General features: G+C 39.9%; 3 protein-coding genes and 2 long non-coding RNA genes across 8 annotated transcripts; 1 reads left to right on the top strand and 4 right to left on the bottom strand.

Annotated features, from left to right (window-relative positions):
• Nucleotides 1-22,743: 22,743 nt before the first annotated feature.
• On the top strand, nt 22,744-23,823 carry LOC137469911 (uncharacterized). Its single transcript, XR_010996782.1, has 2 exons — nt 22,744-23,182; nt 23,615-23,823. It is a non-coding gene; the product is annotated as an uncharacterized lncRNA (long non-coding RNA).
• Nucleotides 23,824-36,291: 12,468 nt separating this feature from the next.
• SMPDL3A (sphingomyelin phosphodiesterase acid like 3A) lies at nt 36,292-49,604 on the bottom strand. Its single transcript, XM_068184375.1, has 8 exons — nt 49,275-49,604; nt 47,602-47,815; nt 46,353-46,497; nt 42,669-42,765; nt 41,258-41,436; nt 39,946-40,126; nt 37,956-38,080; nt 36,292-36,796 (listed from the first exon to the last, which is right to left on the bottom strand). Exons 1-8 carry the CDS (start codon nt 49,363-49,365, stop codon nt 36,485-36,487), a joined length of 1,344 nt encoding a protein of 447 aa, XP_068040476.1. The 5' UTR covers nt 49,366-49,604; the 3' UTR covers nt 36,292-36,484.
• A 2,077-nt stretch (nt 49,605-51,681) lies between these two features.
• FABP7 (fatty acid binding protein 7) lies at nt 51,682-55,113 on the bottom strand. The gene is made up of 4 exons (XM_068184371.1): nt 54,956-55,113; nt 54,147-54,319; nt 53,426-53,527; nt 51,682-52,058 (listed from the first exon to the last, which is right to left on the bottom strand). Exons 1-4 carry the CDS (start codon nt 55,026-55,028, stop codon nt 52,008-52,010), a joined length of 399 nt encoding a protein of 132 aa, XP_068040472.1. The 5' UTR covers nt 55,029-55,113; the 3' UTR covers nt 51,682-52,007.
• Nucleotides 55,114-55,807: 694 nt separating this feature from the next.
• On the bottom strand, nt 55,808-61,797 carry LOC137470746 (uncharacterized). The gene is made up of 2 exons (XR_010997233.1): nt 59,697-61,797; nt 55,808-57,493 (listed from the first exon to the last, which is right to left on the bottom strand). It is a non-coding gene; the product is annotated as an uncharacterized lncRNA (long non-coding RNA).
• A 4,766-nt stretch (nt 61,798-66,563) lies between these two features.
• Nucleotides 66,564-119,749, bottom strand: PKIB (cAMP-dependent protein kinase inhibitor beta). 4 transcript variants are annotated; one of them, XM_068184368.1, is made up of 3 exons: nt 119,595-119,749; nt 71,141-71,315; nt 66,564-67,412 (listed from the first exon to the last, which is right to left on the bottom strand). In XM_068184368.1, the coding sequence occupies exons 2-3, from the start codon at nt 71,286-71,288 to the stop codon at nt 67,327-67,329; spliced, it is 234 nt and encodes a 77-aa protein (XP_068040469.1). In that variant the 5' UTR covers nt 71,289-71,315; nt 119,595-119,749; the 3' UTR covers nt 66,564-67,326. The 4 variants fall into 4 exon arrangements, with proteins under 4 accessions (XP_068040469.1, XP_068040468.1, XP_068040471.1 ...); XM_068184367.1 differs by lacking the exon at nt 119,595-119,749 and adding an exon at nt 119,168-119,315; XM_068184370.1 differs by lacking the exon at nt 119,595-119,749 and adding an exon at nt 87,819-87,962.
• Between the last annotated feature and the right edge of the window lie 11,006 nt (nt 119,750-130,755).

The following is a 130,755-nucleotide window of genomic DNA, read 5'->3' as shown; positions in this document are numbered from 1 at the left end:
TAATTTGATTACAGGAAAACAGAGATGAGGACAAAGCAGTTTGTCATAAATGGTGGTTGATACCCTGCAACTAAACGCTTGGTAGGTTGATTTTTTTTTTTTTAGGTTATGTCTCTTTTGCACTGGGCAGGTGGGGAACTTCATTAAAAAAGGATGCCAAGGATGCTTGGATACAGTCCATATTTTTAATATACTCCATGCATATGAAGGTTCAATTCTATTAGTTTTTACTAAATTACTGAGAGTTACTTGTCAGTGGTTTTGAAAATATTACACACAATGTCCACCTTAGTGCTATCAATGAAACTGCATTATTTTGACTGTGTGTTTAAATTCATGTCATGATTTTGTTGAAAATCATAATTTATAATTAAGATTTCACATAAAAAGTGCTTTTCATTAACAATTTCACATCTTCGTACACTAGGTAGTGTTTTGTTCTTACTTAGGGAAATATTGTTTTTGTTACAGCTTTCCAGCTCTCAATCATAACAATAGAAGATGCTATTTTATATATGTGAGGATCAAAATACAGATATTTGAGGGTTCTTTTGTGGAAAGCCTCTGAAGATTATAAAGAGAAATGAGTACCATGACATATTCAAGTTACATTCTCTTCTTTACATTTCCTAAAGAACAGTGAGTGCCTGACAATTTCTTATCTTTATTGAGTCTCAGCCATAAAGCTTCAGTTAAATTATAGTTTGAGATGTTAGCATTAATATGTAATTGCTTGAACATCACTTTTTGCATACAATATGACAGCTACTGAATAGCACAAACTACATATGTATACTAATGCACTTTTTCTCAGATTCCTGTGTTCTTCTAATCTTGTGAATATCTTTGAACAGAAACGGTTTCTTTTTGGTGAGAACATGTTCTTCTACAAGTCCTGCTTGATTAGGAAGGTATTGATGTAAATGCCACTTGGAGTCCTTTCAGTTTCAAAGATGTTTTATCAGAGAGATTTTAGAAGTCATGTATGCTACTCTGTAGGTTAAAGTTACATTCATTACAAAATAAAGGTTTGTGCACTGATTGACAAAGCTCCTTGCAAACTTTGGCAACTTGTACATGGGTTTAATTGAACTTTGCTTTTATATCTGTGCTGAATAGCTTCTAACCCTATCAATGTCCTGTGCATCCCACATGGTCCAAAATAACCTGTAGATATTTACAAAAAGCATTGCTGCAGTGGACTTGCCTTTTCTTGCCTTTTCTTGCCTTTTCTCTGTTGTCTTCCCCTCTGCAAATCTGTTCCTTCTCTCCCTCTTTTCCTCCCATACAAATCCTCCACTCTTCATCTTTCTCACACTAGAACTGTTCCTGAATGCAGCAAGCTGTTGCACACAGAGAAAGAGCATTGAAAATAAGAATTCTTGCCTGTCCAATAATGGCATGGCTCTGGCTCTTGAACCAAGGCAAGAATTTCCCTTTTAAAATCCACCATCTCCATGAAAGCTTAACTTTGTACAAGGAAAGAAAAATATTTTTTCTTACTTGGTGACAGAGAAGTAAAAGAGTTATCTCCCCCTGCTGCACATTTCCAAATTTTAGCCTGGGAGAGAAAATAACCCATTTTCAAATATTCAGTGCTTCAAGGTAAAACACCTGGGACAAAACAACCACACTGACACAAACACAATATGATTTATTACCACTATGTAGGAAAGAGATGCTGTGTCACAGTACAGCACTGTGAATGTCATCCCTGCTCAGCAGCAGTCAAAAAATCCACAAATAAGAGGATCACAGTTTATGACAGCTTCACATCTTGAACACTGGGTACACACCAGTATACAATATAATAAAAATACATAGTTGATATTTAAAAGGGGACAAGAAAAGGCAACAAACCACAAACACACAAGACCATGACCACACAGATTAGAAAAAAGGCAAGTGAAATAAACCCTTTATTTCTCTAAGTCTGAAAAAACAACCATTGAATCTTTCAACATAGCAGCCAAGAACACACAATCTACTGATTAGACAACAGCTGCATTCCATGCATAACTAAACTGGGGAAATCACTTTCAGTGTCAAAATTAATAATGGGCTTAAAAGTAGAGGAATAATGGAGGGCTGGGTTAATTTGTAGTTGCTAAATGTAATGGTCTTAATAAAACCTCAAGAAAAAACCCTATGCCACAAACAGCTGGGAACTGGGAGGAGACCAAGGGGAGGTACCCTGCACATTTGCTCAGGTCCATAGCATCAGATTCGTGGTATTGAAGGAGTCAGGATTTGAAGCTGGACAGAGCTTTGATCTAAAGGAGCAGGGTAAATATTGCACTCTTGTGATAACCCATAACTAAGTGCTTCTGCCGAGACTTGTTTAAATTCATAACAGTATGTAAAGCAGCCACCTGCTTCCCTTTTCACCATAATGGTTCTGGTGACAATTGGAAGACTCAAAATGAGCCAGATTATGTTTTATGCCTTCCCCCAGAGGCCCTTCCTTCTCAGTGCAATCGTACTCTGTAGCCTATTATGATGTTCCCATCTGTCTTAGTCATCGTGCAGCCAAGCTATTTGTATTTAGCTCCTCAACCTTCCCTCGTGAATCAATTTCTCTAACTCGGTAATCAACACTGTCTGACAGAGAATGAAAGTAAGTCTTGGATTTAGAAACAGGGCTTCAGACAGCAACTCCTTAATCAAGAGATGCAGAAATTCACTAGATCCTGTGTATTACCTTTGCTTGCATAAACTTGAATACTTACAGGAGGAAACAATGAAACAAAAAGGATTGACCATGTTTGGAAAAAAAAAAAAAAATTGGGCACTGGATAGGAAAAAGCACAGAAAAGTCTAATAGCAAAAACGGGATTAAGATGTGTTTTACGCGTTCCTGCTGTATTATGAAAAAGCATCCATCCATCCATCCATCCATCCATCCATCCATCCATCCAACCATCCTTCTGTTCTTTCTCCTAACATCCTGTTACTAACTTCGATTTTGACTTTGACCTAACCAAAAGTATAGTTGTAATATTCAATTAATGTTCATTCAGTGAACATGTACAGTCTAATCAGTTATAAGGGTTATCCTGTGCAGTCTCTTGTTCAGCACTGTGCTGCCAAAAACCATGAGTAGCAGCTTTCAAGAAAATTTTGGAATCAAGTTGAAAGACAAAGACATGCAAATGAACTAAAAAGTATCTGTCACTGCCCAGTAGCAAGGGCAGCCATTTTTGAAGCACTAATGAAGCTCAGTAGCTGCTACAGTTGCTTCTGACTTTCCCAAGCGTTACTTTTCCACATTCACATTCTTAGCAGTTCTATGTTGAGGACTGCTTTCAAAAACACAAGTGAAAAACTTCACCCTGTTCAGTTCCAGAATAAAATAAAGAAATGGCATAAAATTGCTCTGAAGCAATTCCTTGTGTTTGGAGCAAGACCTCCTCACATTTGCCTTGCCATGGACTGTTTGTCTAGGTTATGCTCATGGTTGTTTCAGCAGTTAATGTAACAAGACTCAGGGTGAGACCTTATGGCAGGAGAAGTGATATCTGTCACAGGTGGCACTTGCTCATCTTCTCAAGCCGAAACACCCACAAGAATCAAGAGGAATGTGTTAAGAGGAAGGTGTATGTTCAGGATTTCTTGTGTGCAGCCCAGGGGGAAAGGAACAACAGCTACTGTGGGTCCTCACTGTGTTCTTTGGCTTCCTCTTGAGAAGAAATGACACGGTGGTGTTTGTCCACACCTTTCAAGGCTCCCTTTAGGAGCCAAGCAATTATTACTGTGGGATCATTCATCTCATAGCATTACTGTCCTCATCCTCCACAAATCTTAGACAAGGTTGCCAGGCTCTGTCTTTGGTTGCTTCTTCTGGGTATCTTTTTGGCTACCATCTGCCTTTTGGTTTAGAAGGGGCTCACAAGCAATGTGAGCCTGCGTGCAAAATTAGTTCTCTGAACAGGTTCAGCCAAAAATCATTACACAAACATCTTGGCAGAATGAGGACTAAACAGCACAAGCCCATGCAAGGGGTCTTCTCTGCTTCTATAAATTGATCATCACATTACTGGGACTCAGATACTCTACAGAAAATTTTGCAAGGTGTCATTCTATGTTCATCACTTCCAAAAGGAACAGGAATGTAAGAGACTTCATGCTGTGTTTTTCTGTCTCTCAGGCTCCCTCACTCAGAAACGGATGATATTAAAGATAGATATCTAGATATCTAGATCTATATCTATAAAAAGTAAAAGAGGTTTCGTCCAAGAGGAATTCATCCTTATTTATGGACTCTTTCACTCAGAACAGAAATAAGGATTTGATCCCACCTCACATAGATGTCCCATCCTTTTGGAACAGGCAAAAGTTCTTGCATTCTGAAGTGAAAGAATCTTTTATTCTTAAACTTCTCACTCTCCAAGGAAATCAAAAGGGTGTCTTGAATGACCAAGACATAAAATCCATTTCAGTGATAGAATTGACTGAGTTTGGGGATGTGAAAACTGGCTTTACTTCACAACATACTATGCTGAAAAGAAAGTTGGTATCTGCACATAAATCAATGCTGCTACTGCTGCTGGCCTGTACTGCTTTCCTCTCTTATAATCACTGCCATAATCTTGGCAACTTTACCTGGATATTACTGGCATAATTAGTTCTTTTTTAATGCACAGAATGAATTTGGAAATTAATATCTATTACTAGGAAGCATCAGTGGACAGGGGTAATTCAGCTTAATGCAGCCTTCCTGAACGGTATTTTCTGTCACATTTCATGTGACATAAACTGCTCAATAGATCCATTATTCAAATTATTTCGATATTAGCAAAATTTTCCATTAATAATGTTAAGTCTGATAAAAAGAAAATATTATTACATGAAGACAAAAAGGGAAATAAAGCAATAATTTCTTCATGATAAAACCAAAATTTAGATAATAATAAACTTTGATTTTGTGCATACCAAAGAAGGAGAAAAATGTGTATTGTAGCCCAACACACAAGGGGAGGGGGAATTTTAATAAATAGAGATTTATAAAATAACAGTTTAGTAATTCAATTTGTGAAAAATTGCATCTTTTAAAATTTCTTAATATTCTGCATCACTTGCATTATTTGAACTTTCATTTGCCACTGAACAAACAATAATGTATTAACGGACACATAAATATTTTTTCAGAATTATTTTAAGACACAAGGATAAGAAAAATCATTAAGTATTTGATGACAGTTGCAATATCTGCCAGATTCAGAAGCAGATCTATTCCCAGGAAAATACAGAGGGGTTGGTAAAATGATCAATAAAACTCTGCTTATAAGTTTCATATGAAACTTATAATAAAATGAAGGTAACCAGATTCAATGGATTCATAAATTAAACTGCAGGAGGAATATAATTTATTTAATTCTCTTTAATTTTTGTTCCACTGAAAGAACAAAACCAAAACCAAATTAATTAAAAACATTTTAAAATAAAAATGTCACCCAGTAAATTTCCAAAGGCATTTTATCACTGTCTTCAGCTGGGATAGATTATAATTTATTCTCAGCTCTTGCTACAACTGGATCTTTATCTTTGTGGATGTAAAAAAAAACGTTGACATGATACAATTCAATGGCAGATCTCTCAACAAGTTTTCAGTCATTTAGCCCATGTTCAGAATAGAAAGGACTGTAGAACACTTCACCTGCTTTGCAGTGGCAGAGCAGCAGACAATGAAAATGGCACTACGGGTGGGATGAAGACATCTGTTGTTGTTTCATGTCATTCTGCCCATGTGGCTAGGTTAGATTAATATTATTTTAGTCAGGGATGCATGTGCTTCAAATCTATTAACCTTGGGCCTTACACTATATTTATTCCAGTTGTACTGATAGTAAAACCTGAGGTAGGAAAGTGGTGTGACACAGAGAAAATTAGAGCTGGGAAGGAATCAGAAGTTGGTTTCCTCATCTATGGTAAACCCAAGCTGCACACCTGTTTCATACATCCAGGCCCCAAGACACCATTTTCTGGGCACTGCTGATTTGTTGCTTGGGCTTTTTATTTGCCTAAGGAAACATACTTGTAGTGCATGGCCTGAAATGTTACACAATAATTGGCCTACGAATTTTTTTGGTTGCACATTTTCTTCCTCTCTGCTTCTATTTCTCTTTATTTAACTGACTCTTCTTCAACAGAAAATCTGAGCACCTTCTTACAAACAATCTGAGCCACAAAATAAATTTGTTTCCTACCTCTTAAAAATAGCAAGATTCACTTATTTCTGGAGCGTACAAGAAATTTAATTTCTTTTTTAAGTTCAGGACAATTTCATTTGGCTGCTTTGGCTCTCAGATAATTCATAATTGACTTGGAAAAAAGTCAGATTCAGCTTGGATCTAATCCATATCACAAGAAGCAAAATCACAGCTGACACTCTTGTTAGCATAGTCAGCAGAGAAACCCAGAGCCTGCTTCTATAAACATTACTCAAGCAGAACTTCTATTCTTAGTAATTTATTGTTATGAATTTTGCTAGCATGAGGACACTCATGGAATTGAAACATTGCTCCCTTGAATGAGACCCTATCTGTTCCCAGTGTTACACCAGCTTAACAAAAAATTAAAAAAAAAATTTTAAGCAATTTTTGTTCATTGCTTATGTAGGAGTTGAGAGTTTTTTTGGTTGAAGTAGGATTTCTTCTACTTAGAAATAAACATAAATTAAATGTTTGAAATAATCTGCTTTCCACCTGAGTAAAAATGTTCACAGTGGTTCTTGTATTGACTTTAGTTGTAAATAAAAGCAACCCACTTAGGTAAGCTAAGGCAGAACCACTTCTTCACCAGAAAGGTTAATTGTGCCAGGGAAAGGGTAATGCTTGGCCTTATGTCTAATCAAGGCACCGATAAGCTCTCATTACTCTTACTTAACCTGCAGGAGAAACTGAAAAGCCAGAGTTTGTGGTGTGCCCAGCTGATAAAGGAGTTGCTTTCCTTTCCCTGTCTGGTGCCTGGGTCTGCTGTGCAGTTACACAAACTCAGCCCCATCAGATGCCATAGGAGTGTATGTGCAGCACCAGTTGGTGCAGATGCAGCAGACTTAAGCTCCTTACCTCCCTTCAATCCATGCTGCATATTTTATCATTCACGTTTACTCCTTTTGAAATGTAGAATAAAAAGCCCTTTTTTTCAGTAATATTTCTTCTTTCCTTCCTTCTGCCAGTTTTATTGCTGTGTCCCTTAACTGCTGTCTTTCACCAAAGGTTTCCAGGTTTCATCATGCCAGTAAATAAATCATTTCCATTTATAACTCCAAATAGTCTGTTCATAGCTGTCAATGGCTAATAGTTTCATTCATATCCTGAAAGGGCCCCACATCAAAACCTAATTAACATTTACTGAGCAGAAGAAAATTGTATGGAGGAAGCAGTTCTCTCTAGCCTGTGTATTACATACTCGCTTATTTTCCCTTTCCTGGATTTGTGTCCTTTACCCATATTCAAATGGATTTGCTGTAACTGCCTTGGCTTGAGGCATGGCACATACAAACCCCTGTTCCCCCACAGAAGCCTGTGAAAGGCATTCTCCTGAGAGCAGTGAGCATCCTAGTGGCATGGGAAGGCTTCCCACAGGCCTGAAAGTTCATTGTGAACAGGCATGCAGAGCCATGGCCAAAGCTCATTCCTGTCTGCTCCCAAGCTGTATTCCTGCACTGCTCCTCCTGCTCTCACAGTCATATATTTGAGGGGAAAATTTAGCAGACCAAATTTAGTAGTTTAAAATTAAGATCTCATTTAATAGAAGAGGGACCCCTTTTCTGGTGATTCTGACCAATTGAAGCTGTCTTAATTCCATCCTGGACGGCATCCCTCTCTCTCTACTGCAACAGGAATTCTTTGTCTCCCCTGGCAGTGGACTGTAACAATGTAATATCATATTCTAAACATCCCAGAGATACAGGGATGCATCCCACAGTGTAAATTCATCAGCAATCAGCATGCATACTACCATTCAGCTGAGACCTTCCCCACCTGCACAGGTTTTCTGCTTGGGCCATGGCAGCTGGAAACTCAACCTGTCCCCACTCCCACCCCTCCCTAAATCTAACCCTGTAGGACAAATTCTTTCAGCATTCAACAGGGGAACAATGCAGCTGAGTCTTCAATAATTTGGCACTAATCTGATGCTAACTCTCTTTGTTGGAGGGGTCTGGACTTTCTGTTGTGAGAAAAGCTTTCCCAGACTGAACTTTGTTCTCCTGGCAGATTTTTTGTTTGTATTTCATTTTTGAGAGTGGCTTACCCAGAAGAATTGATATGTACACACACCCACTCTGCTCTTTCACATTCAGAATTTGTCCACATGAGTGTGAGAAAACTCAGAAATCTCTATTCAGTTTCCAGCACCAGAACCACTTTGGCTGAACATTGTGGAGAGAGAGCCTACAGAGAACTTACTCACTGTCCAGGGAGCCCTTAGAGCAGCCTTCCAGTACTTAAGTGGTCTGCAGGAGAGGTGGAGAGGGACTTTTCCCAAGGACAGGCAGTGATGGGACAAGGGGAATTGCCTCAGACTGAAAGTGATTATATTTAGATTAGGTTCTAGAAAGAAATTATTCACTGTGAGGGTGATGAGGCACTGGAACAGGTTGCCAGAGAAGTTGTGGATGACCCATCCCTGGGAATGTCTAGAGTCAGGTTGAACAGGGCTCTGAGCAATCTGGTCTAGGAGGTGTCCCTGCCCATGGCAGTGGGGGTTAGAACCAGATGACCTCCAATGTCCATTCCAAGCCAAACAACTCTATGATTCTATGAAATTAAGCCCTTTCTGTGAGTTTCAAAGCTGAAACTGGTATGCACAAGAGAGACTAAACATTTTTACTGAAGCAAGTTAATGCCCTTTGGAATAAGATAATTACTATATATATTTTAATTCTAGTCAAAGAAGCTATATTAACAAAAGAATTTCTGTATTATTTTGTCATTTAAAGATATCATCTTGTCTTGCTTCAGATTGGAGGGCACAACCCATATAACTGCAAACAACAAATGAAAAGTTCATTCTTGCTTCACACTGATCATTGAGTTGTCATAAATCTGTGAACTGTAGCTCTACTTTCTTTATGAACCTTGACCCTACAGTTTCTGTGGCACAATTATTTAGTTATTAATTTACATAGAAAAAAGAAAAAAAAATTAATAAAAGTGCTTGCAACTGAATTTTGTCAAAGGTCTAATCCAATAGTAATTCTCTTTGTAATTGTTTAGAAATTAACTATTTGGCTTTTTTTTAAGAAGCAAAAGTAAAGAATTTTTTAACTTAAAATATTTTGTCAGATTGTTTTTTTCTAAAATAATATTAAACCAAATGTTGTAGGCAGTTTTTTTTAAATTATTTATTTTACTACTGTAATGTAGTGAAAGGATTCTGTTTAAACAGATACTTATACCAAAAAGAAAATTTCCCATGCTGTATTTATATAACTCGGGCCAGAATCATCAGTCTGCATGTGACGGTGCTGGCCATCAATGTACCCCATCTCTGGGGAACTGTTGTAACAGGTGCTACTCAGGCTTCTGTTGCAAATTGCTGGTTTAATTTGTAAGCTTGAACACCCTTCTGCTAATAAAACCTTTGTACAACAAGAGCAGAAAGGCACTTTCTCAGAGAAACATGGCAATACCTCAATGGCCCACAAACAAAATTTCAGTATGATGCATTGCAGAGTCAACAAAAATTATTTTAAAATTATACTTTTTTTTTCTTTTCCTAAGTGGATGTTTACAATAGTGGTTACATATTTCCTTGAAGGCTTAAATTTTAATGGCACATTTAGTTCAAGAAAATGGTATCAAATGGATTCCAAGGAGGGGGTTAAGGTACTGAGGTAGAAGGGAATAAGGCACTTGGGAAAACTCTGGGCAAACTGATTGAAGCAGGGATTCATTTTTACTACTTCCTAAGGTAGGAACCAAACTGGATGTCTAGATTTCCTGTGTATGGAAAGAATACCCAGAAGACATTTCATCACAATCAGCTTAGGTGTTTATCTTAGACTGAGACAAAATAAATGTGCTCTGAAGGTATCCTTTCTCTCCACTAACTATAGGGGAACTGAAAGATGTGGTTTAAATTAAACCTATAGCAAAGTGAGGTGATATATGGCATGCAAAGTGAGGTGATATATGGCATGCAAAGTAAAAATGGGAGCAACATCAGCAGCTGAGGAATAAAAGGAAAGTGCAAAGGGCCTTTGGGCTGATAGGAAAAATGTGGAAGATAGAAAATAACATAATTAGGTAATCAAGTGGGGTCACACAAAAAGATTTGAAGAGCAAGACAAAATGGTTTCACAGCAACCAGGTGAATTTGATGGGGCTGTCATACAGTATAAAAGAAAATACAAAAAGTGATTAGCGAAAAGGTTTGCAATAATCCCCGCAAAAGTTGCTTTGCTCAACTCATGGATACAAGAGTCTCCTGTATGGATGCATAAGAATTGCCAATCTTTGGGATATTGTAAAAACACAAAGGGTATTCAACTGCAGTGTCTTCAAAAGATGAGGAAGGCACTGAAGGTGAAAATGGGTTGCACTTTTACTGTAGCGGAGATAAAAAATATGATATGCCAAATTGAGTGAGAAAAGATATTTTTTGTCTTTGAACCAGATCTAAACCTCACAAAGAGAAAAAGTCTGTTGCATGTTAATAGGGATTTTTTCTGGTCACCTATTGGGGCAGAATTGCTGGCTGAGATACTAGAGATAAAAGAAACATTTACATGGAAAATCTTCAATCATAGACTACAAAAGGGAATTTATTCCATTGAAAAAATAAATAAAATTTACATGATTAAATAAAGAAATCTGTTTCTTGGTTATGCATTATACCACCTAATCTTAACAGTCTGACTATACATTTAATGGTCTCAGTCTGTAATACAGCAATAAATATTACATAATCCAGACAAAGAAAGAGCAGATTATTTGATTCAACCAAATCAGAATAATGAATTGATAAATAGCAAGTGACTGCAAAATGGCTTCCAAGGCTGGCTCATTTGGACATTTTGAGAAATTGTACTATAAAAGCCTGTGGTGATCATCAATAACCTGTGTTATCTGAAATCAATCACAGGGTAACTGAAGGCACTTTTAGAGCAAATCACTGTTTTGTGACTCATATTTAACTAAATTTTTTTTATATTTTCCTTGCCTATCTTCCCTGCTCAAAATCTGAGCTGTACTTCTTTCTGTTTTTCTAGGAATTCATAGAGAACTCCTATTTCTCTCTGTGATGTTTTGACTGCATTTTAAGCATAAATATTATTAATCCTTCCCTGTCAACTTTTGATTTACCAAACATTTGGCCAAGTCAATGAACACATTAAGCTCACTACATAATACCAGATGGCTTTATGGGCTTGTGTCCTCTCCTGGGCAAATCCTGCTGTCATTTCTGAGCATCTGCACAGAGCCACAAGGGATGTGTGCACTTTTCATTCATTCAGCTGGGTCACTCATCATTAATATTCAGAGGAGGAAAGGAGGTGTCAGACAAGAGAATTGGTTCTGGCTTCTGTTAGCACATTGACATGTCAATCATCCACCCTAGAGGCTGCCAGACCCAATTTAGAACAAAAGTAACTGCTGGGCTGAGCACAACACAAAAGGAGACGAGATTTCTTTGTGTTAACCAGTCCCCACACAGCGTGGAAACGCAATTAGAGTCTTCCTCACAACCAATAACACATGAAACCCAGTCACTAGCGGGACATACTTTGAGATAAAATCTCTGACCCCAATCACGTTATGAACGATTCTGCTGTAATCATGGTGTTCTCAAACTGAAATTGTATTTAAAGTGCCTCTCTCAGGAAAGTGGTCCAGCCCAGCATGGCAATAACTAGAATATGTTAAATTCCCTGCAATTTCTTACATGACAGCTTTGATCACTCATAAAAGGTACTGTTGTTTTCTAGATTAATACAGTCACCTTTAAAAGACAAAACAGCAGAAACAAATTAATCCTCAAGCTGTTTGATCTCAGTGCAAATCCCCAGCAGCTGCATGTGCAATAGCCTCCTAGTGCTCCCTACTGGAGTCCTTCCAGAATGCCTCCTTCTTCCACAGGCAGCTTTCAGGGAAAAAGATGGGTATGATAGCAAAATCCACATGGGCTGAGCTGCTTGGACTAGGAAACAGGAATTCCTGCTCCATGAACCCTTCAGCCTTGTCTTCCAAAACTTTGATCTTTTATTTTTGGAACCTTCAGATAGTCAAAACAAATGTAAGCATCAGCAATGAGAGCATTTGCTTTCACAGTACATACCTGTGTACCATCAAGGGGCAAAAGTTTCATTTTGCTCTGGTAGGTGGCTTCTCTCTCAGTAGATGGGCTAACATAGGATAGCTTTCAAGTTACTGCCTTTATAACAGCAGTTTCAAACCCCTCAGACACTGGGATCTGAATGTCAAAGTTAGCTTCTTCTCTGGCCCCAGTTGAACCAACATCTAGGCTGGAAATATTCTGTGGAAGGTTAAATATTTATTGTATTGATCAGCTCTCTGTCTGTAAAATCTCCTATCACCCATTGATATTCAGATAAATATTTTTTCAGGACAAGCCACATGTACACCAGTAAATCTCTGTCAGAATCAATAGACAGACACCTTTCTATGCCAGGTGAAGAATTGGTTTATTTAGTTTTAATGTAAGGTTGTCAAATACATGTTCTTTTCCCTTATGCTTGCAGCCATCTGCTGTTTACTACATGTGACATAAGCAATCCACCCTGAACTTCTGCCTTGGTCCAAATGTGGGAAATCTTTCACCTCCAGCATTTCTCATAACAGATAGCCATTGTTTCATATACTGAATTTATTTCCTCAGGAAAAGAAATGGGAAAAAAAGAAGTATTTCAGTGTCTTTAATTCTCTTATCTCCTTCAGCCCCACTGACTGTATCTGCATCATGAAAGATGCATTATAACTATGGCCAGCTACATTTAACCCAAAGTATGAACCCCACGCTTCTATTTCAGATCCTTTAAAACAAACACAGAACATCAGCAGCCAAAGGTTGTAGCTAAACTGCAGGAGTAGCAAACAGTGACAGCAGGAAACAATAAAGCACTTCTCTTTTAGCTCTCATAGCTATATATTACTAAAGCTGTCCAGTGATAATAAATGTGTTTGCACGGCTGCAACTCACAAGCAGGTGAAAAGGAAGCCTGACCTCCCCACTTATGTAACCACCCTGGGTACAAGCAATGAAATATAACAAAATATTTGTCTTTGGCTCTTACTTAGATTGGTACTTTATCTGTAAACATATTTTGATATTCAAGTACCTACAGACATTGTTGCATGACTGACTACACAAACTATTCTACATCTCAATAATATGGTGCCATGCCCTCAGAAAAGAAAAGTAAAAAGACAGTGATTTGATGAACTTTTAGGAGTGCATTTTGATCATCAGCATAGGACCATTTCCCTTTTATAGTCTAAGAGACTAAATAGGCAGCACAGTGGCATTTTTACATGCCTTAATAAACGCTACTATTATGTAAACTATATTATTCCTACCATTTATATCACCTTCAAATAACATATTCTTGCCTATTTCATGTACTGTTGTAATATACTGAAAGAATATGGCACACAAACTCCGGCCAAAATATCAACATCAGTGAAGTATATATCATGGCTAAAGAAAGAGATGCAGAGCAGCTTTTGTGCTCTCTCACAAAAGGCCAAGTCACTGCATGTGAGTCCAGCATCCCTTCTGAAGCTGTCTCCTCTAAATGATGTAAGGGACCAAGGAACTAATGTTCACACCTTTTTTCTTAAAGGTGTATCTTCAGCAAAACGCTGATCCTTCAATACTTCAGACAAAAATATTGTGCAGAGGAAATATGTATATCTTAGGTCAACCTTAAGCCAGATTTCCCCACAACATGAAGAAATGAGGCTAATTCAGCTCTGAATAAGTGCCATCACTGATGATGTAAACATTTGTATGGCAAGTAATTCAGGGTGCAGTTATGTTGTTATACATGTCAAAACTATGTTACAAATACACACGTTTAGACAGCACACCAGAGAGGAAGAGCACATCGGTGCTAACCTGTCAGAAAAGACAGGAGCTCTTCTTGCTCAGCAGAGGTTTGCTGTGATCATTTGTCCTTTTCTGTTCCTCATCTCTAAAACTGAGGTGAATGCATTTTTTTCCACATTAAGGAGATGCAGAGGTCCTTAGGAACAATATGAATAGCATTGGTATAAGTATCTTCTTTTCACTGAAATTGTATTTCCACAAGGAATGTTGCTGTTTCAGGATAAAGATGGTCCAATTTTCAACACACTGACAGCATTTGGATTAGTAACACTGTATTTTCTTCCCTTTGTTCCCATCAACATGATTTTTACATAAGACACAACTGGTCCCTCTGTAATTCATCTCCATACATAGCATTTCCACACACAACTTTATGAATTCAGAGATAAATAGTTTGAGAAGGCCGTCTGCTTTCATTTGCATCATTCCCTGCATGCTCTCTGATCTGAGTTTAAGTTTAGCAGCTGCCTAATACTCAGTCCCAAGACTGAATTATCTCTGTTACTTGTGAGGACAAGATTTCTTCTCATTATGAAACATTCTATCTGTTGCAGGACAGGGGAAAATATACACAAAATGGAGGGATGAGCCACCATTATTGTTCACTCACAGTTTTAGGGAGTTTTTTGACATTTAAAAAAAAACTGCGTGTGAAAAGAAACTGTACCAGAGTACTGAAATAGTCAAGATTTCTGAGTTGAATTTTAAACAATGGAGTATTACATAAGAAAACTCACACCAAAGCATCCAAGAGAGTATGCAGTATTTATTTAACTTGAAGACAAGTTTAAGAATATGTCCCACGGAGACACCTCAACCACCAAACAAAGCTTATGTTGAGAAAGCAAGGAAATAAAGTTAATAAATTTAAGAAAATTTATACAATAAATTTTGATTTTCAGATAATAAAAATGGGCCTTTGATTTTCAGAGATTAAAAACTGGCTAAAATCCCTATATTACAATAATATTGAAAATATTTTAATGTTCCTTGTTAAAATCAGCTAAAAGTCTATATAGGACTAACAAAAGCACATCTTCTATAAGTGGGGGTTTAAGAGAAAACTGTCTCTGAGAGGACTATGGCTCTTGATTTTTGATTAAAGACCTAGTCACAGCAACCTACATCTTCACAACTTCCAGGGTGGATCAATACTCCTCATTACACTGCTCAATCCACATGCTGAGATTAAAAAGTGCCTCTGCTGGTGTAAATCCCAGCAATCTCTTGTAATAGTACCAGCCTTGAAGAACATGATTCCCCAGCACTTTGCTCCCTAGCACGAATCCAAGGCAAAGAAGCCAATCAGCCTTCTGTGGTACAGCGCTGAGCTCCATGGTGAGCTTTCTCAGCAGATGTCCAAGAGCTCCTTGTTGGAAGAGCTGTTACCACAATTAGAGGCTATACTCACAAAGGGATTTAAGGTTGAAAATTCCTCTTCAGGTCCTTAAATTGTTGGAGTTAAGCTGCAGCAGCACTCACAGCTGTGGTTACCACTAGGTCTGAGCCCACAAAACCCTACAGATGATGCGAATCATCCCTTACAGGAACGGAGGAAGGGAGGGAGCGAGGGAGCTGCTGGGCAAAACCCAGGGGAGTGGCAACAGTCTGAACAGGGAGTGACTTTCTGGAGGCCAGGCTGAAAGAAAGACCAGGCCTTAAGAGAGATAAGATGACAAAGACTGGCACAGGAGAAAGGAAAGGGAAAGGGAAAGGGAAAGGGAAAGGGAAAGGGAAAGGGAAAGGGAAAGGGAAAGGGAAAGGGAAAGGGAAAGGGAAAGGAAAGGGGAAAGGGAAGGGAAAGGGAAAGGAAAGGAAAAGGGAAAGGAAAGGGAAAGGAAAGAAGGAAGAAAGAAAGAAAGAAAGAAAGAACAAGGCAAAGCTTAAAAGACCAAAGTTCTAAGATGAGTACAGAAAATGTTTTCATGAAAAACATCTGAGAAAGAAGTAGATCATGGAGATCATACTACAGACCTGAACCATAATCTGCTCAGATGCAAGGCTTCATGGGCTTTTAAGAAAAAGTCTTTGAAAGAAACTGAAGAGAAGAAGAAGAGACAGGAGTTGACCCAGCACAAAGAGACAAGACACAGGCACCAGAAGTGAGTTAATCACCAGGTCAAAGATTATGAGCTTCAGCAAAAGACTTGCTACAGAACAAAAGCTTCAAAGATCTCAAGAAATCCTGGATCAGCTGATGGAGGAATGGATTAGGGAATCAAAATGAAAAAGCTTTAAAGGAAGAAGAATGATATTCTATGGCCAAATTTAAAGCAAAAGAGAATGAGGATAAGACATATAAGTGTGCTGCTGAATATAGCTGAGAGGAAAATTCAGCAAGCCCCAGAAATTCTGGCCAAAACTACCCAACAGAAAGTAAAATACATCAAGGAAATTGTTTGGAGGAAAGAAACCACTGCCCTCAAAGACAGAACTTGGTGGTGAAAAATGTCATCAACAGGAAACAGAAGAAAAAATCAGAATAAGAGCTCACAGAAGTGATTTGTTTTTAAGAGTTTTGAAATCTGTAGGAGAAAAAGTTAGAAAAAGTACCCAAAGCACTGTATGGCCTGAGTCAAAAGGAGAAAAAAAAAATAGTGACTATTTAAGCAAACAACTAGATGTCTTCAAATGCCTCTTATAGTGCAGATAATCTTAAAGAAAGATTACAGCTAATTTTGTGTCCAAAAGATAGCTTGCAATTTGTTCTTTTCAAGATTTGGCAAGAACTCTGGATTGTATTGAACTAAAATGGTTTCGTTTTAACCTTGCTGCATCCAATGAATATGCCAATCACCATCTCTCCTGGCAGCCTGGCCTACTCCCCTGCTGCTCCGATGTCCTTTGGTGGCACAACACTTGAAACACATGGTAAATATTCCTAATTAATATAAATTTCAAATATATTTAATCAAATTTTACTAGATAACCTGATTTTTGCAGGTAAAAAATAGAACTCTCTTCACAAGATATGGTTACCCTTCATTAACTTTTGCAGCTTTGAGGAGGAAGAATTGCTTATATCTGTTGTGCAGGTTGTTTTACCTCAGGAATGCAACATAAAATACGGAAATTTTTCAGAGTTAGAGTTATTAGTCCTAAAACAAGAATACAGTTATATTTAATCTAACATGTAACTAGCCCAGTTTGCATTTCTGTTGTTGAATAAACCATTACTCATTAACAGGACAAGGAACAGTCTCATCTGAAAAAGTGAAGAGCTTTCTTTCCTAGAAAATGAAGGCTGAAACAAAGTTCATGGCATTCAGTTCTACACCTTTGTGAAGAGCAGCAGAGCATTCCAAAGACCTGGCAGTTTCAGCTGATGACAACTACAGAAATGGTGAATGATGAATGGGAAATAGACTGCATTTGAGAGCAAGCCTTGGTCTGGATGTTATCAAAGACCTTTAGGGGCTTCTGCCTTGTGAAACTAATTTGGGGTTTTCCCAAGCATGTGGTTCAAAAATAATGTCTCTCTTCTAGAAGAGCAAAATTCTGAGCAAAGCAGAAAAATCTAGCAACTGGGAAAGCCTAACCCTTTCACAACCACTGCTGAACATCAGTATATTCGTTTTGTACAAGCTCCTGTGTGAAATTTCCTAGCTTCAGGCTGCAGCCCAGCAAGTCAAAAGCACTTCTTGACAGAAAAGAACGTAAAGCTGCATTTTGCCAATATAAATCAACTACAATTTGAAAACTTTTTCCTGCTAAAAATTCAAAGAGATTGTAGAAGCAGGATAGCCTGTCTAAGAACCCTACAGCTGGAAATACAGATTCCCAGTAGAATTGAGGAATCTAATTTGTAAATCGTTACAGAAAGATATTTGCGTACTTAGAAATCTACAATATTTTCTACACTGCCTTCCATCATAGTCATCTGCTGAGAGATTCTGGTTAATCTTTCCTGCTTTTCAGATGGAGTTAGAAATTGTAATGTCTGTGATTCTGATTTCTGTGTGCTGAGACTCTGGTGAGGCACATGCAATGTACTGGTTTGCTGCTTGCCATGGACTTATCCAGCAGTATAGAAACTTACTTCAGCTTGGTAAGGCATGCTAATACTGCACAATTTATATTATTTCTGGATAAACATAGAACTGTAAACAATTTTTCTTTCAAAGAAAACATGTTGTTACCTCTTTCTGGCCTGAGCAGAGACCCAGGAGTCTGGGGTCTTGTGAGTTCTTCCAAATGCAGGAGAAACTCCCAGAGGCCAGCATATCTTGGATATAAATTAGCTTATTACAAAAGATATTCAAAGCAACCTTTTCTCAGTGCAAGAGAAAATAAACAACAAGAGCAGGTTTCTCAGCAAGCAGGTAAATGTTATCCCTTTTGAACAACACTTAAAATTCTCTCTCTGTTTTCTCCCATGCATATTTATAATTTTCTTCTGTAGACTTTTCTCCTGGTTATTTCCGTAATTCTGCATCCCACAAATTTGAACATCATCATATTACGAAACCCATTTGTTCAGTGATTTTTTTCAATAGAAATTGGTTTTGATCCAGTTTTCTGAATACCTACAGAAGCACAATCTTTTCTTATCTTTATCCCTCACAAAAACCTTTTGTTAAACCTATAAGCATTTAATGACATCCAGCCAACTATAACAACATCCTGGTTTTGAACACTTAGCACAGCTACAGAATTTCTCATTGGAGTGAATAGCAGCCATATCCAGCCCTGTGCCCCAACATCTATTTCAGCAAAAGGCAGACAAAGATAAATTATCCTGGTGTTTGGAGATAAAGAAACAGCAGCATAATAGTTCTCATATGTTTTAGTGCTTCAGCTTCAGAGGTGACAGAAAAGGAATTGACTCAGGAGTCACTACGGACACACAGCACAACAGGATAAGCTGGGCGCAGGAGGAGAAGAGATCACAGTGGTGCTGCCTTTGGAAATCCTGTTAGTAGGTGAACGCTGTGAAATATACAACATCCACACAATAATATGGATTCATGCTTAGCAAGACCTTGAAACATGGTCTTACTTGTCTTTCATGCTGCATTTCTGGAATACTGTTTTTGTTGTGTAATAACAACCCCTCCCCGCCCCAGCCCTTTTCCTAATTAGCCATATCTGAGAAGAGAATCCACTCTTATTTTCAGTTTTGTAACAATTATGGGCAGACACCTATCTAGATGTCCGTGAGTATGTCTGCAGTGCGTGTGAAGGTCTTGAAGCCTTAATCCTAAAGTGAACCCTCTACAGCAAACAAACAAGCTTTTTGTTGGATTTCAACTGAGACACAATATTTACAAAAAAATATTTACAAAACTATTTTGAAATTTAAAATAAAACCCATGAGGGACTTCAAAGCAATGTTTATAACTGATTTGGATAAGCTCAGCTTTTAGGATTACTTCCTCCTACTTTTTAAAATAACTGGATTATCTGAAGGATGAAGAAATCTTTGACCTAGATATTCTAGTTACTGTCTCTTCTATTTACTTGGTTTTAAAGCATATTAAGACAAGCTAACCCATATAAGTGTCTTGGTGGACATTAGATCCAATTTTAGTCATGCAAAAGTACCTGTGTACCACAGGATGACAGATGGACAGACTCTTATTTTAGCACATATTGCATGGCAGAAGGAAACCGGTGGAAAGCAGGACTTGAGTTTCTCTCTAGATGAGAAAATTAAAATCACAGAATAAATGCATAAAATTATAATGAAATAAGATAAAATAAAACAAACAGAAACAACAAAACACCCACCAACCAAACAAATAAACCAACCCCCACAAAATCCACAAAACCACCTTCATGCTGCTTGTATTGATACTTCTCATATCAGTGTTGGTTACATGTTCATCAAAGGTACAAAAGCTACATATTATCAAGGAGAAAGGACAGACAATGTGGCAACTTAATTTATCAATGAATTCCCATTCCTGCAGGGAGGATGTGACTGGCACACAAGAGAGTAACATTAGGGAAAATTGTTCTTTACCAGGAAGGAAATGATATATATATCATGTAAGGAAATACAATAGAAGCACTGGTCCAAGGGTGTGAAGCAATAATCCTTTTCCAAGCAAGGACCACAGCTACTTCAGATAACATTTCCCAAAAGTCCAAGGAAATCTGAGTCTCTTGACTGTGCATCAAACCTTCTTGCCCTTCCATGGGACTGGCATAGAGTAGCACACAGTGAGGCTGCAGGGATGTGGTCCCAGGGCAAAGAGGCTGTGGAGATGCTGTCCGGGCTCTCCACAGGGCCAGTTAAGCCATCTAAAATTATGGATGAGGTGAGTCTCCTGCATCTGCACACACAGTAGATACTTGACTTCATTCTCCTGTACACTGGCTCCACCACCTTTACATCCATTCTTTCTTAAAGCAATGTGTTGATTTATATAGCACACGTGTCCTCCCTTTCATCCAGTAGAAATTCACACAATGTTCAATGCTAAATTACTCACATGGAAAAATATCTGACTGACCTAGAGAGTGGTAAGTTTTACTGTTAACTTATTTTTTTTTCACTTGCCTCTCTGACATACTTCACTGAGAAGTCAATATCATTATGACCTCTGGAAAACAATACATGAAACAAAAATGTGGCACACACACAGTCCTTTGGTGCTTTTGATTTCTTGTTCTCTGAATAAATGAAATGCCCCCTTCCCCACTTTTAAGACAAACAGGTTGATTTGAGAGACAAAACAGACAACAGTATCATTTCAATTTAGTAATAAAGTCACAAAATTATTTTCTTAACTATATCTAAGCAGTTTCCTTATCAAACATAGGCATTTCCACACTGGGACAGGGGAGGGCACTAAAGAGTTATACATAGATCTGAAAGCTGAAGCAATGCTTTGTTCAACATGTAAATTGGCTCGACAATGATCCTGAGATTAACATATACACTTCTTGTGTATGTTAAAAAAAGCTTTGATACAGCCTATTTTTCTAAGAATGTGTTGGACTCCGAGAGAAGTAGATGTGGTTTGAACAAGACTAGTGTGTTTAGGCATTAGTTTTATTTGTCTCTAGTCAATCAAATTAAGTTTTAGGATAAAAAAATCAGTTATAAGATCCTTGTTCTATCTGGGCTAATACCACTACGGAAGAGAGACAGGTCTTGGATAGTGTCAGTTTGGACAATCGACTACAATCATTACTGTACTGTCAAGAAATCTCCTGCAAGACTATTTGCAAACTTATTGCACCTGTTAGCTCCTTATGGGAAGCAATGATTCATCTTCATGTGCATGTGTGTTTTGTCGACAGAAATGAACAACACGCAACTATTTACATAATTAATTACCCTCAAGCTCTGAGTAGCATATGAAGCTGAGATAATTCCTCCAATTTTCTGCCTGTCAGAGTCCACTATCACAGCTCAGAACATGAACTGAGGTCTTTCTTTGTACAAGCATGTCTGAATGAAGACTCTTTTAATTATAGCAACTTCTTTTTAATTAGTGGATAATTCTGTAACCAGTGGTAACGTTTGTCATGGTACAAGGCATCAGATCTCATGCACTGGTGGATGAGTTTATCACTGCAGAGATCAGGAAGGCTTTATGAACAGCATTCAATAGTTCAACAAAGTACAAATTCTATATTTTTCTAGAGACCTTTTATTTCTATTTTTCATACTATGCAACATGTAATAAAGCAGGAGTGTGGAGAGTCACAGGAGAGTTAGGAGGCAACATTGTGCAGTGCACACAAGGAAAAGAAATGCTAACAAGAGATGCAGAGGCATGAATGCCACTTCATAGGTCACTGATACAGTTCTGGCCCACTGTTCTGGTCAACCCTGATGAAAAATACAAAAATGGAGCAGAGATATCAGAGGAAGACTGTTAAGCAGCCCTGAAGCTTTTGAGCTGACGGATGTCCTGTATGCAATGAACACATATGTAACACATCCTGTGGCTTGATTTTGAAATACATCCAGCTCTGCATCACACTTTTCATTTAGCAACTCCAACAGATGCTTTGGGGTAAAAAGGGTTCCTCTAGCCTTCTGGATGACATCCTCCTTATTGACGTTTTAGAAGGAGTATCACATGCAGCAGAAACAGAACTAGGGAACAAAGAGAAGTGTGGAGGAGAATGCCTGCTTGGAGAGTCCTATAAGACAGCCCATGCAGAGGTGTGGTGGAAGAGTCCAACAGCAGAAGTCCTCCAAGAGTTCACCACCCCATGGCCAAGCTCTGCTCTGGTTTCCAGAGAAGGACAAACGTGCTGCCTCATGGTACAGAGAGATAAGTCCCCTAACGGATCACAAAACTTGTTTTTCTCTCCATGATCACAGTCTCCCATGACAACAGTGTTTTTTCTCCATAGGGATACTATGCCTGGCTGCCAAGAGATGGATTTTTGTGAGAAACAGAATTTTCACAGAAGCTGGACCTGTCCCCAACAGATGGAAATGGTTCAGGTGCTTATGGTGTCCAAAGTATATATAATGTGAACCCATATTTCCACCTTTGAAAGAAGCAACAATGGAAACCACATTGCAAACAGAAAAAAATAGCTTATTTTGAATTTCAAAACAAAGCAAAGAAGGAATCACTTTATCTTAAGAAAATACCAGGAGCTTGCAAAAACAAGGACGAGCTGTGCAAATGTACCCATCTTGACTTTGTGGGTGTAATAGAAAACAGGAATCATAAATGCATACCATGTGTTACAATATTTTTTTTTGAAAGAGATCTGGCTGCTGTGCTACCGTACTGACACAGACTCTCCAAATCAATTGTGAGGACATTGCCATGAAAAACAGGATAGAGGGAAGTGCTTGGTCTTCCCAGGAGCCGCAGCGGGCTCTGCGCTGGGGGTTACTGGAGGTTATTTCCTCCGCACACTGCGCTGCCTTCGCCCCGTCCTTCCGATTACACACCCCGCTTTTGTGCGTCCCGGCTTGCCGGGGGAGAGAGCTCCGCGCGTTTGCGGTTTTGTTCCCTTCATTACCATGCAGACAATATTCGGCTGTTCTCAAGAAAGGTCTGGGATCCCTGCTCTTTTCCCAGGCTTTCTTCTTGTCCATGAAAAGAGGAAAAACAACGAGGAGCCTGTTAGGCTCCGTCTCGCCAAGCCATGGGCTGATGGTGATGTAACGAGGAGCCGGGCGGTGAGTGGCTGCAGCCAGACTGGTCATGCCCTGTCCCGGCATGGCGCGGCCATCGCCCGGCAGCCGCCTCACACCTCGACCCCGCCGCCGCACAAAGGCTCCGAGTGGAGAACGTTCGGCGGCGAACAAAGCGCCAGCCAAGCATGAAGTGGAAGGGGATCAGCCCCTCGGCACAGGGACGGCTCCCAGCTCTCGCCCGGACGGCTGCCCGGAGCTCTCACGCTTCCTGGCTCACGCTGGGGAGCCTGCCTGGGGCTGCGGATATGATGATGATGATGATGATGATGATGATGATGATGATGATGATGATGATGATGATGATGATGGTGGCGGCGATCATTATTAGCTGGTGGAACGGGATTTTGTGGAATTGGGGCTGGCTGGGGGAGTAGGCGCAGAAGGAAGAAAACCAAATCTGTTTTCGTTTCCCAGACCTCAAGCGATGTAAATCAGCATAGCCTCATTGCCTCCAGCGGCAGATACATTCACATACAGATCAGCACAAAAGCGGGTCCATGATGTCAGATAACCGAAGGCAGTTTATCTCTACAACTGTTGCACAGCTCCTTGTCGGGCAATTAGTAAGCTAGATGTCTACTAGCACACATTTAAACAGAAACATTAAGGCAATAGTTTTAAAACCAGTCTGCTTTTTTTTTTCTTTTTTTTTTTTTTTTTTGGTCATTTTTGAAAATTAATTTTGCCTAAAAATTATTTATTGTTCTCAATGAGGAAAAAAATCCTTAGGCAATCCTTTGCTGATTTCTTGCCAATTTTCCCGTTTTAATTTTGAAAATGAGTTATATTATTACAACTACAGATAGGTTGCCACGGAAAGACAATGAATAATTCTCAGGCTTGTTGTGTGATCTTGCCAGACACCCAACACAGAATGCAAACTCCCAAATATTTGGGGTTTCTTCACAGTAGAAAGTAGTAAATACAGGATTTATCCTTGCTAACCAACTTGTTAACTAGCTCTAGTTTTTCAGTCTTAATTATGCCTTCACTCTCCCTACTAAAGACTGACTCCTGGAGTGACACATTCAAAAACTTTGTGTCTCACAATACTTACAGCCTCTTGACAGATCCATGGGGATTGAAAAGCAATGAAAGTTTGAAGCTTGTTTTCAAGAGGGGCAGGACACTGAAAGCACATAGCCAAGTTTTTCTGAGAAAATATTAGATCTAAGTGAAAGAAGATGAGGACAAGTGGGAGGAATTAAGTATTCCATGTTATCTGAAACATCTCTCTCCTTAAAATTGAAACAACTTCCAATTCCAGTCAATGTACTTTTCAGATGCAACTTCCCAAGACATTGTGGTATCATTTAAACTTGCATAAGGGGTGTCAGACAGCATGCATGTTTTACATGCCTTCCAGAGCCTTGAATTTGAAACGTGCTGTATTTAAATTCAGCCAAATTATAGGTTGTAAATGAATTAATTGTTAATTGTAATGAAAATAAGTACCCAGGTAACTAACCTGCATGCCTTTATACTCATCAAAACACAAAGAAAAATAAACAGTAAAGCCCTGATTATCACTCAGCAACACAAATATTCATCAGTAAAAGCCCTCCTCTTAAGTTTGTATCAGAATTTTTAAGTGCTTCACAATACATTTGCAATTTTCTATCTGCCACATCAATTCTCAAGAGTATGCAGGTGCTGCCTGTTTCTGCAGCTGAATGACATATAGTGCATGAACAAAAAGTGTAATGAACATTTTCATTGGGGAGAACAGAAGTTGTCTTGTGGGTAGCTCAGTCTCTCATTGGCATTTGGAGACTGACACATAAAAATCATGGTGCCAAAACCGAGATTTACAGCAAAGCCATGCACCCACCAGGACATTGAGGTTCTCTATCTCTTTACCTTGCTGTATCTCATACATGCACATATGCAGATGTTTATGACAGCAGGAAATGTATGCAGTAGAGGGGCTACAATTGCACTAGTAAAATCAGAAATTAGAAGTGCTTGGAAATTGGAAAGGATTTCTGTATGAAAAAGTAAAATTAACAGTTTGAATAGCTGCTGAATTCCCTGAGCCTGCCACAGTATGTTCTTAACAGAAAACAGAGCTGGGGAGAGGAGTGTTTGAGGTTGATTTGTTATTGAAGGAAAAAAAAGAAACTAAACAAGTCACAACCCAGACAATTTCAGTCTTCGCCCAAGCAGTTTTCTTTGCTAATTAAGCTGTCCTCATCATTAGACATTTTTCTTTTCCTATAATAACAAGCTATGTTGTATGATCTCACCCTTTTTCTTCATGGTACTTTTCATGTCAGTGCTCTACTCTCCAGCAAAAACTACAATTTGCACAAGGTGTTGCAGTCCTGTGCTGTTAGGATTTTCGTTATGACTTGGCAATTCACTGTTCAACCTGATTTTACCTCACTGCCAGTAATTCCTTCCCAAAGCCACCTTTCAAACATGAAATCTGAAAAAAAAAAAAAAAAAAAACAAAAAAAAAAACTAACAACAGTGATTTCTTAAAGGTTAGTCCTGTTCTGGGTGTTATCCAAAGCAATGGTTTTTGGATGTGGATGCCTCATCCCTGTCGGTGTTCAAGGCCAGGTTGGATGGGGCTTTGAGCAACCTGATCTAGTGGAAGGTGTCCCTGCCCACTATAGAGAGGTGGAACTAATGATCTTCAAGGTTTCTTCCAAGACAAACCATTCAGTGATTCCATGATCTCTTGCATTTCTCCAACCACTTCCTGTTCTTCACTGGGTCCTCTAAGCAAAGTCAAGAATTGCTTGAGCTATAATTTTTAGCATCTAAATTTTTCAAATGATATACAGAAAATGTGTCTAGAAAGAGGAAGGTGAGGGCTGTGAACAAAGCACGTTGCTTTGGTTTTATCTACTTTGTTATCATGCTTATATTTGTACTGCAACCGGTTTTCCTAGGAAAAAACTACTCAGTGTTGATACTCATAGTGACTGAAAAGCAGCAGAACAAACAGAAGGTAGTGAAAATATTCAAACAAACCACAAAAGATAACTAGGGCACTATGCCACTTGAGAATCCAAAGAATGGATTGCTTTGGTAAAATTTATAAATTATGTTATAAAAAAAAAAAAAAAAAAAAATCAGTAAAACCTACATAGGCCTCCAGAGGAAAAAAAAGAAGCCATCTATCTGTACTTATATAAATATGTGTTTGGTTAGTTTTGACAACAGTGAGCTCCATTGTAGGGAATAAACATTTCCAGTTCCAGAGGGGAAACCTTCACACTTCAGAAAGGCAGAAAGCAGAAGAGGCTTTTCATTCTGCTGTGAGACACTGGGTTTTGTACTTGTTATATGTATGGGGACCCAAGCTTTTATATTCATGGGGAAGTAAAATAGTTCTTTATGGAGTATCTTATAAAGGACTATCAATCATTCCAGTATGAGTCTGAAGCAGAGGGGAAGCACAAGAGAGGTCACGCACAAAAATGGTTGTGTTTCAAGCCATGCAATGAAAGATTTGACTGTGGGAAAGCAGATTCACATTCATGCAGACCCTGAACTTGGCCTTGCAGAGCGGATAAGTGCTGCTTGTGCCTGCAGTATCCTCTCGCTGAGGTCTACCACCTATAAAATAAATCCTGTAATGAAAGCAGATCACCTCATAATGCAGTCCTGGAAGGGGCTGATTCATCCAATATCTCTTGCTTACAGGGTTACCATAGTTCAGGCAGCCTCATTAAAAGCAGTGCAAAACACGCCGAGCCTGAATGGAGATGAAATAAAAGCCCTATAGATGGTTGTTACACATAATCCATTTGTTACCATGCTTTGGGCAAACAAAGGAGCACATTGTTTATAGAGCTGCTTTCTGCCAGCAGCAGAACAAATTCTTATATGATTCTAGTGGATATTTTACAACATTCCACAAAATGAAGAGTGTGCCTCCCCCATAATGCTAGTAATTCATAACTGGGAGAGAGATGACGGCAGAATAGAAAGTGTGAGAGTAAAATAGTGAGATCAGGTAATTTGTAACAGCTGTACAAGGAAACCAAAACTATTACTGATTCTGAGCACCTGAAGACCTGCTCTGGAAAAGAGATGGAATTTTTCATTCTTTTATATGCATTGCATATAGTATGTATAAAGTCTAGACTCTATTCCCTAACCACTAAATTCAATGGTTTATCATTTTGCATATCAATGGGTGAAAATGTCTAAGTTCAGACAGGCAAAAATAAAAGGATATTCTTGAAATAAAAGTTGGCCAGACACTAAAAACCACAATTGAAAGCATTGAATGAAGCAACAAATTTAACATGTATAGGACCTGTCTAGTTACACAGCAAGAAAGTTTAAAACATAATTGCTATTTATAGTTGTATATTTGGCATGTATGTTGAAGGTTTTTTTCCTCCTGACAAATTATTGAAAAACATAGTTTGCAGTCTATGTATTATTTGCTTTCTCATATCCTGGGTTTAATTATGTAGATGATATAGATGCAGATTTCATCCTGACTTCACTGGAGTTGCACCAGAGTTTAAACATGTCAACCAATGTCAGCCTAACCAATTAGCACTGGTTAATTCACATTTTTCACCACTCCTTACTTTGTTTGTCAAGCTGTGTCTTCAGGAGTACATTGTCTTTTCTTATAAATGTGAACAAACAAAATTTCCCAAAGCTGGATTTCTAAAAGGAGGCTAAACACTCCTTAAGCTGGCATAAGGTGAGAGGTGGGCCTTATACCTAAACAAAGAAATTGTGTGATTATTCTTCAAGCTGAACATGCAATACACTACATAGATCTAACCTTTCACAATTTAAGCAAGGACACTGGTCTGTCACCACACCTACAAACAAAGCGTTAAGAAAAAATTATCACCTGAAAAAAAAAAAAAAAACTAAGAAAAGGGGTATCAGAGACAAAGCCCAAAACCTCCCAAACTTGTTGTGACGTTTTATTTAGCAGCAGCATGATAACAGTTGTGCAACCACAGCTGAAGGAAGAGATTTTCACCTCCCCATGTCATCATATGACTTACCCTGGCTTAGAGGAGAAAGGGCAGGTCTCTCTCAAATGGCCTTAGCTCTCCTTCAGGAGGGAAAGCAAAGCAAAGAGACCCTGAATGCAGTTAGGGGCCTCAAAAAGGGAATATGTTTCTGCAAGGAAATGGCACACCATGAGGCCCTGGCTGTTAATACTATCTTTGTCCCAAGAAGAGAAGTGGTGGCAAAACACAGCCTGGTGAAAAGACGTGAAGACAGCACTGGGGCTGATATGCAAATTTCTGTGGGAAAACATCCCCTTGGAGGCATTGAGAAGCACTGACATGTTTTCACATAAATCATTAGGCAAGACAGGATCCTATTTTCCATTCAAAAGGCACTCCAGAAGCTGAGGGCCACCCCTCTTCCATGCACAAACAACCACTCGCCTCTATCCAGCTGCCCACACAGTAATTGCTTTTCTGCATAACTGTATGAAAGTAGCAAAAATGATAAGGGTTGTAAGGAGTTTATTGTTTGTGTATGCATGGTAAATACTGATAATTGGGATATAGGAAGAGCCACATTCAGATTTCCCAATTGCTGATTTTCTGGATTCTAAGTTTCCAAAGTCATGCAAGACACTATGACACTGTTTGTGTCAGTGCAGCTAATATATTCAATACAAACTCCCGTGAGATCGATTTCTGCTGCAGCTGAAAGGTCTTACAGACTAAGTAAGCAAGTAAGTGCAGTGAGTGAGTGGTAATTTTTTGACTGTTTCAATGGATCAAACCTTAATTGTAGGCATATTCTGAGTGCTGGACTCCCCTGAAAACTTGAACTGATACTATGCAAAAAAACATAACAATAGCTGACATTTAGCAATTAAATAAAAGAGGAAATATGACTGGGTGACAGAGAAGATTGCTGAGAGAAGCTGTGGATACCCCAGCCCTGGAAGTGTTCAAGACCAGGTTGGATGGGGTTTTGACCACTTGGTCTAGTAGAAGGTGTCCCTGACCATGGCAGGGGGATTGGAACTATATGATCTTTAAGCTTCCAGCTAATCCATTCCATGATTCTATGACAGGGAAAAAACTAGGGCCTTAGAGAAGTGACTTGAAAATCCTGGGTAGAGGGATGGACTTAGTAGAGGGGTGGAGGCTGCCCAGGGAGCTGCCGAGGGCAGGGAGCTCATGTGTACTGCCATGAGCAGCGGCACCTACTGAGCAGCACTCCCAGCACCTACATCCGATGGAGAACCACTGAATAAATGCCCTGATGAGCCCACTGAGAGGGTTCTGCTCTGCCCTGCTGCCCCACCAGCCTGCCTCTGACACACTCCCCTAGCAAACTCCCTGCTCCTAATCCTCCTTCCCCTGACCAGACTAAAGGGAAAACCCCAATTTCTTGCTGATGGGAACCCCTCCGTCCATCTGTAGAGTCTCACACAACTACAAGTAACACCCTCTACTTCCTCCCGTGAGTCACTTTGTGGGGAGCTTTTCACCACTTATACAAATATTTAGCAACTGTTTTCAGCAGAAAATTCCCAGCATCACATTGGATGAGACTGTGGGCTTGGGGCAGTGTAGTGATTAATGAGTCCTCTGCAGAACAAAACCTCCTCAGCTCTGTCACAAGATAGTTGCTATGGTTTTTTGACATTGCTTAGCAGAAATTTGCTTTGGCCATGGGATTGGAGGAGGGGAAATATAAAAAAAAAAAAAATACTATAGAAAAGCCCTCCATTGTACACTGGCAATTATTCTGAGCAAATCCTGTGCCTGTCTAGAATTTCAAGCTCTGTATAAATACTTTCAATTAGATTTAGAAAAACAAAACCAGAAACAACAAAAGAGGAGACTTTGTTAAGAACAAACAGCTTGAAACATGTCTTGTTAGCTATCAACAAAGTTATTAGAAATGCTGGAAGGGTTCTGCTAGGTTGATGTAAAAACAACATCAAATATCCTGTGAGAGACAAAGTTAAATGTTCTTTGCAGTGACTCAGTCAAGGATAGGTAAGAAGGCACACTTCATTGCAATCAACTCCAACAACCCCAGAATCTTTTAGCATGATATTTTACCAAGGTCTCAAATTTCAGCTAGCTCTGTGGCAGATGGCAGCTTTCATAGATGTTCTAATATATCAGACAAGTTCTGCCTAAAATATTCAACAAAATAGAAATGAGACATTGGCCAGGGAATGTTTTTGAATATGCTTAAAAATGGATACTTCCCATTTTATACAGCATAAAATGGCCAGAGAAGCATGCAAAAGTTTTAAGGCACTCTATCCATCTGGAAGAGGAGTTTTTCTGCGTATATTTTGAGTGACACAATGACAGGATTGTATCACCACCCCCACTTGAAGGAAAATCCTGCTAGACTGAATACCGGAGATTTGGGTTTCAAAGCTTATTTAAGATCATAGAGAAACTGCTATACTTTAGCAGCCTTAGGCATGCCTAAATTGTCTTGTAAACTCCAATCCACAAGATGCAGAGTGCTCTATCTCCTTAGAAACACTGTATTAGGATGTTCCATCTATAGTCAACAAACATCAAACCAGAACATCTGGGAGCACAATTCATTTGGGTTTGTACACTAAAGTCTGTTGTTACGTATCTGCATGTCATAAATGAACATTATACAGGCAAACATCCAGGGTAACTTGGAAGGGAAAGCAGGACAGCTGTGTTATCTTGTTACTCTGGGCTACAAGGGAAATTATTCCAGGAAAAGCAGTATACTGATACAGATACTCTGCTACTGTTACCTGAGTCTGTTTATTCAGTTCCAGGAAGGACTGCATTATATCACACAGAAATACTTGTTGCATTGCTCTGGGGAATGGTTCCCCCCCCCAACCCCCGTAGCTGTAACCATATAAGTTTAACCCTTCCTTCCTTTCTGGACCCAGTTGGCTGGGAGCCAATTGTCCCTTCCTGAACAGGATGGTAGATAATGCCCTGCTCCTCCATTGTTCGCTCTCTTGTCCACTCTTTCCTCTCTTGCCCGCTCTCTTTCCCTCTTTCCCGCTTCCTCCTATGGAATAAACGTCTTGGACAATATCAGGGGTAAGAGCCGCTTTTGGAATCTTTTGCCTTAATCTTGTAATATTTTCCCCCAAAGCTCTCTCAGATGTGGGCTAGCCTTGTAACTCCAGAGGGCTGCGGGGAAATGTATTAACAAATACTTTTTAGTTCTATTTGAAAACCCATTCCTGAATCTCAAGTAGAATTATTAATTTCTCTATTAATTCACCACTTTACTAATTTCAGTGCTCATAAGTCAGTATTTACCAGCTCATTATCTGATATGCACAAAATATCAAACATCTTAGACTATTCAGGATTAATAAACTGCTGCAGCTTTATTGGTATCCATTGGCATGTACTCTGTTGGACAGGCAAGGTGTCAAACATTATAGCATGTGGGAGAAGTTTTGAGAAGTGCTTTACAGTTTCAGTGGAAAATGATGCATCACTATCAGAATTTTATATATAAACATAACAGTCCCAATGAAAATTTTAATTTAGAAAGTAGTTTAGTTTCAGGGTAGGAGGAGAAAGCATAGTCAACACCATGACGATGCACACCAAATACTTGAGGGGGAAGGTGACAGGCTCAGGTGCAAATCCCCACTTTGCACTTCTCCTGCCTAAAATCTTGACACAGTCTTGGTTTTATTCCAGTGGGGAATACTGAAATATTGGGATGCTTTTCAGGATGGGAGAAACTTTTTCCGCCCAGGTCCACATTTGCAACTTCTCCAGCTGAGTTATTCCTGATGTCTGAGTGGTTGCTTTCAAATCCACCAAAGAGTTTATAGGGTATGAGAACAGTGTCCAGTTTTCTTACCCAGTGCAAACTAGAAGGCATGATGGGGGAATATTTCAGTAATTAGATGTAACATATTTGGCAGGTAGATCCAGATTAAATTTGATATAAATGCAGATAATGGAAGCAATTTTCTAAATGTTCTATAAAGACAGCTCTATCACTGAAGGCACCATAAGTCGAATTTGAACAGCTGCAGTTTGGCCATATCTGTAAGCACGTCTTTGCTCCTTACACTGCTTCACTAAGTCTTTGAGGCTGAGGTTGCCACATTTCCAGTAGTTTTCCTTTCAGCATTTTTTCAAGTGATTCCCTAGTTGTATTTTCAGTAATCTACCAATTTACTGCATGTTCCATCCTACATGTGGCCACTCTCCTGATACTTGCTTTGGCAGGAATTCATATATGGTGATCAGTAGGACAATAGCAGCGTTTAGTACGAGGTCTTCACTATTCCCACAACCACCAGAAACTAACTAAGCACACATAGTGTACTTTAAATTTTTGGTTATTTTTTTCTCTACACGTTTTGGTTTTGTGGTTTGTTTTTTTTTTTTTTGAGTTCCTATAGTTGTGATATTTCACACACAGTACAAAAACAACATTCACCTTATACTAGGGTTCTTTGTAGATCAGGAAATAACTAAACTAGTGGAGTTCATGGGTAGGATGTTCCTCCAGCAGAAGAAACCTAGGGTTGGTAGATGACAAATGAATTACCTAAAGCAGTATTTTCTTGTTGAAAGCTCTAGTGGTAAGTGTATAGAACCTAGTCTTCAGCTTTTAGAAAATAAGGAAGAAAAGCAATCTTGAAAGTTCCTTTCTTCATTGACATTGGCATAGTTCCTCTGGACTGAGAATGAGAGGGACTCCCACGACTTTTATTTTATTCTCAGACCAATGTAACAACTCACCTTCTTGAGATTGCTTTTCCATGGAGGGAACTTAGATACAGCATTAAACTAGATACCTATCCTTGGAAATGCTGTGTGCTCATCATTTGTCCATTTCACCACAAAAGAACACAAGTACCTCCTTCTGGTTTTAGACTCATCAATTTTACTAATAATACATCACTCACATATTCTCCAGTCCCATCTCCTTCAGTCATTTCATTTCTTCAGGCTGAGGAGTGAAAACAATAGAATTGATGAGATCACATCTAGACACTAATGAGTGCACTCTAAAGCAATTAACATGGCGTCTGGATGCACCTTCACTTCGGTTTGGATCAGAAACACAGTTTACTGATCCTCCTCACTTACTGTGCCTTTATTCATGTTGCCCAGTCCTCTTGGAGAGTGTTCTTTCAGATGCAACTGCGGGTGGCAGCTCATTTCAAGAGTACATCTAACATCCTTCAACTGCTACTGAAATGTGCAACAGTCAGATGAGCTCCTCAGCACCAACCCTCCTGTTAAAGAAGGCACTCCTACTAGGCTGCTGTTCCTGTTAATGTAGACATAAGCTTCCACAGGATTCCCTGTGGAATTTCACTCAGTTCTTCCCTGGATGGGGGCTGAGACCTGTACCTACCGCAGGGTTCAGGATCCATCAAGTGACATGGCCTCTTAGAAGCCAGCAACATTTAATACCGAGAAGTGCAACATGGCAGTACTGCTACAAAGAAGTAGCAGTACTTTCTTCAAAAACTAGTTACCCTCAAAAGCTAGGAGTTAAATCCTAGAATATTTGAGAAATCCTTGTTTATACGCCTGTAGCTCAACTGCAGATAAATTAAAATCTTTTTACTCCACTAGGTGGTGTAATTTGTCTTTCTGTCAAATGTAACTTTACAAATATTCCCCTAATTCTTCATTTCAAGATGAGGCCATAAAAATATCATCTGAAAAGTGAAGTGGTAATCTGGTCTATAAGGGCCAGCTACTTTATCAGATCATGCTTCTTTGACGTTTTCCATGATTCCTTAGAAAAGCTTCTGTCAGCACAGGATATCTTTCTTGTAGAACATTGCTAGATCCATGAAGGAATAAAGTAGGAACCCAAAACAAGAACATCACGATCTCCCTCTTTTCCCCCTTATACCCAGGCATATTGCCCAGGTGTCTAAGCTATTAATGTAATTTATGTTATGTATTTTCAACTACAACATCTCTGGAAGATCTCTCCTTGGTCTACCTCCAAGTTACAAGATGATGCAGTCAAACATATAGCTGGATCTTTCTTGTCAAGTTATGCTTGCACTTCCATGGCTATAGTTACATACAGAAAAAGCAGAGAATGCCAGCCTGCATAACAGGATGTATCTTAGGGGATATACCCTGGCTAAATGTAACCCTGGTAGCTACAACCCTCTGTCTGAAACAAAAAAGACCATGGCTGGTGCCATTCGACTCTTGGCTTCAATTGGAGTCCACATAAAAAAAAAAAAAAAGGTATGCCTGGATCATAGCTTGTTGTTTAGACATTTGGAGGCATTCATTTTTTCATGTTCATTGAACAACATCTACTGACACACAAACACAAAAAAAAACCCATAAACAACTAATCTAGTAAGCAGGATGTCCAACATCCCACAAGCAGCATACCCCTCTTCCTAGAATTCTGTGGCAGCTAAATCACCACATGGTCCAGCTCTCCCTAAAGTTTAGCAATAAAAAAGCCTGTAATGGAAGAATTTTTACAGTGTTTCCAGGATGTCTTGTAGGTATTAAGCTTAAATAGAAGCCACAGAACTCACAGAAACAAACCAGCATGGTTTAATGCTCAAGACTGAACTGAACAAAATCCATCTGGCAAACTGGAGGAAGCTGAGCTATCCTACCATCTCCAATCGCCCTTAAGCTATCCACCCACAACTCTGCTTGCTTCCCTTGGAAAATGGGTACTGGTAACAGGCATTTTTAATAAACACACCCATGAGAATCACAACCAAGGGGCATGTACAACACAAAGGGAATCATGAGCTTTCAGAACAGAAACTTTATGGCACTTCCTCACAGTCTGTACACTCACAGTCTGTACAGTGCCTACATTAATTTAGGTTATTTATATATCCAGATCAATTTGAGGCCAGGCAGAGTAAATAGCTCTTAAAAGTTATGCTCACCATATCTTCTCCAAGCACTGAATTTAAAATACATGACTGCCTGCTGTGCACTGGAGGATTTGTTTTTGAATGAAAATTTAACAAACCAACCATCTCCTCTGAGGATGATTGATGCATGAGAAATCTGAGATACCTGCATCTACAGTTGTGCATGCTACAGACTCCAAAATTTTATCTGAAAATTTTCTGCCGTCTATTTCAAGCTTGAGTAGAAACAAATCCAGGAAGTTCCTCAACAGCTGCAGTAAAGGCTTTAATCTCATTATAAAAAACCCATCAATTGGATTTGTTTCATAGCCACTTCTACAGCTCCCCTTACTCAGGGATAATATATAGCAGGGTCTGTGTTGTATTTTATTGACCAAAGTTTCCAAAAGTATAGCTCTTTGTGTGGCAGAAAAATGGTTAAAATATTTTTTGGTTATGCACAAACCAAATAAAGGGCCATCTTAATAGCATCATCTTGTGCACATATTTAGCGGTAAGAAGAGGAAGAAGCAATTTCTGCAATTGTAAATTTGAACGTGTGATAATCTTCACATTAAGTACGAGACTGCTATTTGAAAAAAAAGAAACCTAAGAAAAAGCACAAGTAAATGTTTACCTGTGCCACACAGAGAATGTATATGCTGAGCTGATACTATGAATGTATATGCTGAATGCATATGAGAATGTATATGCTGAGTTGAATGTATATACTGATGTTGATCAGTTTAAACCTGGTATATGGTGTGCTGCAAAATCTCATACCAGAACAGTCCTTGACAACTGTATCAATGTACATAGTTCTACTGTAAGAAAAAAGCACTCTGTGCTGGGCAAACATATTCTGAAAAATTAAATTAAGCATTTACAGGATTGAGGTTTGTATTCCATTAAGTCACTTTTATGCCATCATTAGAAAATGCCCCTAAGAAATGGGTTTGAGGGATTAACAAGGAAAACTTGGCACAGAGAGATAATACTGGCATTGCATCAACAACATAACTGCACTCAAGTCTCAGCAAATGCAGGTTTTGCTGACTTCCGTTTGCAAATTTTGACAGTCGATGGTTGAAACCTGCCCCCATAAAAATCCCATGCCTGGAATGGCATTGCCTATGTTTACACACCCTGAGAAATAAGACTTGGATTTACAAAGACTGGAGTGAGTAACTTCTATTCCTGCACACTGGGATGCTTGTTAGAAAGGATACAGGACACTTGAGACAACAGCAAAGTATCTGGCCACTACTACAAAGCAAATAAACTTTTATTTAGATGAAAACATATTTGCAAGAAGAAACATCTAGGGAGTTTACTGCTCTCCTGAAATGTAGAGAAGTCCCACGGGCTCCCTGTCAGCATGTCAGTGCTTGAGCGAAAGAAAAAGCAGGTTCTTTAAATCACAGGCTAAAGTCACTATCTGCATTAACTGCACAGAGATTTCATCTCCACACTGTCTCCTGATTGATGCAATCTGTGTATGAGGAGTAATCTAAATATTGGATTGCGCATATTTGGCAGGTCTTGCACCCCTCTTCACAGCGAATAGTTTTGTCGTAACTCACAATATAGTTACTGTAATACTGCTCAAACAGTGTGCTCTGTGGCATAGACAACTGCTTGGCCATTTCATATAGGCTTTCTGGCTTCAAGTCTTCAATGCCATAAGTTTTAGTCAGGATGTATTCTAATTTCCAGTTTGATTCATTTTTCTTGTTGGCATCCCTGAGGTCCAAGTAAAACTGCCACAGATCCTACAGTTAGAAAAAAAAATTAAAGACAGAAAGAAAACATAGGCACTGCTGTATTGCTTTCTTCCCTGCTTCATTAAGTCTCTGGAGTGATATATTGATTAGGAAGCTGTCACTCCTTATTATTCACATGTGAATAGAAGGTCACGTCCCACCCCAAGAGCTGGGCTTACACCCAAAGCCGGTACTTGCAGAGCGGTAATGGTGGGGGGATGGGGAGGAGAAGAAAAAGGAGCCACAAAGGCAGCAGTGGCAGTGTTAGAGTTCTTTCCTGTCCAAACTCCACAACGCTCGTGTCTGCCTTAGGACTGGAGCAGAAGGGTGAGAAGCAGAAGTTTCCTTTCTGTGGACACTATTTGAGGGGCAGAATGCACAGAAAAAGAACGGCCTAGGGAGAAGTTAAGAAAAAGGAGGGATGCTGATGCAGGAGTGAAGTCTGCACAACAAAGGAGCAGCCTGAATTAGCATACGTCTCCAGAGAGAAACCCGAGTCCCAATCAAGCTGCAGGGTGCATTGTCACTGAACTCGGCAGGGTCAAGATTTTATCCTGAATTACAGAAAGTCTAAACCACTCACAGCCAAAATAATTACACAGAATTCACTTTATCTCCAAAAATCACATGAATCTACAAAGTAGAAGTCTTCTACTTTTTATTTTCCTTCTACATTTATCTAACATTTCCTGTAAAAACTCTTTATAGGAAGTTTTGTGATTACAAAAGACATCATATGGTTAAAAGTGCTTTCTTCATCAGCTCTTTTACACCCTTTAGAAACATTTATTGGGCTGCATCCCAAAACTCAGGCTATCATCAACAAACAACATTGGAATGTAAGGATGCCCAAGATTTAGGTGAACCTCTTTCAGTCTTGCAGAGCTCCCTGCAGATGGTTTTAAGATTTTGCCCAGAAAAATTCTGTCTTTGATCCTACATCATAAGATTATTCGATACAGAGCAGAGAGTACTGGGTAGTTCTGCAGGCACAGAAAGGCCATCCAAGTTATCTTTCAGATTTCCTTTCCTTTGCCCAGGAAGAAAAACTAAGAGTAGGCACCAAAATTCCATCTCCAGCAGCCATTATACTACAAAGGCTGATATCTTGCTGTAATTTTTACTAACACTATAATGTCTTAAACAATGTTTTAAAATCTTTACTTACCAGCAAGCTATAGTCAAAAAGATCGTATTGATACAATCTGACACCAGGGTTATTGGACTCTGTTTGCAATACACTCTTCACTGGAGTTACAGCGGGTGCCACAAACAAGGAATTGACTGGCTTTTCTGCAGAAAAAGGGAAGTTGAGGAGACAGTTTCCTTTCAATCATTTCCTTCTCAAACAAATGTTTTTGTAGAGTACCAACACAGCAAAAACAAGACTGACAGGCTTAAAGACATTGGAAAATTTTTCACCTGATTTAGCTGTATTATTGTGAACTGCCATACTTCCAATGGATAGACCAAACCCTCTGTGGGATACCACAGTACCCACTCCAGTGTGTACCACTGTCTATACTAGAGGCTTCCCAACCAATTCAACCGCCTGTGCAAAATGGTCTTGCCTATATGTAAAGTCTCTGTATTTTGTATATTTCTACTAAAGAAATATTAAAAAACTTTAGTTGCTCTTTCCATGCTGTATTTTACATGTTGTTTTATTATTTATGATGCTATTAGAAACACCAGGGTCTGTTTCATCACCTGCCCCAGAGTAGCCCAGCACCTACTGTGTGAACACCAACCTTTACAGCAACTGAAACATGAGGATATATGTGAGTTTTATTGAGACAGAATGTGCAGGTAAGTGCATTGAGAAGTTCACTGTGGAACAAAAAGGAAGCCCTAACTATTGCCATCCCTGACACTGTCACAGCAGTGCAATCACAAGGTCAGCCTCCACACATAGGCAGAAGTTTTGAAAGTTTGGAAATCAGTAGATTTTTCTGGAGAAAAATAGAGCTGAGATCTATTTCAGTACACTGGTATTGGCTGCAATATAGCATTTATCTTGAATTCTCTGGAATTTTGTCAAGAGGAAAATGTCCTGAATAGAAGACAGTCTAAAACTGTACAGACAAACACAATGTGTATTTGATTACAATTTAAATTTTGTCAAGAGATGCAAAATTACTAAAATAATTGGGAAATGGTTACTTGCACATGTAAACTTTAATGACAAACACCAAGATCAGTCTGTTCCCAGTGAAATTTGCACTAGAGATGATGATTTCATGAACAAATTGGACAGTGAAAAAAAATAAAGTTATAAGACTACATTAAGCATCATTTAAAAGAAAAAATAAAGAAGTCAGTTCTTTCACTGGGCTGAATTCTTTTTTTCTAGAGATTAACATCATGTAAAAAGGTAAACATTTGGAATAGTATTACCTACTCAGCATTTTGGACTTTGTTATATGAGTTCATATAAATCACAGACAAAGAGCCACTTAACATTTGGGTATTTTACATAAGTCAAAGCAATGAACCTCTTACTGTTCTACGGTTAAGACAAAACTTGTTAGAATTCTTCTGTTAGAGATGCTAAGAGTGCTCCATATGGCCATGCCCATGCTTAGAACTAAGGGATTTCAAACGTGGGTGATTTTCTTGAAGGGAAATTAGCTGATCTAAGAGATGCAACAGGCAGAGACTTTCTTTCCCCTACCTCCTGCTTACCCTTATCTTAATTAACTTTGAAGCAGCAGGGAACTCAGCAGAGAGGCACAGTAATGATGCAGGAAATACAAGAACATAGAGCATGTCTAGCTGGCCTGAGAACATTCCCTTTGACACATTACACAATAGCAACTGGCTGGTATAATTTGCCCATGTCACTGTGAGAGCAGAGAGGAAAGACTAGAAATTCTTGTCTAGGCATAAGCATTAATTAAAAAAATAGGAAGCTTGGGGAGTCTCTGCTGACATCAATAAAAAAAAAAGATAGTCACCCTAGCAAGGTTCTCTTTGAAAATAAAATTGGAGTGTGGAAATAAAAAGGAGACTTGAACTCCTGCAGATAAATAACAGTATTTTCCAATTTTCTTTTTTCAATTATTTATAACACAGGCTGACTAAAAAGAGCATGCAAGAAAGTATTAATTTGCTTTTAATCAGGAAGAAAAATATCTAAAGTCATCAAGCATCATTACCTTCTTCATCCAGGAGGACCATGATACTATCTCTATGGGTATGTCCAAAAAACTGGCCCACAATAACACTACTGTATTTGCGAAAAATCTTTACCAGTCTCTCATTGTAATACTCCCTGATAGCTGTAGTATTCCTTGCATATGGCAAGTATCCTACTGGGACATGACCTATGACATACACCTAAGGAGTTAAATACAGAAAGCACAATTAGCACCTTCATTTGAAACTTATAATCCTAGCTGTATCCTAGAATTGGTTACCACAGTTTCATAATAATGCTGCATTTAAAAATGGCATTCTAAAAGCTGTAAACCAGTTTTTTTTAATATAAAATCCCAACAGTAAAATTGATTCAGTTCATAATACCAATTTAGTAACTTACTGGGGTGAAAAAATGTTCCACTAAATCTATACATGATTTTAGGCCTAAGGAAAATGTTATCAATTATTTCAAATGACAAAAAATAAGTTACTAGGGCAAAGGTAATAATTTGGTATCTCAAGGAGACACAAGAAAAAAATTAAGTTTGAGTATTACAGAGTCTGCACCAGAAAGACAGAGTCACCAGACATATGGATAACTGGTTAAACCCCTCTGTCTGAGGTAGAGACTTAGTGCCAACTGCACACACCCACTAATATGCTGCAGTTTCCTGAGGAAAGGAAATCTCTCCTTTCTCCTGACTGTAATACAATACTCTAAAATTGCAACACTGTACCAAAATGTAAATATGTTTCAAATTAAACACCGTTGCTCAGATGATTATCCAATCCCCACACCAATAAATCAATCAATCAATCATGAGCCAACAATTTAAACCTTCACTTCAAAGCCTGTGTATTAAAAGTTATTATAACACTCAAATCATAGCAATTACTGCAGCCTGGCTAAGTTTTGTGGCTGATAAACTCTTTTCTAATTTCTGTTTTTGAAACCTTAAATTACATTACAATGCAAATAAAATATGCTAGCTTTTGTCTTAGGCCAAAAGCATATGTTTTAAAATTAAAGGCTACATGTAAAAAAGGTCAGAAACTGACTTCTGCAGTATTTTACATGGTAGGAAAGAAAAGGTATTTTACTATATAATTTGAGAAACTTCATTCAACTAGTTTATTAATTGTTGCAGTAAAACGGGCATATTAAAGGAGTAATGATTAAAAAATAAAATTTTGATTTTATAGTATCTTTGGCAGCATTATTATTCTTCTAGAAGCAGGTTTATACTCTCATTATCTCTACTTCTTTCTTCCTTGTTTTTTTTTTCAAAATTGAAATAAATAATGATATCTTCTGTTCCTGATCCCTACCTTTTCCTTCTTTTGTGAAGAGGTTTCAAGTATTTCCTCCAGCCAGGCAAACTGGTTGGCTGGGTCAGTGATATTCACAGTTACCTTGTTGGGGCTGTAATATAAATTTGTGTTCAGACTGATTATCCTGAGTGGTTGATCGCTATTACTGGATTCAAACAGCTGTGTGTAAAAGCCACCTGTGAAAATAAGACCAACATCATATGACAAATTAAAGGCTTCAAAGCACAACTTTACAATCAAAGTACACCACTGACAAAATAACCAACCTTCCTCTTTCTAATAGAATATAATGTGTATTCAAGCCACAGTAACCTTATCACAACAGAACATTTTAACAATGTTTTCAGCCACATTTTACTAGAAGTTGACACTGAATTATTTATGAATTATTGACTGTATTATCTTTGTGTTTATTTGACAGTATTTAGATGCAATTATTCAACTGACATGGAAAAAGTGCCCTGTAGTATTTCTTCCACTTTGACAGATACAGTAGCTGTTAAAGGTCCATACTTCTTGAAATACTGCAAACATACAGGCTCCTTCAGGAAGAACTGTTTGAGTTTAGTAGCCTTGTACTTTGAAAGCCATTTAACTTCAGACTGATGATATGATAAAAAGTAAAGATCACATTTTTCAGTCCTTCAATCCTCCATGGCATGCTGAGATTCAATAGTGTAACTTCATAGTTCATGGGACTTCAATGGAGCCATGGCAACAGAAGCATAACAATATAATTTAACTACCTCTTTGAGTTTTATTATCCTTATCCAAGTTTCTACTTCCTCTCTTATCCAGAGTTTGCTCTTGTTCAGGACACAAAAACACAAATTAAACTTTCAAATCCCTAATGTTAGAGTGGATTGAAAATTGGGCTGAACTTTTCAGTCCTTTGCTAAAAGGAAAAATTCTAATTAGGATATAATTATTCTGCCAGTTTAGTAAGTTGCATACAAATATTAATAGCATAATCACCACAGCTATGTGCCATCATAACCTGAATAAAAATGCACCTATTCAGTGTGGTCTGAAATACATGTACCATTAAAACAGAAACAATATTTTAGCAGTTTTTCCCATCAAAGTAAAGTTTTTGTGTGCATTAAATGCCCTCATCTAAAAAGCGTTATGAGAGCTCAAAGTCAGAAAGGTATTTCGCATTGGTACTAAATCAGTAACACTAAACGTGTTACAAGAAGTGATAAATATTGCATCAGAAAGTAATAAATGTATTCTGAATATAGGCATTACCATTCAAAAAGATAAGTAACTTCTTCCAGGAGAAGCATTACAGATAATCTATTGTTCTGACTCATCCTATGAGACTTTGCTAAACAAACAGCACAAATCCACAGAAACATTAATTCTCTAAGCCCTAGCTTCACAATGTATTACTGCCATACTTTACCTTTTCTGAAGGTATTGATTGCTTCATCACTTAGCCAAGGTTTCCAGAAATCTGCTACAGCATTGTAAACTTCACTGGTAGTTACAGGAAGCTGGTCCTGTGAGAGAGGAGGACTTGCCTAAGTCTTAGTATCCAGACACACAGAAAAAAAACACTAAATTATCCTGCCCGACTTCTCACATAACAAGTAAGTGTATCCAGTCATCACCAGGAGAAATTCAAGAAAGAAAAAAACCAATTTCTGAATATCTAGTATTGCTGATTGGGAACAAACGCCTAAACTTAGAACTGACTGCATGGCCTTATTAATGCATTATTAAACTAATGCCAGAAATATGTCAAACCTTAAGAATACAGTAGAATGGAAAACCATACATTCTGCAAAATTAATAATTAAGTCTAAAATAGTAATAATTAATAAAGTCTAAAAATAAAGTCTTTTGGATGAATATAGATTTCTTTTTCAAATAACTTGGGTTTCATAGCAGCTCCCCAAAACTCCACTTCCGCCCTCAGAAACATTCTGGTGAAATTCACAAATGTTTTCACGATGTCTTTTTTTTCTCATACGAAAGTATTTAATAATGCACAAGAGGGAGTTTTTTCAATGTTTTCTCCCACTGGCTCTAATTAAGACTGTAGCAGTCTTCAGTCTGAGCCACAGGCTGATGAGACCCATGCTCTGATCTAACCCTGACAGGAAGATACCAGTCTGTCCTTGCCTTTCCTAAAATATCTGGAGTCTTGGTGCTAGAAGGAAAAAAACAGGGGTTGAAAAAAATTGCAGTGCATGTTTTCTTAAACATAAAATTTGACCTAAGATCTTTGAAACTAAACCTATGTTATTAGATGTTTAGGCAGTAAGGCTCTGTCTAGGAGCAGAGCAATCAGACTTTGAAACTAAACCTATGTTATTAGATGTTTAGGCAGTAAGGCTCTGACTAGGAGCAGAGCAATCAGACCTCTGCTGAGACATTTGCTGACTGCAGCGCCCAGACATGAGCTGTTAGGACAGCTTTGAGCCAGAACTAACAGTCACTAACAGATGCAGTAAAAACCTGATTCCAGATAAGAGGCCATGTAATGGAAGGTGTTTTGGGCCCTGAGCTGCTAGAAGCAGTGTGGGGATTTGTTTTAAGCAGGAGCAAGAGTGTGAAATAAGTAAGACTATGCAGAAAGACCGAGGTCACAGTATATGATCTGAAAGGTATCCCAATGCTTGATCAACTTGAGCACTATTTTTAACATGTTTTGCAAGAAAAATCACCCAGGACTGTTCAGTTGTTAAGACAGACAGGTCAGAACACAAGAGAGCAATAAAATTCTTTGTTTCATGGTAAGTGCACAGATTTTACACTTGCTTTGAAATAGCCTACAGTGTGTGGCTTGCTCCATATCTCTTCCAGTCTACAGGACAGTTGCCAAGCATTTCCATATGAAAGAAAGACATGTCATAAAGCGCAAAAAACAACCATTAAAAAATTGAACAAGTTGAAATGACCTCATATTGAGGATTGTCTGATCCCATGACTTTTTCAAATAACTGAAAAACATGCCAGTTCTGCACAGTTATTCCAATCACCAGCTTGTTTCAATTTTCTGTTTGTTGCCCATCTGCCCCTCCTGAGCATCTTTTCTTCCTGTCTTTAGATTTAATTTCACAAACAAAATTCATACTTGTTGAAAAAGTCCCTACATTCTTTGTTTACAAGGCTTTTGTACGTTTTTTTCCCCTCTATCAAAGAAGATTGCTGAATAACAACAATTCTCTGCGAAGACATTTTTCAAAATGAAACAAAGTGAACATAAAACACTTTGTGACAGTTCAGTTCAGGTGTTATTTATCGAAATACTTTCCCAGTCGTTTCTAGTGAATCAACCTGTCCCCATGTCAGTGCATATGAAAAGCCAAAGCTTTACCACCACACTAAGAGCACAAAGGACTGAAGTCACAGTTTGGTTTGTGCACTCACACTTCCAATATATATCTAGCTGTTATTTTGTCTCTTACGTTTCCTTTGCTCTGTCTCTCAGCACCTCTGCTACGCCCCTATTTGGAAACCACTAACTCCAGCAATGACACAGGCTATCACACAATCACCTGCTGCACCAACCTACACCCTGACAGGCCTAATAAATACCACAGAAAGCTGGAATATAAGCCTTGAGGGTGTGAAGGGGTGTCACTGAATTCCCATGAGGAATTTCAAACAAAATACTTCAGCTGACTCGCTTCACATCCCTTCCGATCCCCTCACATCCAATGACAGCATTTGCTTCTCATACAGTTTGCTGCTGCCAGATCGACCCACAACACACTTTAAAGGACAAATTAAGCAACTGTTTGCTTTGCAGTATGCCAAGAACAATATTCAGCACAGTCAAAGTGAAAAAGCACCATCCTCAGCTGCACATAACTAGTGAATCATCAATGTGATTATTTCTAAATGTCCAATGAAAAAAGAAAAGTAGACATTTTTAATAGCAGTGGCAAAACTATGGGAACTTTACAAAAATTCTGCCATTACTTTAGCTAAAAAACAACAAAAAAATCTAGTGATTCCAGCTGACAGATTTCCAATAGGCCTTTGAGTAGGCTTTGAAACTTACCACAGGCTCATAGGTCCGTAAATGATGTCACTTCTGACAGATTAAGTTACTGTATATGTATGCATGACATACACAGTAAGGAAAAGTATGTGTGTATTAACTACACTGACACATGGTAGTTCTAAGCCATGAGGAATGATTAGTGATAAATTTGTGTGATTTCAGGCCATGTACAGATTCTACCTGGCATCAATGTTTCCTTAGGTAAGAGCACAGAGAAAGTGATATAGTTTCTGTTCTAGAGTGGAACTATTTATAATATTAAATGCTAACTGAAGAGGTGTCTGGGCTCACTCCCTGATTTGGGTGACCCGAAAAGTGGAAAAGTCTCTCCTCCAACCCGTGCCTCCAAAGAAAGACTCAGTAGTCTTCAGTCGTCCGGTCTCAAGGTATTTTATTGTGTGTTATCTAAAAGATTTTCTTCCTGAACTGCTGCAGTGCGTTCAGCAGTCAGGCAAAGGGACATTCTCACTCCCAGGGGACTGGTGCCTTCTTTTATATCATACATTACATGTCAAATGTTTATGGTTTTTCCCCAATGCCCATCACCTATATTGAACAGTGACTTTCTACTCTAAACCAATCTGTGAGTGCCAACATCACCAAGAACATGGAGGTCAGGAAGAAGAAAGAAAGAGGACAGGGCACACCCAAATCCCTCCATCTTAGAACTTCTGACCCCCATGTACAAAACTGAGACCCCTCTGTACAAGGCCTAAAACCCCCCTGTACAGCACTCAAAAATTCTTCCTTTCACTTTGTGACTACTTCTCCTATAATATCTAAACTTTTGTGATTTCTTGTTCTTCCTGCAAGGTTGGTAAATTGTTCCATGGATCAGGTTCAAAGCCACAGGGGTCTGTGGCTGCATTCCAGGGTCTCAAATGCTTCTGACCTGGGCCTGGAACATCCAAGAGTGTCCAAGGGACATTCTGGGTTCCGACAAAGAGGTGTAGAATTGTTTTTTCCAGAATAACAGTTACACATAATTAACTCTTATTTTTCAGATGTGCTTTCCCAGGAGTTAGGAACACACTTAATATGATGTATGAACAAATTTATAATTTGTTTTACCTGTGGCCAGTAGTCATGATTGCCTAAAGCTGGGAAAACCTGAAGATCTGGAAAGAAATTACGAATTGTAGAACTCAGATTACCAATGATGCTAATGACCAACTTCGTGGAGAGCTCTTTTACATGAACATGAGGAGGGCTGTCTCTGAAAAAGGGAAAGGCTTGATTAACATAGGTTTGTTAGCAACACAATGAAGGCAAAAATGTCTGCAAACACATCTACATTCTAGCATGTAACATTTTGATACACTTTAATTAAAATCACAGAATCAAAAGCTCTCTGCAAAGCCTTTTGTTTAAAAAAACACAAACAAGTAGACTTGTTTTGACAATGGCTATCCTATGATTCATATTTATCATAATGAAGATTTCTTAGAAATTAAAGTCATAATTTTGAGCTACTCTGCATTATAGTTTGCATTATATATCTTTCATCACCTGCACATCATTGCTAGCTCCTTTTTTCCCTTTTAATCATATCCTGTTGAAAATTAAGTACAATAAAGTAAGTGAAATAATTAATCACTTGCCTTCATATATTTCTTAACACTCTTTCTCAGCAAAAATAAGCGATATAACATAAACAAACTAGTTCTCACACTCAAAAATACTAATCTCCTTGATAAATTATCCATTGATGTATGCCTTAAAAATTTGTGTGATGGTAGAATTGAGAGTTCTGCTATGTCAGAAGGGTAAGTCAATTTGATCTTTTATGAATACCCAGAAAATAACAAGACACAGTACTATGCCTTGATGGCATAGTACTATGAAGCTACTCCCTTTCACACTTCTTTCTCTGGTCCCACTACTATGGCACACAAAGCATCACAGGTAACATCCCCGTGAGACAGTACTATTAAGCCCACTTTATGATACTGAAGACTGGAACAGGAAAGGTAAATGTTCTTACTCAACAGAGGCGTGCAATGAGTCAGTTACTGCCATGACCTTTCCTTTTGCTTTTTCTACTTCCCACCCTCCCTGCACCATTTCTGTGAACTCACACTAATATAGCTGTATGCTAAATATCACAATGAACAGTCCAGCAGTTACTACAAAGTCTGTTCCTGAGGCCTTACATTCTCACTCAATCTTGCACTTAGTAGCTATTTGGTCAACTAAAGGACAAATGGCTACTAAGACAGAATTAGTGAGGTACTGAACTCAAAACTGTTGGTGCAAATACAAACTTGTGAGTTGCCACACTATCTGGCTATCCAGCTTTAACTGCAGAGTGAACACTTACCCTGTCCAAATCATGAATGAAACCTGCTCTTTTGAATCGTTCATGAATTCAAATGCTGACAAAATAAGTTGATAAGGAGAATCACACAAAAAGTCTCCAAAAGGGCCTGGGTTGGAGGCATTTACTCCTTTGGAAGAAGAACAAACTTTGGTGCGATCAGGGGTAATGTGGTAAGTCGGATCTAAATGTAGGTCAGATACATGCCAGAATTGCCCTGTTTTCAGAAAACAAAGATTACAGGAAATGCATTATTTGCCTTTGAACTGGATATACGAGGTAATCCAAGTTTACTCTGGTTTATCTACTACTACTCCTATTCAAAGTTAACAAATTGTTGATTAGCCTGTCTGATAAGTGAGGGCAAGTTCTTTCTGAGGAGTCCTTCATGTAGACTGCTTAGAAAAACCGAAAACAGAAGCAGAAGTATGGATTTATACTATTCACCAAAACTGAAATGGAGATTGGAAGGAACTGAAAAATCAGTTCCTTTTCATTAATAGCAATCTGGAAACTGGATAGTAGAGGAGGCAATTAGGACTTCTCTACTCCACTTGAAAAGAAAGGAAGCTGCTTTCAAATTATTTTTCCAGACCTTCCCTGGCTGGAAGCTACTGTAAAAGATTACAAGAAAGATGTCTCGAAAGAAAGGCAAGAAGCAGCACGTGTGCAGAGACAGCCCTTCTCACCATAAAGCAGTGTGTCAGCCTTACCTACTCACTACTTTCCAGACTGACATGCTCTCAGCCACTGTTACATAGCACTGCATGGATAAAGGAGCTGAGAAGTATACGAATATGCTGAATAAGATGAACAAAATCTGTGTTAAGACCATCAGCCTTCAAGTTTCATGTAAAATAAGATTAATTTATTTCTGTCAGTTTCAAAGCACTTGGTAAAGGCACACATGTATGTAGGGCAGTGGTTGTGAAATAGGGACAGATATAAATTGATTTTTCCCAAGGTCACATGCTAACTCTATGGCTGAGCAGGCACCACACGACTGTACCCCATGGAGTTTTATTTCAGGAATCAAAGACCAGAGGTGATCTTCAAAATCTGTAAAACTGTGACGCCTACCAACAGGAGACAAGACAAACGCCGGGACACTGCTGCATGCTTGTTCCGAGGAAAGTGTGAGTAACATGGAATGAGCATTCTGTGGGAAACCATTTCGGAGCACTCACCTGCACGCACGCCCCGGGCGGGGATCAGACCAGGCAGAGCGTGTGTGTTTGCTCACAGCACAGCACAGCACAGCACAGCACAGCCCCCAAACGCGGAGTGTGCAATGCGTGCCTCAGGACAACGCGCCAGAGGCAGGGCAGGGCTCACCTCACCTCACCCGCCGGCCTGCCCGGGCACCTAAATATAAACCCCGTGTAACGCCCCGTACCTCAAAAGAGCCCTGTTGACTGATTTAGCAGTCACGTGTGGCCGAAGTCAGTTGGGATAGGGAATGCTACGGCAGCAGGTTATGTACGGCAGCAGTGCCAGGGGGAGGGAAAAGAGCCGCAAGCGGGAACAGCGCAGCCCGCCCCCCGCTCCCTCCGCCGCCGGGCTAGCAGCGGCCCTCGGCCGGGCCTCCCTCGCAGGGCCGCCCCTCACCCGCCTCCCCCGTCCTCCACGGGCGGCCCTGGCCGGGCCCCTCAGCCGCTGAGCCCCGGCCGACTCACCCACGGCGGAGCGGGGCCGCTGCGGGCCGGCCGGCGCCGCCTCCAGCGCGGAGCAGAGCAGCGCCAGCCCGAGCGCCAGCCGCAGCTCCATGTCGCCCGGCCCGCCGACGGCTCCAGTCGTGTGACCGCCCCGGCGGCCGGGAAAGAGGCGAGCCCCAGACGGCTTGTGCAAGCCTCGGCCCTCGGCGGGGCCGCCGGAAACCACCGCGCCCCGCCCGCACCTCTCGGGGCCAGAAGCTGCCCCAGGCCGCCACCCCGCAGTCGGACGGCGGCTGGGGCTGTCCCCTTGAGCTGGCCGTGCCCAGGGTGACCCTCAGGAGGTGCCACCTCCGGGTCAGCGCCAAGGAGCTCGCAGGAGCCAAGCCTGGCCGCGGGCAGGGCTGAAGTCGGGGCACCGGTCGGCCTGAAGGAAGGCTGTGCTTGACACCCCACACCAGTCTCAAGCTGGAATCTCAACCTGGAAGGAAGGCTTCTCATGGCATACATGTAAAAATGGATCCCGATTACTTATAAGGCTTTAAAACACAAAACAAAGCAACAGCTCAAAAACACCCAACTTGATAAAAATACTGTCAAGTACACCTTTAATACAGCTTAAGGGGAGTGATGAGGTATATTGTAAACACAAGTCTCCACTGCCAAGGCTTTTGGAACTGCTGTTTATTGAAGACATAGTTCCATATAGAGGAAGAGTACTTGGTGCCAGTTCCAGGAGATCACAATAATGATGTCATGGATCCTATGGCTACGTCCCATTGCTCACTGTGCTGTTCCTGTCAGGGCTCTGCAAAGCTGTGTCAGTAGCAGATGGAAGTCTAATTTATCAGTATATTCCTCTCTTTTCTGCTCTCAGCAATGTCACTTACTTCACAGGCACCACTTCTCCACTTTTCTCTCCCTTGCTTAATTTGACACTAATATTGTTTATATTTAGAATAGGGAAAAGTAGCTTTTGTTTAAAGGACTACTTTTCTTTGTTTTAAAGTGACTGTAATGCAAAATATTTACCATTCAAGATTAATTTGTAAACCAAGTCTTAAAAATTTGCCTCTGCATTCCTTTCCTAGTATTTAAGAAAAAAAAACATAGTTTTTTAAAAATTCATGACCCCACAAATCATTTGTTGCGCAGATAAATGGCATTATTGGGAAATCAAGTCAGTTTACTCTAGTGAAGAGGGAAAAGCAGCTGCTCCAGCCTTTCTGAGAAAGGTGACTAGTAAGGACAGTCATGTGGCAAATGCACCCACAGGCAAGCAGGCAGCAGCAGAGGGGAGGCAGATGAAAGCTGTATTAGGATTAAATAGATTGATAAAACCAAAGGGCAGAAGATGCTGCTTAAAAATAACTTGCACTACCCCAGTGAAACAGCCCAAAGCATAAAGAGAGGAGCTCCCCATACCACCTGATCATAGTCTACTTTTCATTTCTCTGATTAAGAAAAGATAGCTCTTAGATTTTAAAAACTATCAATGTTCACCAAATAAAACATATTTATAAAGGTTTAGAATCTGCCTTCCAGATATACAGTGTTCCCCACAAGAGAAGACAGACTTGAATATTCATTCCAAACTCATTTTTCTGAAAAAATAAAGCTAACAACATTAAATTTTATATTTGTGTGGGGTGGGTGCCAGTTATATGTGAACTTTCATCAGATGAGTTACCCATTTTATCCTATCTATCCAGGGAAGCAAGAAGCCTCTTCCCATATCACATGGCAGATCTGAAGGATAATGCCCCTCCTGCACCTCTGGCTGCAGCCATACACACCACTCACAGAGCAATCACCAGCTAAATCCACAGTTCAGCTTTGCATTTGTTTACAAGGCTGTAGGTAGCTACACATCTATGTGGTTCTCTGAAGCAGTGGGTAGAAAACATGGACCCTCCAAACAATCTCCTCCATGGTGCCAAAAATCTGTTTCAGTTTCCCTAAGCATAAGGCAGTTTTTCCCACTCTGGCCTTTTAGGGATATATTGTTCAGGCATAAGGTTTTAATTTCTCAATTTAGAAGCATTTGATTTGAAATTGCTGACAGTGCAAATCGTTGTCGCTTGTACATATTAGCTATGAAACAACAGCTCTAAGAGGGAAGTGCAGACTGATGTAAGGGAGTTGACCCTTTCCTCCCACCCTGTGAAAGACTTCCATATTTGCATATTAGCAGAAAAAAAAAGCCAGACTTATCAAAACAAATTAAATTTTTAACTATTAAGATCAAAACTCTACAAACTCTCCAGCAAAAAGCTACCAAAGTAAATTTTTTATTTCCTCAAGTGCTCTACACTGCATAGAAAGGCTGTTGCATCATTGTGTACCCCATGCTTTTCTAGCCTTCAGCTCAGAAACTTTGAACACCTCCCTTCAGGACACCAGAATATTAGCTGATTAAATACAAAAGGAGCACAGGTTTAAAAAATGTTTTCATTTGCTTTATCTGCATTCCAAAACAACTCAAATATTTTCCATTTACTGTTAAAAAAAAAAAAAAGAGGCAAGTGTTTCAGAAATTTAATGCCAAGTTTAACCTGTTTCACTATACAGCACAAGCATGCCAGTTTGCTGGCATGACATTTTTTAATAAAAAAACCACCCCCCTCCCCCCCCCCCCCCGCAAAAAAAAAGTCTTTATTAATCTTTCATGCCAGAAATGTGCATTTTAGCTACAATCATAGACAGGACATTTATCATTCCACCTGAAGTAACATCTGGACAGAAGTCAGGTATACTCTACGCTTTCTCATAGTGGCGAACAGCAACCACATCACCAAAGGTGAGAGTCTGCAAGTCCAAGGAAAAGACAGACATGTTAGAAGCTGAAGCATTTTCTGTAACGGTTTAACACATTATGAAATCCATGCTAGATTCACGGTTGGTTTACATTATGTAATTTATAGAAAAACAAATCTAGATTGACACTTTAAACAAACAAGAATTCAAGCCTTAGCTATGATTTCCATAAGAAATTATACTTCCTCCTTGCTGCTTTCACACCCAAGAAACACATAATGCACATTTACGAGGCAGCTGTTAAAATTTGATTTAACTTACTGTTTATTTTTTAAATATAGCATTGTTTTAATACAGACCTAACACTTATTTTCCCAAAGCTTATCCCACTAAGATGTGCAATCTAAAATTCCAAGGCTGCTATACTCCTATGCATAAGTACAAACTCTAGGAGAACATTGTCTTAAAACAACGCATTCTGTACCCTGTGTAGCTAGGACTACCAAATACTCTAAGTCACTGCAGCTGTGCACCTCATTTTATCAGATTCCAAAGGACAACATTTTCTGTATTTGTGCGATTTCTGCATAGCTGCTTCAAAAATAAAAGCATGTGTTTTCCCTTGAAACACTTGCCACGCTGTGTTTCAGGATGCTTTAAAGTTTGTATTATTTGCAAGTCTTCATCCACACAGATAGTCTCTGAATTAATTAGGAAACAATATAATGGGTCTTCTCCAACAACCAAGGCTGATAGATTAATATAGCTGAAGACATCTCTATGCCATGAAAAGTGCTATCCCAGACATTAGCTATAGTAACTTACAATATTTATTCACCCTAGAGTCTTGTTTCTAAGAAGTCGGGAAAAGCAAGTGAATTGAAACTCAGACTTTTCTCCACACAACTGCAGTTTATCATAGTTCTTAACAAGCTAGGAGGAATAAACCCTTTATTATCAAATATGAAAATGCTATTAGCTCTTGCAATATGGTAATTTTATTTTCCCAGGAAACTACTTGTTCTATGAAAGTAAATACTATTTATGTGTGGATACATAAAACAAGTTTTTAAAGAAGTCTAAATTGCCACTGGCAACAGATAATTTCCTATATAATCAAGAATTTTGTATCATTACAAGCTCACCAGGACTTTTCTCTTGGGTTTTTTACAAAGTCTAGAAAGAACATACTCTGGAAATCCACAGGCTGGCCTGCCTAAAGTCACTAGCAATCTTTAATTGTTTGTAAAACAAAACACAAACCAAACCAAAATAAATATTTTAAAAATCCCTGCTAGTTTTCCCCACCAGCTAGTTTAAGGATTTATATCTATGCCACGGTGTTCACAAAGCTTGAGATAAGGGTGAATTGGGAGTGTTTGAGGTGCATGCAAATGCTCAGTGTGCTCTATACTTACCATTACCATTTTGCCATCCTTTATTTCTCTCACAAAATTTGTCTCTTTGCCATCCCATTTCTGTACGTGCACTAGCTTCTCTCCATCCAGGGTCACAACTGACTGCAGGATACCCAGAAACACAAAGACATGCCTTTATTTAAGGTACTTGGGATTCTGCTCACACATTCAGCATGCACTGTTCTATTGAATTCTCTTCAATAGATGGATGTGAATCTAGAATGATAAAGAGTCCTAGCCAGTTTAAAGCCAAGGCTATGAATCATCCTTGTTTTAAGCATGAAATCCACACAATTCCTGTTTGTGTCAAAGGATGAAAAGGTTGTTTCCTTTGAGTACCAGTCTCACAAGAACCTGCTTCAGATATGCCTTGGAATAATATTTGATGTTAAGTCCCCCAAAGTGCAGGAAAAGAGGCATCTGACTATTTTGACTGGGAAAAGTTATGCCAATGATGTTTGGCTTGTGAGAAAAGTGGGCAACTAACACAATTGACACTGGAAGACAGGGAGCTGGAAACGTGATACATTCAGAAAAGGCATGGTGTAAGCAAGCAGGGCAAACAAGACTTAATGTTGCCTTTTTTCCTGTCCTTTGCTGTGCTGTAACTAGTAGCAGCAGAAGTTACATTTTTTTTTCTTTTGACCCTACCAATGGCAGAGCCTGAGGGACGGGGGAGGCAAGAAAGAGAGAGGCGACTGCAGCCCCAGAGTTCACTTACTTTGCAGTTTCTGTCATCGGGGGTAGTTTCATCAAATTCCTCTCCAAGTTTAAAGCTGATTTCTGTGTTTTTGAAAGTGCTTTGAGTTCTGATCACTACTTTGTCCCCCTCGCTGCTGATAATCACAGTGGGTTTAGTCACATTCCCCACCTGCCGTGTTGCAAACCCCACTCCTAGACCATTCAAGGGAAAAGAGAAACACATAAAACTTCGGAATTTATTTTTTTTTTTTTTCCATATCGAAGTACATATCTTTCACCCCGCTCTACAGCTGTAAGCTATCCCTGTGAAACGCTGCTTTCTGTTTCTCTGGTGCCCTTGTACCGGGAGTATCCACCGCTATTGTCCGCCCAGCTGTAGCTCCGCGCCCTCCCTCGCCGCCGAGCACGGCAGCACCGCACTCCGTCCGCGGTCACACGCACGGCCGCGATCGCTTCCGCTACTCAGAGTTTCAATTCCTTATCACTCCAGCATAATGATTTCCTTTTTGCTTGGTTGTTTCAAAGTTATCCGCAGGCAGCACGTGCTCGTCTTTCACACGCTTCCCTTAGCCCGGCGGCATTTCCCGGAGCCTCTCCCACACAAACATACACCCACCCCCCCACCCCCCCCCAGGTGAATAACTCTCATCTAAGTAGCTCTATGGATAGAAGCACAGCCGCCAAAATCACCCCCTCCATCACCATCACTGCTGCCAATGTCTCATCTACACCTCTGGCAATGGCGGGGAGCCTTTCCAAATTTTTTTTTTTTCCACATGGTGAAAAATTCCAAGGCTTTCTAAGGTGCCGCCGCCCGGCCGTACCTACCGAGTGCCTTCATATACTCGTCGAAGTTGTGGCTGTCTACCAACTTCCAGGTGGCGCAGAAAGCCTCGACCATGGCGGCCGGCTGCGTGTTCCAAGCGCGGTGCCGGGGATAGCAGGAGCGCCAATACCGCCGCGCCGCCAAGCATTTAAAGCCGGCGCCCGGCGGGGGGCCGGAGGCGGGGAGCGGCCGCGGTCCGCCCCCGACGGCCGCCGCGGAGACGCCCGCACCGGTGGGGGAGGGCGCTCCCGCCGCCGGGGAGGGGGCGCGGGGTGCCCGGTCGGACACTCGGCAGGACGTAGAAGGGGCAAGGAGAGGGGCTGCCTCTGCCTGGCGCACCACTCCTCGCCTGAGCCGCCCCGGGGACACCCCCGTCCGCCCGCCCGCCTCCCTGTTACAGGAACGCGTGGGCCAAACGACAAGCGGGGCACCCAGCATGAAAGGCTACTGAGTGAAAACACAGGATCATAACGCTACTGCAGAATACCAACTCCAAAAGTTTTCCCATGAGTATTTTCAAGGCCGTTTTGGTGCTGGCCTTTACCCACCAGGGCATCTGTATAGATGCTGTCAGAACTTGGTATTTGCTGTTCCTGGCTCGAAACAGCATCTTGATTCCACAACTGTCATAATCTGGAGATTAAGAATGAAGAAAAAGGAAAAGAGCTTAAAACTCTTTTTTTTTTTTTTTTTTTTTTTTTTTTTTTTTTTTTTTTTTTACTTTCTGCAAGAGAGGGAATGTCTTCCTTCTAGCTGTTCTTTGAAATTTGTTGAAGGCATTAGGTGGTCATCTTGTCTTGAGTGCTTTTCAGAAAGAAGCAGCTTGTCTCTGTGAGACATCCCACGGTGTCAGCTTTTCCTGACCTATGGCTTGGATGGATTCCAGAATAGCGAATAGAGTACTTCAGCTCTTGCAACAAAACTCAGGGACTGAGAATTTACGTGATTTAGGAACAAAAGCTCAACAATTTTCCACCTTGTTCAGCCATACAAAATAGAAATAACTAGGAATACTTTTCTAATATTTTTTAACCATCACTTGCATTTCTTTCAGGCTCTTGTAGTATGGCATATTCTTTGGGTGTAGGGCAAATTATATTTCTGGTGGGATTTTAATTTAAGCATGCCAGGTTGGATGGGGCATTGAGCAGCCTGGACGAGTGGAATGGTCCCTGACCATGGCAGGGGGCTTGGAACTGGATGATCCCTTCCAACCCAAATCATTCTATGACTCTGTGATATTAAATTCTAAATTATTTTAGCAATATCCTCATGCACTGGCAGTGTCTCCTCTCCCAGTACTGACAAGAAAAAGTTATCTGCTCATACAGATTTTGATGCAGTAGTCCTGGAGCCCCTGTTTATTATTCTGGTGCAAATGTGTGCCCAGAGCCTGGAAGAGCTTGTGCTATCTTTGCTTACTAGGGCTTGTATACAACCAGCCTCATGAACTTTGTGATATAAAACTCCTAAAAATTATTCAGTACCACCCCTGGTAGCTAGACTCCTCAAGGACACCTCTGCCTTGCACCTTCTCCCAGACAGTGCTGCAACCTGGCCCTTGGGAGGCAGCCTCTTCAGGATCCTTCATCATTTAAGCAGTCATACCTACACTGATGGGACAGCTCTGTTCTGTTAGGATTTCTCAATGTATTTAAATAAGACAAGTACTTAGTGTGATGACCTGCCCTTAAGGGGAAGGAAGCACATAAAAATTTCATAAGCAAAATACATTCTTTAACACTTTGCACCATGCTTCAAACATACAACAGGGTCTGTTAAAATGTTCACATTCCTTCTTAAGTGGATAGGTTGCCAAAGTCCTCACATGTGTTTTATGATGGTGAGATCCCACTTGTCTCTGTTAGTGATGATTTGGGACCAGTGTAAATCAACAGTAGGAAATGTTACGTTATTGACTCCTTTGTGGTGTGACAAGCCACAGTTCAAAATGTTTTCCATAGCATCTTATGCCCTGTGTTTGATTGTGGAGCCTAATGCAAGAGTTATGCTAAAATCAAAAACTAGAACAAGTCATCTTGAGCGACAGAAATGCTTTGCTATGGCTGAAACAGAGATCATGGTATGAAATACACTGACCTGGTGTTTCAGGTTGTGTATTTTAGGTTGCTGCACAAGATACAAGCTTGGAATTTCTTTTGTGCTGTCAGCACTTGGATGGTTTTAGCAGACTGTGTACTCCTGTCACAAATAGCATCTCTGGAGATTCTGAACAGCCAGAGACTCATTCTCCTTTGCACTAAACCCTTTACACCACCTGAGCAGTGTAAATAGGCACATTTGCATTCCCTGTACAAGGTCTGCTTAAAAGATGAAAATTCTGCAGCAAGATACCCTGTGTAATGAGTAATCCTTACTTCCAAAGGCCATCTGGTGAGACTGCTCTAACCTTCAGCCTTCAAATACAGGACAGACAACCTGCTTTTGGCTACTTTTCTCCCCGTTATATCCCTGCTTCACATGCTCTCAGACATTCAGAGAATGAGGCTGTCATCCTCATTTAGCCTTCATTCTGTACTCTAAAGAAAAAAAGTTACTTCTTCTGGGAAAAAAAAAAAAAAAGGGGGTGTGAGGGGTATGGGGAGGAAGGGAGCACCACAGGATGGTCACCAGGCTGCTGTAGTAGAAAAGTCTGACCATGAGGTTCTGCCATGTGTGGATTCCTCATAATCTATGTCAGGAACTGCTAAGCATCTAACCACAACAGCCAGTCACTAAAGGCTTAGTGTCTAGGGAAATTGGTGCAGCTAATATTTGAAGCCAGGTTTATCTCTCCTTGTTCTCTGTCCCTCTCTGGATATAACGCAGGCAGGGCTCTCTTGCAACACAAGTTCAGTTAATCTCTGTCTTTTCACCATCTTTGTAGTACAATGGCCAGGAATACTATGTTAAGGGGATACTATGTTATAAGACCTTCAGATAGTGCAGTGATGATTTGCATTATTCAAACATTTCTGGCAATGAAGGTCCAAGAACTGAAGAACATCTTGTACCCATATGTGCAACAAAGGGCAGCAGTGATACCAGTGCCTAAGTACCCTGGTACAAAAGCAGATGTAGGTATTCAGAAGCCTTTTAGGAATTGAATTCCATTGAAAGTCAACAGGATTCAGGATCCTAGCTCACTTAGGCATTTCTTTAAACTCTTAGTATTATGAAACATATAGGGAGCTACTTTTGAATTAAGGAAACAAAAAATAATGTGCAGCTAAAAAAAGTTTTCTCTATTTATGGACAGCATGCTAGGGTATTCCCAGCAAATTTTAAGCTTGTTTGAAATCCTGCTGTGAATCTCTGTGCAGCTTTGATCTCCGTGTAATAAAGGAATGAACAAAGTTTAGTAGCTATTGTGTCAGACAGGATGATACTTCAGGGCTGAGTGTGATTTTGGTTTTGGTGCGGCAGAAAAACCTAATGTCAAACAGGGCAGTAGAATGCTCTTAACTAAAATTATCATATATGTCCTCTAGCTGTCTGAGAGATTTGCTGATCCCCCTAATAAAAAGGAACCATCTCAGTGCTGTTGGTGAGTCACAGAAAATACCTAGGTTTATTTCCTCTATCAACGGACCACTCATTAGAAATCCCAGGTTCAAAAAGAGATAAATGCCTCATGGAGAAGACACCCAATTACGCAGCTGCACAAGCAAGTGGTCACAGAATGGCCCCAGGTACAAATGTATGAATCCAGTTTTGTGCTGTATAAATGCCATGGGAAGGGCTTTGCTGGAGTATTGGACCAGATGATAGGCAAGGTGCAAGGTAATGCAGGCAGGAGCAGGAAAGACATACTTATACCATATCCTTTCTAAAAGCATTACATATCTTGAGCAAAACTTAGGAACATGTTCAGCAGGTTTCCTGCCACTGTAAAGCTCAAGCAAAATAATGCCAGGACAGGCTAACATTAGACACAAGTCATGTTAAGGTCTAATTCTGATGTTGGTTGCTAATTGATGAAAACAAAGTGGTCTGTGATCACGCATTTCATTCTTGTAGACTCTCTCTCCTGTTACAAATTGGTGGGATATGAGTTTAGGAGAGTCCTGGAAAGTAAATACCCACTAATAGCTCATTATGAACTATTAGACATATATTTGGATTGGTTTAAGCTAGGAGGACAGCTGGTTGACAATGATTTAAAGTAAGCACATGCTATGAAATATCTCCAGGGTGTTCTCTGTTTCTGAAAGGCATTTGGGAGGTGGTTATCTCTTATCTAAATGTCACTTACATTTAGATGACTCAAGTCAGACATTCTTCTCAAAGAATTAGCCTACATTAAAGCTAGCCACCCTTCTGGCTCCCAGTTCAATTTATTGAAGATGAAGTTACTTTAATTTTGTGCCACTAGGCCGTTGTTATTTTAATATTTATATTTGCTTTCTTTTACATTTAAGAATAGAAAAACTATTTAAAAACCTTTAAACTATAACAGAAACACCTGATACTGTGTGCCACTTACAATAGCTGTCTAGTTACTGTAAAAAATCAATACAAGAAATCAGCTTTCCAGACTTACAATTTCAGCATGGCTATATGTAAGGAAGCAAAAACAAAGTTGTATAAATAAGCAACCTGACTATTTCAGGGGTAATAATAACTCAGAGAAATTTAGAAGGCATGTGAATACTATGAACATACTAAATTAAAATAATTTTTATTAGAAGAAATGGAAAAATAGCACATGGGTTTAAGGACAGTAGATGACTTGCATTTGACCTGTTGCAGCTGATTCTGAGAGACGTTTAAACTTGGTGTTCAGGGCAGACTAGTGAGAATATTAGTGGAGCAGAAAGACCCTCTGTATTAAGGTCCAAGGACTCTGTATTATAGCAAAGGAGGGAATGATTTTTATCATCATCAACATGAATTTTACAGTGTTAAATGTACAAGTTTAAGTTGTCATACATCATAAATATCACGTTCTCCTTCTGTAGTCTTAGAATACGTAATGGAGGCTGTCAAATACATAAATAAGCATGACTATTTGGAGTTCAGTATAACAAATCTCAAGCTAAATCAGGCTAATCCCAAGGTAAATCCTTTCAGCAAAACAAGAAATTTCTGCAATCTGCAGGGCTGAATTTAAGAAATTTTTGAAACGGCTTAATGTACCTTTTCAGTTTGTCCATCCGAAGCATTCAATTTTCTACAATATACTGAAATCACGCTCAGTACCAGCTGAGATTTAGGCAAGATGTAAAATCATGTTTATTTGACTGAGTTTCAAGAATTCATGAATTTAAGAAAACAACTATTGAATTTGTAAAACAGATGCGAAGTTAAAACTCAGCTCATTAATTACCTGAATTTGGATATTCCTAAAATCCTCCTCTGTTCCACTGAGCTAGGGACTGACAAAACACAGGCACAGCCTTTTAGAGCCAGATATGATCTCCCAGATGCAGCTGGAGCCACACTCCTCTGTGTTTGTGTCCTCTAAATCGAAATCTCTCACTCAGCAAGCTGTTTCCTGAGAAGGTCTAAAGAGCAGTGTTAGTGCATCCGGAGAAATATATCAATTCCACAGTCTTGATAAATAATTTAATTAGGTTATCAATTTATGGGTCTGTCATGGATGAACAAATGCCTGACACAGATCAGGCATTTGAAATGAAACCTCATGCTGGGTTACCTAGCTGGAATTACATACCTAACTTGATTCATTCAAGAGTGCAACCATATCCCTGCTTTACATATTGGTTTGTGACCAAGCACTGACTCATTTCTGAGTTTTCATGAGTCTAAATACATAAACTTCCTGAAGCACAAAATTTTAGAGCAACTTGAAGCCTTGCAGGGTTAAGATAGCTCATAACTAGTTTTAAATAAGTACCAAGACAAGCTTGGGGAAAATTTTGGTCATAGTGGATGTTTGGAGACAATTACGGAGAAACAGTGATCTCTTCAGTCTGGTATACAAAACTCCAGTCACTGAAAGTTAAACCTACAGAAGTTTGTATTAAAAATGAAATACATATTAGCTGTGAGGAGACTTAAGCCTTTGGCCAGCTTTCAAACTACCTTACAAGACTTTTCAACTCTGTAAATTGTAAACTATGCTAACAACCACAGCTATTGGACATGATGCAGGAAGTAATTCAGAGAAGTTCTATATCCTGGATTATGCAAGAAATCACATGAGTTGGTCACAATAGACAAGTCTATACCAGGAAACTTAAAAACACATCCCACTTACTAAGTGTGGGTTTGTACTTTGCCAAATTCAGAGTCTATTATGGGAAAAAGTACAGATATACACAGAAATGAGAGCAGGCATGTAGTCCCTGCCTGGATAATCATGGGACTCACTTTGTGGACTGTACTGCACTAAGTGCCTGTGAGGAGGTATAGATACTGCCACTATTCCTTTAATTTCCTAGATTTATGTGTACAGGTTATGAAAGGTTTCTCCCTCAGTGTGGCAACAGTAAACATAAACCAGACCCTCTATGGTCAAAATTATTAACTAATCTTGTAATATTTAAACAAGGTCTCTAATAGCATCTTCCTCCAGACCTTTGAAACTTTCTTGAGTGACTGATCAGCCTTGCACCCAGAGCTCAAAACATCCAGAGTCCAGAGCCAGTGGAGGGTGCAGGACTCAGCTGACTTCCTCCCACTATGACTGGCTCAGATGTTCTGATAAAAGAGGGGCTATAGAGAAGAAACATGGTGCAACTGTCATGTCTTTAAATCCACCTCATTGCCCTTTGTCTTCCCTCCCTTAAATATACTCCTTCTTACATTCCAGCATTTAATTTCATCCTTTATAAATCTACCTAGAAGTTTTGAGTAACAACAGCCAATGTTAAAAAAAGAAAAATGATGCAAAGATCAAAGGTTGTCTGAAAGAAGATGCCCAGAAGAAACTTATTTCAGCACTTTTTTAGATTGCCACAGCACCTCTACTTGCATAATGACATGTTATTTGTTTTCCACAGAAGCTTTCCCTGTCTCCGTGTTAGAGACAAGGGCTGTTCTGGGACTGGCCCAAGGGTCTCTCATGAGGCTGTCTGAAAAAGTAAAATTTATCCAGTACTTGATGAGAGGAACAACGAGTTGTCTTTCTACCATCTTATTTTAGCAAATATGGAGGTAATTAAAGAGATTTGTTTCTTGTATTGAGTGTTGAAAGCATTAACAGTGGATGTTGGGCTTGAGGTGTGAGTGAAGCAAGGACTGAGCACTGAAGACAGGAAAGGAGTAGATGGATGTAAATGGATGTAAGCTTTCAACGGAGTAAGACGACAAATGAAGAGGGAAGGAAGGGGAGGATTGGATTGTTGAGACCCCTTCCTCCTGCTTGGGAAGACGCGGGAGTTGCGGCGCCCAGGGCCCGTGTGGGAACGAGCAGCCGCTGGAGCGAGCACCGCGCCAGGGCAAGGGCGCCCTCTGCCGCCAGCGCCCGGCGCCTGTGGGGAGCCATGTCCTCCGTCCCGCGGCGCTGCCACAGCCGCCGCTCTTCCTCACGGCAGCGATCAGGAGAATCAGGTGCTGAAGGAGACCCGAACTGCGCCGCGCCCGGGGAGCCGGGGTACGGACAGGGCCGAGGCTGTGAGGAAGGCGAGGGCCCAGCTGTGTGGCTGGCGCGGGCTCGGGCGCCATCTTGTGCCCGTCGGGCGGGAGGTGCCGCCTGACGGCTGCAGAGCCCATTGCTCGGGAGCGCCTCTGCACCCTTAGGAAACTGGGTGCGTTACTGGAAAACTGGCTTTGGAATACTGCTGGGTATTAGCAGCAGTTCACATGCTCCTTTTTATAGTTACACTGCTGATGTATCATTGACAAACACGCCCGAGGAGTCTGGAAATAAAAGCACAGAAAGCCCTACACCGTAGGGTCAAGCCAGTCTCTCACAGATTGATTAGTTTTTCCATACATTGTATGATAAGCAATTGACTAACAGCACCAATCCTTGCACAGCAGAGCCCCAGGAATAAAGAACTGGTCGGGATTGTCCAAATCCTCACATCAGGGCCCTTACATTGCAGCAATTGTTATAAATATGTTTAACACAGAAAAGCGCACAGCACACAGGCAACCCCTGCCCCTCCAGCAAACAAACAAACAAACAAACAAACACCACACAAACAACAACCAAAAAAACCCACAACACTATTCATCAAATGTAAGTCTTGCACTAAAATCCAGAGATCTGGCATCGGGGTGTGGCACATGCCAAGATGAAGTGGTGGCCTTCAGGCTTCCTCTTGCTTACATCCATTGGGATGGTCCCCACTGGACTGAAGAGGGAAATAAACCAAGACAGTAAAGGAAGAGCTCTCAGTAATCATTGCTAATTACTAGTGAAAGTTAAGAAGATGAAACACAATTATCCCTAAAAATGGTCAAACCAGTCATCTGTGGGGGGATTTGCACCCAAGCCCAAATCGCAGAGTGGGCACCTAAAGCAAGGTAGGCTGCAAGCCAGACTTGGACACCTATTTTAGAGTAAGTTTATGGGTTGAAACACAAGATTCCTCCTGCTTGCAATCACACGGATTTCTGTATACAGAGGCACCAAGGTTCTGGGCCCCTAGCAAAACTCCTGAAGTAATGTGTTGGATGAGCTACAGACATTCTGCCTCTCACCAGCCCAGTTTACAGCCGGGTTTGAGGTCTCTTAAACTTGTCTCTTCCCACTGCCTTGCACAGCTACCTGGCAGGCTTAGGATCCCACTAGATGGCAGGACAATTTAAGCTATTTCTACTTCAGAGCAAGTGCCCTGGGACCCCGGTGGGCTCAGCCCCACTGGTCTGTGCTGTCTGGACCTGGGGGAACCCACACTCATCACCAGCTGGGGCTTATGCTCACTGAACACACATGGAGAAATTCGTGGAGAAGTCGTTGTTCAATTCTGTTTCATGGACTTTATCACATACAGAGCACTAGCAGACAGCAAAGAGGAATATGAACTCATATTAATTTGCTAAATCTTGAGGTATTCCTCTTTATGTGCATGATACATAAAGGATATTTAGCCTACTAATGGTGGCAAGTAAAATGGTAGTAGTGGTAAAGTGCAGTTCAAGCCTCTTATAGCCATTGCTCTCTTGTAATTTTTAAGTAAACAAGTGCAGTTATAATTTCTTAATGGCATCTGGAAAAAACATCAAGGCAATTTTTCTATATATTCAAAATACCTAAATTGCTTTTTATATGCACAATGAAATTACAAGGGTACTTCCTGCTTTTTTTTTTTTTTTTTTTAGCATGCTGAATGGATAAGAATAGATAATTGCTTCATTATGTTCTAAAATATGGAGACAACAAAGTTACCTTTTTTGCTTGCTACTAAAATGAAATTCTTTGCTTTATGAAAGCGTAGGATAGTGCTGTAAGATGATGAAAAAGATGCTATTACCTGTACCAAACTTGCTGGAATGGAAATTTGGATTAATGCATTTTAATACCAGATTAGCCTTAATAGAAGTTTGCTGCTGTCATTTATCAAGGTAATAAATTATGTACCTAATTTTAGGCACCTAAGTAGTTCTATTGACTGCTGTGAAAACTGTCTGCATTTAAAGTTAAGCATGTTTTAAAATACCCAGTTGATTCAGGGCCATAACGTTGTGGCCATGTGAACCAAAAGAATGTGCTGTTCTCAATTACCCATTAGTTGAACTAAGGGAGGGTGATACAGCCCGCATGATGGTTGAAACTGGATAAACTGGCTCAGTGACATTCAGAAGGACTTCATTTGCTCTTTACAGACAAGCCAAAGTTTGTAGGACTATTATCTGTCTTCAGCACACCAACAAGAAAATGAACTAAAGCTTCCCCAACTTCAGCTGTGCTTAAGACAGAAACTCTGCCGAAGCCCCAGAGTACAAGACAGCATGACACAAAGCCCTCCAGACAGCCTAAAGGGGTGAGTTCCCTTCTACATGAGTCAAGAATCATGCACAACTAATAAACTCTGCTCCAAAGACCAAAGATGTGGGTACAATGTCGCCCACATCAGTCAGTTTGTGAATCCGTTTATACTGGTCAGAAACATGCATTTGGCTCATAACTGGAGAAATTTGGTAAAATCCAGGCATAACTTAATAGTCTTACTGCTACAACTAACTAGAAAAGAGATCTGTCATGCAATCTAGATTAATATTTATTTAGACACAAACCATACATGCACATGGCAAAGAAGCATTTCTGTGTTTGTAACTTGATTAATCTGCAGTTAAATAATACAAATATAACATATTACAGATATTTTAAAAATGTTCATCCTGCTTTTAATTAAATTGCATTTTAAATTTTAGTTTTTACTACTGCATTTTTTCAAACTTGCTGTAAAAATTCTTCTTTATACACAACGTATTTTCAATGACAGGTTCATATAGCTGAAGTACAAAGTAAACACCTGAGTGCTTACAATAAATTCCCCAGGGTGTTGAGCATTCTTGACTAGTTGTAAACTATACATTTATGAGCAGTTAATGCCTTTTATGTATATAGTTATAGATTGGGGGTTTTTTACATAGAATTTAGAACATGAATAATTTGCTAAATTCAGCTGGTTTGTAATTGGTGTTTTAATAGGAAAAAATTCAAACTAGCTTAGACTAACAAAGTACCTAAAGTATCTATTCTTGTAACCCAAATTTCAGTGTCTGCATTGTATCAGAGAAGAAATGAAACATATCCAGTGCTGCAACTGTGAAAGAAGTGCAGAATTTGATATAGGCCATGACCCAGAAGAGCAAAGCATATAAGGACTTATGTTTCAGTAATACTCATATACTTGATTTTGATGGGATCACCAAAGCTTCTTCTAATTTACCATTTTTGGTAATGTGATGCTATAAGGGAGGCTAGTATAGGAGAATGGGACTACAACCCAGAACAAGAGTGTGTAACACAAATTCAGTTATCTCCTAGTCCCTCTCCACTGTGGTTTTCAGCTCTGGTCCTCTAGTGTCAGCTAGTTCACTCTCTCAGACTTAAGCCACCTCTTTTGATTCAGTGGAGTAGGTTATTTTACCTTTCCAAATCTGAAAAAAAAAAAAAATTGAGATGTTGCAGTTGTTAAATGAAAACAGATTTAAGAGGAGGGAACTAATTGTCAGTTCAGTTGAATTAAACTGGATCCTTTATTGAATGGTCCCCAAAAGCCAGGGTATGAGTAAATGCATAGTAGGAATGAAAGTTGTGCCTTACAAGCTCTCTTGAGCTCTTACAAGCTCTCTGCCAGGTTTAGATTCCACTAATATTTCACAGATGGAATACCAGTCACATGTGGGATGTACCCATCAGAGATGCTTCCGCCATTTTCATGATGTACATAAGTGGCTGCGTCTCAAGGAATTGTGAAGGTTCAGGTCTGTACCTGAATCTTAAGTCTCCTACAACAATGGAGTGAATGCCAAGTATTTTCAGGAGCATGATCTCCAAAATAAAACAAGTCCTTTCAGTAGAGAAACAACTTTGCCTAAAATCTTTGCAAAAATCACAGTGATTGAAACATCTTCACTGTCAGCAAACAACAAAGCAAAACCCAGATGAAATAAAAGAAATATGTATTACTGGGCTTTAAATTTTGTCCAACAGGAGAAACATTAAGAAATCAACCAAACACAGAAAAGATTATAGATATTTAATTTCCACAGTGAGATTAAATAATTTTCATCATATACAAACATACCTACTTTACTTTAGATACACATGAATAGCTACAATATTCAGCTTGAAAATGAATGGCTGAAGTGGAGAGACTGCTAAGAGTGGGAGAACTGAGATGATCTGCCATAATCAAATAGAGGTAAGGAGAGTCTGAGTATAAACACTGATGTTTAAGTAGTTTATAAAACCTTCTGGCGACAGGAATAGGAGAAAATTTTATTTTATGTATTTTTTTTTCTCACACCCATCTACATATGTCTAATGAGAACAAAAATCTCAGGAGATAAATTACAGATAATGTCTGTAATCTAATATATACTTAATACCACATTGCGGGGAGTGAACACATCTCTGTGTCAGAGAGAAACAAGCTGGTTTGGGAAATCAAGAAACGGGATTTTTATTTTGAAACAATGATTAGTTCCGGGTAGGTATATTAATTGGAACTGCCAAAGATTAGTTAGGATGAATATTATAACCAAGAGAGAAAACTGAAAACAAGAGATACATTCTTTAGTTCTCTTCCTGTTTGGATATGTAGAACATTGCTTTTGAAGGATGACAGTGGAAAGAACTGTATGCCATCCACATAATCATCTAGTTACAACAGTGTTGCAAAGTCATGTCTGTGATGCTGAAGTTGCTACCACACTTCAGAAGGGGTGACACAGGGAAACTGGGAAGTCTGTTGATGGGATTCATTAACCCAGAAGTCCTTAGGTGTTAGGAATCATTGCGTTTTTCTTCCGCCTCTTGACTTTCCAGCAAGGCTTTGGATGATGACACTTCTTCACCCTCTGCTCCTGCATCTAAACAGAGACAGAATTAAGCATTTATACCACACACATTCTTGCAGCTTTTTTAATGCAAACAAGTATTTGGGTTCACTGATCATCTCTGTTTGGACTGGTTCTTTACTACCACAGTCATGGGTGCTTTAGAAAGAGAGATTAACTCAAGAGATAAAGAACTTTGAGAAGCATCTTCTAAAAGCTGCTGCCTGTTGGTGTTGATTTGCCCACTTCTTGCACAGGCTGATCAACGTGCATTTGGCTGTAAAAAGTAGATTGGAAATAACTTTGTATTACTGTTAGTATTTTTTTCAAGTTATAACATTGCATTCCTTTGAGCATGGTTTATGGACATGCCAGTGTTCCGTGTGACCTTCTTTGACTAGAAATGCCTATGTGAATTTACCCTGTCTTCACAAGATGGGGGATTTTTTGTTACTCTGAGTTGGAAGTTCACTTTTCCACAGATTAGAGTAGAATGCTTACATGACTGGTATAAATAAAAGTTTCCCAGTGTCTCTTTGTCATATATATGTACTGTCATTATACGTACTGTTCCATGCTATTTCTTTTGATCAAGTTTACTCACTGAAAAGCAGAAACTCCTCTTGCCTTGATTTCCTTGCAAACCATAATAATAATTTTCACATTGCCTTCAAGCCCCACGTGGTAGCACCAGTGGTAATAGCATACCCAAACCTATGGCAGTCCATAGCTTATGGGGACAAGCTAAATGTGTGCCTGCTCAGCACATCTGGCTGTACAGTCCTCCACTTCATACTCCATTTCCTCCACAGTCATAATCTAAGGGGTACATTTTCTGACTTCCTATAAAATATCAAAAACACCCAAAAGAATTATATATCTTGATTGCTACATATCACAGCAAATATATAATGCTGTACACAATTCATCAGCTAGAGCCCTTGGCAGAAACTGCTTGATGTTTTAAGTCTGCTCAGAGATTCAGAGGCTTTGGACTTCTATAGTTCTTTCTATAAAGAACCGAGTTACTTGACTCCCTCCAGCCTTATGTAGCACACCACTGTTGTGGAAAGGGAGACAGAGCAATCTCCTCTATTGGCTGTTTCTTTGCAGGCTGGACATCTAATATCAGTGGAGTCAGACAGTAAAGGAAAACAGTTTGTTAGAGGAAATCTAATCTCATACTCTGTGGCACTTAGGTGTGCAACAGATGCTAGATAAACTGCTGAGTGTTATCAGCAGAATGGTGCCCTAACACAGGTTACCAAATGTGGAAGACCAGTATAGCTTCTTGCTCTCAAACTTCTTGCAGCCTCCTCTTCAACCTTTGGATCATCAGTGACACCAATCAACTATTCAATGTGGTTCCAGACCACCTGTGGAAAGTCTCAGCACTCCAAAACTTGCACACCACCAGAGGAGGATCAGATACGATATAGATAGTCTGCATTTCAGAGTTAGGCTCCAAGATGAATAGCTGGTGTCAGAATATCTCCTGTTCATCTCACAAGAACATCAACTTCGTGTGGCTTGCAGATTACATGGACATTTTTATCATACAGGTACGTCCTTGTGTCTTCATAAAAAAATAGAGCAAAGTCTCTTTTCTCTTCTAAACCAGCAAGTATTAGCACATCCTGTTCCTGACTTTTCACTATAACAGTAGCTGACAGCATTTTAGAAAGAGGAAATGTATGATCCAATGAGCATTAGCTAAATTTGAAACAAGATGGAGAGAGACCTCACCATTTCCCATAATCTTCACTGAATCTGAATTTGAGAGTAGCAACAAAATAGGGCATACTTTATATAGCTACATGTTCAATCTTGTCCACTTCTCTCATTTATCTAATTTCTTTGTTCTGAGCTGCAAATGACTTTCCTTTTTTAACGACTTATTGTTAAAGTCAGAAATAGGCAAATGAGATGCCTGTTAGAGCCCCTAATGTTTCAGTTTCCCTGTCACAGCATTTGAACTTCAAAACTGTCTCTCCATTTTGATGAATCCTCCTTTGTTTGCTTGCTGTTTCATGAAAACTTTAACTTACCACACAATGAAGCTGAAATTCCCACCTGATACTTGTGGAATTCCCATCCCCAGAAAGCACCCAAGCTGTCAGAGTGGACCTAACTGCATCCTGTACTTACTTCTTATTATCACTACTGCAAACTGCTGATAACAGAATGTGCTGCCTTCCAACATGCTCTGGCACAGCTATATGTCAATGACAAAACCCAAGGACAATTCCATGTTCTTAACTGTTCTTCAAATCCTGGCAATGCTGGTCCTGTATGTCTAAGAAATCATCAGTACATTTTGCTAAAACTAACATAGCATGGTGTTTCATTTCTTCTTCTTAATGAATATGATGGAGACCAGGAGAGGAGGACTATTGTGTCATCTGTAGGGCTAGATATTTACCTTATGACATAATATAAGTTTTCTTATAAAAAGATTTGCACTCTTTCCTCTTTGTTTTGTAGGGACATAATTTTCACATTCATAGGGAAAAATGTCTCCTGAAGACAAAATAATACTTTCTTCCAGAATCCATTCTGGATTCTTATTTTATTTTCTTATTTTCCTCGCTTCTCCTGGTTCAGGTCAGGATATGGTCATTCCATCCTTCTCAGTCCTCCAGTAAATGCTCTTTCTACATGCTCAGCTGTCCTTTGATAGGCCTGTGTGGGGTTTACATTACAGAACCCCAAACACATGATTATAAATTAAATCACCAAAATAATAACAATTTGAGATCAAATAAATCCTTCCCCCTGGCCTTTACGGTGCTTTATGAGGCTGTACACCTAGCATCCTGTAATTTCTCTGGGCAATGTAAAAGAAGAATATGCAACCCTGGAGACTAGGAATCCCTTTAATGATCTACTTCAGTTCAGATTCATGGACCGTTCACACCTCAGCACAGGCTTGCCTTCTTCCTCTTTGCTGCACTCACACCATCACTGCTCCAGAATGTGGGACCATCTGTTGTGGTGGCACCACAACAGCAACAGTGATGGGCATGAGAAAAAAAAGCTTTCTGAAAAGAATTCTGATTCAGATTTTAAAAAGTAGGGACAGACCATGCTCAGGGCCAGTCTATATTTTTTGTTTCTTAAACATTAGAAGTCAGATTTTTCTGAATCTGAAAATTCCCCTGAAGTCACTCTGAAAGTAAAAACAACTCACAAAACTGGTGTTGATTAAAGCTGTGCTTGATCAACAGAGCATCTTATCAAATTAAAGGACATGGCAAAATAGGGCACTGGTCTCAGATAGCAAAGTTGAAAGCCTACTAAGCAGGCGTAAAATACTATGAACACTACTCTTAATGTATATGCCTGTATATTCTGAGAGCTGTCATTTTACTAAGAACACAGCTCTGCTGTCTTATGCAAAGTTATCTCAGTGCAGTAGTACACTGGAATTTATAGCTGGAGTGATGTGTTTTCCAAGTTGCCCGGACATACAACTGCGTTTTTTCGCCCTTAAGGTAACTAGATTTCATTTCCCAGCACTGAGTTGTTTCCCTAAGCTGCTAACACCGGATCTGTGGATGGATATGGGTTAATATTAACTTGTCTTATCAGGAGGCACAAGTGATAACTGCTTTGGAAGGTTGAATTTAATTCTAAATGATAAAAGGAATATTAGTATTGATATCAAAACTGCACGGTGGTGGAAGTCTTAAAAAAAAAAAAAAAAAAAAAGCAAATGACTACTGCATATAAATGTCCTTTTCTGAATGCCCAGCCATTACCTTCTGAAACAGAGAGCTCAGCCAGTTTGTGTGGCAGGTCTGAAGTCCCAGCACCAGCAGGAGAGCCCAGGATATCTGGTAAGGCGTTTCGGCGGCCTGACCGTCCTGATGAGGCAAAATCTGTGACCACAGGCTCCACATCAGTCATTGCTGACTCTTTTCCTCATAGCAACATCTGTATGTGGAACAAACAGAAGAAGAAAACAGCTGTAGCCTGATGGATGCTAATCACCTGCTCAATAGTACAATAGCCAGAGGCCTTGCCCAATGGTTCTTTTGTTATTAGAAACCATACATTTCAATACTTAGTGTTTAAGCTTCATTTCTGCCCCTGAAGAAGATAGAAGACTGTCTCTGCATGTCCTTACCGTGCCATTTGCACATCAGACTAGCACAATGATCAACTCTGCACCAACAAGAAACCTGTGAATAGGGTCAGCAACAGCATTTTCTGTCAGCCATCTGTATGTCCTTTTTTGACCTATTCCCTCTTTTTAAGCGGTTTTGCCATACAATCATTTGGAAGAGAACTTAAGCTCTGTTGTCATACAGTCTTTGTGAAATAAAACATGTTTTTCTTATTATGAATCTTGTTCAAATCCTTATTTAGAATCATGTTAGAACAAATCTTACACAAACATTACACAAAGGAGCAAACTATATAAAATGACCTCTCAAAATACAAACTGAAACCCTTTGTAGAAATTCTTTATCCTTCACATATCAAATCACTTGTTTTCCCCTACTGCTTGTTAGTCTGGTTTAACCTTCACTTGAGCATGTGACTTTTATCTAATAAATAACTGAATCCTGGAAATAATGGAACCAACCATATTCTGCTTCTGTGATCCCTGTCTCAAAGCCCATTGAACTGAATGGGAAAACTTCGGACTACAATGGGCTTTCGATCAGGCACAGAGATGTTTGCATGGTCACAATCAACAGATGAAGTGTAAACACCTAGAGCAGAAGGATACTTGGCTGCAAGTGGCACACAGAGACAGCGTGAAAACTGCCCTTAGCAGTCACAAAAGGCTATAATACAATAATTTACACATTCATGTGATAATTAACAGAGCAATTTATAATAACTAGGTATCCATTACTCAATTAAAAACAATAGTTACTTGCTCTATATTAATGAAGTTCTGTTTGCAATGTGGGAGCAGGAATGTTGTCTCTGTAAATCTGGTCAGTGCTTTGTGTGGGAAGGGATACAGATGGTACTGGAGACCAATCTGACTGAAGGCTGTCAGTTTTTGGTTGACAACTGGCTGTATTTAGACTAAGAACTACATATGGCAAGTGTCAATCATGTTAGCATTGTTCATATAAGAAGCAGAGAATCACAGTCCTCCTTTAAAAATTCTGCTAAGCTTGGAAAGTATTACTGCTTTCATTTAATGGATAGAAAAAATATACAAATAGATACCGAACCTGACTTGCTCTGATGTGCAGGAAGGAAGAGGCAGAATTTGATTACTGATGCTGACCTGCCATTTCTACCACACACATTTTCTTTTCTCCATCAAAGTGCCTTTCAGCTGTGTCAATCCAAAACCAAGAAGAACTATTCTTAATCTTCTTTGTATCTCTAAGTACCTTGTAATAGAAGAAATTAATCCTTCTTGGCAAGAAAGAAAGAAAGGCAGAAGTAGGACCGCTAAGCTGAAAGGTGACCTAAAGATGCAAATAAATTGCTTGCTTTAACCAAGGGCAGTAAGTGAAAGGTCTCACCTGGAAATTTAGAAGAAGGTTCCTGTACTGCAGGAAAACAGGTCAAATCCAAATGAAATTTTTCCATCAGTGGCAAAAAGTTGAAACTATACATGGGCATTCAAGAATGACATTTTCCAGAAAACACATACAAATCATGGAGTCAAGGATGGAAGAAACCTTTAGGATGATCCAGTCCAATGGTCAAACATGCCTCGCCATTCTCAGTTGGATTTAGCATTGTACTATCAGAAGGTGAGATCAGCACTTGGCACAAAATATGGAAAGAAGGAGAATGAATCCATGTTTATATACACAGCCTCATGGCTTTTTGAGGGTGTTCATATTTATTAAACTCTAGGTGTCCTAAATGCTTTTCCTCATATGCTCACCACAGCAAGTAAGGAGACTGTAAATTACACTTCAGAACAGAAAATGTTTGGGGTCTTCTTTTGCTTAGTAAAATTGTTAAAATTACTCTCAATGCCAAAATACCAGTATGCTTGCATTTCCTGCCCATTTCATTTCAGCTATTAATATGGTGGAGCCAAAAGTACTGTTGTGAGTAGAATGCTGTTCGTGTAAGATCTACAGAATGACATTAACATCAAAACACACTTTCTCAAGCTTGCCTTGAGACTTTTCCCCTCCCTCCTTTTCTCTCTTGCATGGATGTTGTGGCCCCTAAATGGTTACTTTTTAAATGGAGAAAACCTTGTCTACAACTCATGCCATATGAAGCTATTCTCTTCTGCAGTACAGTTTGCAGAACAGTTTGCACTTCTGCACTTGTTTCAAAGCCCTCCCTTTCCTCTCCAGCACATCTCTTTCTCCTCTCATGTAATCTCCCTTCACTGCATAATACTAGACAACCCAGAAAGATGATGAAGGACACAGTCTGATGTGCCTCCATGTAAGTGAATTTTGATTTATGCACTTGATTAAAAAAGTATGCAAATCTAGACAAATCTAGAACATCTGTTAGACAGAAAATCAGCTGATCATTATCCATCTGTTTGGTGGCCATAATTCAAATTTAGCTATCTGAAAAGAGATCCTTTATATACATAACATTTACCATTAAGGGTTTTTACCTTTCTTTTTTCTATCTACACTGCACTAGTGCAGCATGTTCTCTAAGTACATTTGAAAGATGAGGGACTACCCCAAAAGGCTTAGAATTGACATTACAAAATATAAGTCCATTTACAGGTCCATATAACCCAAAACTTAAGCTCAATTCCCAACATATGACAGACATTATTCAAAGTAGCTTGCAGCTGTACTTGAGAGAAATGCCATTTTGTTCATTAATGTTCTATGGGATTTCTTCAATTTTATTCTAAGGCTCTCTTTTATCAGTATTTTCTAAGGCCTGTCGTCACAGGCCCCCAGCCGGGTAATAATTAGCATTGACTCCATGATTGCAGAAGGCTGATAAATTGCTTTATTATACTATCTATACTCATCTTATACTATATTATACTATACTTATTAAGAAACTAAGTAACTCTTACAGCCAGTCCGATACAGCTTTGACCTAATTGGTCAATCCATTCAAACACCATCCAGTGTCCAATTAAGAAATCACCCTTTGGTAAACAAATCTCCATGACACATTCCACATGTGCACAACAGCAAGTGCAACAGCAAGTGGAGATAAGAATTGTTTCTCATTCTTTTCTCTGATCTTCTCACAGCCTTCCCTGGGAACATGCCTGGGAAAGTCTGTGCCTGCTCTCTTTGGCCAGAGAGCTACTGCCACAAAGGCCTACATCCAAGTAAGGATACAGAGTTTCTCTACTCTTCATCTGTTTCTACTTTTACATTTTTTAACACATTCATTGGAAAATATCTACCTTTCTGGCATCTCCTTGCATCTGTTAAGCTTAGTATTATTCATGCCTCTTCACAGAGTAAACAATAATTACAATGTGCACAGCATCTATTTTTCTCAAATCCACTCCTCCTCCTCCTGCTGCCAACATCTTCTTCCACTTCACTGAACACATTTTTCTCTAGCCTTATCCAAGATAAAGATACTCACATGTTGCCAATGCCTGTTTGCAGTTGCTTCTGAGTTTCCAAATTACTGCTGTCATTTCTCTCCTGTGTGACTGCTCAGCAGACTAATGGAGCACAGTTCCAAAAGTACAGTGCCACATTGCCAAATCACAAAGCTCTGTACTACCCCAGTTCCCTTTTTGCCACAGCAAAAGCCCAGTCCACCCAAAAGTATAAGGCGATTGGGTGGAGAAGAAGAGTTGGGCAGGGATGGAGGCTTTCTGCAGAGGGTCAATAGTGCATGTCCCAGAAGGCAGGTGCATGTCCCAGAAGGCAGGTGCATGTGCCAGAAGGGCTCACCTACCAGCTAAGAGACTGAAGGCTATGGCTAGCAGCCCATCTAGCACTCCATCACCAGGACTAACTTTGCAGCTCAGTACTGGGCCAAGACAGTGTTAAGTAGGTTTTGGTAGTATTAGATTAATCCTCTCATATATGCCTCTGACATGCCTGCAGGATCACCCAGAGTGCACAACAGACAACTCAGGTGTGCATGGGGGAAGGAAACGTTCTGCTTGTGAAAACTGACTACAGTCAAAAGCAAAACTCATTTAATGATCTATCAGATATTCAGGTAAGTGTCCCCAGACAAAACAATGGCAAGTAAACTACCAATGGCATTTTCTGTAAAAGACAGCTAGTTTGTTAATCTTTGAGTCTTCTTTTGCTGACAGCATAGCCATCCCTTTGGGGGAAAATGAGTCACAGAGTCTGGTGAGAATATCTTTAAATAAATGACAGGAAAAGAACAAATAATTCTTCTGAAACAATTTGTGTTGAGAATCAAGGGAAATAATGCTTCAAGGTGCTCAGTTGTAGCAGGTGCCACAGTCCACATTTAATGTCAGTGTTGTCACTTCTTCACTCTTATCTGTTAGAAAATAGATAAATCACCACCTTAACTATTTGTGAAACCTAATTTTGCTTCTGATCTTTCTATTGTCTAACACAGACAAAACACCAGATTTGTTCTGCTTGGAAGGACAAACTATTCCTCAATAAATATCAAAAGGTTCCCAACATTGGCAACTCCACTCCATGCAGAAGCCTGAAAGACCAAACACATCGCTCCTTGCTATTCAGGCACTTTTGTCAAAAACGTATGAATAGTCTCTGCCTGTGCTGTCAGAGAAAGCTACATTTCCCAAACACTGTTTGTTCTGAATGCCCTTTAGCAGAAACAAACTGGAAAGCATGAAATCCTCTCACAAAACAGATGAAAAATTCAATAGCTGAGTAGTACTTTCAGAACCAGACTGACTGATTCTGTGTCTTGCAGGTCTATTATTGTAATATGCATTTCAGCATCTTAATATATTCAGAAAAAAACTTTAGTTCTTCAAGTGGTGTTTAGTTTGTCTTTATTTACTTTTAATGAGTGTTCTCCATGTACCTCTACCACAGAAGCCTGTAGATTCAAAACTTTCTAAGTAAGGAGAACAGAAAACATATTGAAGTGCTTCTTACTGTGCAACTGAGATGAAAACCATGTCCTCTTGCTATGCAGTTGCCACGCTTTCACATCCACTTCTGCTGCAGCTGCATCCTCATGTCTTTGTCTCCTCTTACCAAAGGTCTCAAAATAGGAACATTCTCATTATACATGCTCACGCAATCACTATGCTTTATCCTGAGGCATTTCTGGACCACAGAAAAGAAAAACCTAGGAACATCCATGCTTTTAAGGAAGACAGCCTAGAGATTATGATGATGACTAACAGTAACCTGGGCACTTGCATAAATTTTGTGAGAAAAATTTCTCTTACACATTTTTTTTTACATCAGAAGCATTTGTTACACTCTGGCAATCCTACTGCTGGGAAGCACACAGAAAGATAAGCAAGTGTTCTTCACCAATACACCGTTTTGTATTTGTATCTCCAAACACAGGGGTCTTGATTTTGTTTAGGGGTTAGGACAAGAAATCACACGTTTCTGAGTATGCAGAAGCAATATAGCTAGCTATATGAATGTTAGAAGTGATCCACTAATGAAAAAGAATTAAATTTCTTACTTTCCAGGTTTTTTAATGTATCACTAAACTAGAAAAAAAGAGTACTTTTTATTATATCACATTAGAAAGATGATTTGGGTTTCCTGTACCAACAGTGTTGCCTTTTCTAAAAAAAAGTTTTCAGAAAAAATTTTTGTTTTCCTATGCAGGGAAACTACTTATATCCCATCTCAGTAAATCTACAGTGAAGAAGCATGTCCTTCTACATCTGTTTCAGTCTATCTGTTACAGCCCATATAACACGTGAAATTTTTGGGATGATATTTGAAAGTTTGGTATATTGTATAACAGGTTTTCCCTTTTGGATCTTTGCAGTGTACACAGCTGTACAGATATTTTACACAAAGGTTGTAGATGTCGGCAAATCCAATGGGAAGAATGATGATGTCTGACTTATTTCAGAAGGCTGAATGATTTCTTTATTATAATTATGCTATGATACATTAATATACTATATAAAAGAGGATACTAAAAACTACATGCTACTTTCTCTAACTATCATATCTCACTAACTCACAACTCGTGACCCTGTTCTCGAGAGTCCAGACACAGGTGGATCTCATTGGCCACCAGGCCCAAACAATCCACCGTGATCCAACCAGGCATTCGCTCTAGGTAAACAATTCTCCAAACACATTCCACAAGAGAAAAACAAGGAGCAGAAATAGAAATTGTTTTCTCTTTCACTTCTCTCTGTGCACCTTTATAAAAATCCTGAGAGAGAGAGAAATGTGCTTGCCACAGAAGGTCTTGTATGTTACTTCTGCTCTGGGTACATGACCTCCTCTACACTCTTGCACAAGAAGCAACATCCTTATCAAGAGTAAAAACGGCTTCCATACATAATCTTCTTAATACCAAAATGGTCAGACTGGGACCATTCCTCCAATTCCTGCTCTCAGAAGCACTGAATGAATGCCCAAGATCTTGATCCTTTTGTTCAGAAGTCTATCATTTTAGGACACAGAATCTGAGAAACTTAAGTCAAAGCTGTAGGACTGTTTTTTCCTCAGAATAGAACTTAGAAACTTTCAGTTAAATTTTCTGATCACTTCCATAAAGCCAGTATTATACTAATGGGAAAGACAAGTGGGGAAAAAAAGCAACATAAGATTGATCCTGCTGCCTTTAAGCTTCCGGAGAATGTGCAGATACCAATGGTACAGTTCAACCATACAGAGGAGAAAGCTTGACTGTGAGCGGTGTCTGACCCCGGAGTATGCAGAGTGCTCTGTTGCACAGGAGAACATATTACAGAATGAATAGCAGTTCTAAATAATGGCACAATTTTCTCTTTGTGAAAGAAAATAAGGGAGACAGGAGAAGGGGTCATGATACTGACAACTGAATCAGAAGTTACCTGCAGTGATTAATAAATGAAGTGACATTAGCTGAAGGCAGTCAATACCAGGCAACCAAGCATGTCACTTTCCTAATGGCTGTGAGTGACCAAGAGCAATGAGAAATAAATGTTAGTCAACTTAATGGGAAACACAGTTCAATTCTAACTCATCAGCCATGCTGGAAAGAAATCAAACACATCCCCTACTATGGAATGAGAAATTAAGCTCAGTAGTAACAAATCAACTGACCAACCTAATTCTTCGTCTTATATTTTGTCCATTCATCCCCACTGAGGTTTCATTTCCTGTTGCAAATGCACATATCACTTTCTGAGTTCAGCCACACAGTTCCAACCTGCTAAATCCTGTCTTAGAATCTGCATCTGGCCTGAAATTCAAGATAATTTTGCTCACTTTCAGGAATATGTATGAGAAATAATTTTGGAATTAGAAATAATTTTTACAGCTAATCTTGCTTTGCTGAGTCCCTGCAACTACAACATTGCAGCTCAATTTTATTTATGATCATTTCCACTGTCAAAGGCACACAAGGAAATGAGTATCCCCCAACCTCTTCAATCTCCTTTCTCCTCAGCCATTCAACTGGGAATTCCTCAGGGAAACATCAAGTAAGTTTTCCCCTCTGCCTTGATATCTGCTACCCCCACATCCCACAAACACTTCTGTAACACAACAAGTCTTCTACATGAACCAGCATATGTACATCAATCTGTATTCTTCATTAGAAGCAGCGAGGGATTTGGCTCTTTACTTGCCAGCTCTGTGGAAGAAAACTATTCTGACAAAACCACTGGGAAAACTGAGGCAAGCAAAGAACTTGAGGCATACTGGAGTCCACTTACATAATGCACTTCAGTAAAGGAATCAGCCCAGTGAAATGTAAAATGCTTTTGTAAGAAGAAGAATTTATAATTTAGCAGATATATGAGAATGGAACAATCCCATGCACGTAACCAACATGACCATGTGCCCAAAGTCTCTCGCTGGGGAAGGCCCAAATCTCCTTGAGATCTTATTGACATGAATGACGGATGTTTCCATCAGGCTCAGTGAATCCGAGTGTATCTGTACATACAGTATGTTCCCAGGAAGGGAAGTCCTTGTGGAAGTGCTTATGGAAGAGGAGTTGTGGAGCAAGAGGAATTTCTTGGTAGCAACATGTGCGCACAAAGGGTTGGAAGCTGGGAGCAGAAGGCTGACAGAGAAGTAAAAACCACAGGGAGCTGTAACTGTGCTTCTGCGTAGAGAAGAGAGATTACCTGAGGGTCTGTGTGAGACAAAAAAAAAAATGACAAGGGAAGCTAAAGGGACACAGGAAGAAAGAAGAGCTCTGGAACCTTACTGAGGAAGAGGAACAAAATCAGTAGTGAGGAGTTTCTTTGGAAGGCAAGCAAGATGGGAGTAAGAGGCTTCATCAGTTCTGGGGAACACTGCAGGAGACCAGCTCTGGTGCAGGATGAGCAGAGAGATGGGCACAATGGAGACCCTACACTTAGCAGCAGACAAGTTAGATAACAGTATAACAGGTTTGTTTAGTTTTTTAACTTAAAAAAAAATGTTTACTACATCAAGGGTATTTCTTTTCAGTTTTTTTTTTAAGGGGGATAAATTATTGTGTTAATATGACACGTGCTACAACACCTTGGCCACCAAATATGTAGTATTTGTGACAGCCTTTACAGACTGATATTGTTAGGAGCCCTCAAAAGAACAAGCAGCTCCAATAAGATCTTCTGCACAGAAATGCATTTTCTTTACCCTGCAGGCAGCAACCTATAAGTCCCTTTTTATTTCATATTAAGCTCTCCAGAGTGTCCCTTGGAGGTAGAAGTGGGTTTGATGAAAGGGTTACCTTTCCATTATGAAACTGGTGAGGCACAGAAGCTTGTGCTTCTTTCCATTCAGCAGTCGGGCGATAACAGTCCGGCAGCAAGCAGGAACTGCAGTGTGAATAGCTGGAGGCACCTTGCTAAGCTCCTAAGCCTTCAAAGCATGGGACTGAGACCATCTCCATTAAAAAGCAAAGACAAGTTCTTAGAAGTACTTTATTGATTTAGCTATGCAAATAAAAGCTGACATTTTATTTTGTCACAGTCAGGTAACATTCTATAATTATATATAAAGCCAGATTAATTTTACTTTATTTTATGATTATTCCTTCTTCACACCTACAAGCTGTATTTTTTTAGCCTGGATCAGACCAGGAGACCATCCCATCCTCTTCATGGACTACTTCCCTGCTCATCTAAGTTTCACCTGACTGATGTGGAAATACTTGGGTTTTTAGCCAGTTTTGCAGTCACATCCCCCAGCTTTTCTTCGCCTGAGCATAGAAGAGGATACTCTCTATCTTGTAATGATATAGCTTATGTCTGATGAACACTTTAGAAAAGCTAAAGCCCAACCAAATCCATGCACCATTTTCTCCTTGAGTAAAACCTTCCTATTTAAGTTTTTAATTTCTGTCTTCTGGTTTCATAATGCAAGTACACACAAGGTGGAGTCATGATTTCCAGAACAAGAATTATTCATAGCAGTCTGTTCTAATAAAAACAAACAAACAAACAAACAAACAAAAACCAAAACAAAAAACCACAGCAGAAGTCCCAACACAAACCAAACCAACAAAAATGAAATGAAACTTAGAATTAAATTGCTACTTAATCATAAAGGACTGGAAACAGCATTTAAAACAAAGTAAGCTTAAATCTTTATTGAGTAGTAGAAGTACTAACATACTAATAAAGGCTAATTTCATTTTCTTTACCATGGAAAGCTGCAAGAAACCTGCTTGCTTTGTCATAAGCAAGTCTGTAAATCTAACACTCCAAGTTTTTTATTATTCTGTTTGCTTCCTTAAGCACCAGCCTGACAGGTAAAGCAGTTGATAACTTCAGCTATTTAAGTAGTGCTTATTCTTGATGGGAATATGTCTACCACCCTCTTCAGCAAATATCAGTCTGAGAGCCACTCAGATATTTTGCAGACATCACCCCAACACTTCTCTCAAACAGGGTTCTTGGGGCCTCAGTGCTCTTTGCTTTTGCCATGAAGCTCTGCATAACTATTTCCCCATAATTATTCATCTATTTCTCACTTCAGTTGTGCTTCATACTCCACAAATGATCTGGGCTTCCTGAACTATTCTTCTGGCTTATCTAAGAATATGCCTGGAAGTCCAATTCAAAATACCTCATTTGCCATTCTTCACTGAATAGGATGGTGGAAAGAAAATCATATTTGCTCAATTCAGTAAATGCTTAAATAGTTAATAAAATATTATTTTATTAACTCAGTTCAAGGGCAGTAAAAGGTCTTTGATTTTGCTTATATAAGTGAACTATTGCAAGATAATTCTATAAAGCTATCTCTGCTGGTCTACTCAAAGGTTTTTCCAATTACATTTTTGTAACTAATAAAAGATAATTTATTTCTCTAAGAATTTTGTCTTGATCACATTCCTTAGACCACCACACGTACTGGAAAATTCTCCAAAATCATTCTGGTTCAATTTGCCCTCAGGGGAAGATGAACCAACAGAGAATAGAACACTGTGCTTTTCAGACTTAATCTGGTGACTGTTAAAGTGCGCCCAGGCTGGAAACAACCATTTGGCAAGCGAAGTCTAAGACAAGGAAAATGGAGCTAACCTCCAACTGCAAGTCAACCTGGTGCCCTGAAACAGCCTTTAATGAGTTACTTAAGTTTCCTACTGCTCTCCTTGATATGTCAGTGACTTTACAATTCACAAAGATGAAAAATCAATAGGACATACGGGTACATTGAGAAGTTATATGACTTTGCTGTGCTGTCTTCAACAATTGCATTTTAAATGAGGACCCTCAGTTCACTGCTTGGTGTGTTCCATTTATACTATATTTATGCTTTAGCATATTTTTTTTTGCCTCAGAAACAGTATTTATTCAATATTCAATGAATAATCCTTCATTTTCATTTCATTCTCCAGCATACATCATGCTTACTCTAATAGAATTTCACTGATGTCACAGTTTACCTGTTCAATCTTTGCAGTGGTCCTATTTACTGATTTTGATGAAATTACAGCTAGGAAAATTTGCCCCCTCTCATGGTGACTCACCAAGAAAATAGACTGAGATTTGAGAAATCCATCTTCTTTTAGGCTTATAATTTAAGTTAAATAATGACCTTGATTCACAAGGCTTTCTCAATTATATTTACAACAGACTTTAAATTGCAAAAAAAAAAAAAACAAAACAAAAATCAATCAATTACAATTCACTGAGACATTTCCTGATAACACAGGTTTACAATTTGACCCTGCAGTTCCCCAAGTACTTCATCTAATAGCAAGGCTTGTGTTGCTTTCACTGAAATTTGATAACACAGCCAGGACACAGTACTAGGAACAGCGCTTTGACATTCAAGAGCAGATCACTGAGTCAGATTTGGCCCATTCAGATTTGGTGATTGGAGTTATCTCCAGGGGATAGGATACCTGCCAGAATGTTCAGACTGGGGGAAAAGCTTTTTCCACAGAATAAGGAATATAGAGGCATAAGTATTTGAGAGCATCTCATTGTTAAATTTTCTTGACATGAGCCACCTAAGCACTGCTCCAGAGTATCACCAATGAAAGAAACTACATAAATCAAAAATCCACAATCCCACAATCTCTTGAGGAGTAAGGAAGGAAACAAATAGGCCATATGATTATCCGAAATATGCATTAGGAATTTTTTTCCTTAGAACTTCTTTTGGATTAATTTTACACTTCAGGTGAAGGGTTTAGCTGCAGTACTATACTTGCTTCCCCCTTCTTACTTTCAGATGACTCTATTTGTTTCCTCTGCATGTCTGCTGAAAGGATACCATCAATCACAGCAATTTATAAACCTCCCTGACTTTCATGCTGTTTCAGAGTGTCTCTTTTTCCTAGGAGAATAAGTCTAATAGGTAAAATGCATAGTAGTTACAAGCCTAAACAAGTCAGTAAAATACACATGGGATTAATTTGGTTTAATTTCTTTAGCCTTTCAATATACTTCTATTTTATAAAAGTATGAATCATCCCTATTGCCCTCTAATTACCTTAGCCTGGGACACTAAACCAGCCTTCCTATCTTAGGGCTTCACAGTTATAGACTAGTTTCATAAAAAAGAAGATATATTTCAATCAAAATTCTACTAAAATATGTTGAGGAAATTATTTCATGGTTTCAGCGAAATTACTTGGCAATTAAGAAAAATTATTGTCTCTCAGAAAATCTAAGCCCTAAAAGGAAATCCTTACCTCCAATTACTATAGCCTATCTGCTTTTCAATAACAAGGACCAAACAGACCTTTCCAAGGTATATATGAGGCTGGCCGACAGGTCATTTCCACACAGTTGAATTAATGTATTTTAAATTAATTCAATTAAAATTATCTCTAATTAAGGCAAATGGCTTTCAAAGAACCCTTTCTATTTTGGTAAATGATCCTTCAGTAAACATGCCCTGCTAGTGAAACACCTGGATTAAGTGCTTTAAATAGGGACCAAAAAAAGGTGTATTTATATCTCAATTGATAAGGAGGCTGTGAAAATCACCAGTACATATAGGATGATTTAAGAGATGACAGTAGAAGGTTAAAGTGTGCATTTTATAAATTGTTTGAATTAAATACTCAGACTTTCAGTACTGAAAGGGGGCCTAGAGTAAAAACTTTTAGCAGGGCCTGTTGTGACAGGACAAGAGATAATGGTTTTAAACAGGAGGAGGATCAATTTAGATTAGACATAAGGAAGAATTTTTTTCACAGCAGGTGGAAAAACCCTGGCACAGGTTTCCCAGAGAGATGGGGGATGCCCCATCACTCAAAACATTCAAGGTCAGGTTGGATGGGGCTCTGAACAACCTGATCTTGTTGCTGGTGTCCCAGCCATTGGCAGGGGCGTGTGACTAAATGACCCCTGAAGATCCCTCCCAAACCAAACCATTCTATGATTCTAAGTATTATAATACTTAGTATGATTCTAAGTATTTTAGCTGGGATACCATGATCCACAGAACATTTTTTTAACTTTCTCCATCTGCATGGGCCATTGACCCATGGGCTCTCATGGACTTAAGGAAAGTGAAGGAATGAAAACCAAAATATAAACAAGCAATCAAGTCTTGTTGTCATACAAATAACATTAAGTGGAAGTTCCACATATTGAATCCTTTGGATTTAAAACTTTAACAATCATCTTGATTTCTCCTCATCTGTTTAGTTTTAATTTAACATTCAGGCTGCTATATTCTGAGTGAGAGGTGGGTTTAATTTTGACATGTTAGAGCAATGCCATTCTTCCACAAGAGTAGCAGAAGCAACAAGCAAGGAGATTGTCTAAGCAAACATTGCTTCCCTTTGGAGCAGATAGGATTTTCATCTGGAAAACTTAGAGGAAAAGGTGAATCTGCACTTCCACTGTGCAGGGATGGTACCATGTAATTCCTGAATCACATCAATTTTAATCAAACTTTTTTACTAGGTCCAGGCAAGAGAGAGACCTCTGACTGCTCCTGAAGAGTTGCTTGCCAGTATTCAGGGACTAGCACAGGGTGGGAGGACAGTCAGCTGTGTTGCTATGGATAGGGCAACTACTTTAATCACCAGGTTCTGTGACCCCTCTGAAATTTTCACGTTGTGGTTTCACCCCTGGAAGCCCACAAACACAACTTCACTGGGTTTTGTTGCTCTGGAAAGAGCCCATACACAGCCCCAGTGATACAGCATATTTCCTAGAAGGTTAGAAGGCAAGGAAATGCCAGACCTTGCTTGGCTTTATCAGAGGAGGTTTCTTCCTTTGGGCTCTCATCAGCACTGAGACAAAAACAGTCAAACCCTGACAGCCACAGAGGTCATGCAGGCGATAGGACATCCTCCACCTCAACTCCTTCTCTTACACTGAAAGAGACAGCACCAGCCCTGCCTCCCCTTTTCAGCAAATGCCTTCTCTCCTCTTTCTCTGTCCTTCAGCAGCAAATCCACACACTCATAGACATGCTCTCTCCATGCAGGAAGTGCCAGTATCCCCATCCTCACCCAGCCTCTCCCACCCTGCCCCACAGAAGGACCACAGCAAAAGTCTCCACCATCCCTGCAAAGGCTCTTCTCCAGGCAGCACCACAGGTGAATCTCCCCACAGAAAGACACAAGAATGAGCAACACAACCTGCAGCAGGGAGTCACATCTGCCATTTGGAGTTACTCACACCTGCCATTTCAATCCCTCACTGAAGGCACTCTGCTACAGGGAGATGAGGAGCCCAAAATGACCCATTTCCCTTTGTATAAAGATTACTACTCAGCACTGACATTCTGTAGCCTTCAGATTTTATGTTTAACTGGAAATAACAGCCCCCTGGCAGACTCCTCTTAGGGTTTTGCAGCCTCCGCGGCATTTGGTCAGAGCATGTACCTACCTGTGTAATGTGTGAATTCAGGAACTGCAGAAAGCTCAGAAAGAAATTTTTCCCATCTGCTAAGCTAATGACCTCTCCTAAAATGCCTATGAGCTCAGAACATTTCCTTTTTTAGTTTTGTCAGCATAATCATATTACAGCCTGACACCTGACAGTGTAAATTAATCAGTCTTCTTTTATTTTTTTTATTTTCCATGCAGATTCCTCAGAAGTATTTTTTTTCTATTTTATCTTATTAAGCACAGAAAAAGAGAAGAGGCAAAAAATGGATAGGCATTATAACTGAGTGACTCCTGCAAGCTGATACTTCTGTTTCTAGATAGACTGAAACGAACCAAGACCATTTTAGAGGACATACTCTGCAAAGATGTGTCTTTCCCAGAAACACACAGACTTAAGTATATTCCTTAAGGGAAATTCCATAGGAGGGTCTCTTGGGCTTTTTTTGTGGAAGTATGAGTTGAACATTTCTAAAGAAAGCCTGGAAGTGATACTGACAACTGTAGATCATTGAGGGATTATGCTGATGTTGTAATACTCAAAATATTTACTCCTTGCTTCACATACTGGGATTTAGTTCTGCATTAAGACCTATATATTCAAAAGGTCAAAAATATGAAGGTGCTTGTCATGGTCTCCCAATGAGTGCATATCCTTAGACATGGTAGATTATCTTTTTCTAAACTTCACTCAGGAGATGAGTAGAGCCTACATCTCCTCTCCAGAGCCTTGCATGAATCTGGGTGGAAAACTGTAGATAGGGAGATTTCAAGGGACTCTTTCTGCAGATGACCTCTTGTTCTTGAAGAGCTGCCGAAACTTACAGGCATGATAACATTTTTCTCTGGTCTTCTCTCCTACATCTTTATGTCTCACTTCAAAATGAGCAGATGAAAGGTTTGTTGTATTTCTAACTTGTGTTTTTCCTTAAAAGAAGTGCAGAAATAGTTCTGCATTTTCTTGATTGCAGATGAACAGGCACAACCTTTCACTGAACAGCACCTGTATACTAGTCTCTTTTTAAAACCATGGGTCACATTCTGGTCCCTACAACATCAACCAAACCACTACAGCTTTGTTCAATGAAATGGAGGAATAGAAGAGCACTGTCAGAAAATAAATCCCTGCAGATACCCTTCCACAAATTGTTGATGTATGCTAATAGAGGGGAAAAAAGTAAGAGCAAGATTTGTTCCTGCCTGAGAAGTTTCAGTACTTCTCCCTCAACTGCAGTCCGTCAGATTTCTGATGACTGTGTGAAGGCCAAGGACAAGCAAAACCAGCTATTCTTGCTCAGTTCAGAGCTGTTTGTGTCCAGCATTCCATCTCCAACTCCTCATGGTCACAAACAGCTCCAGAAACCTGGCTCTGATACAGATGTCTCTGCAGGTCTGACCTGACAGGCTGCATTTTAAGGGCCAAATAAATGGTTTCACTCAATGAATTCCTCTTCCCCTCTGAAGGAGGAAAAGATGCACCCACAAAAACTGAACTCATTTCTGACCTTCTCAACAGGGAACGCCCTAAAACACTGATAGCCACAGCCAAGAACATAATTTTAACTTATAATATGGAGGGTTTTGGCTTTTAATCAAACCACATTTATTATACCAAACAACAAGCCAGCTCTAGTGTTTCAAAGGAAAGCCTAGAAATACAAAGATGACCCCCACAGTTCTGCTGCCCAGCAGCAGAACACTGGCAAGGCTATGAACATTTAAATAAAGGGGAACTTCTCTGTTTGCTTAGTCTGTTCAAAGGCAGTAAGAAAACAAGCATAGCTCATTAACTAAAGTTCTTTAGGAATGGCAGATGCTAATGAAACCCTGTTTTAAAATGTTTTAAAAACAGCTCAAAAGAGGTACAGAATATAATACAGCAAATGAAAGCATAAGAAAAAAGCTACTTACAGGACAGCAAAAAGAGGCTGATGAATACCAGAAACACCCAGAAACAACTGGAAAGTGATCTCAATGTCTGTCTTCTCAGCTGACTACAGCAAAACACCAAGGGAAAGCTGAACTGCTGCCAAGAAGGAAGTTAAACTTGCATACATTTAAAATAAATGAACAGATTGCAAATTCACATACAGAGAGCATGCCATACAGGTGGACTTCAGGACTTCAGCCTTTTCATTCAGGGCACTTCTGATACAAAAGTAAATACTTAACTTAAATTCCTTAAGTGCCATTAAAGGAATTCTCCATCCTCTCATAATGGAAGGCAAATCTCTCTGCACCAGCAGTGCTGTTACGTTCACCCCAAAGGTGGCAACTGCTGCCTGGACATCGTGTAAGCAACAAGCTGTGGCTGTTCTGCAGCATCCTGCTATCCAAACAGAGAACACATAACTGTGGCATAAAAACTGCTTTCACACTGCTCTAAGATAAATACTACTTTGCCAACACATTTCAGCAAATACCTAAACCAGAGTTCATATTTCAGCATCTAAATACAGAGAGTTTCACAGCAGACAAGAAAGCTAGCTGGCAATAACCACTTTGCCTGATTTTGTATTAGCTGTAAGTTAATTTGGATGAAAAATCAAGAAGCCTGCAAGAGGGGGGTTATTTAGCAAGACTTCTTGGCAATCTGCACAATTCTGCCCCTCAAAATGCTAAATACCTTAATGTTCATGGTTCAGGTATGCCTTCAGCCACACAGCATGGCTTCAAGAGGGGCCGGCATGAGCTACAGAAGAGAGCCACTGCTCAAGCTGTGCCAGCAGATACAAATTCCATTGTCTCCACAAAAATAACCTGCCATCACATAACTACAAGAGAAGCAAGTTGCCAGTGGAAAAGCCTCTGTGCTTGTAAAAATCAGAAAGGCTGCAGCAATTTGAAGCCACAAACATCTTGTGAGCCATGTACGTCAGCAGGGCAAAAAAAGGGAAAGAAATAATCAAGAAAAATTAACTTCTTGGTTGAGGAAATGATTCAATGTTCTGTACCAAGTCAAGATTGCTCCATCTGACATTTTTCAAGGGTCAGTCACCTACAAATGGGGGGGCTGAGGGGGAGGAGGGGGTTTATTTGCCACTGAATGGGTTTCTTCCAACACAGAAGACCCAAGCTGAATAAAATTGTAGCTAATACAATAAAGAGAGCATAAATTTACAGCAAAACCACAATCTTGCCTGAAGCTTTTAGCATTCTGTAAAATTAGTTTTCTTCTTGTGCATATCAGCTATGCCTATTTTATTGGTTTTGCTCAATTAACACCATCCAGAATAAAATTCAGTGATGTACCTTTCTTTGGCCACTAGTTACAAAATATGCTCCATTTATTTTAGTGTAGCTGGCAAGGCAAAGCAAGAATGGGTTTTTAATTAAGAACCAGGATCTGGAGAGAGTAATGTGAATACAGGGAGACATAAAATGTTATCAGAGTCACACTACCTGTTCTACAGTGGCAGAAAGAAGGTATGTAGCTGATACCAAGCTGATAATCACACAAAGCCCAGCTGGTGGTAATGCAATGGTTAACAGTACCATTAGCCCTTTTCCCAAGCTGTTGTCTTCCCTTCAGTAAATCATGCCTGGTACCAGCTGGTGGTAATGCAATGGTTAACAGTACCATTAGCCCTTTTCCCAAGCTGTTGTCTTCCCTTCAGTAAATCATGCCTGGTATTAGCAGGGAAGCATCAAATTGTGAATGTTATCTCAAGCTAAAATGCTGTCTTGTTCCAAATCTGTTGCTCACCTGAAGACCAAACCCCATGTTTTTACTACATTACTGGACAAATTGTTAGTACAGTCGGTGCTTTGAACCACATGCTTAGCCCACAATGCCTTCTTTGCACACATGCCCTTTCAAATCTGACATTTTGTGTATTGATTTTGGCTGGTTTATAGGTACTTAAGTGCTGAGGGGAGGAAGAAAACACCACGCACATACAAAAGGTCTGTTGATGGGTTCTCTCTATTCTATTTTGAAGAACAAAAGCATGTATATTACACATCTTTGCAGCTCTTCGGGGATTCTACCAGCTAAAGGCTAGATTTTTCTGAACTGTTACTGCAGCTTCCAAAACTGTGACTTAGAAACCAAACTTTCACACTTTGAAGTTTAGTAAGTGGCTTGGTGCCAGATAAAATAATGATCTAAGAGCTTCCTAATATGCAGCAGGATGCTTTAATGAAAGTTTGCCCATTACATATGCAAGGACAGGTTACTTGCTGTAAACTCAGATAAACTTTGTTGGTCTTGCAGCAATGAGTACTTTCAGTCTCCCAAACAACATACTTGGGTTGTGTAAAGTCTACCCTGGCACGTCATCATTTATGAGACCACTTTTGCATTTCAAGAAATTTATTTTTCAGATAATACTTCTGAGACTCTTACTTGCTGACTTTCTCCACAGTAAGAAGTTCTATTTATTAATTTGCTAGCATACAGACAAAGTATTCTGAACTTGAATTTAGTGCATTTGAGAAGCTCAGTTGTCTTTTTAAACATCAACCAAGCTATCTTGTATGAAATTGTTGAAGAAATCTAAATTAGACCATGAAACATATTAATGGATTGATGTCCAGAATGTTCTTAGGTTTATGAGACACATATAAAGACATTTCAGCTTATTTATAACATGCATTTATTTTGTATTTTTAGGTGTGGGCATCCCTACACTGATGTCTGAGGAGATGTGTCATCCAATTTCTTTTATTTCTGAATGCTCTTGCCATAGCCATTAAGGTGGGATAACTAGGGATGAAAAGAAGTTCTCTGAATTTCACTGGATATGAAACTGTTGGGGGTTATCCTAAAACTAATAAACCAACACCTTTGTCCAAAGTGAATAAATGTGGGGCTCAGCTCAGTGAAAGTAGTCACTTGCAAAGTAAAACCTCTTTGTGGACTGTCGTGATGAAGGCCCACTACTGTCCCTGGAACTGATCGTGCCTTTTTTTCTCATTTCATACACCACAATTCTTCACAGCATCTGGGTTTTCTTCACAGCATCATGATTTTCTTCTTTCTTCAGCCAAGAACATGTCTATATATGACAGGTGCTCTGTCACCTTTGCTTGAGGTAGCAGATCTGCGAAGTACAAAGAAGCCAAACTGCAGAACTAGATGCCAACATTTTTTCTCCCAAGCTGGATGCTTCAGAAAATTACTTCAACCTACAGATTTCATATATGAAGGAACAGCCACCTGGAACTAACCAACAGGTAACACCTAGGAGAAGGGCCTGCCTAGGGATCCCACCTATCACAGACTTTGCCTTGCTCTGGGTTGCCAGGCAGCAGCTGCATCTATTCACTGCTCACTTCGGCTGATAAAGAAATCATCACCTCTGCAATGACTCCCTCAAACCACCATGCATGGTTCAGTCTTCCTTCTGAAAACATGGACAGAGGAATACCTTGGAATTTGAAGAAAAACTGCCTAGAGCTGTTGTCTCCTATGTGAATGCTTTGATTCCCAGGGAAGAAATTAAGCTGAGCAATAGCACTTTCCACTGTGCAGAAGTATTGTAACTGAAATTCTTTTTTTTTATGGCAACTCAAGTTTTGCTCTAGTCTTCACACTTTAATCTCTAAGGCAATGCTTTTATTGAGTGAAAAAAAACCCCAAAACTACGTCACAAAATTTGGGGGTCAGGACTTGGCATTTGTCAGGCCACCACCTGAAATACAAAGGAAAAATATTATTCTTGTAACCTAAAGAAACCTGCTTCTGTAATTTATGCAGTGACTATTTCTTATACAAGAAGAGTCCCTGGAATCAGACCAACATTCATAACTTCCATATTTCCAGCTGAGTACTGTAATAACTGTGCTTGTTTTCTCCTCATAAGCCATGAATTCTTACCTTTCCTTTTCTCCTATTAGCTCCTAGCTAAAAACTGGAAGCTAAAAACTGTCAGAAGCACACAGCTTTTAGAAAGGGTTAAACCAAACATGAGCAAAACCAAAACAAAATCAAACCAAAACATTGTATATTTATTTAAGTAAGATTTGACAGTAATAACATTGATTATGCTGCAAAGAACTGCTGAATGTTTCTCTGAAGGAGCATTTTCCTTGTATTGCCAACATTACATTATCAAAATACTGACAAAGGACTTAAAAAGACCTTAACAAGACTCTGTTCCCTTGGGGACAAGAGTGGTAAAGCACCTTATGACATCTCTAAGATGCTTTGCCACTCTTTACTTCTTGCAACTGGAAGTAAATGAGGTCAATCACAACACAGACCTACTGATCTGATGACAGGACAGTTGTAGTTGCCTCTCTTTACTGCTATGTTGACTCACCACACCTAATAGTTTGTTTTTCTGATCTCCCTAGGGGAATGGTTATTGGAATTTCTCTTTGCCAATGAGGAGTTACTACACCTATAAAGAAAGTAACAGCATTGAAAGAAAGTTGAAGAATCAGTTGTCAATTGTTTATATTATTTGCACGTATCAAACTCAAATAGTGATTATTTACACTGGAGAGAGTTATTTGACAGTGTTAATACAACTATACTCAGGAAAAAACCCTATGCCTCTTGCCAGCCTTTGGTAAAGTTTAAGTGCATGGCATACATTAGTTTGTGAGGAATACTGGAGTAAGAATTCTGAAAATAATAAAGAAGGTCAGTGTAAGTTGTTAGACACACACAGTTTTAGAGATAAAGAGACCACAAACATTTCCAAAATAAGCAGAAGTTATTTATCCAATTATTTTGGATTCTCTGGGCATCAATTTTTGTTTTTGTTGTGTGACTCCTACAGTCACCTCAATCCCCAAACAATGATAAGCTGCACCAAGTTCAAGAGCTGGATCATCATACAGTGAGGCCTGAACTGATGACAGCCCGTCTTTCATCTTACATCACAAAATGCTCCTTGTTTTGTTCCCCTGACCAAATAGAAAGCTGATTTGCCCAAGTTCTGAAAAGCCTTGCTCACATGGCTTTCTTGGAGAGAAGTTCTCAGGCACATCCCAAGTTAATAATTGAATTTGAAGTTAGTGAATCCTGCAACTGCTAAGAAAACAACAATAATCAATTCTCAAGGTGGCATAACTGGATGAAATTAAGTGACTTTTGATAGGCAAACTTATCATTCCTCCTCTCTGTCAACCTAAGACCCTGTGTTTTCAGGGAGAGACTCTTTGGTCTCCTTATTGTAAGCCAATCTAGCAAGTTTCCTCTTCAAAGTAACATTTTTTAAGGAAAAAACATAATACCAAGCATTCAGTAGTAGCCAAAAAAAAAAAAAAAGACTGTTCTTGTTATATACTTCAACACAATTTTAGAAACTTTACACTCATTAATCCACATAAGAAATTTGACCTTGCAGTCCTTTCAATTTTAGGAAAGAAAATAAATTCTGGAATTTTCCTAGCATTATTTCAGATTTATTATTAAGTCATTATTTCAGATTACTCATAGGCACACTTTGGATGATGTCTTTGTATCTGCCCATTCTATATAAATTCTGACTCTGCTGCTGAAGAAAAGCATGAGCTTGCTGAGCTTTTCTCAAAGTCAGCTGTGGAGGAGAAGGGAACAAGTAATATAATTAGGAAGAGTACAAAGTAGTTCAACTTTATTCTGTTTAGTCTTCTAAAAAAGAGCTCTGCATATAAAAATGAATTAGGGTCACTGCTTCTGGGACAACTAAAAAAAACTATTTAAATCAAAGCAAGGAATCTTGCTTGACTTTACTGAGTACTTTCTGAACAGATGGGGTGCATGAGACATGAAGAACGGTCTGGGAGGAAGCAGACTCTGGTGGCTTCTCAGAGGCTACAATCCACTGATGCTTGCTTCAGGATTTCAACACCCATAAATTTAGGAATACACTAAAATGTCTGCATCCTGGAAAAAAAAAAAAAAGAACAATCAACTCTTTCATGGTGCAAACAAGTTAACAAAACAAAGTTCTTCTCTTCACATGGGAGTAAATGGATGAGGCAAGCAGGTAGAAATCAGCAGCTTAAACTTCAGCATTGGTCATAACCATCTTCTTCCCCAAGCACATTTACAAGGCCACAGGGACAGGCTGGCATAGGTTTGAACTCTGGCACAGAATCAGTCAAGGTGTTGACTGGGTGTGAAACATGTTTTACACTTTTCTCATGCAAGAAGTCATTCAGTCTCTTGCCAATGACACCTGGTTTGGATGTATGTGGTTTAATTTTTTTTTTCCCATCTGTATTTTTGCCTAAATGAACATGTATCCACTGTCTTTGGCTCATTTCCTGCTCCTGCTCCCAGAAATTCCTTCACTTTATTTTGGACCCTGAATACAAGTTCTTTGAACTTGCTTGAGGCTGGAACTCTAGACAGTATTATTTATTCATTTGCTGAAGCAGAAAAAAACCCTTCATTTTTGCAACACTAAAATACCTCAACTAAGTGTTGGTTGGAATTCTGTTCTGCCTTCCTGTTAATTACTGCTATGGCTTCTTGCCAACCACCATTCTGAAAAGTCAAATATCAGCTTCCAGATGAACAGCAATGTGAAAGACAACAAAGAATCATTCTAAATAAAATATATGGCAGCATGAAAGGAAAGCAAACATTTTCTTGCGGAGAGAGCTGTCTAAAAGTCCTGGCTAAGCAGATCTCCTATGAAGACAAGGTAGGGTTTTGTCAAAACGGGAGTTTGTCCACATCTCAAAACCAGAACACTTTTAATTATGTCACCAAGGTTGTCTTGGTGGTTAACAGCAGTGTTACCCTGCATTGCCTCTAGGTCTCTGAGAGCAGGACAGGAGGAGGTGACTGGGAAAGAGCCAGAAGTGAAGGATATATCAAGGCTGAAAACTCAGTGTTATAAAATCATAGAATAATTCAGGTTGGAAAAGACCTCAGGAGGTCATCTATTTCAACCTCCTACTCAAAGCAGAGTCAATAACTAATTCAGATCACACTTATCACAGATTTGTCCTTTCAGCTATTGAATATTTTTAAGGCTAGAAACTCCAAAACCACTCTGTGCCAGGGTTTTACTGTCTTCATGAAGAAACAGCTCTTCCTAACCTCAGATCTAAATCTGTCCTCTTCTAGTTCATAACCATAGTCTCTCCTAACCACAGTCTCTTGCTCTCCTGCTGTGCAACTCTGTAAAGAGACTGGCTCCACCTTCTCAGCAATATAGGAGAAGGCTGGTCATAGGTCCCCCAGGTATTCTCCAAGCTGAACATCCTCATCATCTCCTCAAGTGTTCCACCCTGACCAACTCCAGCTCCAGTTTATCAACATCCTTTGATGTTGATAAGGCAACATCAAAGGCAGAAGAAAAACTGGACAATCTTCCATATATGGTTTAATGAGTGCTGCCCAAGATGTTGCTATGCCTTCCTTGGTGAGTAAAGTTTAGTTTACTGTGGGCAATGCACAGAGCAGGGTAAGATGGTTACAGTTACCAAGAGTTTTCAGGTTGAGCTGCTCACCCCAACAGGTGTGAAAAAGATGGGGAACTATCCACTGATACAGCAGGAATCTGTATTCATAGAGTTTCCATGTTTTGGAAACTGGGCATGGTGACAGATTTCCAGTTTGGCTGTGAGACATACAGAACAGAGCATGTGGTACTCCAAATCAGGCATCAAAAATCAGCTTTTTTGTTCTCAATAGGACTGGCACCGAGTCTGGTTTCCAGATGGTTTTCTGTTGCATGTTTCTCTTGCTTAAAGGAACACAGCAAGAGCAGAAGGGGAAGCCCTTCCCCACAAAGAAGGAAGGAATCATGGAAACAGAAGTAAAAACATGAAGAATGAGTCAATAATTAGTAAGTTACATCACTTTCCGTGTCACTTTTCTTCACTAAGGAACCAGTCATGGAAGCTCTCTCTTTTATGCCAAACAATTCAGTGTTTGATTGTGCTGTCTGTAGTAGCTCTGACTGGCATTCTCCAGTCTTATTTATACAGTTAGATGCAAAGCAACCCATTAAAATGCTTGTTTTTTATTAATAAATGTGATGTTTAAAAGGACAGATGCTCTTGTTTACCATCCCCTCAGATATCAGTCAGTTTTCCTATTATACTCTAAATTATACAAAGTCTGACTTCTTTTGTTCTTTATCTGCTTTTGATACTTAATTATTCAAACTACTAGATGACTACGTTAGGGTCTGGTTTAGTTGTTTCCATATTCGGAAATTTTCCTTACAGCTCACTGGTTGCACATTCATTTATTAACTTAATTAAAAGCCAATGGGAGATTTCATTTTAAGCATTTGAACCGTGGAGTAGCTGTGGCTTCTAAAAGATGCCCAGCACAGCTGCAGGGCACGTACTTAATACAGTGGGGACATGACAAATTTGACCTAAAGGTCTGCTAATTGCACTCACCTTCAACTATGTGTAAGTGCTCCATTTATGTGTGGTATTAGAGCCCACTTAATACCTAGCAAAAGACAACTCAAATACAGTAGAGGATAATGTAAAATCAGTAAACTGAAGCACACTACACAATCAAATGTCATTTGAAATCCAAGTTGTAGCACTACACACCATTGTACTGCACAGCTCCAGTACATATGAGCACTCAACTGCATGTCCGGTTTTCACAGCTGCATCCTTAAAAACAAACTCTTAAGCACTCTGTACAACTGGGGCCATAAATAATTATTTAATCTTGTTTTCTAATTTTGTCTTTCAAAATAGCAGTTGGAGGCTTAAGAGAGACTACCAGGACACAAAAAGTCCAAATGGTCAACTTTCTGTTCTTAACTCTGCAGAGTACTGAGCACTGCTGATGTCGAATATTCTCTACCTCTGCTGGGGAGACATAAAAGCTATTTAGCAACTTAAACGATTGAGCCCTATTAAAATTAAAGAAATGTGAAAGACTTCATCAGAAAGGTTTATTTAATTGGGGAAATTTTCTTTTCTGACAGTAAGACTTTTCCCTGCCATCCAATCTGCAACAGACTGGGTCGTTCTTGTAGGGCTATTTTGCTCCTGTGGTCTTGAATCCAGGCCCTCTGAGGAGGCCAACAGAACAAAGATACAGCCAGTTATAAAAAACATGGTTCCCAGGATACCATCCTGCCTAAGGGCATCCATAGGAACCTGAGCCTGGGGCTTTTGGCTGCTGCTGAGAAGCAGTACCTGGGATATAGAAGAATTAGGGCAGGATGCACAACAGCCTCTAACTCTACTGCTCTTTCAGCCTTTGCCTCTTGACCTTCAACCCATCCTTATAATTTCCTCACTCTTTACCAACTTTTCTCTTTGCCTTCCATCTTACTGATGCAGAATTCAAGGTAATAAATAAGCATTGCAATCTTACGACTTTTTTGGGTCAACTACAACTTACTTGGCTTGAAGCAGAAATGCAGGCATCTACAGACTGTGGCAGGCAAAATGGCAAACTACCTTTGCACAGACATAAGCAGCATGTGGAAAGAGGGGCACCTGTGTCCCTAATCCTGCAGAAGCTAAGGAACAAGTGTAGCATTGCTGCCAGCTGCACTGTAAAATGTGTAGTTGCAGCATTAGGATCCATGAAATACAAGGGTCAGCAAGCAGCATTTTGAAGGGTAATGCAATTTTAATCTCTGGTCAGAGATTTGTCAAAGGCAGAGAAGGCACTTCAGGATCGCCACCGTCTGGAGTACAGCCACACAGACGCCAGTGTGTCAGTAAAACACCTTTTTTCACATGCCCTAGCAGAAGGCAGACACAAGCAGAGACACAGAGACACAGCAGAGCTCCAACCAGCTTTATCTCCTGGCCTGAGACCAGAAAGAGGCACAGACTGAAATGGGGCTGGGGACGAAGCGTGACTAAAATAATTTAATCTTTCCCATTATATTGTAGAGCCTATTGTGCCTGTTTGTCACATAGAAAGGGAGAGAAGAAAGAAATATCCCCCAAACATCAGTATACAATCTTCTGTGGCTTGCAGTCACAAATCGGCAAATTCAGAGACAGACTTGTGTCTGAGCAAGGCCACAGCTTATTTCCGTGCAGGTTATCATACTGCGCACAGGATTTTTAAAGCACAATTATAGCCTCTGACAGCCTACCTAAAGGAGTGAAGTGGTCACCATGGTAACACCTGCAGCACATGGCACTGAACACCTGATACCAATCAATCTTGAAAACATCTTTTTAAAGAAACAGCCTCCTGCAAAACTGCAGATGGAGATTTCTTTCTGAAACTAAGAAGATGATCTCTTATAAAAAAAATGAAAGTTTTACCTTACCATCTTTTCATCTGACTCTCCCTCCATACAATCCTATTCTGTGTAAGTTTATAAAAGTGATAAAAAATAAAAAAGACAATGCTGCTGTGTTGAGAAGGGTGACAAACATTGTAGTACAGCTGGCATGTAAATGATACTTTGCATTTTTCCCCTAGAGCACAAACTGTGGCTTCTGAGAATGTCCATCCTCTGGTTGCTAAAACAAAATAGAAATGTGCCTACTGTATTGCCCCCTCACCTTCCCAGGACAACAGATTTCCTTCAAATGTTAAGATACCCCAGACATGTCATCAACTTCTTTCTCCCTTTTTGCTTTCCAAATCTGTAATTTGATTTCATTGATTAGAGTTGTATTCCTTCATGTGGGTACAAGAAGAAAAATATATTTAAGGAAATGATACTTGCACTCAGCTTGGCACTGTGGGTTTCTGATGTATATTCTGCCACCAGCCCTCCAGACACATCCAGCAGCCAAGGAGCAGACACAGTTGCTAAAGTCTCTGTGGTTTTTTGGTGGGTTGGTTTATTTTTTTTTCAGCTCAGTTCCAGCCCAACAGCCTTTGGGTTCTCTGCGCTGTGACTGCTCTTCTGCCTCTTTCAACAGTCTGGTGCCTCCTCTTATCCCAGTAAGGACAAATAATCCCAGAAAAAACCTCATGAAAAAAGTTCAACAGCCTCAGTAGTATTTCCAGCATAGTCTTGTTATTTCCTATTTAGTTCTATCTTAAGTTACTGCTACTTTTATTAATTGAAAGTCTGCTTCTTAATTTGCCTTTGAAAAAGGCTCTATTTTCAGATGGCTTCTATCTTTGTCATCTTCCATTTGCTCTACATTCCCTTTTCCAAGTAATTGAGAGCTATAATCATGTGTTCTAACAGTGCCTCTCCTTTAATGAGTAAGATTTCGGAACAGGAGAGCCACTAAATCTGCAAATACCATTGACTGACAAAAGTTTGATATCCAACCACCATAGAAGAGATAACAAATCTGCACAGAAACTCTTACAGCATCCTGGAGATGTGTGGAAAAACCGCCTGAGTCCAAGGAGGGAACAAGACACGCTTTCATAAGCTCACTGAAGTCACTAGAACAGGCCCCCCTCTGCCATGCCCTCCTCACTGCTGAGCAACCACAACAGATTATGTGCACAAGAACTGCTGCCACGGGTGGTTTGAGCTCATGTCTACACTGTACACAAAAGCTGATTAGGAAAATGCCTCCAAAACTTATTTCCAGAGTTCTGGTTATATCCAGAATTAACTGCTTAAGTCATCAGATGGCCACTTAAAAAATTGATAAAAAACTGATGTGACTATTTCTGTTCAAGAAGAGTGCTATCAGGATTTTTCTGAGAAAGAAAGTGCAGTAACTGGGTGGTTATGATATATATATATATATATATATATATATATATATATACACACACACATATCACTTTGCATGTATCCAACTGAAATGTCAAATTGTACTTGTTTAGCTCAGGCAGGTAAAAAAATCCAGTTGTCTCCCGTTTTAGTATAATACTGGCCTCTACCTACAGGTGTGTTTCAGCAGAAAAGCAAGGCATGTTGCTTTGAAGCTAGAAAAATAAAAGGAATTGATGATATGTAAAATTTGTGGCAGTTGTTCTCCACCCTCGATATGTTATGCAAATAATTCCCAGCAGCTGTACCAGGTACTTATACTGTGTGTGATGTTCTACAAGTCAGCACAAGCTGTCACGTAGTCTTGTTATATATGAGGAAGTCCAGCTTTAAATCTGCTTTCATAGTGTGGAAGTTGCATTTATTCAGCTGTGGTTCTGACGTGTGTCTCACAGTAAATGGCATTATTGCTCAACAGGGCAACAAACTCCAACGATAGAAATATAAAGCTCCAAACTCAAAATGAAGACGTCCACAACAGTGTATTGGGTTTTAATCTGTGGCAGGGCCCAATTATGATTTTCAATGTGCACATAATCAATGACAGAAGAGATCCATTGATTCCATTGATTTTGGCTGGGATCAGAAACCATACTTCAATTATGTCCAATATATTTGCAAAGGTAAGTGGCAAGGGAATATCAGGCAACTGCAAGAGAGTAGTTGCAGGATTTGAGAAAGCTTTTGTGGTTTCCTGTGCTTTATCAGCCTGTAAAACAGTACTCAAAACCTGCCCTTCCCAAATTCTTGGTTTAAGGACAACAACATAATGCATGCAGTGAAACACACAAATGCAGTCTACCCTCACTCTGAAAGAGCACTGTTGTCAATAGCTAATTAACTACGCACTTCAGCCTGGAAGCTGAACCTTATATTTGCCACCACAAAATTATGATTCATTTGTTTCCCATATCCATTTATAAATGAAGAGTCAGCACAAAAAAATAGCAGTGAGAGTCAAAATTGCCATGAATATTTTCATTACCTTCTCTATCAGGTCTACATATGTTTTTGCTGACAGGAAGATCAGAAACCTTTCACCTCTATGCAGCCGACTCACCAGTGCTGTAGGAGCTGTCAGTACTGCAAGTTTTGAAATAAATGCTAAACTGACGCTTTCTGATAAGGCTGCTACTGTCCTCATGTGTATGAACTTCAAATACCAAATTCTAGATAGTGTACATGGCATCTGCATTTTAGGCTGGTGTTCATTTTTAGTGCTCCCTTATGAATACAATCTTTGTGTAGGCACATCAACACTGGGAGTCTTTTTTATCCCTTGATGCTGTGCAATAGCAATAACTAATAAATAGCTTGCTAATTTATACAAGTACAAACCCAAGCCCACTAGATTTAATAATATATTTTCCTTTTGCACTTGTGTAAGTTAGTAGTGAAATAAATACAACTTGATAAAAATTTGGTCCATAAAGAGAAAACAGGAGCAGAACAGCAGACCTTTCCAGCAAAACACGTCAGACAGTCTGCCTTTCAAGTTTCCCTTTCAGATTCAGACTTCCATTCCTGGCACCTATGGTAAAGGTTTTTTTCCCTAGTCCAGTTACAATTTCTGAGTTTCAGTACTATCACTCAGACATATCTGATGTAATTTTTTTCTCCTTCTTTCAGTGTCTCAAAAAGCAAAAGGCAAAGATAAAGCCTGGATTCTCTGACAGGGTTTTTCTTCACACTGTGATTAATGAGGCTAATGTGCTTTACTGAATTTTCACTTGCAAACATCAAAAGCCAACATTCCTCTGAACCAGTATGGAAGAAAGGCACAAATTCACCTCCTTGCTGCTGGCAGCATGGCCTGAAATTGCTTAAAAAGACATTTGGAGACAGACGGTCTATGCTACTCCTTGTATTTCCCTATGAAATCCTTTAGACATAAACCATTGAGCAAGGCAGGGACTAAGATTGGACTCAGCTGCACCAACACTCTAATAGGAATTTAGAAAGCAAGGGGAAACCCCATGATTCATTGGGATAATCTCCCTTACCTTTTAGATCTTTATCATTTTTCATCCTTGTTCTCCACGTCAATCATCTAAAATTTGGTTCTAATACAAGTTTGTTCTGTATGCTTTGTCTGTGTAGCCAGTCATAAAATGAACCTTGCCACTGAATGGTGCCAAATGCACCTTCCCAAATTCAGATTAAACCTGTTACTGCTATTACCTTTGGCTGTGACTCCTTAAGTGACCTAAACCACTCATCTATGACAGTCTCCTAAGAGAGAATTCATGGTAACTTGCTTCATTCTGCCTTCAGCTGAGTTTCCATCTGTGTTAGGAGCAGGTTCCTAAGCGCTGATCTCTACTAAGAGGCATTTTATGCCAGTTGCTGAGAGGCACAAGATTGCTGGCTGAACTCAGGTCCACTGCGGGCGGGGGGCAAACTTCAGCCTATACACAAACCCTTCTCCAACATGCTTCCTGTTTCCATTACTGCAATTACAGCATCTTATAGACTGTAAGAGGCAAACGTGCTCTTTCTTCTGAAATACACAAATATGGCTCAATTTAGATTGTGCACTGTATTGATCTGGAGCACTGTTTCCCCACTTCAGCGTGGTACCCAGTCTCTGAAGGTTTGAAGTAAAAAAAGGTGTCTAAGTTGAAGAAATAAAGATGGGATGTTAAGGTGGATTGAATACTTTATCCAACTCATGCTTATGTAAGTGGGAACATTTCCAGGATCTCAAATGCAGGACAGGGGTCAAATAGGGGCATTTTGTACAGGTTTGGACTAGCAGCAAGTAATTCTGCCTTCTGTGAAGTATCTTTGAAACCTGAGAGGATGCACAATGACTTAATCCTCCTCACACAGCCTCTGGTGAACATGAAGGATATTGGCAGGCATGATTGCCACATTGTAAACCCATATTTGAAGAGTTTATCTTTCAAAAAATGGATGGAGCTTATCAATTTGCACATTTTGGCCATTCCCATACACAGAGGGGGTCTACATCTGAAGAGATATTGGAGGTCAATTCAATTTCTGAACCCATCATTACAACTATTAAGCTAAACAACTTATGCCATAAGCATCATCTGCAGTGACATTTGTAAAAAAATGACATTTCATGAGTTCTTTTATCAATGTTAAAAAAAGTCTGTAGCAACTTGGTAGGTTATCTTATGCTTAAGCCAAATTTGCTTACAGTTGCAGTTCTTTCCTCTACCAGCAACTTGCATAAGGACATACACCTACTTTCAGAAGAAATTTTACCGATGCAGGGAAAAAAACCCAAAACTTTCCATACACAGTGTTATTAATATTTATTGATAAGCATTTAAAACTTTAAATACGTTCTCAACATTCAGGAATGAGCAATAAATGAAGATTGTTTTGAGCAGCATATTTTTTTTTTTTTAAACAGAACTGTCTGTAGTAATGAGGCTTAATTAAGCAACATTTCCTTAACTGTCCTGGCTGTAAGTACATACTGAATTACTTACTCATTTGCAGAACTGCTCAGTATCTGCACTTCTCATGTGGAATCTCTAAGAACTGAAGTTAAATGATAGAATGTAAAAATGATCTGCTATAATTAGGCTTTAAGTATTAATTACACAAGTTCAGATGTTTTGTTAACATACATTTTCTTCAGATCTTCAAATACAATAAGTAACTGTTCTCCTCAACAGAGCAGAGTTCCTGTTTCTTCCAGAGCTGTAAATGCTTCCTGTTTCATTATTTTCTTCTGGGACGTCTCAGTGTAAACCATTGGTATAATCAATAGATAGGTTACCTGAGGGGTGTTCACTGCACATGCACCACTTCTCACCTCACACTATTTATGTGTGAGCTGAGAGGCACAAGAGCAATGTTTTTGCCTTCAAAACTGCTCAGCCTGCAATGCACTGGCAACATCTCTGCATACCTGAAGTGGACAAGAAAACAATGGCAACAGCTGTGGTTAGGACAAGGAGAGAATCCCACCAGCTTGCAGAGGGTGACGATAAGACAACAGTAACATCCAAAAAAGACGTGAAATATGGCAGCAATGAGGCTTGGCTTTGGGAAGATTGTGCTATCATTTGTGATGTCCTGTCACTTGGCCAGGATGTCTGTCAGAAACCAATACTCTGCAAATTCATACACCTCCGCAGATTTATGGTTTGCTTTCTGTTACACATAATCTTAGTATTTCAAGTATTCACAGAATTAAGAGGCAACAAATAACAACTGTTTCCAAGACAGAACCCGCTTGATGTCAGGAAGGTGGCTTCAGGGAGCAATTTCTGGATGTCTGTGGCAAATCTACCCTGGCTTTGAAAACTGCATTCAATCTAAAGAGTTGAGTGGGAGGTTCAGGAGGTAATCAATAATGTTGAGGAGGTGATAAAAAACCTGAAGGAAGCAAAATCTATCAAAAGCTATTAAACAGAAAAATATTATGTCCTACACAAGTAACTCATGAGCTGCTGAGCACAGGACACATATACAGAGACTAAACAACAGGAAGCACCTTCATGTGTTCATAGTGCTTTCCCTTACTTTTGACCTCTTTCAGCAACAAGACACTACAGAGTAGATAACCATTTGATAACAACCAGCTCAACTGTTCACAACTGCTCTGGACAAAAGCATAGAAACAAAAACTCCCCAAAAGAAATCCCCATTATGTCAGTTCTAAGCAAAAGAAAAAATTGCTTTCCATACCAAAAAGAAGTCCAAGTCATTTACTCAACACCGATTGCAGAAAACTCATTCCTTTATGTGACAAGGCAGAACATCAAGTTTCTAACAACGAGAAGACTACAGAAAATATTTTCAGTTTTGATTTCAACCTCTAGAGCTAGTGTGCAAGATAACCTCCAACTAGCCCCACAATAATCTCCTGCAAAGGGGAAGGACTATTCTCTCCTATGGCAAGAAGTCTACTGTGTCTGCTGATTTTCAAGAGGTAGGAAGCAGAATTTGAAAGTCGAAAATTACAAGGGTATTTTGTTCTAATAAGACATCAGCCTTCTGATGAAAATGGGAAAGGATCTTATTAACTGTTCATTCAGTTTAGTTTTTTTTTTTACTTCAAATAAGCAGTAGACAATGAGGAAGCACTCTAAAGACTGAAAGAACTCAATCAGAAAAAAATCTAAGATTATCAATTTTATTTTCCTATTGAAATTGTGTTACCCCTTCACTTGGGCTAAATTCTGCTTGAATGGTAAAATGGAAAGTTTCACAGTGCACAAAGAGATGAAGAATACAGTTTTTTCTATACTGATAATCCCGTAAACCCAGCAAGTCTGGCTGGTGGCTGCAGAGGCAGCCCTGCAGTGCTGCCCTTCGGAAAGGGCACCAAAACCAGTAACTAAACCTTGTAACAGTGCCATTAAAAGCAAGGTGATGATGAGGAAATTTAAAAGTCGAATGTGCCAAAGAATCAACACCTGCTTTCCTGTCTACAGAGACATCTCCAGAGACATCTTTGACATTGGGCAGTCAAGAGCAGGAGATGACAATTTATGGGATGGCTCTACTGTTAATAAAGCCATCAGCATAGATGTGAGAGCTGAAGTTAGCAGCTCCAAAACTAAATCCCTCTTTAAAACCTATGATGAAAAGGAAAAAGGGTCAGAAGCCCAGACTGACCCCAGCTGCAGGATGTGGTCACTTGCCAATGTTTAAGTAAAGCAATCTGCTCTCATGTGGGGGTTCTCTGAGAGCTGAATGGCATTTGGAGGTGAGAGGAAGGCAGTCCCAGGGAAGACAATGAATCATATCTGATCCCGAAAGAGATGCAGAGGGACAGCAGAAGTGGAAAAGGGGTTTCTTCAGTCTTTATTCTTGCATTGTGCATGCCAGACACAGCTGCAGCCCAAGGGGTTCCCTAGCACTCACTGGAACAACAGCATCTCTGCAAAGAGCAGGAGAAGAAAAGCAGGAATCATTAAACCCTAACCTCTGCATATGCAATTATGGCTTCATTAAATAAACAGGATTTTTACAAGTGCTTTGCAATCCTCCCTGCAAGGTTCCTTGCTGCTATCAGTAGGGGAATGCAATTTTACATGTCATGAAAACATGGTATTTATACCTGCATGTAGCAAATAACAAGAGTAAGATACTGATATCAGATAACTGATATTAATGGCAGAACAATTAGCCTGAAGTCTGGATGAAAAGCCTCAAAAGAAATGTCCTCAAACACTGCTGCCCTCTCTATTTTCATGTCCCAGTGCCACTGCACCTTCTCCTGCCTTGCCCCTACACAGTGTCCTGCATGATAACACCCGTGTCTGTCAGCAAAACGGTATCCATCAGACAGGCTCTGTAACTGCATTTATTAATGCTTCTTTTGACCTCACAGGCTGTGACTGACCACGTGATATTCCACTTCTGGTGTCACAGAGATCAAACCTGAAATAAAACAATGGAAGGAAGCCTTGGTACGCGGGCTATCACACGGATGAGAACTGAAGGTCACCTGCAGACTCAGGTGAGTGACAGCAAACCTCAGGCTATGTGGTGCTGTTCTTGCTCTTCTCTTTGCTGTGTATGTACACCACTATAATGGTGGGAGACTACTGCACAGCTTTTAGCAGCCTGTAAGAGCACGTAACTCTGATATTAATTCACCAGGTATTTTTCCTAGTCCACCTCTCTGTCAGGTATGCACAGCAACAACATTCTCTCTGCTCATTCCAGGAGTGAATTCTTCCCTTCACCTATACTAAGGAAAAGGATGAATGCATTTATGCTTATTCTGAACACAGTTCACATGTCAATGCTCTACGCAAGCATATGGTCAGGCCACACATCAATTAACCATGCAGTTTTACAGTGACAAGCAGGCAGATCTATAGATTTTTTATTTGCCCTTGGTATGGAGGACATCTCCTAAAAAAAAGCAGAACCAGGGTACTGCTGTGCTACAGAGATCCATCTGAGAGGCTACTGTAGCCAGTCAAGATTTGTTACAGATGTTCTATTACAAACAGAACATATATATCAGACGCCAAATTCACCCTCATTTACCTTCAACTTCCACAAGGCAGAGAGGTACCAACACAAAATTCTATCCTTCAAGTCCTGGGTGGTCCATTCCTCAGGTCTTGATGAGTTGTGGGTCTAAGCTGGCTAAAAATACCCTGTGAGGCAGGAAACTGTTCTTCCAAGAACTGTCAAACAGTTCTTCTAAGGATGCACTGTTTCCACACAAATGCATAAAACCCCCTTGAAACAGAAATAGGGCAGGATACATCTCACAGAAAGGAAGAGACACATGGTATAGGGCCTTAAGATTCCCTGTATTCAGCCAAGTTCTTTTCAGAGTTTTATTCAATATCACAAAAATATTCATGCATAGCAATTCAAGCACGTCCATTCCCACTGAAGGATGTCCAGGCTCTACAGTCAAATAATCATACAGTGCTCTGAGTTTTTTCTCTTTGTCTTTAGTAATATTTTGCTTCTCCAAAGAATCCTCGGGTCAGCAAGAAGGAGAGGAGAGTCCAGGTATTTAGCAGAACTATCATGTCTGTTAGTAGCACAAAAGCTACTCTGCCCCAAATACTGTCAGTCAGGGGTTCATGCCTAACCCTCTTCCTACCACATGCTCTTAGGATCTACCAGTTAACCAGTCCTACAGTAGCCTCTCAGTTTTCATGGTCACTGAGTTTCACTTGTCTCTTTAGAGATATGTACTTTGATCACATCTGGGAGCTGATTGTCAAAATACTCAATATTTATATGAAAATTGTATCTACGTGAAGAAAAAGGAAGCAACTTCTACAAATAAACTACTCTCCTGAAATTTTGATCTTTCAGCTACAGAACTAAAGGCTGAAAAACAGGCATCAGATATCACAAACTGACACAAATAAAATAACCTAGTCAAAAGAGAGTGAGCTGCAGGTACACACTAAGGCTTTTACTAATGCAAGTGGCACTTTTATCTGAAATTGTAAATGCCTGTAAAAAGAAAAACCAAAGTCAGGATTTACTAATAGCCTTTCTGAGATTTCATACAACAAGGAAATGTGCTGAACCTACATATCCAGGAAAGCTGTATTTGGTAGAGGGTGGCTGCAGATTGCTTACAAAGTGACCCAAAATAATTGAATGGACCTGGAGTCAGGGGCTGTAGGGAAAAACAAACTGAGTGAAAAAACATTGCCCAGTGTGTGCAGTGGCAGAACCCTTGCTTTGTGCAGCATGTCAGTACATGTTTCTGGGATCATAAACATTTCACAATGAATTTCTATTATCACATGGTAGGCACAGCTAAATCCAGGGCACATCACTCATTCGCCTCACTAGAGGACACAAACAGCTCAGTCTTTCAAGAAGCCTGCCTGGTGACACAGTTGTCTATTCTGTGCTTTGAAGGCTTCATCTCACAACTCTGAAGGTAACATTTTCCCACTTTAGCTGGGACAAGCTAGAGATTCATGAGAAAACCTGCTTCTACCTCAAAGATCTCCAAAGGAAGGATGATCTCCAGCCACAGAAGTACACTTCCAATGCAGGATGCCCCACAATCATCCATGTCACCAAACCACACGGTGGAGGGGATCTTTCAGGTGCCACAGCCTAGACTTGCCTGACAGCAAGATGTGGCTCATCATCAGGATGAAGTAAAGGCTGAAGATGAGCAAAAATTGTGGCCACAAATAGCCACAAATCCATGAAGCTGAAGTGGAGGTGTGAGGCCAAAGCCAGTGGTGTTTATATCATTGGATAAGGTGGCACTGGCTATGCTGCCTGGAGGTACTGTAAGCCCACACATCTAGGCTTTGTTGGAGCTCATTCTGGATTAACTGGATAGCTGCCCTCATCACTCAGTCCCAGGGGAAAAAAACACAACGCAGAAAAAAAAAATCAGGGTTAAATGGTAAAAACATTTCTTCAAGATCAAGTTATGAAAAATAAGAATGGCTTAAATAAATTTCTGAATTAGAAGTAATCAATTTGGGGGTGTAATAGAAAAGCTCTTTTTATCTGTTTGGCTTTTTTGTTTCTTGGTTGTTTTTTTTAATTTTAATTTTGAACCATCCATCCCTCTAAAGCTCTGAACAATTCCTGCATTATCTCAGTAGGCACTGCTGATTCAAAGCAAGGATTAGTCACAAATCTGTGCCACCTCAGAGCCATTGAAACAGCAAGCTGTTGGATGGGAAAAGGGCATATGCATCTGATAACTAAGATGACCTTTCCTACAGATATTAGTGTTTGATTACCAGTATCTTTTCTGGATATACAGTTTCAGCAGTACACTGTAACATCCCAGTTCTTCCTGAGCTGTGGAGACAAAAATAAGACAATCTTTACCACACTACAACAGTGCTGCTTATGCAGTGTAAAATCGTGCAAAATCACTGGAACAATTTTATTCTTCTGAATAATTAAGATATTTTAATAAACCCTATTAAACTCAAGCATCAGTACCAACCCCAGCATTAAATTGTTGAATACAGAGCAGTTTTCCTAGGGGAAATTTATGACCAAAGGAAATATTCTAGCCTTGGTATGTTTATAACATCCATTAATTTTTAGTGGAGGATGGAGCTACCCAAGATTTAAAATGGTATTCGAAGTGTCCTCTACCTTGAAGAAGAAAAGTAACTTGCACTGGAATACCGTGCCACAGCCCCTAAAAGATGAGACAACACCTGGGTGCAAAGTACATTCATTTAGTCAGCCACCATTCTCCTCAACAGATATCCTGCCTGTTTTGGTTATGAAACAAAACCTTCCTGACCTTTTATCTCACTCCTCTGCACAGCAACATTGATGCCCATTGTCAAAGTGTACAGACAGGGGTCCTCAAGCCCTTTGTCCGTGTCACAGACCTTGTTCCCTGAGCTCTCGCCATTCTGTCACCTCAGCTCTGCCCCCCTCTCCCACTGGCTGCCTTTCCCAAAGCTTCCAAGTAAATATCCTGTAAACTCAACACCAACGACAAGAAGCACAGACAGTTCATGAGCTGTTTACCAGTGACTTATTACAAAGTGCAGCATGACCTGAGAAAAAAAAAATAAAATAATTAACTGTTATTTTTATTCCTCTAATTTAGAATATGAAGGCACAATTTTCTCCAGAAAGCAGATGCCACAGAATTATTAGTGAGTGTTTCCTGGTATTTTGTTCACAGTTCAAACATTCAAATTGAAGTTGCAATAAGTGTTTGTTGAATGCTTAGCACAGTTAAGCTCTATTTTTCTCTAGAGAAGTATAATTTCAGATGTTACAGTTCACCAAAAAATTCTGAACGCCATGTTGGTTCAGAGTGACATTTCTCCTAGGACCTACAACTCCAAAGCTACACTGAAACATAATTAACAACATAACACATCACAGCAGCTCCTCTGCATCTTCCACTTGCAAACAAACTGGTGCTAAACTCTCTCATATCCCAGCAGCACTGTATTCTCAGCTTCCCTTCCTCCTCACCTCAGCTTCCCTTCCTCCTCATCCTCCCCCTCTAAATTCAGAGACACAAATCTACAGAAAACGTGCCAAGATACTTTCTGAAGAGATGTAAAAAGGAGAACGGCATCATGTATATTCCTCACCCAAAATAAGCTTATGTGCCTTTTATATAGTCCATATGCTTATTTTCTTAACAATTTTTGAAACTCCCATGCTGATACCAGACACGAACAAGCCATAATATTCCTTCTTCAGCTTCAGGGCTATTACCCCCTGAGGATTTCACTCCTCTGAACATTTCCAGAACATCTCCAGCCTAGCCTCTCCCAAGTTCAGCAGTGGCTGTGCTGGCACTGTGCAAACACAGCTCGCAACACCACTGAGCTGTTTTTAGCTTCCATGCTGCCTGAGGCTGAGCATCTTCCCCCTTATCACATCCCATTTAGTGATGAGCCATCTATCCTCAAGCTTCTGAATGCCACAGTCTCACTTAGGAGAAGGAGCCTTAGAAAGACAGCTCCAACAAAAGAGAATGCCTCTATGTGTTCTGCCTTTGCCCCAAAACCAGAACGAGGTCTTACCCTACACCTCTTTTGTTCAGTTGTATAAATAGGCTGGATCTGCTGTCTTGCTGGAGCAGCTGAGACTGGCACAGGAGGAGTGCAGCCAGATCCCCTTGCCAGCTCCTGGTAAGACATCTGAACAAATATCCCCATTTTGGGAACAGCTTAACTTCAGATGGTAATTACACTCCACCTTTGAGGGGCTCCTGCTTTTCTAAGCCTGAAGGCTGGACTGCCTCCCCTGCCACAGCCCCGACCAAGGGATCCGCTGCCATCCGTACATCAAATGTGACTCCTGTCAGATGGCAGCTCGGGCTGTCAGCCTCGCTTCTCCTCCTCCATGAAATGCTGACGCTGGAAAGTCTGAACAAGGAAACTGGGATTACGGGAGACATCCTTTCCCCCTAGACAGCACTGACGGCTGTTATCTCTGCTCTCCAGTTCTCAACCAGGAGTAGAGCAGTGACAAATGCACTCAATCCTGCCCTGAAAGGCAACCATACAGAAAGGCCTGGGCTGGAAATCCCAGCTTTTTGATGGCTATAATCAAATGGAGCAGCACTGGGAGGAGACGTGAGAGTGGGGGTGGCGAGGTACTCAGCCATTCAAATTAAAATTGACCTTTTTAAAATTTGCTTTGATTCACCTCTAATCTTACATGCTTCTTTCTACATTCTGAAAAGGTACAGAAATGAGGCCAAGATACAGATAAAAAAAATAAAAAGGTGCACCTCTAAATCTCATCTTTCAGTTCTCCCAGAGTATTTATTTAATTTTAAGCAACAGAACTTCAGGTTCTAGGTTTTACAAAAATCTAAAGAGCAAGCAACTTTTAAAATCATTAAGGTGTGAAGTTTTAATTAATTTTTTTGGTTGTCAGAATCATGAGGCAGATATAACTCCATGTGGATGTGCAAAATTGATCAGCTGGATAAATTTGTTCAGCTTTTTTCTATGTTCTGTAGACCACCAACTGCTACTAAAGAGGCCTCCAGCTTTTTTCGTTCTCCCTTTATATGACAAAATTTAACTGTCTACAACAGCTGGATTGTTAACCAGTCACTTAATTAACACAATGAATATACAGCTCAATGTTTCATTAGATCCCTTCAAGATAACTAAGTTTCTGTAACAACATTCAATTTCCATGCTAAGATGTGTGAATTATTATAGTTGACTCAACCCAAGAAACTGCATCTCCTTAAACGGGATTACAGCAAGTAGGTTTCCATTTAGAATTATTTTAATAGTCAGTAAAGCTAAATGAATCAGTATAATAATATTAGCATGATAATAATTTTTTTCTAGCTTAAAAACTTGCTAGAACAGAACACACTGAGTCTCTTGAGAAATCTGTTGGAAAAACACACCATCCACTTTATTCTGTTTTACTTTGAAGTGTTACTTCCAGTTACCTGTAACTAATGAGAATCCAGAAGGAGAGAAGGAACATAAAAGTGAGTTACTCATTAATAAAAGGAACTGTATGGACAGCATGTACTCTCTCTTCAAACTGTAAATAATAAAACTACCAATTCAGAACAGAAAAAGCCAGCATTGCCTTTTCAGTGATGCTTTTTCCTAAAAGCATCATACCTTATGATAAACACCTTCTATGTTCAAGTGGAGACCTTCCAAACACACCAATAATAGGTTGTTTCCATTAGATATTGGCTGAGAATTATTTTTATTCAATTTAATTCCTTCCACAATTCTAGCTTTTCCAGCAAACAAATGCAAGTTCAAGGGAAAAGAAAACAAATATTCCTCCAACCCTCACACACTCACCTTTTTAAGCTTTTTTAAGCTCTCTTAGGTAAACAGCAAGCACTTTAGTGACAGTTTCTGAATAATGATGGGGAGGAGAGGGGAAGTGGTTGAAAGCACCACTGGCTTCTTAATGCCAACTCTTTTATGTTTCTCAGGGAACACATGCTCAATCACTGCTTATGAAACAGCTTCGACAACATGGAGAGGAGCTTTTTGCTTGATGTTTGCTTAAATGAAACGCCATCTATTGTAGAAGCAATTGCTTATAGTTTACTTTTTGGTGTGTTCTTTAGTATTTTTTTGTTAAACAGAAGCAACTCACAGTCTTAATAATAGATTAGTCAGTTGCTGTCTTCTCTGGAGGCTTTGTCACCAGGAGATTTCACTGCAATCCAGCTCTTCTGAGAAGAAATTTAGAGAAAATATCAGAAGAGTGCTAACAACAGAATTTCTAACACCTGACCTTTCCAAGAAGAAAAACAAGTGACACACGTTAGAAGACCCCATCCCCACTTAGGGACCTTTCTTTTAAAGTCACACCATTGCACATGATGCCTACTTCTAAGAAAGCAGTAGGCAGTTTCATTTTTGAACACAGAACATAACTATCACATTAAAGCTTTAGCAAAACATGTTTACAGAAGTCCTTGCATTTTTATTATACTGTATTGTGCCTTGGAGAAAGCTTTTCTTAAGTGAACAAAAGCTGCAGCAGACTGAATTAGGCATGAAGCCTGAAACAGACATGTTGTACACTTAAAAATTGTTTTACAACACTGAATTTAACCTTATCTAAGGCAGACTGTATTAGCAAGATATTTTAAGACAGGGACTGCAAACCACTGTGCTGTTGTTAGCATCTATTTGTTATTTCTTATTAAAGGTACAGTCAACTGGCCTTCTTTCTGTCTATTAAATAAGGTTCCTCTTCCCTGTTATGTTTTTCATGCATAGATGGTGAACAAAGGCTTCACAGCAACTTTTTAGAGGCTCAGCTTTGAGCTTGGAATGACAGGGTCACAGGACAACTCAGGCTGGATGGGGCTCAGGATTCCCTAGTCCATCACCAAGGTCAGATGAGGCTGATCACAGCTGTGCTCCCTTGGGGCTGGAACTCCCCAGAGCAGAACTGGCACAGCCACTGTGGGCAGCCCACACCTCTTCCTCCTTGGACTCTTTTCCTTGTGCACCATCTGAACCTCTCTGGCTTGGTCAAGCTGATGCCCCCTGTGTCTTTGGCTCTCTCTTTTTGACAAACTCCCTCCCCTTGGTACCAGGGGCTGCTGTCAGCACATCCAGAGCCATTTTCTTCCAGACTGAGCCAGCCTTTCCTCAGCCTGTCCTCATGGGGCAACTGCTCCAACAATGACCATCATGCTTTTGATACTCTAGAAAATGGCTCCTTCCCTGGAGGATAGTGCATCCTGTTTTGCAAGGAAAAATAAAAAGGTGAACTACACTGACACACTCCACAACATCATCTGACTCCCGGTGTCCAGGGAACCACAATCCTATGTGCACTTCCATCACTTAGTATGAAATATTTAGAGAGCTGCCAATGCTTCTGCATCTGTCTGAGCAAGACCAAGGTACCTTGAAATGAAGAAGATATAAAATATCAATGGGTCAGGTGCTCAGCTAAAGGATACAAATGACACAAGATTCCAAAGTAGGCAAAACAAACCTTAAAAGGGATGTTGAGCCTGAGCAAAGGGCAGCACTTTATCCATACAGAACACCAAGTTGTGTGGTGTTGAATGCTGCACATCTTCCAAGGGCATTTCAACAACTCCAAAGCTGCATTACTGATCACAGTTCCAGGTTGCTCAGCAGCCTATGGACAAACTTCTGGATTTCCAACAGAATGTTGTGTATTGGTTGCAAAAAATAAAAGGCTACCCATTTGTCCACGGGGGCTGGAAAGCAGTATAAATTATTCCCTCTGTTCTGCCTCAGCAGGTGTTCAGAACTGTAAGCATAAGCATCACTGTGTACTGTAAACCCAGTTCACCTTCCTCTGTCGGATGGAATATGTGGACAGGATGGGGAAAGACAACAGAGATAGCTTTGCTATTATTATATACATAGTAAATGCTGCTTAATCTATAGATTAAAAGAAGAAGAAGGGAAAAGAAAAAAGCAAGTGCTCCCTGATCTGCAGTTGTTTTTCTGGGGACACAGAAAATGGAATATTTTTAATTCAGAGCTGCATCCTTGCAGCACAACACAGCACAGAAACTGCCCCTGCCTCTGGGTTCAGCATGGAAAGATGTCACATACCAAAGCAAAGACATGCAGAAAACCTCTGCTGCATATATTCAGTGCTTTTTGTGCTCTGGGAAGCCAGCCGAAATCCTCCTGTCAAAATGCTTCAGCCTGGGTGCACCTGGCCAGAGCTCCACACCCCAAGGCTGCTCAAGATCTGTCTCCCCATGTACAGTGCAAACCTGACCCTGGTCAAATCATCACCTCCCTTTGCTGACAGTGGTCTTTTTGGCTGTAGTCAGATGCACTACCTCAGCCACAGTTAAACCATGTGAAGGACTCCTGCTGCCAGCCTACCCCAGCCCTCCCCCTGGTCTCTGGGCAGAGGCCACACCCCCTCTCTGTGGATATTCTCAGTTCAGTCAGAGAGAAAAAGAGAAGGTTTTCTAACCAGGTGAGAGCCTGGGAAACAGTTGGGAAACCTTCTCTTTTTCTCTCTGACTGAACTGAGAATATCCACACCTCTCTGCAGGATGTCACTGCCCTTCTCTGCCCTGCCAAGGTAAGGGCACAAGTTTGCATGTCCTACCCAATCTTTCACCACAGCACAAGTTAAACACTTCCACTGGCAGGGTTTTCAGATCCATCCCTTGGATGCATTTGAACTGAAGCAGACTGGGTAGCACCTACCTATGATGCTACTTCCCACGTTTCTGGGAGCAATGCAACCACTGGTGAGAAACTGCTGTGGGAGTTGTCTCTGACACCAGCTGGGAGGCACCCAGCCCAGGCTGCGGGGTGGCAGCTACCTGGAGCACAGGGAGAGTCATATGGGGCTGCCAGGAGGCCAGGTCCTTGCAGCAGGGAAGGATGTTTGGCTCCATCCAAGTGCAAGAGGATGAGGCGGGGCACAACCCCACATAAGCGTTTGTGCTTGTTCCCAAAAAAAAAAAAAAAAAAAAAGACCTCAGTGTGCACCTCATCCTTCCTCTTGCTAATATCAAACAAGAGCATAAAGTCAAATAGAATTGCTATACAAGCGTGGTGGTGCTCTGTCGTTAGTGGGGAATGAATGAAGGCTTTAATGTATATAAATGACTGAAAAGATGTACAGGAGAGCCTTGTGCAATGTAAACGCAGAAAAATATTTTCAAAAGAAGTCAACATTATCCAGTGAGCACTTTATTATTTATATATGTACATTCATGCCCAGAGAGCAAGGCCAGCTGATACAATTTATACAAAAGCTAGCAAACCAACTTAATAAACTATTAAATCTTTCTAAAGAAAAAAAAAAAAATCAGCCAAACCCAACCACCTCAAAGAAACCTGCCCACAGTAATTTTATAGGGAGATAATGAAAGAGAAAAGACACACAAGTATTGTGATGCTATTAATGTTGGCAAGACAAGAAAGAAGAAAATGGGCAATTACCTGTAAACATAGCTCCTCAGCTGTGTAGCAGAACAAATAATCAGAACAAAACCCACTACCTAAAAGTCAATAAAAGCACACGTATTCATAAAGGTCTTGCTAGATAAGCTCACAACATCTTTTCATATTTCTCCTCCATTATCCTTCTCATGACACCAGGAGAGTGTTACAGCATCCCGCTGTGCAGAAAAAGCAATAGAGGACGTTCAGATGTAGCCTTAACCAGAAGAAACAGCGGTGGCAGTAGGAAGCAAATTAAAGTCTAATCAAAAACTTGTAAGCAATTGAGAGAAACTGATTGTGGAAGAAGCTAGGTTTTATCGTGACCACAGTAATCGAGTGTTTGCACTGAGTCAAGAAAACAAAGAAAATTATTGCACCACTGGCTATCAACCCTGTATCAAGAAGCATTAAATTATGGACAAGCAAAGCAACACATCAGCTTATGAAGTTGAGGAATGGCAGTGTTTGTATTCATAGCTCATTATCAGGAACATCTCAGACCTATTGAGCTTATTTTGAGAGGGCTATGGAGAAAAAAAAAAAGAACGATCAAAACTTCCACTACTGTGCACTCCCACAGAGCAAAGAAATAGAAAAATATAATCACTAAGCCTTGAGCAGCAGAAGTTATAAAGCTCAACATCCTATGTAGCACCCGCACAAATTTTCAGATGTCTTTTAAGTTGAATGCTTGCTACAGTGCTTCCTTCATTGAGGGCATCAACTGCATCTCCCTCATCTCCCTGGCCAGAAGCCTTGAGGTTTGTAAAATTTCGTCACTTTGAAATCTCTGCTCTTCTGTTTATATTGGCAGAAATTAATCCCCAAGGGTAAAAAAAGATACAACAAGGCAATGAGGGGAGATATCAGTCAGACAGCATTATTATTGTTTCAGCTTCATCTCCTTAGGAAATCAGGCTGAAATTAATATAGTCAGGGCAGAAGGAAAGAACTAACAATCATAAATCTAAAATGGGAAAAACTTCTAAAACCAGATTTTTTAAGTCAAGTACAGAAGACATTATTTCACGTGAGGAAAGCCAGATTTGGGAGCTTTTCACAAACAGATCACCATTTCTGACTTTCTAGGATTTCTGCTAAGCCACACTCTTAGGCTGCAATGAAAATCTGGATGATCCCCTCATAAAACCGCAAACGCCAGAATCTTAATCCATTCTAACACAGATGTTTGACTGTCTAAATACTTCTACCAGACAAGATCACTTGGATTTATTTTTGTAATTCTCCCCTTTCAGTGGTGGGGGTGATCCCATGGGTCTGAGTGGCCAGTCCAAATGCCACAGAGTGCAAAAAATCAACCCAACATCCTGAACTGTTCCACTGCTCACAAAACTATTTGAGAGAATGAGGTGCACCCTAGGGAGAAGCTGCAATGCACAGAGGTTCTTTGGACATCAAGAAGTGGAGAGAACACACCAATTTCCCTCACTTTCCCTGTAAAGCCATTCAAAAGGAAGCCACACCCAGAGAACTGAGTGTGGTCCTGAGGCATCTTCATCAGGAGAAGAAATCAACAAAGTCCAGCAAAAAGACCAGCAGGAGTTCAGGGAACATATGATCTTGAGCTGGTGATTCCTCACAGATTGTCTACCCCATGTTTTAGAAACTGAAGGAAACAGTTGCATTCTGAAAGGCTTATTAAAAACCCTCCTCAGTATACTAACAGAAAATATTATTTGTTAACAGGATAGTCAGTGGATGGACACAAGAGAACTGTTTTGCACTTTCGGACAGATTAACAATATGACCTGAGTTTCTCTGCATTTCATGATTTGCATCAATATTTTTTAAATTTGTCATGAATTTGAAGTTCACGCTTATTTTTATAGCATACTGATGTGTTATGCTGTTTTGCCTTAATTTGTAGCGGTCATGACACAACTAATTAAAAAAAAAAGGAAGAGAGACTGGTCTCTGTTCCAACAGGATGTATTACAAAGGGACTGAACTAAACGTCCACTCTAATAGAACACTAAAGTGTGTGCTTTTAGAAGTTATGTGAGTATTTATAATTAAGTTTCAAATTATCTCACTGAAATTTGTAAGTATTTGCTATCAACCACAATGTAAAATTTCAAAACCATCATGGCATGCACATTCAAGTTCAAAACTTCAAAGAGAATATTGTAAGTTGAAATAAAAAAACTCAATAACTCAGACCATTCTCATCCCCATCCCCGTGACTTCTTCAGTCAGAAAAGGTAAACAAAATGTCATTGTCTTTCCTTCAGCTGTTTTTAAGGCCTCTGGATCAAATTTTTCATCATGATTTTTTTTTTTCCTAGATACAGAAGGTGATGAAGTTATACCGTGTAAGTCAGTATGCCCTGAGTATTTCCACATTAACCAATCCTAACCACAATGCCCCCAAAGGTATGCAGTCATTTTATCCATTGCTTCAGGAATTTTTAATACTCTTTCACTTCTCTCTTTGCTAAAAGCACTTGCCTGCTCTGCAGAGTCCACAAATAACTTCAACGACTGCTAAGAAGCTTCATTTATAACTGGATTAAGAAACAATTCTCTTGCTGCCAACATTCTGTGGCAATCAGAAAGAAAAAAAAAATCCTGCCTCACATGTGATCTAAGTACAAGGACATTCCTTGCAAACACAGAAAGCTGAAAGTCAGTGATGTATTTTAACTGGTTCGCTAGGAATATATTTTGCATCCACGAACTGCAAGTTAGTCGTTCATTATCTTGTCCGTGCAACTTAAATTATGGACTTCATGCACAAGGGTTATGTTTCAAATATGTGCTGTAATATACCTAAGCAGCAAATTACTCTCTAGCCTTCGTGTTGTCACCACTGATTAATTTGACCATATAAACATAATTTCAGGAAGGAGACGTGCTTAAAAATCGCACCTGGCGCACTTCTGATTGCTTTTCTGCCGGAGAAAAAGTAATTTCAGCTTCCTTCCCGGTGAGAGGCAGCCTATGTATGACACCGATTAGCGGCTTCTCCTAAAGGTAAATAATACCTGGCGCTACGAAACATTAAACCTGGTCAGTCCGAAAGCATCCAGGGCAGGGAGGCACGAGCAGATCACCCGTGACCTGTCCCGAAGAACGCCTGGGACGCGGCGGTCGGGCACGGGACATCAGGTCCCCAGGACCACCCTCCCCGGCAGCTTCACCGCTCCTCGCCCGGAGCTGCCGGGCCGCCCGCTCTCTGCTCCAAACTTCTCCCCGTTCCCTTCGATGCCCGAAGGCTGCCCATGGCCGGGAGGGACGCGCACGGTACCTGTGCACTCCGCGTCGCCGGGAACGCTCGGGTTTGCGGCCGCAGGGCGGGCGGCTCCTCCCGCGACCCCGCCGCTCCTGCGGGCTGTTCCCGGCCGGCAGCCGGCCCGGGCGGCCGACCCAGCCCCGGCAGCCACGGCCCGGGAGCAGCGGGACCCCGCCCGCGCCTCTCGACCCCCGCCCGGCCCCGGCTTCCCCCGCCCGCCGCCGCCGCCCTCACCCGGCGCCGCAGGTCCCTGCCCTCGGATCGCGCTGCGCCGGGAGCCGCGGCCGTGCCCGGGGGCGGCGGGATGCCGCGGGATGTGGTGCCGGGGTGCCGCGCCGGGAGGCGCCGGGATGCCGTGCCCGCCCCCCCGGCGCGCCCGTCCCCGCGGCCCGTCCCGGCGGGAGCAGCCCGGGGGGGCCGGGCCCCAGGGGCTGCCAGGACTGGAGGTGGCCGGCGTGGGGCACCATTCCCCAGAACAGCGAGCGCCGGCTGGCTCAGGCTGCCGCTGCCGCCGGGAAAGGGGACCTGGCTGGGATACCCCCTCCCCGGCAGCCTGTGCGGAGGGACGCAGCTGCCGAGGGTCCCTGACCCGCTGCAAACTGATGTGGGGGGAAAGAGCAGGTCCTGGTGCCCTAAAAACAATAGGGAAAACAGCTCTTACCTGGAGCTTTGCTGACTTTACTCCCTTTTCTTTCTCCTCTTTTTGGCTGCAGTCCCTCAAACTGCACCAGCAGAATGACACAGGACATCCTCCCACTCCTGCCCGACGCAAGCAGCGAGCGTGTGACAAAAAGTTGGCACCTGGATGTAGCCATATGTGACCCTTTTTGGCTCCGAGCCTTGTTCCGTCGCAGTCGCATAGGGAGAGGCCGTGGTGCAGCTGCACACCTCTGTCAAGGCTGCTGGCCTCTGGGACATGGGCCTTCATGCAGGAGAAATCCAGCCTTGGCCTGGAATCAGCAGTCTTTGCCGTTTTCCGCTTAAAATGGTGCCCTGTGAAGAGTGCTGCAAGTTCTCTATCTTAAAGACTGTGTACAGTGGAAGCACAAAATTAACATCTTCAGGCATATTCTACCAGATTATACCAAACTGGTTTTGAAAGCTTTTTAAAAGACCTAGACATTTTGAGCATAGCATAGATATGTTGGTTGTTTTTTTGTTTGTTTAATTGTACCAAAAGGACTTTATCTATTTTGAAATCACTTTAAACAGTTTTGAAAGTCACACTACAATCTATCTATCTACATACATATACATATATACATGAGACTTCATCCAGCCGTTTCCCTATATCCAGTCAGAGCCAAATTAAAAGGGAATCTGCACAGAGGTTTTCCATTTATACTCAGAAACTTTCCATTTATATTCTGAAAACTGGACAAATGCAGACAAAGGTGGCTATCTTACTTGTGCTTTTCAGTGTTTACACTACAAACCATGTCAAGCTTTTTATCATATTTATTTATGATAACAAATAAAGAGAAGCAGAGGATTAGAATTTTATTCCATTTTGAAAATGAGGTTGGCTTTTATGAACCTAAAATCCCTTGGTTTCATTTCTTACATATTTCTGGCATGACCTAGAATACTTAGGATCTATTTTTAACATTATTTAAGCCATGTTGTTAAAGTAATCCTATTTACAATGGGAACTTTAAACTCCAAATGACTCAGGTGATGGCTTAGAATTTGTTGATTATGTTGCATTTTTATTAGATCTTTCCAAATGTCCTCTCGAAGTAAAAGAGCTGTAGTTTGGAGTCCTGCCAGTACTCCCTCTAAAATATTTTTCCTAGAATATAATTTGCTGTATCTCCTTTAATGATTAGTTTCTTTGCAATTTATTTCATTATTTGGGCAGATGGCTTGATTTCTCAAAAAATCCTCTTATGACTACTATTTTTAGCTTAATGACAAAAATAACTGGTAGGTGTCTTTCCTTTTCCAGGTTATAAGGAAGGTTTATTCAGAAGAATGATTCTGCAGTTATTCTCTCAAAAAGTTAGTATTTGTACTATAGATTTACATTTCGCAGAAACTGAAAATCAGCGTGCTGGTCACCTTCGGGGCTTTGTTTGTGTGAGAACACTTGAGCGAAGGAGAATACACAGGTATTAGTGCCAAGGTCCTGTCCTGCACTTAGCTTGGTGAAGTGAAGGCCTTGGCATCCTTCCAGCTCACCTGTATGTCTTCTGAGGAGAAACCCAACCAGTGTATTCTTTCAGGCTGCGGCAGTGGTAGGAGTGGTAGGAGTGAGGAGTGGTAGGAGTTCTGAGCTAGTAGGAGATGCTCCTCACCTTTCCTGATGCAGCTGGCATATGCTGTGTGCAGGTGGGACTTCATGTGTGTGGTTTGGAGTGGAGCACTGCAGACACCTGCTCTGAATCAGATCCAGCACGAACGCCTGGAGGAACCACTGATGCCTATGAGTGAGATGATTACTCCATGACAACGAGATCTTCAGGGATGTGCATGTTCCCAATGTGGCACTGAGAGAAAAATCCTTTCTGTAAGGAGTGAATCAGATACCTTAGTGGTGTTCAGCCGTGGAAAACTGTTTTGAAGCAGATGGGATCAACTGCTGTGGGCATGCCTTGACAGAAATGTGGAGTTTCCCTACTTAGAGCCACAGCTGTGTTTCTCTTTCCTTTCTTTATTAAAAACTATTTCTTGCTTTTAATTTCTCCTTTCTTGTAGCAAAATCAATGTCACTTGAAAAAGAGATTTTGTATTTGTAAGTCTTACTGGGAATATTTTCATGTTGTAGCCCTGTGCAGCTTCTATATTTTCAAATATCTGGAGCATTAGGAAAAAGTTGTAGTGTACTTTAATACTATTCATGCCAAACCTGTCTTTCTTTATATTTTATTGTTCATATTGCTGGGAGTTTCAGACTCCCAAAGATGCTTCTAATGAAATCACTGCTGTCACAGGAAACAAACCAGTGAGGAAAATACTGTAGATGACTGCTTTTGAATTCCAGTTGCGAAATTTATGAAGGAGATTATGGTTTACTGCGGTGTCAAGGAGACAGGGAATGAAGTCAGTGGCCCAGATCCTTGCTAGTCCTGTGACCATGCTCCATGTTCCACTTGGCATCTAAAATTTTAAAGATAACCAGGACATAAATAAAGTAAAAATGAAACAAAGACAAAATTCAGACTTTTATGACTGTTTTGTTCTCTGCAGCAAGCACTGGCAGTACTACCAGGAGGGGAAGTGGATTACAGCTGGGGATGACGGGCTGCAGGACCATCATCCTTCTCTGTAGGCTACCTTACTGGGTAGGCCATGTAGAGAACTTCCTGCCAATGGCCCTTTCCTGGGGATAGAACTTTGCTGAGTTGGGTTTTCATAGGATCTGAGCAGCCGTGGTACTGGATGTAGCAATGTATCAGAGGCTGAAGCTGACTTTTAAGCTGGAGGCAGAATCTTGCAACAGTAAAGGCTTCTGAACTCTCTCTCTTCTGCTAGAGCACTGATTTTAGAAAGTTGATGTTTTGGACTCCTTAAAAGCATCAACTTAAGAGGTGTAAAATAAATCAGTATTCCTTGGGGAAAAAAAAAAAAGAGAAAGATTCTTAGACAAATAAGATGACAAATAGAAGAGATTTTAAAAAGAAGAGATCTTATCTGAAGGTAAAAGATATTTTTCCAGAAGCAGAAGTTATGTGCAAACAAGGGAGCTTACACAGATCTAAAACCTAAACAAATTAGACTTAAAAATATAAATGAAGAGTTTGTAGAACAACTTGCTAAAGGCAAGTATAAAAGTTACTCATAAAACCTTAGACCACAAGAACTAGGAAGCAAAGCCGAGGGATTACCAAGGAGTAGGAGGATCGCAAAAAAGTTCATTAAAGAGATGCTAATGCAACTCTTTCCTTTCAATTTCTCTACCAAAGAGCTTGGAGACATTCACATACATCCACTTTATTTACAAAAATCAGATCTGCAGTTATCCCATATTGAATGGTTGGAAGGAGGAAAAAAAGCTCATATAAGGAAAAAGGATAATAAAATCAGCTTGCCTGAGTCCAATTCACCTGGAAGCATCTTGAGAGGTCAGGTACTGAACAACTATCCCACTAAGAGGCAAATTTGCCATTCAAATACTTTTTGAACTCAGCCAAATAGATAGACAGGTACAAAATCTTGAGAAGTGCTCCAGACAATCCACTTAACCTAAAAAATAGTATCACTTGGCATATGAATCATTCTGAACCAATACCATTCTGGCCTTTATCAGCAATAGTGTAGCCAGCAGCACCAGGGTTTTCTCCCTGTGCTCAGCACTGGTGAGGCCACACCTCAAATTCTGTGTTCAGTTTTGGGCCCATCACTACAAGAAAGACATTGAAGTGCTGGAGCATGTCCAGAGAAGGGCAATGGAGCTGGTAAAGATCTGGAGCACAAGCCCTATGAGGAGCAGCCAAAGGAGCTGGAGTTGTTCAGCCTGGAGAAAAGGACGCTCAAGGGGACCTTATAATTCTCTACCGCTACCTGAAAGGAGGGTGTAGCCAGGTGGAGTTTGATCTGTTCTCCCAGGTAACAAGCAGTAGGATGAGAGGAAATGGTCTCAAACTGCACCAGTAAGATTTAGATTGGATATCAGGAAAACTTCCTTCACCAAAAGGGTTGTTCAGCATTGGAAGAACGTGCCCAGGGAAGTGGCTGTGTCCCCATCCCTTGGAGGTGTTTAAAGATGTGTAGATGTGGTGCTTAGAGACACGGTTTAGTGGTGCATATGGCAGGGCTGGGTTAATGACTGACTCGATGATCTCAAAGGTCTTTTCCAACCTAAATGATTCTGTGATCCTATTGTCTGATTCTACTGTATAATTCTTATGAGGAAGCTGTGCCTCTTCCCATCTCCTGGAGGCTTCATCAAGCTCCTTCGTATGTAAACGATCCACTTTATATAAACTTTTATATTTCATTAATACTTCTGTCTAGGTCTTTCTGGAAAGAACTGTGAAGACCTTTGTAAGGAGTCTCAACTGCCTTGAGATCAAGAGAAGAGATGAGAAAAGGATTAATAACTACTTAAAAGTCTATCACAAGATATTAAAGAAAGTCATCCAGATTCAACTTCTGTCTCACAAAACAAGAAAAGAGTCACTGAATGAAATCCTTAGGCACTGTTTGAAACAAATAAAAAGAAGTACTTGTTCTATGCCACTCGTTATTAAATGACACTTTGCCCACATAATCAGAGAATAATGTAGAAACAAAAATCATAAATGGTAAAAAAGTGCAAATTATGGGAGAAAGATTTATCAGGTGCAATTAAACACAAAAATTGAGATTCCTAGTCCTTTATATATATGAGGCCTCTAATAAATGACAAGGCTTATAATAGGGTACAGAAACAGAAAAGCAAGTGCATCACCTGTGTCTCAGCTTCTTGCAGCTTTAATACCTGTGGTCTTTTCTTGAGGAAAGCTCAGACTCTGGAGACATTCGGAAATCTTCTCAGAGAGAATGTTGGTTGGGAAAGGTGTTCACTAAGAATACTATGGGGTATTTTGGGGTTTTTTTGGTTTTTTTTTTTTTTTTTTTTTTTTTTTGGTTTGGTTTTTTTTACTTATTTACCAATATTGCCATTAAAATACCTGCAGCATGAGCACTGCATGGAACCTTCCCTAATTTGCATAGCACAATTACTCTAAATGACAGGATCTTGTTTTTGTTACCAATCAAACCCCTGCACCGATCCAAAGCAGGACAGGACCTCCAACATGCTGGCCTCTAGCAACTGGCCTCTGAATTAGCACAAAGCAAGAGTGAACTCCACAGAAGTTGAAAGGAACTGTGAAGCAAAAATCAAGCTTCTGATTCATGAGATTGATTACATGCATGCATCCAAATACATGGAAACTGTCGGCTGTGATACAGCATTATGCGTCATGCCTTGCTGCGACCTCAAACAAAACTGACAGCTCTAAAAGCACTTGGAGTTAAAGCACTCTAAGGAGAAGGGAGATTACATTGCCCAAAGGATCTGCAGCTGAAATGAATGTTTGTATCAGAATGACAAAGCCAGGGTTTGAACAGAGATGCTGGTTTTCAGCCGGGAGCTGGCCCTGGCAGGTTGCATGTGTGATGTGCCTTGCAGATATCCAGTTCCTGTCTCCTGCCCCTCCTCATGTCCAGGCTCGCACATGAATTCATAAAAGCTTTAGAGGATTTAAATAGCCTGGTTACAAAATTGTATTGAAACATAGATACTGATGCAAATTGTACAGCCTGTTGGCACTGCATGAATCACGCCAGGCCTAGAAAGAGTCTACATTAATTCCAAGTGTGCTGTATTTTCATTTCCAAACTGTTCTCTTTTCATATTCATATTGTGTGTTGCCTTCATTTAGATTATTTTCTTTCTTTTTTTTTTAGTTTTCTTTTGCATCTGTTAATGCTTTTGCCAAGTCTCTGTATACATAGCTAATTTCCAAAGCTTCCCTCATCCTGGTCTGTGTTTGATCTCCAGTTCTTCCAAAGAAATATATACAATGGCAATCAGAAATTGAGATCAAGAAAGAAGCGTCTCTTGAATTAGTTTTTACAAACAAATTCCTATTATAAACAGAACCAAAAGAATAAGGAAAGGGTTTTTCCCACTATAAAGTTGTTTTTTGCATCCCAGATATACATACAGTGGATTGGTGTCCTACCATTTTGGTCATCCTCACTTCTTTTGTATGAAAAACTTGTGTTACTCTTTGAAGGCTTTTTCTGGTTTCCAAGGGAAAGCGAGCTGCTCCCAAGTCACTGCCATGGGGAACACAGGCACATGGGCAGTCTCACCAACAGCACAGCCACCATGCCATTGACAGCAGTCTGCTCTTCAAAGGATGGAGAAGAAGGAAGCCCAGTCCGGCTGGTGACACTGCCACTGAGCAGGCACCTCTCTGAGATGGCTGGTGTGATGCATGGCCATGTTCAGAAGAGGCATTTGAGAGTGGCTATGAAACACCTGCCATTAGGAATCTGCATTTACAAAGTCAGACATAACTTTGGTGAATCTGATGCCTGTGGGGATTAATGGGCAAGACACGCAGTTCTGCATGCTGCAGCAGCTGCCAGGAAGTCACAACACGGTTGTTCGATGTTTGCTTCCAAAAATTACAGAAGCACTTGTAACAAATACAGTTGTTCATAAAACCCTGGAATAGCCTGCTGGGTGAAAAGTTCATTAAAAGTCACATTCAATTAACAAATGACTGTCACAGACAGATGTGTATAGCTTGAGGTACAGTTTAATATATGTCAGACACAGACAAAATGACAGGCTAAATGATGATTAATGCTTAGCTGACAATTTCACAAAGCATCACACTAAGTAAAGGAACGTCTCTGAAATCAACAGCCTAGTTTACACAGCGTCAGCTAACTCAGGTGAAAATATGAAATAAGGAAAAACAGATGATATCCAAAAAAAAAGCAGAAATGCAATGTGCTTGCAGTCATTCCCCAGTCTGTATTTCTGTTTCACCCAGCTGGGGATGAAACATTTCCTTTTCAGGTCAATAATTAGACAAAGATTTTGTTTGAAGTAATGAACCAAAGCAACAGAGCTGTAAGTACATTTCCCAAAAGACAAAAAAGGCAAGGTAGTGTGTCAAATGTGTCTGGGCTTCTGAAGAGAAGCAGCATCACACAGAGGCTCAGAAGACCCACAGTGGATGTGTTCATGAGCCTTTCCAAAGCTTTGTGCAACATCCTCCAGGCCTGACACATATTATTGTGATGTTACAACAGAAAGGCAGTTGAGACTGTGCTTTCATTATATGAATGTGCTGGCAACAACATTGAGTTAAGAATTTCTTCTGCCTATTTCACAGATGGTCACTTTTAGCTCCATGAAAAGGTGCATCACCTCCCACAAATGGCTGTGGGCTTATGCTGGATCCAGGAGCAGCAAATGGAGCATAGGGTAGGCCACAGGCACTATTGAATATTGCTAGAGGATTATCATGAAAGCATGGTCTCCACTTAAGCTCTGCTCCACTGCAACCATCAACATGTGCTTGATTGTGTAGGTCAAGACCTGGGCTGACTTGGCAGAGCTGTGTGTCACCAGCTGGAGTGTGGTCAGACATGGTTTTGCTGGGGTGGTGTCCAGTTTATGCATTGGCATTTAGAGAGAATACACTGACTCCTTTTGTCACACAGATCCAAGCTCCTAGTTCAACTGAAGCAGCGCAGAAAGGTTGCCAGGCCATTACCTGTGTCCTAATAGCTGAGTTTTGTAGCATGAGGCACAGAAAAGGCACAATGCAGGCACTAGAAAATTGCTGTCTGTTGGCTTTATAGCAGTGAGAAAAACAATGAAAATTGCTCATGTTTTGTGAAATAGTTTCTTAACAGTCTTGGTGTTCATGACTGTGTCTTGTCTACTCAGTGACCTGAACCTCTGGTGACAGAAATTTCATAGCAAGTTAGTTCAGTTGGAAGATTCACACAGTTCCTGATCTCTGGGGTATTGAATTCTGGACCAAATGCACCAGTTCTTTATACATTTATAATTATTTCTTCCTCATTCTATTGAAAAGTACAAGGAAGTTATAAGACATTTACTTGTGTGGCTGTCTGCAAGGTGTTTCTTTACAACTAAGGTCAGTTCAGCCTCTAAGAGCTGCTAATACCAGCTGCTGCAGTAATGTCAGAAACTGTATGAATTCCTGGGCTGAACATTTTCACTTTTTCTGAGCTACCTGTCCTCTGCACACCATTGCAGATAGACAAAAGGATCATATGGGATGGGGATATGAACCAGTCCCAGGTAGAAATGTTGGGAAATTTTCCTACCAGGAGCAGTTTTGTCAGATGTCCAGAATAAGCTGTAGTTACTGAGGAAAAGTGCTAAAAGGGCAGTAAACTGAGGAAAAAAAATAAAAAAGAGAAAGAAGAATTGTTTAATACAAAGAATAATCTTCAGTTTTCACAGTCTACAAAGGCCAGGTTCACTGCATTCCTCTTGTTCATTTGTTTATGTCATGGATCTACAGGCTGCAGTGACATCTCTGAGGTTTTCTCATGCTATTTATAACGTACTTGATACTTCTGTAAGTGTTTTACAAGATTATTGTCTCTTTTTTTTAAGTAAAGCAAATAATAATTTCTCTTTCAGCTATAAATTCCCTGCTCTGGGAATTGGCTTAGGAGAACTACTCTTTTCAGATGGCAGTCCCAGCTAAACACGTGGCGTGTTAAGGTACCCAGCTTACCTTGGTCATCTAGAAAAAGCCTGGTTGTTCCTCAGACTTCTGTTAAGTAGCAAGCACTCTTTCCTAGCCAGTGTTTAAAAGCAGGAGCTGGAGCTTTTAAAAGGACATAAACAGGACTCTCAGTGGCTACAACAGCTGGAAGAGCTAACAAGCACCAAGATGCATCAGTGACAAATGAAACATAAATCAGAAGACAGACAAAAGGCAAAAGAAACGGCACTGGGGAAAATTAAGTGCATGTCATCACAAGGTGATTGGAGAACTGATATTATAGGCATCCAAGCACATCACTATCTATTAATTTGGTGTTAGTTGTCATTTAAATTTAGTATCTGAGTAATTTGGTCTTAAAAGTTCCAGATATGGAAGACACTAGATGCAAGTAATTTGGACTAAAAGAAATCAGACAATAGAGTGGACTTGAATCTGAGTTTCCATTTCAGATGTAGGGATCATTATTATGATTAATGCTTATTTAAGCAGTAATTATTTATTTATTTCTGCTTATTTAAGCAGAATTATTTAAGCGCTAATAAGCTTGCTTTGTGTCTTCCTGGGAGGTACTGATTTAATGGCTGGTTGAGAGAAGTCTCCACGGAGAGAGCACGTGGATACTGAGATACTGAAAAGCAGAAAAAATCAATTCCCAAGAGGGGTGAAAGGATTTTTTGTCTTAAAAAAAAAAAAAAAAAAAAAGAAAAACACACCAAAAACTAAAAATAGCCAAGAGATGATGTTTCATGAAAGAACCTCTCAGAATGAATCAGCTCTTTGGAGTGCATCAAGTTAGCTTTACAAAACAGACTGTTTCTATGTATTCACCATTCAGGAACCTTCAGTGATTCAGTGAATTAATTTCTTTCAGGAAGTTTCTCAGAAGTGCCTCACCAACATTACTGGAGAATTAATCTTTATAATTCAGTTGTCAAGCAGTGTGACTGATCACCTATGGTCTAATTCTTGCTCCCTCATTAAATGGTCTGTGTTTCAAAAAGACATTTTCCCCTAAAAAAAACCATCACCTAATCACAAAATTGATCTCAAATTTAAGCAGCCTTGAAGATCAAAGTTCTTAATTTTGTGTTTATTAGTCTCAGGAAGTGAATATGTCTAGGGCATAGACAATGGATTTGAAGATACAGGCTGACCCTCTTAAATAACCTTGTATAAGATTATTCAGGCTTTTGGAAGATGGGAGTATTAATAAATCAGAAAATATTTAAGATCTTTAAGAGAATGATGGATTTGGAGGTCCAAAATATCATACAAGGTAATGAGACTGTAGGGAAAGAGATTAAGGATGAAAATACCTGAGATTTGATCAGTTCTGAGATAGGCAGTTTCAGCAAGAATCTATCCAACAGAAAAACCATCAGCGAAGGGTTGGGGAGAGATATGAAGCTTTAGAAAGCAGAACGGAGATATGTCTCCTCTGGTTGTAATTAAAATGTGAACTGTTCAACCAAAACTACCAAAGCAGTTACAAGAAGAAATCATATTCATTATTCTTATCCAGTGCCACTGAACAGGCCTATCTCCAATTTATTCATACATTATTGGGCTGCCAGAGCAGCACCTCCATTCACAGACTCTCCAGGATGGTGAGAACAGCTGCAGTGATTCACACAAAAGTTTGGTGACTACAGAAACCGTGCTTCTGGTCTTTCCGTAACTCAAACTTACAATGAAGTTCCTTCCTGCCACAATAATTTAGCAACACTAAAGGGCTTGGTTACTGTAGAATGCTAAATTTTCAAATCATCACAATGTAGGAGACACACAGCTTGAGGGTTTTTTCCACTTTCATAATCCCTGAAAGACACATTTCCTCTAATTGTCCACTAGAAAATATTATTTCCTTTTCAGATTTGTAGACATACCATGGGATGGTTTACAATGGCTGGTCTTCTATATTAAGTAACCATATTATTTGAGGGGCTGTGACTGAAAAGTTCATTTGCTATATTGTTTAGAGTTTATGCAATGTTTACTCACTTAAATGTGCTTTTAAATTTAATAGAGTTGCTACAATAATTAAATCTTCACATAGAGGGCAGACAATGTGGTTCTTGCTACATGGGAAGTGCTAAATATAGACTTATATATTTTTTCTGGTTTGGTTTCATGCAAGAGAAATGAGAATTTCCTCTGTTACACTACAGATGTGAAATATGCAGCCAAAAAGAATTTTGCCAGCCAGAAAAACAGACACTTTTTCAGTTTGTGTGTGTGTGTGGGGGGTGTTTTGGGTTGTTTTCTTTTAGTTAATTTAGAACAATACAGCGGGATCATGAGAGAATAATGTCTGGAATCATAATATGAAAATAACAAAAAGAAAAAATGCTTTTCATTGAAACACTGAAGCACAGTGAAAAAAAAAAAAAAACATTTTCCAAACTTTAGTTTTAATTAGCACCTATTAAAGTACAGCCCCACAGCCAAAGCAAAAGTATGACAACATCTTATTCTGAAAAACCTAAATGCTGATGGCAAGATATAACTTCCATAGGGTTTTTTTCCATTTTAAGGATCTTATAAGAATGCTTAAATGTGCATGAACCTCTTAAGCATTAACTGGATAATCAGGTAATG

The sequence above is a fragment of the Anomalospiza imberbis genome, chromosome 3, assembly GCF_031753505.1.
Source record: "Anomalospiza imberbis isolate Cuckoo-Finch-1a 21T00152 chromosome 3, ASM3175350v1, whole genome shotgun sequence".
In the NCBI taxonomy this organism is placed as follows: domain Eukaryota; kingdom Metazoa; phylum Chordata; class Aves; order Passeriformes; family Viduidae; genus Anomalospiza; species Anomalospiza imberbis.
Note: the sequence above shows the minus strand (reverse complement) of the source record. Positions and strands in the feature narration are given on the sequence as shown.

Bases quoted from the DNA above. Each gene is read 5' to 3' on its own strand.
- SMPDL3A (XM_068184375.1), bottom strand. From the start codon at position 49,365: ATGGAGCTGCGGCTGGCGCTCGGGCTGGCGCTGCTCTGCTCCGCGCTG. The intron at 47,816-49,274 runs GTGAGTCGGCCG...TTCTGAAAACAG, and splicing joins GCGGCCCCGCTCCGCCGTGG to GGCAATTCTGGCATGTATCT. The intron at 36,797-37,955 runs GTAAGTAAAGAT...TTCTAACTGTAG, and splicing joins TTTTTGACTATAGCTTGCTG to GATCTGTGGCAGTTTTACTT.
- FABP7 (XM_068184371.1), bottom strand. From the start codon at position 55,028: ATGGTCGAGGCTTTCTGCGCCACCTGGAAGTTGGTAGACAGCCACAAC. The intron at 54,320-54,955 runs GTAGGTACGGCC...TGAATGGTCTAG, and splicing joins CGAGTATATGAAGGCACTCG to GAGTGGGGTTTGCAACACGG. The intron at 53,528-54,146 runs GTAAGTGAACTC...GGTATCCTGCAG, and splicing joins CCGATGACAGAAACTGCAAA to TCAGTTGTGACCCTGGATGG.
- PKIB (XM_068184368.1), bottom strand. From the start codon at position 71,288: ATGACTGATGTGGAGCCTGTGGTCACAGATTTTGCCTCATCAGGACGG. The intron at 67,413-71,140 runs GTAATGGCTGGG...GTCTCTGTTTAG, and splicing joins TGAGCTCTCTGTTTCAGAAG to ATGCAGGAGCAGAGGGTGAA.